Source organism: Phalacrocorax carbo, chromosome 3 (assembly GCF_963921805.1).
Source record: "Phalacrocorax carbo chromosome 3, bPhaCar2.1, whole genome shotgun sequence".
NCBI classification, from domain to species: Eukaryota; Metazoa; Chordata; class Aves; order Suliformes; family Phalacrocoracidae; genus Phalacrocorax; species Phalacrocorax carbo.
Window position 1 is genome coordinate 19,527,869 of NC_087515.1, and position 144,179 is coordinate 19,672,047.

At 42.3% G+C, this 144,179-nt stretch overlaps 1 protein-coding gene and 3 long non-coding RNA genes across 6 annotated transcripts; all 4 read right to left on the bottom strand.

Moving 5' to 3' along the window:
* Positions 1-2,391: 2,391 nt before the first annotated feature.
* LOC135312816 (uncharacterized) lies at positions 2,392-34,871 on the bottom strand. The gene is made up of 7 exons (XR_010372434.1): positions 34,455-34,871; positions 34,123-34,243; positions 21,003-21,122; positions 16,671-16,726; positions 5,445-5,578; positions 5,300-5,358; positions 2,392-2,514 (listed from the first exon to the last, which is right to left on the bottom strand). It is a non-coding gene; the product is annotated as an uncharacterized LOC135312816 (long non-coding RNA).
* Positions 34,872-37,214: 2,343 nt separating this feature from the next.
* Positions 37,215-73,379, bottom strand: LOC135312817 (uncharacterized). Its single transcript, XR_010372435.1, has 7 exons — positions 73,154-73,379; positions 53,899-54,007; positions 53,394-53,494; positions 52,799-52,840; positions 39,089-40,967; positions 38,225-38,284; positions 37,215-37,567 (listed from the first exon to the last, which is right to left on the bottom strand). It is a non-coding gene; the product is annotated as an uncharacterized LOC135312817 (long non-coding RNA).
* Positions 73,380-73,418: 39 nt separating this feature from the next.
* Positions 73,419-82,311, bottom strand: LOC135312818 (uncharacterized). The gene is made up of 3 exons (XR_010372436.1): positions 82,142-82,311; positions 81,934-82,044; positions 73,419-73,443 (listed from the first exon to the last, which is right to left on the bottom strand). It is a non-coding gene; the product is annotated as an uncharacterized LOC135312818 (long non-coding RNA).
* A 16,903-nt stretch (positions 82,312-99,214) lies between these two features.
* SOCS5 (suppressor of cytokine signaling 5) lies at positions 99,215-133,589 on the bottom strand. 3 transcript variants are annotated; one of them, XM_064446057.1, is made up of 3 exons: positions 133,224-133,588; positions 105,880-105,971; positions 99,215-103,552 (listed from the first exon to the last, which is right to left on the bottom strand). In XM_064446057.1, the coding sequence occupies exon 3, from the start codon at positions 103,538-103,540 to the stop codon at positions 101,933-101,935; it is 1,608 nt and encodes a 535-aa protein (XP_064302127.1). In that variant the 5' UTR covers positions 103,541-103,552; positions 105,880-105,971; positions 133,224-133,588; the 3' UTR covers positions 99,215-101,932. The 3 variants fall into 3 exon arrangements, with proteins under 3 accessions (XP_064302127.1, XP_064302128.1, XP_064302130.1); XM_064446058.1 differs by lacking the exon at positions 133,224-133,588 and adding an exon at positions 133,092-133,169; XM_064446060.1 differs by lacking the exon at positions 105,880-105,971 and having other exon boundaries at positions 133,224-133,589.
* Positions 133,590-144,179: the final 10,590 nt, after the last annotated feature.

Consider the following 144,179-nt stretch of genomic DNA (forward strand, 5'->3'; position numbering starts at 1 on the left):
CCCTTGGGAGGCAGTCCTGAAGGGCAAAGGAGTCCAGGAAGGCTGGGTGTTATTAAAGAAGGAAATCTCAAAGGCGCAGGAGCAGGCTGTCCCCGTGTGCCATAAGTCGAGCAGGCGGGGGAGAAGACTGGCTTGCCTGAATAGGGAGCTTTGGCTGGAACTCTAGAAAAAAAGGAGAGCTTACCGCCTTTGGAAGAAGGGGCAGGTGACTCAGGAGGACTACAAGGACGTTGTGAGTTATGCAGGGAAAAGATTAGGAAGGCAAAAGCCCAGCTGGAACTTAAACTGGCTGCCACCGTTAAAGATAACAAAAAATGTTTTTATAAATACATCAGTGACAAAAGGAGGGCCAGGGAGAATCTCCCTCCTTTGTTGGATGTGGAAGGTAACCTTGCCACGAAAGATGAGGAGAAGGCTGAGGTACTTAATGCTTTCTTTGCCTCAGTCTTTAATAGTCAGACTGGTCATCCTCAGGGTTGTCAGGCCCCTGTGCTGGGAGATGGAGATAGTATGCAGAATGAAGTCCCAGTTGTTGAAGAGGTGGCAGTCACCAACCTGCTCCTTCACCTCGATGTTCACAAGTCCATGGGGCCAGATGGGATCCACCCAAGGATACTGAGGGAGCTGGCAGGGGAGCTGGCAGAGGAGCTCGCCAAGCCACTCTCCATCATTTATCAGCAGTCCTGGTCAACTGGGGAGGTCCCAGATGACTGGAAACTAGCGAATGTGACACCCCTCTACAAGAAGGGTCGGAAGGAGGATCTGGGGAACTACAGGCCTGTCAGCCTGACCTCAATGCCGGGAAAGGTCATGGAGCAGATCATCTTGAATGCCATTATGCAGCACATGCAGGACAACCAGGGGATCAGGCTCAGCCAGCATGGGTTTATGAAAGGGAGGTCCTGCCTCACTAACCTGGTCTCCTTCTATGATAAGGTGACCTGCTTGGTGAATGAGGGGAAGGCTGTGGATGTTGTCTACTTGGACTTTAGTAAGGCCTTTGACACTGTCTCCCACAGCGTTCTCCTGGAGAAGCTGGCTGCTCACAGCTTGGACAAGAGCACTCAGCGCTGGGTTAAAAACTGGCTGGATGGCCGAGCCCAGAGAGTAGTGGTGAATGGAGTCAAATCCGGTTGGTGGCCAGTCCCGAGTGGTGTTCCCCAGGGCTCAGTGTTGAGGCCGGTTCATTATCTTCATTGATGATCTGGATGAGGGGATTGAGTGCACCCTCAGTAAGACTGCAGATGACACCAAGCTGGGTGGAAGTGTCAATCTGCTGGAGGGCAGGAAGGCCCTACAGAGGAACCTGGACAGGCTGGATCATTGGGCCGGAGCCAACGATATGACATTCAACAAGGCCAAGTGCCGGGTCCTGCACTTGGGTCACAACAGCCCCATGCAACACTACAGGTCTGGGGAGGAGTGGCTGGAGAGCTGCCTGGAGGAAAAGGATCTGGGGGTGTTGGTTGACAGCTGGCTAAACATGACCCGGCAGTGTGCTCAGGAGGCCAAGAAGGCCAATGGCATCCTGGCTTGTATCAGCAATAGTGTGGCCAGCAGGAGCAGGGAGGTGATCGTGCCCCTGTACTTGGCACTGGTGAGGCTGCACCTCGAGTTCTGTGTGCAGTTTTGGGCCCCTCACTACACAAAGGACATCGAGGTGCTGGAGCGTGTCCAGAGAAGGGCAACGAAGCTGGTGAAGGGTCTAGAGAACAAGTCTTATGAGGAGCGGCTGAGGGAGCTGGGGTTGTTTAGTCTGGAGAAGAGGAGGCTGAGGGGAGACCTTATCGCTCTCTACAACTACCTGAAAGGAGGTTGTAGCGAGGCGGGGGTCGGTCTCTTCTCCCTAGTAACAAGCAGTAGGACGAGAGGAAATGGCCTCAAGCTGCGCCAGGGGAAGTTTAGGTTGGATATTAGGAAAAACTTCTTCACCGAAAGGGTTGTCAAACATTGGAACAGGCTGCCCAGGGAGGTGGTGGAGTCTCCATCCCTGGAGGTATTTAAAAGAAGGGTAGATGTGGTGCTTGAGGATATGGTTTAGTGGTGGACTTGGCAGTGATAGGCTAGTGGTTGGACTCGACGATCTTAAGGGTCTTTTCCAACCTTAACAATTCTATGATTCTATTAATTGTCTGAGTCACATGCTGTTGCAGCTGATCCTGAATTGCTTGTGAAAGGCATTGGCCTGAAATGTGGGGTAACTAAGGTCACTCATGTATCTGCATTACTTTTACAGCACAGGCAGGGAAAGCGTGCCTGTTCTCACTGCCCTTGAACCACTTGCCTGAAGAAGTCCTGAAGGACCAATTTCTGATGACACCTCTGAGTGCTGCCCGCTGTCAGGGTTTTCACATTGCAGATATGCACTCATGAGTACCTCATGCAGGACTTCAGAGGGTGGTTGGGTAACCACAGCTTTTGGTCACTGCTGGCAGAGGTCACGGGTAAGCCAGAAGTGGAGGTACCTGTGCTCTGCTAACGATCCACGCCCCCATTCATTAGACAAAACAGAATCTGAAGAAAGAAGAAAATATAATCCCTTGTTTTTAGAGTTACTGATACTTACAGCTACAGATTTGGACACAGAAATGTTCTGGTTAAATCTGGTTTACGCTACTGGGAACAGTTCTTGACTGGCAAGATGTGGAGATGACCACAGTGGTTTTAAAAGAAACCATCCCTCTTAGCTTTGATTTCTGACATTCTCTGCAATACATCTTTTTGCCCATGCAGTCAACTCACGATCTGTTAACTCCCACTGCTTTGAGAAAGCTCAGTTAAGGAAAATTCAATATCAAGTCACATTTTTTTCTAGTACCCTCATGCTCTGCTTACCACAGTTGTAAAAGAATTGTGTTTATCCAGCTGCACAAATGATCAGTAATGTTCAACTAACATTGAAGTTTCCCTTTAAAAAGTCTTTATGACGGGTGCTTTTTTTATTTTTATGGAAACCTGATTCTGTCAGATGCTTTGTTTTGTTCCCAACAGCCTCTGACTTAACAACAGCTAAACATTCTCATGGGAGGAACATATTGTACCATGCCTCTATATTAATTAATTAAAGTCACCCAGAAAGAAATTAATTGGTCCTAGAATTGCATACAATTTTTGAACAATTAAGTAGTATTTCATCTGAAGTTGTTCATAGTAAGCAAAAACTATGTGCAAACATGCAATCTGAGATCGAAACTCCATGTACTTGCCTAAGGACTGATGGCTTACAGCAGATAGGTTGGATAAATAAATAAATAAATAAAAACAACCAAAAACCAACCATCAAGTGATAAACCACATGGGTAGCAATAGCAGTTCCTGTTGCTGTTGGTGATCTTCACACCCGGCTATGGAAGAGTTTGCAGTAATTGTCCTTCTAACCATGCTGTTACATGTGGTGTGAAAATAGCCTCTTTCAAAACCCCTCCCACCAAAAACTAAGAGCCTCTACCCAATCAGAGAGGATACATAAAATAGAGAGGATGCTTTACAGAAATGGACAGGGATAAAGAATCTATTTCTATGGAATGGATTTCTACACATATCAAAGTAATAACCCAATATTTAGATAATGTGATTTCTTTCCTCATTTTTACACTTTTTTTGAGGATTCTACAATGCTGATTTAAACATTGCTGGTTCTGCAGCCTGGTTTAATGTGTTCTGTATGTAACACGCCCCATTGGTGATGTGAACCACATAGTCCCCCATACCAAAACATGCAGCTTTAGTTCAAAGTGAAGCAGCCTGTACTTTTCCATCTAATACTTTTGCTTTGGTCCCCAGTGTCAGGCAGTATTGTAATGGTGAAATGTAATATTGCAAATATTACAGTAAAAATGTCTCCTGTTCTATAAAACTTGCTAGTCCTGTAAAAGTGAAACCCTGTTGGAATCCTGATAACTCAACAGGAGGCAAAACAATCATACGTTAGCAGTTTCTGTAGAATATTTGTGACCTTTGTTTTAGTCCAGCAGCATAGACAGGATGCAATTGCATTGGCAAGCCCACACACTTGTCAAAAAACATTTCAGGCCCTCCCTCCCTTCCGACCACCACCCCACCCCCAGGTAGTTACATGGAATTCAAAACACCACAAACAACTTCTGACCTCTCTGAGCAGTGATCACCCCTAATCATGGCATTCCGAAAACTGGAAAAATAAAAAAAGAAAGCTATACTGAAGAAAACTGGTTTTATACAAAACAACAGATGAACAAACCAAAAATGTTTCAAAGGACAAGACTGAGCCAAGCAGTTATGCATTAGTATATCTGCCTCAGAGAGGTTTCCGTCCCCGCCAAGAAAACCAAGCATTAATTATCCACTTGAATATCTTTTCTGCAATGTTTTGCTTTAAAAAATGAGAAGAGTTGTTGGAGACAAACAAACAAAAAAAAAGGAAGAGGAAAATTCCATCCTAAAATGTTGAGGGGCATATTGCTCAGTGAGGATGTATTCAGAGAGGTTTTGTGGAAGTTCCTCACATTAATCCTGTTGGCAACTAGCAGGATTTGTGTTGCGGGGCTTCAGGGCTTGGGTCTACAGGATTGCCACAAAACACCACAGCAAGGCTTGTAACAAGAATAGAAAAACAACTCTAGAGTACCTAGGAATGAAACTAAAGAGAATAACAAGCAGGTTTTAAGAGCAATATATTGTGAAGAAGACAGGGGCAGTGAAAGAAATGGAAGTTGGAAACCACTTCAAAACCATAAAGTGCTAAAAGATCCATTCAGAAGTGTCTCCTCCAAAGCAAAATATTCCTATTGCCTCACTTCATTGACAATGCCATTTCCATAGGGTCTGGAATCTGATCTGGCACATCTAACTCACAGAAGCTTATAACATTTATTTACTGTAACAGCACATGAACAATGAGGCACTATGGATTTTACATTAGTATTTTATTTTTCCACAGAAGTCAATAAAGCCGTGCCAGCAGAAAACTTGGCTTTACATTCACATAAAATATTTTATACCAAAGAACAATAGAAACTTTAATCAGACTGCATCACTTTATATTGTTACAAACTGCAATTAATCTGCTCAGACTGAAAAGCCGTACTAGTTTTTGACTGAAAGGCATGTCATTAAGTTTCTCAGTTGTTTACATGTAATGCAACATGACAGGAATTTGTACAGAGATGAGAGAAAATGAGCTACTTGAAATTAACTGTTTGGAATCCTGTCTATGGCTGTTTGCAGTCTGCAGTGGATTGGCAGGGCTGATTTGTGTGGGGTTTGAAAGAGGATTTCTCATATTGAGTTGTTCTTTAAGGAATGCTTGGTAAAAACTCACCACGCATTTGGGTGTTCATGTCTCAGGAGTGACAAAGTCTGCATTAACACCCTCGGTTTCTAGCAAGAGTAAATAATAAATCTCAAAAAATGAAAATATGTGAATTGTATTAAGCAGGACAGGTAAAAAGTAACATGAGTCGTACCTTGTATGTGAAGCATAGCAGTTACCTTCCCCAGTCCTTTTACCATGGGATGCCAACATAGACAATAAAGCCCTGAAGAACAGCTGGACAAAAAGCAGCAGCTGGGCACAACAGGAGCGTGATCACAGGAGAGGCTGTGAAGAAAGACAGGAGAAGATGATTTGCATTAGGTAAGTACAGAAGATCTGCCAACGTGCCTGTATAGCGACTTGATGGTGTTAGCTCGGATGTAGAGAGTCAAGGTGAATATAGGATCTAGGCTCCGTGCTCAGACCCAGGATGGATGTAGGCAGATATATCCTATTTAGGTAAGGTCCTTCAGTTGTGCAGGTTTTTTTTTTTTAATTCCTTGATCTAGCTAGTTAGTCAGAAAGCAAGGCAGGAAGGAAATCTTCTCTCTCCAAAAGCCGGAAGGAATTAGACTGAAAACATGAACCATAAAAGGTCGGAAAACAGGAAGCAATTAAAAAGATCCAAGTGTTTGTTTGTTTGTTTGTTTTAAACATCATACTTGGCAACTTTTAGCCAACCTTCTGATCTGGGGCAGAAGTAGAATGAGATTTGGGAATGAGATTTGTGAATGTCTGAGATATATTTTGGGCCAAAAATGAGTGATGATCTTGTACACCAATTTAGAACACCTCAAATAAATAGCATCAGGGATCAGAGGGCAGGTACCCAGCATTTGCTGTCACTTTACAATGTTTCAAACTTAGTACTTGAAATATTGAGAACACATAAATTGCCAGGCACTTTTAAAATCTTCATTTAAAATCTTTTCTGTGTCAGAGAAGAATCTTCTTCCTCCAGACAAGAACCTCCCCATCATCTGGGAAAGTGTATTTGATGATGGGAAGAGAAGGAGGAAAATTTATTAGACTAATCAAGAAGGCAACTGGAAAAAAACTGAGTTAATTCTCAAAAAAATTAATATGCTTATGGAAAAGGAGCTGAAAGTTAGGGCTTCAGATCAACCCATTTTGGAAGAGGACAAAATTATATTGCCGGTGTTAAAAAGCCAAGTCTTGAGACAGATGTAATATTTAATTCCACTGGCAAAGAGCTGGTGCTAAGCAGTGATGAAAACAGTCACCCTTGGTGGGTCCCACTCCCCTGGCAAGTTTTGTGATTGCAGTTGGGCACAGAAGGATGCTGCAGTGTCTGCCTTCCCCGGCATCCCAGCTATCTTTCACACAGGTGCTGTGCTGACATCCAGGTTGCTGGTGGCCTGTGCCCAGTTGCTTCGCTGTGAGATTGGAACAGCATGCTCAGGGATTTGCTTGACACAAATGTTACCTGCCTTCACACGAGAAACACCGCTGGTGCAGGGGCTGAAGGGTGATATGCTTTGCCTTATTTACTTCCATCAGGTGTTTTTGGAGAACTGGATTAGCTACTGGATTTTCTCGCATATTTGCTTTTATTTACAACTATTGATGCACATGATGACAAGCAGCTATTGCTCATCAGCCTCAGCAAATACACTCCAAAGCACACAGGTGCCTTTCACTGGGGATGGATTTCTCCACACAGGAAAAATACAGAAATCTGAGGGGTAACCACAGAAAGAAACACAAACCACAGAGCAAAAGTCCTGTTCAGCTGTAAACTAGTTGTCCTCAATTAGGTCATTATATCTGTAAGAGACTGAAAATGCCACGACAAAGATAGTGAGATAACTCTCTTCACCATGTCTCAGACACTGAAGGAAGACAGGTTTAGTAAAGGTAGTGGAAAATAATTAATAAAAGAGTTGCTTTATGTGCTACTCTTGTTTCTCTCTCTCTAGCTCATTCTCGTTGTTTGACTAATCTGAGTTACCACAACTGGGTCTGTAAGTATAAATATCGCATTTCTAGCTTTCATGCTTGCTTTGCAGCTTGAGTCCAGTAAGTGAAGACCAGTGAATTTATAAGGCATATTCAAGCTAGTCCATAGAGACAAGTTTATGAGGCTCTGAACCTCTGGCAAGCATCTGCATCTGTTCTATTTACTCAGATAACATGAGAGACCACACTACTAAAACACAGCATAAATGAGTTACTAAATTAGGTCATTCAGCCCCAGCATTAAGACTGGTAGTGATTACATATTGGTTTGTGTTATTAATGTAGGCATTTACCTCTCTAATGGGACTCAGATGAGGATGTTCCTGCTGGTAATGGGAAAAATAATAATCTTTTTCAGTTCTTACTGCCTCCTCCCTTCTCACTATGTATCTGAAATGGCTGAAATCTAATAGCTTCTGAAAATGTGTCCTCTAAAATAGTGCTTTCTTAAAAACAAATAAAAAATAACAATCAAAAAATCCCCACACCAACTAAAAAACCGTGGACCATACACAATACCGTGAAAAGCCTTCTCTCTAAATAGTTCCTCTGACAAATACAATAATGGAAGGAAACTGAATACATTAACATGGGATAGATTTCATTCAATTACATTGCTTTTTTCCCTTAGGAGAGAGTGTTGGGTATATGGCAGAATACAAACTGCTGAAAATTAAAATGTGCTGCAGAACTGGAATCTTGTTAGTCTCTGCTTAATGTTTAGCCTTTCACTCACGAGCTGGGAGGAGATGGCAGTTCGTGCAGGAAACACCATGTCTCTGCCAGGCTATGCATGACAGAAGTGATCAAACAGTCTGCACGCAGTGCACACACATGCACTCATTCATGCCAAGACAAGAAAATGGTTTTGGGGCACAAACATACAAGCAGCTGCTGCAGCAATCTGAGGTAATGTTGCTAGTGCCTCCAACCTCATTTCTATGCTATGGAAATGTAAAGGAAAACACACCTCCATGAAATCATATATTTTGAATATAACTGAAATGGTGATTTTTTCCAAAGTACATCTGCCCCTTTTTTAGTGGCACTTGTCTAGCTAGATAATCAGAAGTCCACTTCTCATTCTTCAGTTATAAAAAGTTGTTATAGGTATATCATAAGATTAACTAAACACATCTACAGCTAAGCTTAATACTTGAAGCTGTCACTCGCAGTTCTGAAATACCATGTGACATACCAGAGTCCCAGTCACACCACAGTATGGATTATGGGCATCAGTGACGATGTTCCTACATAAAGCAGATAAAATACCAGATCTGCTGCTTGAATTTTGCTTTCCAGCAGAGAATATTGATGTAAACAGCAATCCATCAACTCATCCACTGCAACCTAGAACATTACCATTGCATTGAAGAACCAACAGACAGATTTGTCCCCAGAGCATCCCTCAAGAACAGGGTGTAGCCCAGAGCATTCACTTTGATCCATCCAGCTGCCATTTGCTTGAAGCGTTTTCCCTGCAGGCCAAGTTTCAGCTGGGGAACCAGAGGCTTTGAAGGTTGGGGTCAGCGCATGCATGGAAAAGGCATTTTCAAGGGAACTGATTTCCTGCCCTGGTCCAAAGCATCATGAAAAGTTGAAAGAGATCAGCTGCCAGTGCTGGACAGGATAAATACCAGCATTTATTAGTGATATGAGTCAGCAAGTATTTTTTTGCCTTGCAGAGTCAAAAAGTTAGTAGCTGTCAGGCTTCCCATAATATTTGACATACAGTCATGAAATACACCTAGTCATGAGTCAGAGATTTACACTGCACCATCCTCAAGCATGATAGCCAAGGTCCTTCCATTATCAGCTATAGGATCTGACTCAGAGTCACAAAATAATTCAAGCTGGAAGGGACCTCTGTAGGTTATTTGGGACAACCACTTGCCCAGAGTAGGGCCTGCTGAGGTCATGTTTGTTCAGGGCCTCATCCAGTCAAGATTGGGGTATCTGCAAGGTTGGAGATCCCACAGATTCTCTGGGCGTCAATTCCAGTGCTGTGCCACCCTCCCAGTGAGAAAATAATTTCTAATAACAAATGAGAATTTTCCACATTGCAACCTGTGCTTGGTGTCTCTTGTCCTGTCACTGTGTTCATCTCAGAAGAATTTGGATTCAACTTTTTACACAGGCTAGCTTCTCTTGCTGCCTCCATGCCTTCTCACATTCTCCACCCTCAGAAAAACTACACTCTCTCTAAGACACTCAGTGAAAATGACCAGGTTCCTCCTTGCTACCATCCTCATTCATGGTTTGCTGTCTTCCTTCATCTCTCATTGGAACCACACTCACTTTACTACCTTGACCAGTGAATGAGTTCAATGGTGAAACGGAGTCTTTGTCTTTTTTTAAAGAAGCCAGGCATTCATCAGTGCTTTACAACGAGGCAAGCTTTTCTGAAACAAATGCACATGACCAGTCATTTGGGTAGCAGGATCCAAAGTTGCTCAAGCCAGAAGGCTCAGGCCAAACTTGACTAAGCCTTCAGGAGAGGAAGGCGTATTGTTTTCTTGATATTTTTTCCTCCAGGCATTTAAAATTCACTCTTTTCTCTCTTGCTCTCTCTGTGTAAACTTTTCCTCAGCCTGTGTTTCCTAGGCAGCTCCTGCTGGTGGGAATAATTTCTGCCATGCCAAAGTTCCTTTGTTGAGTGTGCCTCAGCTCAAGGCAAAAGACTATGGCCCCATTCGATACTGAAAGGCTATTCTGCACCACGTTAGATCACAAAGTACAAATATTGCCACGTCTCTTGTCTTTCAGCATAATATGAGACTCTTACCCATTCCCTCCCCTTATAAAAAGTTATATAGAAATGTGGGGGAAAAAAAGCATGACCAGCAGTAGGAAAGAGTTAAAAAACATTCTTGCATTCTGCTTATTGACACTCCAGTCATGATCAATTTTTGATGTACACAATAAGGAATTCATATGTATCAAGAAAATTTATCTATGGTGAAGTTAGTATGATGAAGTTTATATGTCCTGAGGTAAAAACCTACTGCAGTAATCTACTCTGAGATTGAAGTGTCATGTCTAACAAGTTCAGGCCTAGTGGAGACATCAATATACTGTGAGATAAGCAATACCTACCCAAAGGACTGCTACTAGTCACTATATCACAGACTTGTCCTGTATCTCTGAGCCATTAAGGTCATGTTCACTTACTCTATTAAATTTTACACAGTGACTTCATATTTTTAAACATTTTTTCAGTATCTGAAAGTAGAATTTTCCACACTCTAGTTTTCAGGACTAGCCTAACCCAAATTTTGGTCCCAGAAAGGCAGGGCTTATGTGTTTTCTATCCTGTCATTAGAAAAACGATTGAAATATTTTTCTTTGTCATTTCTAACAGCCAGAAATTGGTGGCTGTAATCAATCAGCTCATTATTATTGGAAATAACAGGTTTGACTATAAGCCAAAGCCTCCATTACAGTCTTGAGGACGCTTCCATGCAGCAAAAGCTCTGGAAAGCATTTGGGTGGTATAGCGAGGTTTTCACATGGGTCCAGGGAGCAGATATTAAGAAACTGCAACCTTTTGAAAGAACGCTGCATGTTCTCCTTCTTTCTCCTCAGTTCCAATCTGTGAGGTTTCATGATCAAAGCTTCAGCTTACCCCAAATCATAAGGGAATCACCCACCACTCTACACTGACATCAAGATCCTGTTTCCTACAGAATTTTTGGCTGGTGGCTGGATGGAGGCACAGGGTAAAGCAACGCTCATACAGCATTGCAGAAATCTAGACTGAATTTTTTCACGCTTCAGCAAAGCCCAAGGCCATTTATGTGCTTTGCTGAACACTCTGAGTTCAGAGTCTTTATACTGGAAAGTACATGGAAATTAGCAGGACCCAAAACATCAGCTTGCTGTAAAAGTAAGGACTGCAAAGCTCACAAAGGATTGGGGATCACAGGCTCTGTCTATGTTCTACCTGCTAAAGTGCTCCCAATGGTGCTTTGAAGTTGAATATCTCCAGCGTCTGACGGCCATATTTTCTCAGCCTCATCTTGGGCTGACTATAAATCGAGTTGACTCTTGACCACGACATGTCAGAGCCCTTTGGAAAGGCCCAAGATCCTTGCAAGGTAGGATCTGGGTAATCCTTTCTGACAGACATTGTCACCATAAGACTGAGCAGGATGGTGGGGAACTGCACAAAGTGCCAGGACATCACTGTGCTGCAGGGGAGCCTTCATGTCGCAGTATGAGCAAGCTATTGAGTCCAGGTTCTATCAGAGGCACAGTGCCCAGAAATATTTGAGATTATCTGATCCAGCTCCATTTTAAAACTGGGTAGCTGTATTCCATTCCATGTATTCCATTTGTTTGTATGCCTTTGGCTTAATTAGATCTTTTCCTCTCCACAGGTAAAGCCTCTAATGTTCTCTTAGAGAGCATCTGACCTTGACTTGGGCGACTAATCCCAATCTTCTCACTCTGCTAAGGCGGACTAGAAATACCTCTTTTCCTGTGGTTTCCTTGATCCCTGATATTGATTCTGGCTCTGACTGCTACCCTCCCCAGTGGAGGCATCCCTCCAGGAAAAAAGAGAATCGAGGGAGGAAGATACAAGTGTTAGCAAAGGCCAAGGTCTTCCTGTCCCCCAACTCGATTAGGCTGAGATATGATAGAAGTGCTAAGAAGTTGCAGTGCTGACACTTCTCCCCCTCCCTGGGGAGCACTGTTCCTGCTTGGATTCTTCCTTCTTGCCTAAACAGAAGACACATCACCAAGTGTTGTTGCTTATTCAGGGAAAATTGCTATTATTCCTTTTATATGAAACAGATCAATAAACCACAGACTTGGAGCAACTGGATTAGAAATTAATAGAAAAAACTCAAGAAGATTAAAAGGAAAAGTCCCTAAATCACAAATTAAAAAAACCCAACACCCCCAATCTTATATTTAAGCCAACAAATATATTAAAACTTGTTTTTAACTTGTAAGTATTGGCAAGCAAAGCTAATCCTAGAGCAATCACGGAGCAATAAAATAGCAGCCATAAAAACCAGATTGGATCCTGTAAGATAAACTCCTGCACATCAATTTACACAATTAATGACTGCCAGAATAATTGCAATTCATTTAGGAGTTGGAATTGAATCGTAAATCAGTCCCCAGCAATGTGTTAAACAACAAATTCCAATTTTAATACAAGATTGCTGAGTGTGGCATTATTAATTGTAAGGAGTATTGTAAATAAAGATGCTTATCCCTTAGGGTTGCTCACAGTATTACGCACACATTTTGCACTAACATCTTGTACCCAGTGCTGTCTCATATGGTGTTCAACCCCAGGGTAGCGTATTACTACTTGCTGATTTCCATGTTCCTACTTGGCCTATTGGTCTATGGACTTCTGCCATATCATTTGTCCAGCAATCATATACATGGTTAGCAGTCCTTCTTTGAGTCTGATCAGAAAGAGAGGTTTTTCCAGGCTGCAGCAGTGAGTTTCTGTGATGGTAGAACAGTTCCCAAGTACCACTGATGATGATGATGATGATGATTATTATTACAAAGCAAAACACAATTCCTGCTTGTAAAGTATTATTATAAAGCCTTAATATGTGTAGCTGTAAAGTTCAACCTTCATTAAAGGTTTTTACTTACATGGCAGCACTTTGTGCTCACAGCTTGTTCCAGAAAAGAGGGAACGTGTTGCGCCCGTGACAGACATGCAGTTTGCTGACTGTGATGGCTTTCTTCTGAGCAGATGAGGTGAGAATAAGGCAAGGCATCATGCCTGTTTCCCTCTATTCTTTGTCTGCTTGCTCATGGCAGGTATGGCATACTGGCTCCCTATCTTCATCTTTTGCAACTCAGTGTAGAGAGCCTTAATGACTTCTCTGTCCCCTTGGATATGACTCTGGGGAATGATCCAGAAATTAACCTGATCATCATATTCACCTTGAGAGGAAAAGCAACTCCTTCCTCCCTCCTATCTGCCATAACCCTCATGCAGAACAAGACCAAGGTTTAGTGGAATTCTTGTGGCTCTGCATTTGACATAATTGTTCTTTAAAAAAAGAAAGTCCCATAACACATGCAACATTCATGCACTTTTCTTCAGCTTCACTGAGCTTTGGATCAAGCTTTGTATCATTTGGAACTTCCCACAGTCTCAGACCTCATCTTTCTTGGCCTCTCTACAAGCCTGCAAGGGACCCAGAAGCCACCCCCTAAACAGGATTTCAATTAGCTCCATCTCCCTCTTAATTCACCAGTTGATCTAATGACATTTTTGGTGAGGCCTGTTCCACATTTGCTCATCAATACTGCGTTTCACATCTCAGCCCTAGAGATTTCTATATTTATCTTGCCTGGGATTACAGGGAAGACAGAAGGAAACTGTAAATAGTTTGCACCATTCTTGACTTATCAAGGGCTTCTGGTATGGAAAAGAGTGCTGGCTGTTTTGAAACCAATTTGCAAAACAAGCTTACTTATGGACAGCCACACCAAGTGTCAACACAGTATAATATATAATACAGTACATAATACATAATATGGCTGAAAAATTTTTTGCTTACATTTGTTTATATGTTACCTAATTGTACGATTCCTATCCATGGCCAATCAGGAAGTATACTCTGTAGCATTTTCCTGATAAAATTAGGTAGGTACATCTTCAGTACACATCTACTATGAGTAACACTTCATGCACGCCAAACAATAATCTGTATTTCAGGTGGAATCTATAGGGCACAGCTGATGACTTGGAACATTTATTCCACCCCTATTTCCTTTGGGATTGTTCTAGATTATGCTATCTTGTTATTTTGCCTTTATGTGATACAATTTTTAAGTACGCACTTGGACAGTTATCAAGTATCCTTTAAGACTCCCACAGATGGAGAAGCAGATGCACTGCAACCATCTGGGGCCAGAACTATGATTAACTTTCGAGTCAATGTGCCTGTAAGAATGGACTGCATGTTAGAAATATCTCTTCCACTTCAACCAGAAAAAACAAAACAAGTTTTAAAAGTGGCCTGTGGATTTGGGTGCCCAGCAGCAGAAAATTTGTTAGGGGTGTGAAAATCAGTGATACTTCCAAAACATTGAAAGCTGGTGGTCTCCTGTCTCTAAACCAACAGAGACCCTCCCTCCCCTACACTGGTGACTGAGCTGCATTCACAGCTCTTACAGAAATGCACAGGAATTGTGTCAAAAACCACAATAGCTTTTTGTAACACTATTACCTACCTTTCCAACAGGAAAGAGAATGGCTATTTTTGGTATCATTAACCTACAGATTTTGGTTTCGTCATTTTTTATCTGCTGTTTCAGTTTATGAAGGAATGAAACCAAGACAGGCACTCAGCCAGTTGGAGAGACTGGGATGGGTAATTGCTCCTCACCTGCCTAGGAACTTCTCTAGTTGTTTATGCCACACTATGAATTTCTGGAGACCTATAGGAAAATGATCTAAATCTGCAAGATTTACTAATCCCATAACCCGACAGCTCCCAACAAAAGAGGATTTCTTCATTGCTGGACAGGAAGCATCTCCTGCAGTGGCAGCCTGCACGCTTTTACCCCTGAACACCCCACCTGCTCACACCCACACACATCCCTCTGGGCCTACCACTACACCAGTTACTCTCACCATCAGCAATCGTATCCATTTTAGCTTTCAGCAAAGCACCAAAGGAATCTCCTTCACTGTTTCCCGCTGCTTGATTATAGCATTTGGTTACCTTTTAGCTTTCTGGTTCATTCAGAGGAACATAAGCTTCATAAATGGGTGGTGAGAAGGCTATGAATAAAAATAGGTTGGGCAAAGTCCAAGTAATGACTGTGTAGCCACAGGTAGACTGGCGCAAAGACGACTCTTCCTAAGTGACTCTATGTACAACTCATCACGCTTAGGTTGGGAATAGCCTCAGTGCTTTAAGAAATCTGAGAGAGCTTGTTTCTGACATATGCCTTTTTAGCCCTGTGAACTCTTTCCTTTCTCCCTCAAGCCCAATTTCAGTCAGAGATTACTCATGTGCCAACTTGGACTGGATGCAATAGTGGGTCAGAAGGGGGCATATGGAAACAAAGTAAGCCCCACAAATGTTAGTTGTGGGGCTAAGAGGTGAACCAAGGACTGGACAGGACAGGCTGAGGTGTGGGTGTACAGATGCCCCCCAGTCCCCAGCAGCTGAGGCTGCTTACACCTCGGTGGAAATGGTGGGACTGAGGACAGGATGCTGCTGTCTCAGGCTGTGCCAAAGGACAAAGAGGTGCAACAGCATCTTAAACCTTTGTCTCAAAAGCCCGTGAAAACATTTGGAAGGAATTTGGCTCAGCACTTTCAGAGCCCACATGCTATGAAAATGGTAGCAGGTGTCTACAATGCTGAAAATAAGATGCCATTTTGCAACTGCCTACTCTTTTATGCCCAAAATGCCAACAAGAAACAAATCTGCTGTGGTGATGAAAGGCCCCCCTTTAGCCATGCTGGTGTAATGGAAACAATGGGGTCGCGGGGCAGTGGAGTGGCTGTGTAACTGCAGCTCCCTCATTCGCATCGCAGCTGTAATGAGCCTCAGAGCCAGCCATCTACTGATGCCATTTATAGGCATCAAGAGCACAGTGTCCTAAGGCAAACTTCCCAAAACTTTGAAGATGCCTAGACTGAGGGAGAGGGTAAGAGTTTCTTTGGGCTGTCTCTGACATGAATTGGGATGAAGAACCTCAGTTAATACCAAGCACACTAGCTTGTACAATCATAGCTTCTCTTATAGAGACTCCTGCAAAAGTATCAAAGGATGTAAAATATCATTGTTGTTAGACTTAGAGATAGCATTTTCAGCCAGGAATGTCAGAATGCTTTGTAATCTTTAATCAATCTGAATTATTTCTGTGAAGTAGAAAGGCCATGTGGACATGGATCACTTCACCCCAGCCTTGAAAGTTAGTCACTACTGGAATAGAGAGCATCAGCTGCATAGTATCATGCAATGATATCTTCTCCAGTTTAAAAGGAAGTGAAGACTATCACCTCTAGTTAAATTTCATGAGGAGTGTGGGAGGCCAGGAAGCTGTGTGCAAACTCTCAGAGTGGACCTGGCAAGGCTAAGATTTGCTTTGCAAAGCAGCTGTCGCTCTGTCACAATAATATTGCTCAGGACTGATAGTGCTCAGGGCAGCAAAGCAGGTCAGAGCCCACGCGTTGCAAGAGCTTTGGTTTCTCTGTCAACGGCTGGATCAGCCTGGAAATAAATCTTAAGTAAAAATCCTCAGCACCCCTGCTGGCAGCCCACATGGGACCAAGCAGTGCTTGTTTGCACTGTGGTCCCTCCCTGCCAGCACATCTATGCACACCCTCAGGATAAAAGCAATCTCTGGTAAGTCCTTCCCTACTTAGGGCATTATTTAAGCATGTGCTTACCTGAAAGCCATTTCCAATGCTTGTTCCAATACTTCCCCATCTCGGGTCCATCATTTCTGTAACAGCAACAGATGAAGACACACAAAGAGATTCATGAAATCAGCACTCCCTCACATGACCAATAATGATTCCTCTTCAACAGACAGCAGGTGAAGGAACCCAGCAGTAAAATTCTTCTGCACATATGGATCCAGGATATGACAACTCCTGCCTTAACAAGAGAGCATATATACTGAATCCATTTGTTTCAGTGAAGGGTAAGGCAGAAGGGAAAGTGTTAATTAGACTTTGTGGGGTGAATGAAATGCACTGTACAATTAGCACCTTCTGTGCTCCCGCCTAATGACAGGCTTAACTTAAGACAATTCTCCGTACTGTCCTACGTATCACCTTTCCTCTGACATTATCTTCCTTTTCTTGGCTCTCTACAGAGAATTTTAATGAGATCTTAATTGTTTTTTCATCAGCTGCAAGGATTTCAAACCCAAATCATATGTTGGTTGTCATTCTGCAGAAGGTGGTATGGGGAGCTGTGGAGATGTTCTCTTGCTAAAAAGAAGCAGGAGGCAGCCCCCACACCTCCCACTGCATCCCAGCGAAGAGCTGTCTGTAATTCCAGTGCAGGCCTAGAGACTACAGCTTGATATTTCTGCAGTTACACAATGGGGACTGGAAAAAAATCAGTCATGCAAATGACCGTCATCACCTCCCTGCAACTCCACTGCTTAGTTTCTGCACCTGCCTCGCTAGGGTTCACAGGGCTTAATAAACAGTACAGCCCTTCGCTCAACACAGCCGGAGGACTCGCAGGTGCTCAATGAGCTGTACATCAGCCTCCTATTTTTTGTCCTTCGCCATCTACTAGTCACCTGCAGACTCTCTTCTTTTGCTTCATCGTTCAAGTAATTTTCAGTAATGCAACCTATTTAAAGCATAGATTTACTTACTTCTCTTCAGCCTTTTCAAGGGCACTTCTAAAGACATCAGAGAATCCCTGAAGCATTGCAGGGAAAACAGAATGTTGCAAGAGCAACTGGGTAGAGCTCACCATATGTACTGACCACGGGGAGCATGAAGGGTTCCTGAGACACAGGCCCCTGTGGTGCTGTGCTGTTAGAGAGAGATGCTACACGTTAGGATTGCTTTTTATGATCATCAGATTTCATGAAGATTAATTTATTACAGCACTGCTGCCCTAGAGTTCATTACCAAGCTTTTTCAACAGCTGATACTGACTGTGGGAGCCTGGCACTAGGCATGAGTATGCAGGCAGGAGTGCTTGCCTGGGAGCAGTGGGGTAAAGCCAGGGTGGCACCACAGCAGGCAGGTAAGCTGTGAGCACTAGGGTTTGCCTGAGGCTGGCAGGAGAAGTCCCAGACACAGAAGGGGAAGGCCAGTCTCTATACATGGCTCTCACAGAGCTGTAAATTCTGCTGTCACACAGCAAAGGACCAGGAGCCTAAAACCAATGATGATTAATTAACATCTCACACTTCCATAGCTATTCATATAACTTATATGAATAGCTTATAACCAACATCTCACAGTGGTCTGGAGGTTATGTTAGCAAACAAGTGTTTTAGAGATGAGGAAACTGAGGCACATGTTGCTGGTCCAAAGTATATGAAATCAGTGGAAAATATGAATTGCTGAGATTTTAGAGAAAACTAGTTACAGGGCCAGGAGAAAAAACTCAGCTTCCCACACTGAATCCTGTGTTCCTCAACTGGACAATGCTGCACAGGCTAGCCCGCCATCTTTAATTAATGCTTACATATTTTTATTACTCGCCCATGAACCTATTATTTATTAAAATATTTCTAACAGCCTTGCCCCTGCACACTACTCCATTTCAGCGTGTGGAGCATACAATGACAGGTTCCATGTAGCTGTCTCCCATAATCACATCTTCTGCCCTCTCAAAATATCTCTCCCCTTTACGGGAAACAGCATGGAAGCAATAGCATCTTTTATGTCATAGCTGCTGTGTGACAACTGTGTGGTTTCCATCCACACCTTATGTTCATTACAGACATTCACCTTTTGACAGCTAGATTCTTCCCTTTTGGGCTTTGGTGCCAATCCAAACCTTAGTAAAATATAAGAAAACTAATTAGCAGGCACTGGAGAGTCTGAATGTTGCCCAAAGGTATACATTGTGAACTAAATAAGAGAAGCCTATAATGTATATTACGTGTTTTGAGCTTGTCTGGTTTATATTTGCAACAACACACCTCCTGCACCAGGAAATGGCAGCTGGAAGCATGGCTAGAGCTCGACCCTCTGTCTTTCTGCACGCTGGGCATGTCTCCCTGTCCACCTAAAGATGACACCAGGAAACAGCCTCAGCACAGCATCAGAGCATTTGAGGTAAGCACTTTAACATGTTATCAGTTGCTATAAACAAGATAGGCCAGACTCTCCACATTAACATGCAAGGTTGCTAGATAACCACATGAGGAGAAGTCCCCTTAGCAATGGACTGCTACCCACTTTGCCATGCATAGAGCATCACAGCCATTCATACAGGACTGTATTTTTGACCACAAATAGGAAGACAACTCTAATAAAATTATGTGACCTGGGAAACTTGCTTTGCTCCCGCTTTCTCAGGCTATCTTCCATTAACCATGACAAATATTTAAATTAAAGCAAACACTGCAGATATGAGGGAATTTTTAATTCTCTGACAAGACATGCTGCCTTCAGGACCTCTTTCATGTCCCTTATAAATAGAAAGCCATAGCACTGCAAAACTAAAATCAATGCTGACAGTCCAGCTCTTGCCTTCTTTAAAGAAGTTGCCAAAATGTGCAAAATTTTAAACATTCAGAGAGATAACACACTGTTTGCTCAGTGCACCTCATCTGTAATTTACAGATTGTTATTGCTGGCATCACTCGAACACTCCATACTTGCTTAAAAAATGTGTCCCTTGCGTAAAGCTTTAGACAGATCATCTAATTTCCTAATGAGCCAGTAACATTCTGTCAAGTGCTGCTACTGGAGCAGAACAAAATATGTTCCTGTCGTACCATAAATGGTGGACTGCTGAGTCCAGAACTGAAATGTAAAGGTGCAGGCAGGAGCTAGTGCATTTGTCATCCCTTATATTTCTGAGTGAACTCCTATTTCAAAGCATAATTGTACTTCTGAGCACGGGAGATATGCAAAAGCAAGCAAAGAGGTAACTACATCAGCTCTGGCCCACACCACCAAATACTCTCCTCCCTCCTTCTATCAGGAAAAATGTCATACTTCACATAAAAAACAATCAAAAAAATTTCAATTTGGAAATTCCTTTGTCAAGGCTCAAGCCCCCCACGCTCCCATTCTCCTTTGCACACCTTATTCCCTCTCCCAGTTACATTTTCCTGTGATGAGTACATTTTAACCAGAAGGAAGGATGTTCAGCTTTTCCTACACCAAAAAACTCTCAGCAACTTTCTGAAAGCAGACACCTTTCACAAACAACCCCAAATTAAATTGGAAAGTAGTCCCACTTAAAAAGCGAGCAAGAAAAAAAACAAACCATAAAAGTCCCTGAACAAGCCCTATCTTGAGAGAGGATGACCCAGCACTGGGTTGAGGGTATGATTAAGCAGTGATATCCCCAGGGACTGGAAAGCTTCCCAAGGGATTAAGAGATCTTTAAACATAATTCCCTCTAAGACCAAAGCCAAAATTTGAACTTAGTTCTTTGGAAGTGAAACTCTAGTCTATTCACCCTGGCAGCCTTGTGTTAAGGCACCATGTGAAGTGCCTGGCTTTTCAGGCTAAGACTTTCCACGCCTGTTGATAGAGAGCTGCAACATGGACGATGCCTGTGCAGAGGACCTGGGAGGTCTCTGAAGGAGGCAATTAGCAGCAAGCTGCTGCCTGCTGATACCTGCACAGTGTGCAAGGGTGAAAACACAGGTAACATGAATAGAGTGGAAGCCCACGCACATAGGAGGGGCAGTGGGCTAATGAGGCATGGACAGCTATGGAAAGACTCTCCAGCAGGCATAGCTGCCTGTTTGCAGTGCCCTGCGGCAAGGACACCCGCCCTGCGACACTCCCCACAGCTGGCAGGGCCCTTGGATCCCTAGAAGGATCCATGCCCAGCTGCCCACTTTTCTGCCCAGGAAATATATAAATAGCTGATGTGTGTTTGGTCACACAACGGAAATATATCTGGCTGTACACATATGTGTATCGAGTCCCCTGACTGGGGAGGAAGATGGCGTACGTGAATCTCATTGGCAAATAAAGTATATAAATGCACACATGGTTCATATGTGCTTTCCTCCACATGACATACAGGGCTCATGGTCTGTGTGTGTGTCTTACCTGGTCTTACGAATGGCTGCAGAGGTCAGATTGGGAAGGTGCTTGGTATCCTCAACTTCAAAAGATGGAAGGAAGAATATCTCCAACAGATCTGAGATTCTGGGAAGCTGCTAGACCCATCTAAAGTAAAGCACAGAAAGCACACTGCAGAACACTGAACATGATACTTTTCTTCCATTATTTCTGAAATGGGTAGTAACCGTCTTTGCCTGTGCTGCAGAAAACTTAGACAAATCTATCCTTCAGGTCACGGGAAGTGGTAACATAGATGCAAAAAGAAAAAGGTCAGCTTTCCGTTCAGTTCACATCTGTGTTGTTCCCACTGCTAGAGCCAAGATTTTTTTTTCCCCTTTAATTTTAATCAAGCATGCAGAAAATGAAAACTATGTAGCACACTCCCTCCAAGCCAGAGTGACAGACACCCTGTCTCCTCTTCCCTACCAACAGCCTTTTGGGGCCACACCAACCCTGACTGGTCAAGAGCACAGCTTTACTGACAGCGTACACAACAAGTAACAAATATGAGCTGGTGAAAGAATTTTCTTCTCTTTCCTTTTTTTTCCCCCCCTTCTCTTTTAGTTGCACTGAACCTATATAAGCAAATTATATCACTGGCTTTGCCAGTAGATGAGCCTTTCCATCTGGGAATAATATTCCATTGAAACTAAGGGATTCGAAACCCTTTGCAAGAAACAGGCAAAACTAACATGGACCAATCATTCTCAAATATACTATTTTTAAAAAACAGGGGCATGGGGGCTTGGGGAGGGAGGAGAGGGAGAGACTAAGAGACCCACAAGGGCTTTTCCAATTCTAGCTGCTATGGGCATTCTGGGAGAGAAACCCTAGCTTTGTCCTGGGGTAGCTTGAAGTTGAGAGAAACTGGATGAGCAAAATGACTTAAAACAAGTACTGCTTCCTCTCCCCCTTACTTCAAGCAAGATGCTCCCTCAGCTGCCTTGCAGGGCCCCTCTACGGCTTCCCAGCAGCCAGGGCCTGGTGGGGAGAGCACTGAGGGGAACAGAGTTGGGGGCAGTGCTTGACTCCCCCCCAAGTGTCCTTCATGGGCTGCACCAGTTGCTGGGGAGAAGCAAAGCAGCAGATTATCCTCCTCCTTCCCCTCGCAGAAGCACAGTGGACAGGCAAGCAGCCTGCCCTGCATGAGGGAGGCAAGCTTCCTTACTCCAGCATTGCAGGAGTCAGTGCTCCTGCCTGCACTGCAAGAGGATGGGGGGGAGTTGTGCCCTCAGCCTGTTTCTGAAAGCAAATGCTTTTCTTAATCATTTCAGTATAATAACAAAACTTCCCACTCAGGCAGAGAACTTTCAGATGCTCTCAAAACTAAGCATCTTCTTCAGATTTGTTGCTGCAGAATGGCACCATAAACTACAGGCAAACCCATAGGTTTTTTCTATTGGTGCTGGGGGAGCCCTTACCTCTATGCATCCCAACTAGAGCTTTACAAACCCTGTGAAAATTGTTCTCTGTTGGTTTTTACCTAATGACGATGTGAGCCAGGGCATAACGCAATTGGTAATGAACCACATGTACCAAGCTTCAAAAGGTAACAACTTGTATGATTTCTGACAAGTTTCCGTAGATATCTTCTTTTACTAATGCTTAAACCCACTGCAGGGTCCTTACACATCTCTGTAGGTACATTTCTCCCCAGGGGGATTTCATTAGGTACTACAAGGTCCCCAAGATAGGTGTGGGCCACTTTGGGCTGACCACAAAGGGGAATATAGAAGGCGGCTACAGGGTCATTTCCAAGCCAATAGCCTTTTTTTTTTTCTGTTTTCCAGGATACACTGACTAAATAGTCTCATTGTGTTAGAATTACCTTCATACAAACATCTATTACAAAACTTTCTGTTGAGATAAACATCTAGAAAAATTCAGCAAAAACTTTCATGTTAATTCAATCAATGCCCTGGAGGATAAGGGGGAAGAGCTATTAATTTTTTCCTGACAGTAGTTTGTATTAAGTCAGCAAAACAACTGCACTTTACTTTCAGTCAATATACAAGTTCTTTGTATGTTTTGGGGTTTTTTTTGTGTGGGGGTTTTTTTTGGGGGGGGGTGGGGGGGTGGGGGGTGAGGGGGAGATTGAAATTGCCTAATTTCACTGATTCAATCCATCTTCTGCCAGTCAAGAAGAGCTTTCAGCCTAGACAAAGACTAAAATAAAGCATACCAAATAAAAACCATGGACGTATAATTGTCATTTCCCAAAAGCTTCTTTCAGTCCCAGCTTCTCAGAAAACTACCCAAGCATTAAAGCTGCTGCCTCTCAGGGAAACTAATTATAACCCAAAAAAAAAAAAAGGAAAAAACCCAACCCACATGTCTAACTGAATACATAAAGGATAATTATGTCATTAAAACCAACAAAACTTCAGATGGCAAAAGAATCACAAGGCAAGAATGGATGCGTTGGACACCATCAGGCTCCCATCAGATTATTCACAATGAAAACGCAGTCACCGAAAACAGTCTAGTCCTTGTGTGTTTCCACTGATACAGCTCAGATGTGCACGCTGATATTTTTGAGTCCCAGCAGAGCTGAAAGTGTCAGCAATTCATTGTTTACTGTCCAGACCGAATTGACTCTTCGAGCTCCTTATTGATTCACAGACAGCCACTGCTTCATCTACCAAGGCGTGTTGATTGACACCCAAGTATAAGCCTTCACATAGCTGTAAAGAAGGATCATTCTCACGTAGTCCAAGAAACTGCTCACAAAGGCTTTACTTAATCAGTGCAGTGCCATCTTAGTTGTGTTGACACAACAAAACAACCATCCTTTTCAGAAAAACTAAGTCCTGGAATCAAAGAAGCCCAGTGGGTGCTGTGAGGAACGCAGGAGGCAGAGGATAGCTATGCTTTCTGGGCATAATTTCTCATGAAAAAGAGTTGCTACCTCTATCAGTACAATTGCACAGCCCCAAAGAAATAACAAGAGCATATATGCTGACTAACTTCAGTCATTCTCTAATCTAACCTTGCCAACAAAGGGCTTGATAAAACAAGTTATTCTGTGAGCAGCTGAACTAATGAAACTCAGTTCTGTATGGATTTCTGTTACATACCCCCATACTACCACTGAAATTAGCCTACTACATTCCCAATGTCCCCTCCCTGCTACACCTTTGAGCTCTGCATCCCTCAGCCCTCCTCCCTGCCACAATATTCTCAGGTTTTCTGATGTTTGCTCATCCTTCAAAAACAGTCATGTCCCCGAAAAGCTGTCAGTGCATGATACCTTCTAGGTATCCCTCCCTTGTTGCCGTCACCTATTCACCACAGTGGCCTCACTTTTTTCTGTTTCCCATCTGACAATCTGCAGTTCCCCTCCAATCCCTTGCAAGTCACCAGTAACATCTCTGGATCCCACCAAACCTTTACTTTTGCATTGCTTTGGGGTGAGCAAGAAACAGCCTGTGCTGTAGCTGGTTTAAAACCACTCTTACAATGATAGGGCAGATGGGTTTTGTACATCAGGGCAAACAGAAAGGACCATGGCTGAATGATCACAGCTTTACCTTGAGGGGTTATTAATCAAACCTTTGGAAAATTTCCATCAAGTCTTCATGAAATTCATAGAAATGGTAATGCCTTTGAGATGCTTTCCTGTCTTTCCAGATTGGCTGAAATTTGCTGACAGTTTGAAAGTTACAGGGAGGAGCAGGGGGGACCGACAGATGGACAGACAGCCACTGCGACTGTATAAGCCTCATTTCCTTGGAAAACCAGATTAAAAATAGAAGAAAAATGCAGTGACTGACAGATTTAATTAACAAAAACATACAAAAGTTTTTAGTCCATTAACCTTCTTACTGGTCTAACTATTGCATGAGAGGTTTGGTTGCCTTTTCTGACAGAAAGTAACTCGGTGGTGCAACGTTCCAGCGGCAGAGTCCCACAGACTCTGAATTCCTAGGCAAAAGACACCCTTTCCCACTGCTTCTTGGCATTAGCCAAGAGTTGCCTTTAACAGACACACAGAGATCTATTAAACTTGTCTTTTTTCCTTCTCCCTGTTTATTCATATTTAACTTGGAAGAGCTGCAGACTGGATAAGGGTATTAAGACTCACATTTGTAACAATGCGTTATGTATTAAGGGTATAAATCAAAGCCATGATGTCAGTGGAAAGGCTCTCACTAAATTCAATCAGTTTGGAGTGTCAGTTAATAGAGCTTCCAAACTCTTGGTGAGAAAGTGTCAGAGTATCTCATGTGACAGGTCCTTCAGGGAGATCAGCTAGGCCACCCTTTCTGTGCCGGAGACAGGCAGAATGAGATCCACACAGCACAGTGCAGCGACTTGGAGGAATACTAACCTGAGGCCCTCTAGCAATATAGCTGTTCAGGTTGTTTCTAGCATTAGTGCAGACTGTGGTAGCTCCACTTTCAAGGGATACAATCCAGATAGAATGTATTCGCTGATACAACAAAAATTAATAAAATTCTTCCTTTGCTCAATCTCTGCTTTTGTGATTAAAGTTCCTGGGTTTATCCATTTAGCCTAGGTGGTAGCTAGGATGTCTGTCTGAATGTTGCCTTGGATTTTTAACATCTTGACCACAGATCAGATACACTTTTCTTCAGTAATTCAACACAACCTTTAAGACACCCCCTTGTCTATTAAATGACCCACTAGAGGAACTTGTCCAACTGAAGTGGAATTTACCCAATGGAAAAAGTCAGTACAAGTCCCATGTAAAATTCAACTTGAAATGTCCTTGATAAGTGGTGACCAGACCTTTTTTGGGCAGATGTATAAAATTAATTCCATCTAAATATCAGAGGTGCTCATTCTATGCGATACTGACATATCACACACATACACAGATCCAGCAATTTTTGGTTGAACGGTTATTAACCTTTTTGGCTGTGTGATGGCAGTAGGGCAAGTGAGAGACTGCACTGATAATTGCAGCAATATGCAAGGACAGCAGAAACTAAAATCACTGTAATTCATTGGAAAGTGCTTAATCTTCTGCCCAAGGAAATTAATGTCATAAAAAAGATTATCTGAGATAGGATACTGCTGGGAGAGCTCAAATCTTTTTTGATCTGCTGCTCTGCTCCAGGCAGGCTTTTTTTCAACCCATGCAGTGCAATCACACTGTGAAAAGTTCTTGAACTTTTTGTGACCCTAAAATGTGTCCCATTATTTGATTTTGCAGATGTAACCATCTTACAAGGGTCCCAGCCTTCCCCAGGGGTCTGGCAGACCCCACAGCCCTACAAAGACTATGAGATCCACCCTTGCAGCCTCACCGGTTTAGGTTAGCACCCTGCCAAACTGCCCCAGAAGCAGTCACCCCCTGCTCTCATGCACCAGCACCACCATCCATTCCCAGCATGCCAGGGCACCTGCTCCCACCCCTCAAAGCAGTGTTCCTCAAAGCTTCCTGTCTGCTGCTTCTCCTGCAAACCATTGCCTATGGTGAAGGAATGGACAGATGTCAAGGTCAGCCCATGACTCCCTCACTCACTCTTGCTCTATTACAGTCAGTTTAGCCTTTCCACAGCTGTTAGTTTCATTGACTGCTACACCTTGTCATATATTCAGACTGTGAAATTTTGAAGACAGGCCTGCCTTCTTGTTGGCTATTTGCAGTTCTTCAGTGCACACAGACACCACAATGACATGAATACAGGTCGGCAGCCAAGTCAGCAACAGGGGACTGGTTGGGAACAGGAGTCATGAGATATGTGAGAAATTCAAATTCTTCCAGAGATTACTGTGATGATGAATAAATTCAACCTCGGCAAAGCTACCTTCTGTTGTGAGTATTTGAATGGCACAATAGCTTCAGAAAGATCTTTGGTTTTCTCTTATCTTTTTATATTTTTCCCACCAGTCTGATATAAAACCTTGTACTTTATTTCTACAGCCTTCTAGATACAGGCAGGAAGAAAACACAAACAGCTTAACTACTTGTGAGATCTGCCTGGGGGAAGAGATGAAGGAAAATCAAGAGATAAACTTAGCTATGGAAAAGGAACAGGCTACAAAAACTGTTTTCAGGTGCAAAGGAACCTCCTGGGAGCTGCAAGGATTTGGTCTTTCTAAAAGGAGAAGTGCAAGCAATTAGAAAAATAGCCATAATATTATTTAAGTTCAGGGAAATGGATGAATCCTCAATTTTCCAGGTTGCAGAGACCTAGGAAGACAGCAGCTGTATGTTTTCAGAGCTTGTGTTTGGGTAGTTATGCACCAGAGAAAGTTGCTTTTTTCTGACACTCTGAGTATACCATAAACTCTCATTTTCCACAGGCATCAATTACAAGTATCTTCCACCTTCCTCTTTCTCAGCACATTTCCTGGGTTGTAAATAGTGAGGAACTCAGGAAGAGACGCAGATGGCAGACAAGTTTGTGTAGTAGTAGCTGGAAATTTTCTGTTTGTTCAGAAAGAACTAAATCTACCTAGAAGGCACCCAGACACTGGAAACAAAAGCAAGAGGTGTCAATGGGCTAGAGGGAAGCCTGGTGCTCCCAGAGGTGTGCCGTCCCAAAAGCATCCCGTCAAAGACCCTTAACTATTCAGCAGCCAGAAAATGCGAAAGCTGACTGAAAAACTGAGGGAGAAGGCAGCATGAGGAAGGGAGGCATTTGCAACCGTATCCAAGTGGGCACTGAGTTAACATTTCACCAGAAACTTCATGACATTACTCCTTGATGAATGCTCAGACCAGCTCTACAGGAAATGCTGTAAGATGAGGCAGCCTCTAACTTTAAATGACATTTACATCAAAATCCCAGGTAATGCTGGCAGCACTGCAAAGCCCCTTTGAGCGCCCTCACTAAGGCAGAAATTTTCGTCTCTCAGGAGAGCCAAGAGTGGGAGTTCCTGGAAAACCAAGCCAAAAGCAGTTTGCTCATAAATAGCAGTAATATCAGAAGGTATCCTGGACCTCAAAGAGAAACCAGTGGGCCAAGGACCAGGTCACTGGGCTGCACCGGTCCAGGGGATGCTGCTCGGGATATGAATCATGGAAGCAGGGCAGCCACATCCTGTTTTGAGATCGCTGGGGTTTTTTCCTGCTCCTTCAGCCCTGGACCTCTCTGCTGTGCCTGCCACCAAGGCTGCCAGCTGCGGAGGTTGTAAGGTGGATGCCTGTCAACAGAAACTGAATTATAATCACTGGTTTGTTTCACCATGGCTGCTGAAGCAGCCATCAGCTGGCAACTGGGTTCAGAACAGAGCCTGTGGGTCAAAAACTTTTGTTGACACTTTTTTTTTTTTTTTTTTTACTTTCAATGGGAGTACAACACATGGGAAGGAACTATTCTGATTTGGTACCCCCTCCATAGCCACCGGCCTTACCTAGAGGTAAATGGTTGGCCAAACACAGCAGCTGTGGAAAACCAGGCTCCCCACCTGGTATACACCAGCTCTGAGGTAGTTTTGATACACAAAATCAGTTAACAGAGAAGACCAGCTCTGCCTCATATCAGTCTTTATGATAGACTCTGGAGCAGCAAACATTCATTTCACACCCAGGAACTTTGTAGGTGATTTTCTGGTTGAAGGCAACAGGACAGTGACAAGGACAGCATTTAAACTGCATAATGCAAGGGAAGAACTGTAGCCCCCACTTGTGCTGTTCATCTCATGCTCCTCAACCAAAGCCTAAATGAGGAAGCCCTGCCTAATTTAAGCACAGTAGGAACTTTACCATTGCCTTGCATGGGAGCAGAGTTTTGCTGCACAGCTGTACTAACACCTTCCCAGCCACTGTAGTTTTACAGGATGCCAGCAGACCTAACATGGGTGATACCATTTTTCCAATGAGTGCACTTATTAACAATGACAACATAGCTTGTCCAGACAACACAGCTGTGCAAAGGTCACCTTGAAAGGAATTGTGCTGTAGATCCTAGTATCTGTCTCAACTAGAAGATACAATTAAAAATATATTACTTTAAATAACCTCCAGGATTCTGTCCTCATTGCTACAGGATGCTGGGAAGGCAGGTATCTAAGGGACTTCTCTTTCTTTGTCAAGATCTTCTTTAAAAATGCTATTAATGCTTAAAAAGCTATCTTTTGTTTAATTAGCCATTTAGAGCAGACAGGTAGTAGGATTGTACACACAAGCATGATCTGTCAAAAGCACTCCTTTGGTTAATTGGCACACACAGCAGATCGCTGAATAAGGCCAGAGTTTCTGTAAGGAAATAATTGTACAGTATACCCCCTCTAAAACACATTAAGATCCAGTCTTCCTGCCATGGACATAGTTTCCCCTGACCTCAGCAGGACTGAGCCCAGAGGGTGCACACCTTGCAAAGCCCTTCTGCTCCCATTGATCCATGGAGCAGGATCAGCCCCAGGTCCGGGCATTCAGGAACCTCCTGTGACAGCTGTGGGTTCCCTGGGTCCCATGGGAAGGCAGAGAGCAGGCAGAGAGGTGGCATAGCAAAATTTTACATTCTTATCAAGCCAGAATCACCTTGCCCCACCAGACAATTTTACAAGGGTCTTTTGTCTTTTTGTCACTCTTGCTGTCAAAGTATCACTCTGATGTTTTCTACTCAAAGCCTGGCAGTCTTTTACCTGAAAATTAGCACCTGAAGATCTTTTCAATGAGGAGAAGATATGAAGCTGGAGAGCGTGCTACCATCATTTGCCCTAAATTATCGTTTGGGAAGTACAGCTACCTTTGGGCGGTACAAATATACCAGTCCTCTAGGGATACTCTGCCCTTCCTGGGGGGAGACCATAACATAAGCACAACTGGTAAAATGGTGAAATTAAGTGTTGTTTACTCCACACGCTCTAGGGAACGCTCTTGACCACCAGTAGGCACTGACCAGCAGTTTCTAAAATTGAAGGGCCACCTGTATCACGAACAGCACCTTCACCCATGTTGCCTGCTTTCTCTGGCCAGTTAAGGTTTGTAGGTCTGAGCAGAGCAGCAAATGTTTTCTAGCCCTGTCTGTATCGCATTGAAAAGCTCCAGTGACTTTTGCCAGGTCATCTTCAAGTCACAGGAAGCGCTGGTCCAGGATGGCGTGAGGCACTTCCATTCCCTAGGTACTGAGCATTGGTCCAGCTGTTCCCAAATTCAAGGTCATGACTCCATGTGGGCTGCAGGAATTATGACAGTATTTACAAGGCTGACTAAAGTTCAGTTTCATCCAATATCTATGCTAGTGCTACAGACGCAGAGTTATCCACCTCCACAGGAAAACTTCTGTTCCCCATCCACTAGAAGCAGTGTTCCCTCATAGTCTTCTTTCTGATTTTTAAGCAAGGTGAAGAAGCAGGCAGTGTAATATTGCATTTCTAGTATCCATTTCTCAAAATGTGTGGTACTATGAAAAAAAAAAAACCCAGTTACTCCAGATTCTACGTCAGTATTTCAGGTAAAACACTTGCTGAGATACAGAAGAGAGTGAATATGACAAAATTTGGATCCCTTCCTACTGTTAATATAGTTGAAGAATTTGGCAGGTGAAAAAATAGTACCTGTGTAAGTGGCTTTGCAGGTAAAACAACCTCCCTCAGACATATTACAAGGAGCATAGATGTTATTAGAAACAAATAAACACAATTTCCCTGTCACCGAGCTGTACAACTCCTCTATGAAGCAACCGTCTGGGGCCATATGACAGCAATCTACTTACATACCAGCAATATGCTCTGGTAGGGAACAGATAAAACAAACATTAGATAAAGGATCAACATCTCCCTGCAGGAATTTACAGATTCAGCCAGAAATTCTTTATGTACCAGCCCTGTTAGGAAAACACTCTTTTCTGAAAAACGTACCCTGATAACAGCTTAACACTAAATAATCCCAAAGCCTGGAGAGCTGCCTTTCGCTTTTTGGTTTGCCTTGGTAAAGTCATTACTCAATTTGCACAATGTGGATGGATGGTATAGAGAAATGAGGAAATGGAAAAAAAATAGAAAAAACTGGGTTGAGAAGGATATTTATGCCAGCTGGCTCTGTCGTTCCCTAGGAATAAGGAAGCAGTAGCACTCCAGGAACAGCAACAACAAAAGACCCCAAATCCTTCTTGCTTTTGCTGAGCACTTCAGAAAGTTGTCACTGTCTTTAGAAACACAGCTCTAAAATGTTCAAATAAAATCTGCCCCAAAACTATTCACCCATTTTTCTATGTCAGCTGTATAGCTGTATGCTATAACTATGCTGCAGTTAGCTCTTTTCGCATGAGGATCTCCCTGGAAGACCGGCAAGCGTGATTACACTTGTCTCATGGATGCCTGAAACCACCAGGATGCTTCCATGTGACCCTGCTAAAAGGATTTCTCCCATGCTCCTTGGAAGGGAAGCAATAAGGGATCCTTGGTGCAGCACAGGACTTGGTCTTTATGAAGGGATTCGTCCATGAAATTCATACAGACATATGGAGACCGTGTTGATACTGCAGCCAAGAGTCCTCATTCTTCACTTTCTTCTTTAATTTGAAATAATTCACAGCAAATTATACATCCTAGACAGTTTCCACTGTGCTTGTCATTTTAAAACATTTCAAGCATGTAAATAACTGACATAGATTCAGAAAAGGGCTGAATGGTACAGTGAAAGAAAGGCTCATGCTACTCAAACAGGCAAGAACCATCCTTACCAGTACCATCAACTCAAAGTGACACAAATTCAGTGCCTCATCTGCTACAAATGCAGATTCAACAGAATTTTAGGTAGAGTTCATGGGGCTCAACATGTGCTCCAGCACAAGGTCCAGGCACATCTCTAATGTCCTTCTAGGTTTTAAAACTCACTCATAATGTGGCAAGACAAAAGCAGGGTTGTGGCCTCTTCTAGGTGATGTAGGAGAGGCCTTCCTGGAATTACCCTGGAGACAGGCTGCTGGATACCTAGCCAAGGCAGGCAAGAGCTGGATGGTACTAACTGGTCCAAAAAGGAAAATATAGAAGATTTAAATCAAAGATTAGTGACAGATTTGGAAATCAGCTAGTCCATTGTACCCTGCCAGCCCAAAAATCTGTATCTCCTCAAACCCAGAGGAACTGTCAAAGTCATTACTGAATAACTAAGGAGAACAAAATATTGACTTCAAGTCCTTTGTGCTCATAAATTGCAGGTTTCATTTTCCAAGCTGCAAGTTTCCTTGCTAATGTGAATGCAGTACCTCAGGAAGTCCTTCCCGATCAGTTTGTTCATACCAGTGGTCATTCTGGTGGCCACACAAAGTACCCCTGTCATGTAAACTTCCTTTGGCAAAAAACAATTGTTTTTCTTTACTGTTGTGTCCATCCTTTAAAAAAAAGTCAGCTAAAACAATTATCTTCCCATTCATTTTATTTCATTCTGGTCTTCACACACATTTGTGGCACAAACACACAAAACAAACAGATGATAACAAACTGCTTAAAACCCAGGGTTGCATGAACACTGGAGCAAATCTTGGGCCCAAAGGCTGAAGTATCATTCCAGCAAAAACCTCCTAGGATTCTATTGCTAGTTTGAACCACAACCTGCAGCATTAAGATAACAACATTACTTGTGGAGGCTTGGACAAAATTTATGTATGAGGAAGCACAGATGTAATCTTGCTAATGCAAACAGATCTTATATTGATGGTAAATTTGATCCATGATACTGACTTCATTCCCCTTGGAGGTCCAGATAACCATCTAGTGTAAATCAGTCTGATTCCTTTGACTTCAGTAGGATTATAATGCTCAAAGCAAGTTAAAGATCTCACCCAATGACTAAGGAATATTTCTTTATTTTCACTTAAAGCTGGCTTTAAGTTTCCAACCATAGGCAGAGGGGAGCTGAACAAAAAATACTAACTAAACAATGCAAAAAGGAAAACAAGACATTATTTCTGCTCAGCCTGAAACATTTAGTTCACATTAAAATGAAAATCATTAGACTTACAAATGATTTTAACTTTTTTTCAAAAGAACCCCAAAAAACATGTGTGTGGGGTGGGTGAAGTGGGGGAGCAGGGGCAGGGCATGAAAGTCTATGTCTAACAGTACTGTGTCAAAATGGAAAGGTAAAGTTTTGTTTCCAAAATACTGAAATTAATTCTTTAACTTAGTCAACAACAAAGACTTTTTTTAAAAGAACAACAGGGCAAGTTCTACTCTATGTGATGTGATTCTTCAAAAACTCACTTTTTTTAGGCTCAAAATGACCTGGCCAGAGGGGCAGAAACGTGCCCTTTCAAGCAGTAGCTAGTTTGTACTTTTTGTGACAGCAGCAGCAAGGGAACCTCACAATCTCATTCATCTCAGCTGCTCTGCTTTCAGAGTCTGTCCCGTACGTTTGATCACTTTGTAGCATGAAATAGTCTAGTAGCAATCTAACATTAGCAAATCGAGGAACTCAGTAGGAATTTGTTGTCCCACAGCAGAGCTGTGGTTGATAAAGACATGAGAGACCCCCATTCACGTGCAATTCCATAGGAGCATGTGTGCTTAGCTGTTGCATTCATCTCCTATATCACAAGTTGTGTCACCAGGTACTTGCACACACTGCTCTGAATGCAACCACATGATGTAGAAGCCTTGGCACAGCAGTGTACAGCTGGCACTTAGCAGGTAGCTCAGTCTCCAGACTAAGTCACCTGGAGGCATGGGTACAACCAGCACCAAAACACAGACTCCTTATGTTTTAGCAGCACTAAAGGCTATCCAAAACCTTTTATTAGCTGAGAGGGACCTGAATGCCTGGCTCTTTCATCTGTTTCTGACACCTGATGGCCAGAGATAAGGTGCTGCTTCTGATCGAGGTGGTCTTTGAAAAGTTCAGCTGTTGAAATCACAGCCGTTCCTAGTCCAAGCCTACCTGTGGTCTGCCATGCTGTCAGCTTCTGCTGTCCCCTCTCCCCTGTGCCACAGCCGATGTGGTTCACTGCACCCATCTTTCCTCCCTCCCCATGCACCTCCTTGGGCCACAGCCAGATTCTTCTGCAAAAACAGCTCCTGCCTGCTCCTCAGTCCCCCCTCTTCCCTGCTCTTCACCCCCATCAACTAACATACAAAGTATAGGATGTCTCTATACATCACGGTCAATGCATTTCATCAATATAAAAAAAAGCAACAACTGCAGTTGTTTAAAATGAGGCAAAATTTGGATAAAACAGTCTCTTACCTTTTAGAGACTGCCATGGATTCTCTCAAAGCCTTGTGAGCTCTTGCCTCCAGGGAAAACAAATCCAGTGCCCAAATGACTTTTGGCTGTTCCTAGGTATTGCGTGACAAAGGTTTCACTCCTACCAAAATAACATTTATTTTGGTGCATGCTACATAGTCTGATATCAATCAGAAGGAATTAGTATAGTATGAGTATCTCATACCAGAGACTGTGCAGACCCTGAATGTGTGTGGCCCTTAAAACCAGTTGAATTCAGCAGACATAAACCCCCAGTTGCAGCAAAAGCAGCCTGGCGTTGCCTATTTCTTTTTAATAGCGGAGTTTATTACCTTCTCACAGCTGGTGCCTGGGTGGTATCAGCCATCTGGAATTTAAGCTTCTTTCTAGGAACTTCACTTTACCAGTTACATTTTCATTTGCTCTTCAGATTGAGGAAGCAAGTGAAAACCAAGAGTGGTCTGCTCCAGGATCCTCTGAATTGCGCTTCCCATTTGACTGCTACCATCTCCTCGCTAATTTTGTTGCCAAGTGTTTATCTTCATAATGGATGGATTTGATATTGCCTTTCTGGAGCTCTCTTCTGACAAGGAATTTTAATTTGAGGTGACTTGTATGAAGTCCTGGCAGGCCTGATCCCGAGAAGAGCTCAGCAGGGGTGCAGTCAGCTCTCCTGGAAGAACAAGACCATAATTTTTAGTGTGCAAGGTGGGCAAAGACAAAAGCACTGACAATTTGGCCCTAGGAGACTGATTTTCAGTACAAAACAAGTAAAACTCAGCATAAGCTTTGAATCATAAAAGTAACATTTATTCATTTATTAAATACATTTCACATTAAACTAAATGGGAATCATCCGATTCAAGAACAGATTTGTGTTAGCTAGACAGTCAGGAGAGACCCTAAAGGCTCCTTCCTTTTTCAGATTTTTTTTTTTTTTAATTTTTGCTTTACAACAAACTATAGAGATTAGCTCAGCTGTGGCCCAAGCCATTTTATGATTATTTTCCAATATAAAGACATATTCCAAGTCCCAAATGTGGGGACTGGAAAGGAAAGGAAAACTGATTAGAGAGCTTTTGGAGAGCACTAGAACAAAATAAATGAGAGGGTGGTCACCCTCCAAAGCTTTCCGATAGATAAACAAACTTCAAAAGCAATAAAAATTCAGTGTCTGTCCTGGATCCATAAAATATGCCTTGGTTGGGAGCATTAGTTTTACTACCCAGCTTTCAGACATGGGTTGCTATTCCAGCAGAGTGCAAAGGTTGCCCAGCAAACATCTGCCCGCCTGGGGAACAGCATCCCCAAACACGCCTGATAGCTGTGCTTATCAGACACTGAACTGCAGAACTGATCATTTTCCAAATGGCTGAAGCAATGAAATTCACTGTCTAATTGTGGTATCTTCACAAATCTCATGTCTGTAGTATTTCTGGTTGATTTTTTTTACCATAGTCTTACACTTCGCTTCTCCTGTGAAGATTGCCTTGTATATGCTCTTACCACCCTCTTACCCCACATTATGCAAAGAGAAGCAAACGACATTCTCTTGTGGTTTGCATAATCTCATCCATATTTATAGCTATATGAATTTTGATACAAGTCTTTCCCTATCCCTTTCCTTTTCCCAATACAAAGATCCTGTAAGGCAGAGTCCCAAGGAAAATCTGAAAATTTGCTATAGTGACTCACATTTATTATGCTCCATCCAGACTTTTCTTATATAAGGCTGAGTCACTCATTAGCTGAATCTTTGCAAAGAAAGAAGAAAATAATGGGTTTTTTTCAACAAATATTCGAGTCTGTCTTCTCTGTTATAGCAACATGGGTTATGGCTTCACCAGAATTTTGATTTAATACCCTGTGACTTTTCTACTTTTTTAGTATTTCATTTATCCAGCAGCATCCTTTGGGACAGCATTTGCCTTTTCACTTTGACTCATTTAAAATAGAAAGAGTTGCGTACCCAGAAATTTCTGAACATCTTCCTCCATTTCACATACTATGGGCATTTCATATTTATTTTCCAAAGCCCCAGCAACACATTTGTCACTGACATGCATTTGTCTCTCTGTACATATAAGTTCTGTTGTTGGAGAGGTTATTGCTCGTTTAGACCTCTAGGTTGCATTGCCTTACATGAGCCATTACCTGCTGCCAAGCCCACCTGATTTGGGGAAACAGAGCAGATGTACATCTTCCACTTTGCTGGGTACCTGAATGAGCCTCCCAAGGACCACGTTTCCTGCAGAACTCCACCCCAGATCTTTCCTGGTGGGCCCTGTGAATCCAACATCTTTGAAGCAAAATGCTAGGGCACCTCCATTTCTGATCAAACTTTATTATGGTCAATCACTTTTGTGTGGAGTTAAATGAAATTGTCATCCTCACCCTGCCCTTTACCTTTTTTTTTTTTCTTCTTCATCTTTTATGTTCAAAGCACACAGGTTTTCCCAGGAGAAAAGAAAGTCGTGGTCCACATCATAGTTCCCCAGGCTTCACTGGTAAATCTTGACTACAATGTTGGTGGGTACTGTCTAGACGCCAAACACTAAAGCAGATTTACCAGATTTCCACAATAACAGGATTTAGGGACCCATGTGACTTCAGCTACCCATGGAAAGATCATCTAGAAAAATAACCTGCCTTGGCCTTTTATAATTATATAGTAAAAATCAATGCAGTGCTTTTGTCCAGTGGGAAGACAAAGTGATCATTTAAAGATGTGCTAGTTAGGTGACTGGCAGTGAAATTATATGTAGTATGGTGAAGTGTAATTTATATCTTGTAAGGATTTAATGCTTGTGTTCATACATGCACTGCTCAGTAGACAGCAGTATAACTCTGTGCAAATGTCAGCATGTAGCAGTCGCCAATGCACTTCAAATTTATTTGGAGGGAAAGGTCTCTGGGGTTAGGAAGAGAGTTCAAGCCCCACATTTAGTTTGAACCTCACTCTGCAGCTGGCTCCCACATCACTGAGATTTCCATCTATCATATCATATCATATCATATCATATCATATCATATCATATCATATCATATCATATCATATCATATCATATCATATCATATCATATCCGTCTTTCCTAGAGAAGAAGCTGTCCCAAAGTGGCTAATCACTGTCACATCTGCTCTCGGTCAAGAGCCAGTCAGGGATTACACACATCTAACTCATTTAGACAATTGCATCAAGTATCTCCATTGATGGACACACACCAAATATTTGGCTGCAAACAAGGAGATGCTTCAGGAAGAAACACTCACAGTGAGGCCAGGATTTCAGAGAGATTTTAAGCCAGGATGCACCAATGGTCCCCTCCCCAGCCCAGTGGCCACCACACATTCCTGCCTTTCACCCACCCTTTTGCTGGTGTCAACTCAAGTATTCCTGCAGCCTCACAGCCCACAGGGTGAAAGAAGTGATCCAGTGAAAGATAACCTGACAACAACAAAAAATAAAGGTAAGTCTCAGCATGGACAGGTGGTCTAATCCCCAGCACTGCGTGATGCCACCAGCCCGTCCAAGGCCACGGTGGATGAAGGAATCTGTAGGTAGGGGCAGGAAGGTGGTAGGATTTCTCCCTGCAGTGACAGCTAATGCCAGGGGAAATTGTTGGAGAGCTGTGGCCACAGCCATGGAATGACAGGCAAAGCCCCCAGAAAGGGGTGAGTCAGGAGAGCACCAGCCAGGTGTCACATCAAGAAGAATTCCCAGAGGACCAAGCATGTGTACAGTTTTTTCCATTTAAGCCTCACATGAATATCTGTGACTGTTTTCCTACTGTGCATGCTGTAAATAAATACTTCTGCTTGTGTTTTACCTTAGCCTTACTGAAATAACAGTAATTTTACTGTAGCTTGTAGCTATTTCTTGTCCAAAGGGTGTACTGAAGTGCAGTGAATCTGCAAGCTCTGGATCACCTTCAGAAGTGCCCAAGACTGCACGGTGTTTTCCAGAGCATCCAAAGGGTACAGGAATGTGCCCCAAAGAAGTTGCATGAGAGATGGCATTGTGGGGCAGAAGAAGAAATGCATGTAGTGCCTCTGTCTGGACCCTGAGCATCCCAGAGAATTTGCCGTGTCAATAATGTCTTACACAGAGGCAAGCTGCAGCAGGAGGGATTTCAGCCTCTTAACATCAACATGTCGAGTCAAGCTGAAAGCAGAAAGAATACTTCAAATGTTTATTTTGAAAATGAAATTTGATCTGCCCACAGCCAGTTTTGCACTTGCTTTTCTGTTGACACAAGAGGGTCAATATTTGCTATTTTCTGGCTCCAGTGGGCTTGCCACAAATACATATTTGCATGAAGCTCAGCACTACCAAGGTTTCTTGACAGTGAGCCAGAAGAGCAAAACTGTACTCGGAGGTTTTATAAATGAGTGGGAAACCCCTCCCCAAACTACTAATTCTCATGGACAATTGTTTTGAGGTACTTGCCTCACTTAAGTACTCTGTAAATATGGCTTCCAAGAAAAAATGCTGTATTTTAATTGTAGATGAGTCTGAGCTACACCATAGCTTGAGTATCGAAACAAACTTTTGAAAAGATTCCTGTGAATACAATTCTGTCAAGCAGCGTTGATGCTGCAAGCCAGGATCAGCTGAAGAAATGTGGATTACATCTGCCTCATTGAATCCTGTTATTATCATTATTCCTTCACAGCTCATTTTTCCTTCCCAGTGTGAGGTTCTCCAAGCACAGGAATTCACCGAGTTTCTGGTAACTTGCCACGCACACTAACAAAGCTGGAATTTATCACGGCTTGTTGGAGCAACATTGCAGCCGCTGCACTCACAGTCCCTGCTCCTGCATGCAAAGTCCCCAGTCTTACAGGCAGGCATGGCGAAGCCACACATTCCATATTGCCACATTGCTTATTTCCTCCTTCCCCAAAACCCATTACCTGCACCTTGCCTTTTTTCACTTGCCCGCCTGCTTTGGTGAGACGTACTTACATAATATAACACTCTCCACAGCAAAGGCTGGTGGTCTTCTCTCCCCTCCTGCTGCCTATTTTCCATAGGCACAGCTCCATTTCCCTTGTTGGGCTTTTCCACTCGTTCCTGCACCCTGTGGTGGTAAACACTGGCGCTGCAACTGGACCGGCTTCTAACAGTTGGGGCTCGCACCAAAGACAATGTAATACTGTAAAAAGCAATTTTGACAAGCACCAGAAATATCAATTTATTGTGTCCTACAGTGGGCATTCCCCACGGCTACTAGCTTTTCTACAGGTTTATATAAAAAGGAAAATGCGTAGCCCCAATCAGCATTGCCTCCTGTCTTGTCTGGCAAAGCTTGTGCGATGTTAATGTATAATTGAGCAGTTGCGTTTCTTGAAAGTTTCACCAGCAGCCTCTTTAGTTCATTTTTCCATTTATGAAAACATATTTTTTTAAAGGTCATATTATCACAGGCTGTTGGTGTTTGCAGCACATCTAATTCCACAGAGGTGGTATTTGGTTTGGCTGTGGCTGCCCATCACAGAGTTTGCTAATTCTTTTTTTTCTCCTGGTGGTATTAATGAGCTAATGGATTGCCTTCATATTTCTGGTGCCTTTGCTGTAGCATACTGTGGAAGGAACTACACAGCTCCTAAAAAGTGCTAGAGACCTAAACTAGTCATAGAAGAGACTACACACTCAAAATCAACTTATCCTTTCTTTGCCTCCATAAGAGCTTCTTTGACAGCTCCTGAAGACAAGGCAACTCCTTCCACTAGCTTGCAATACGTTGAGTTTCTTTTGCAGACATCCAGAATTGGAGAATGAACACTTCAAAACTACTGTGTCCTGTTGCCCAGCTTCTCTGTTCATCTCTACAGAAGAGTGAAGTGTGGGCAAATAAAATAATTATTAATATAGGCAATTTTAGATAAGGACTAAGATTTAGCACGACTGAAAATTGCTTTTAGACCTTTAGCCTCCATAGACTGCTGTGGTTTCTCTTCATCATGCACTTAACTTTATATTAGTCCCTTGTGTTTCTAAATTATCTGTTGGAAAACCCGGATGAATGTGCTGGCTGAACGTGCCCAGCAATCAATATCTAGTACGCCTGTGATACTTAAAAACCCTGCTAACATTAATAGCCCATATGTTCTTGGGAAGTTTGCCCATACTCTGTAAACTTAAACAAGAAACATGGTGGTAGTGAGGAACTTTAAGAAAGGCTGCATACATTCTGACATATTTATACAATGTTTAACGTAGGAGCTTACAAATAACTTCAGATACATGTTGTACATCTTTGGAAAGACCAGCCATATCTCACACCCATTCTTTCCTTAGCCCATTTTATAGCCCAGGACCAGAAAAGACGAAGTTATACCAAACCTCATGCTGGAAAGGCAAAAGACGAAATTGGACTTAGGGACCGGAATTTAATACAATACTCTTAGCACTGACAGTCCTTTTGTAACACCAAAGCTGGAAAACAGTGTTCTCGGCTCTCTGATGTTCAGCTTTTTTCCTCTCTAAGAAGGGATTAATAGTACTTACCTATCCCAAAGACATGTTGAGACAATTTGTCTACCACGTTTTTGAAGTCCGCATCTGAGAGATGCTTTACAAAAGCAGACTATTATTAAAAGCACAACCCTTTTGGAAAAGCATTTAAAAATAATAAGTTGTATATTCAAGTGCATTCTGTATTCTTTTTTTTCCACTGCTGGTCTTCATTGTGTATTTCTTGTATGTTTTAAGAACATGGCTGCAAAACAAATAACATCTGCCCAAGAAATCTTCTTTCAAACAAGACCAAAAAACCAGGCAGAAGAAACAGAAGGAGGTCTTTGCCATCTCTTGGGTCTTTCCTTTCTCATCAGGTACAAACCTAGAAAATAATAAAATGGAGCACCATAAATCACAGGAATCTGCATGGCATTGTCTCACTTGATGCTTACTGCACAGAACATGCATTTTATGATTTTTAGTCACCATCTCTGAGTGAGTAATGATCCATTTTGTTACTAAGGATCTCTACTGGTGGCAAATTAATGTATGTGGATTCATTAAACATGTTTTCCTTTGAATATGCGATTGTTTCGCTTCCCCCTCCTCAGAATACAAACAAATACTGCTGTGCATCACTGCAGTGTGGATCAGTGGGGTTCTTCCAATCTTACAGGCACAACCAGAAAACCAAAAAATGGCATGGACTTTTTTTAATACAAGTTAAATATATCTCAAAACAAACTACTTTGTCACACAGGGCTGGATTCTGATCTTAGGAAAAATATGAAGGAAGAGCAGTTCCACAGAAGAGAAGGAAATTATTCTGTATGTCCCCTAGCAGGGGTGAGGCTTTTGGTCCTCTGAAGATATTTAATATGTATGAACCTCTTCCTGCTTCCATCTCTTCCCTGCACTGCCCCACCACCAGCCCAGACCACACTGGCTCCCCCACTTGATGCTTTCTGAACCAATAGCTGCCTCTCAGCTACCACCTCTTCTCTGGCATCTCTTCACCTCATTTTCCCTGGCCACACACACTCTCATTTAGGGAGATTTTTACTTAATGTTTTATAACTTATACAACAAGGCCTCTCTCCTCCAAAGGAAGGCTAGAAAATGTAATTGGTATATTTGCCCCTGACCCCAAATTAATATTGAAAACATCTGTCAAATAACTTCATAGTAAAACCTAATGAAACCCCCCTCAAACAATTTTCAGTTTCTGTATGTCTGATGTGACTTCCACTGTTTCGAGTGGAAAGACAAACCACAACAAGGTGTATTTCATTTACTTCAGAGAGAAGAGCAACTCCATCAGAGCCCTTCTGGCCCGTCAACTGCATAAATACCTGTAATTAGATTTGCTTTTTTCTTTTCCTACCCAAGACATTATGAATCCACCAGAAAAGAGCAGTCCCAGCCCTAGTCAATATAATCGTTTGATGTTTATGTAGCATGCCATTAATATTTTGAAATTACTGGATCTCAGATCTTCTTATGAACAAAAGACAAATGACATCTCCCCATCAGCATCAACATGAAACACTGAGCTTTTTAAATACCATTATTCCCCCGTCCTCTGTTTCATTGACTATCTTAACAGTGACTGTACTGATGCATTTAAAATTACTAGGGAAAATAATTTCTTGGCTGTCACTTTACCAAATTTCACTGTGAAATGTGTTTTTATAACTCTGTTATGAAACTCTGGAAGTAGGGAGTGAAGAGCAAAACCAAACCAGGAGGGATACTGAGCTGCTGTCACTGTCCAGCAAAGCAGTTTGCTGTGGTTATAGTTCATCTGATCCTGCTCATTTGGGACCTGCACAAATGTATGAGCTGAAAGACCAAGAAGCAATAAGGAAGCTTTCCTGGGAGAACAGAGCACCCATGTGCCTTCCTGTGCTTTGCAGCTGCCTGCAAGCAGAAGTGAGGATTATTGAAGAGCAGCAATTGCAATTTTGTGATAGTGCTGTATGGCACAGCCGTTTTCTTTCATGTTAAATTCAACCTGAGGTAAGATGCTGAAGAGTCGGCAACTATGACATGGAGCGTTAAGTACTACATGCGGTTTTAAGAATGTCACTGTCACTTTTTTTTTCAGGAAGACATATCCACATTAGCAAAAAGCAAACCCTCTTACTATGAGAAACATCTAAGCCACTGTTTGCCTAAACTCTATTATTTTTAACTTCAAACTCCCAAACCAGTTTGTTGTCTTAGAATCTGATTTACATGTTACAATGAGATGTACAAGCAATTACGAAAAATTTACTGTTTCTTGCTATATACTCTTGCTTCATTATTTCTAGCTGTTGAATTTGGAACGACTTGGTGGAGTGAACAGATTTTCCAACAGGTAATTGACTTCAGGAGAAGGCCTGGAATATTCTAGCTGGCTGTTACACTGGGAATAAATATCCTTCCATTAATTAATCGCTTTGGGGAGAATTTTTCTTTCTGAATAAACTCATTATTTTTAAACATATGACATTTAGCTGTATAAATAAGCTCTAGAACTGTGATTTAAAATGTGTGCTAACTGCAGGCACGGCATGCCATGGATAGCAGAGCCTCCTCTGCATTTTCTGGAATGACTTCATCTTCTGGTTACAAAGAAATGGGGGCAGGGAAATGAACTGGTTTGTGATTTCACCCACTTACTATCAGGATTTATTTACTTGCATGACACACACAAGGAGACATTGACTGTGTACCTGGAGAGGAACAAAGTGTACTCAAAGAAAACACAAGCCTACTCAAAGAGGACAAAACCCTACCAAAGCCAAAACAAGATGCAAGAAAGTAGTCTTGCTAACACAGAGATGCTCCCTCAGGTTCAACTGAACTAGTTCAGCAAAAGCTATTCAAAGCTTATTTCATTTTAAAAGCTGGTTTTTACCATATGAGGCTTGGGCAGATGTTCTCTTCCAAATTTGGTTTTACCCATGTTGCTAACAAGAGGTTACAATCTCCCAGTTAATTTTGTCTCAAGTGAATTGAGATTTCTTATTAGCAGAGCTGGGTGGAAGTCTGCTTCCAATGGAGAAGCTGATTTAACTGAAACCAATTTTTTTAAAAAAATCATCCCACTAGTAAAACAAACACTGAGTGTCTGGTAACACTTTCTGGCTGCAAGTCCAAAAAAAGCCAAAGAAAATAAATTTTCATACAATCGTCTATTAAAATGTGCAACTCATTCCTGTATCTGACTATGGGAATGGGGTTAGTCCTAGTACCTATTGCCACAAAACGTGGTGGCAAGAAGTTTATGTTGAGGTCAGGAGATAAAATACATTGACGAAGGGTGGGTCCATTCTTTGCTGTACCATGATGGTCCAGATGCTGACGTTAAAGCTTCTGACTGCTGAGAGGATGCACATTGATGCACCTTCTTTAAGCATTCGCTAATAGGCACAGTCACCTACAGGGCATTACCCTGACCCCAGCAGGGCCATCTTTATCCTGCCAGAGTCGCTCTGCATTAGTTATTCAGAAGTACCAATAAGTGAATACTGGCTTTGGACAGTCTGGACCACTTGGCTTTTGCCTTTTCTCTCTCTCTACATTTTTCTAGTCTTCTTACAAAGGAAGACTTCATATCCAAACAGTCCTCCACACCTATCCAGGCTGAATTCAACACAAGGCACTCTTCTCCAAAAACAGTCCCTGCCACTCCTACCAAAGAAGAAATGCCATCAGGCACAGTACTATTAGTACTTCATTACGTCACACAAGTACTTTCCATGTGTGGTACACTAGTCCACAATGGACAGTAGTGCACATAGTTGGCTAAGCATCCAAACTTGTTATGGACAAGCAGACAAGCAAAGCACTTGATCCACTGGCTGCAAGTAGGCATGGAGCCATTAAAAAGTCTTAGCCTCCTCAGGTATTAACGTGATGCTCCGGAGCGTACAATCAGAACAAATGTTAACATAATTATAGTTTTTTTAGGGGTCCCATTTTAAAGCAGCATTTTTCTAGTAACACCTCTTCAACATCTATCCTACATTCAGCTACTCATGAGGTATTAAACTGGGCCCAAGCCAGTAACAACAGCAGAGCCGTCCCGCCTGGCAGTCCCAGCAGTCTACTCCATCAGTTCCCACAAGCTTATTGAGCAACACGTTTAGGAAGAGAGCTGCAGCTGTAGCTCTGGCTGCACTTCACTCAGAAGGTATGTGTTCACCATTCCAAAAAACCCAGTGTTTTATTAAAGCACTAGCTAAAAAAGGGGGGAAAAGAGAAAGAACCAAAAATTCATTAAATTAGTTTAAACTTTTTTCAGTCACTGGGGAAGCTCCAGTCTGCATGATGACTACAAAGGCAATGCATCTAACACCCTTGCCAAGCAATTTGAATGTGTCTGTACAAGACGAAAATTCAAACCTTTCCTACTTGAGCTATCAATCAAAGTGAAGCTAAAATTACAGCTTAAGAAGCAGGTATACATGTTTTAGTTAGCAAATGAGGCAAGCAGGGCACATTATTTTTAGTTGCAGTGATGAGGAAAAGAATGAAAAATAGAAGGATGAACGGAGGAAAAATTGCGCATCTCCGTTTGGCTCAGGCTTCTGAAGTTTTAGCAAACATTGGCAGCATTTGGATACAATACATCTAATGGCATTCAATGAGTCTTCTTGGACTGAACTATTGCTGTGCATGTAAGTACAATTGTTTTTTAAATGAGCTAGAAAAGAGTGATTGAACTCCCCGCAAACTTGCAAATTAATTGTGAACCGCTTTTTTAGGCAAGCCCATGGGACCAAGATGTTTGTAAAACATTGCTTTCTTACCAAAATCTAAAGTACATCAGCATGCATTTTCTCATTGACTCCAAATGCCTTTCAGCTGAACCCACAGAGAATTTTCAAATTACTTATGACAAAATCTGGATCAACAATGAGCTGATTTTCTTTCTTTCAAATTATGGAGACATTCTGCCCAAACACAGCCATCATTCGTCTTCCCTAATATCATACAGTAACATGCCAGTTGCAGGACAGCTAATTGGAGTCTTTAGTCTGGGCCCTTGGATCCAAAGCTAGCCAAGTTTCCATTCTCTGTATTGGATCAGCAAAACAGCTTCCCTTAACACTGGATGATGGAAGAAGACATCTAATCTATCTTGCAGGTACACTGAATTCATTGCTGAACATATTAACGAAAGTCACAAATACATTCCTGCCTACCAAGAAGCCTTAATTCCAGCAGGGTTATGATTGCTGTTATATGTTTTTCCTAAAGGCTGCTTGGTAAAAGTGCTCTCCTATACAGTTTTAACTCTGACCTTGATGTATGTACAACACCACAAACACAGTCACAATAGTGTTAGGAATCAACAAATTCCTGCGTTGCATGAAGTGCTGGGAGAAGACCATGACTGTGGATGCCAGAACTCTGTCCTGACCTCATCTTTTGGCACATTTCGCTCCAAAATCCCAATCTTTTGCCCTGGCTAATGCATATTCATCCATGACAGCACTGAATTCAGGTCACAGAAGCTGGACATTTTTGATAGAATTTGATTTAAACTAGATTTGTCCTGGTAAACTGCTTATCATAAATACTGCAAGGCTGCCTTCACAAAAAGATGTAGCAAAAACCTTTTTGCCAGAGACAAAAGGTCACCTATGAAATGTAAGCTGTTTCTCATGGTAAAACAATTTCTCTTTTGCTAATGTTCAGTGGAAAAGAAGAAAAAGACTCAAGGGCACTGCTCAAACCATTTTCAGAATAATCAGCCCAACAGAATTTGAAGCAAAAGCTAGCCCGTCTCATGGTATCAGAATTTTCTGAATGCTATTCTCATTGTTTTGATGAATGGGGAGGAGAGGGATCTCTTTTCCATTCCATATTTCTTTCCCCAAAAGGAATAATTTCCCAAGGGAATTATTTAATCATAAATTGCAGCTAGTAACTCACTGAAGAGGGAAAAGAAACCAGTCAGTAGTGGAGAATCAACTTTCTCACCCCAGCAAGGAACTGAAACAAGAAGCTTTTCTTCTATTACTATTTAGCCCATCCTGGGGTGTGACTCATTAGTGCCTTCATGCCTCATCAGGATGTTTTGGTCAGTCTTCTAATTTTAAGAACAGTCTGATCCATTTTTCTGTTGTTTTCAGGGTGCACACTGCATTTTCTTGCTGTTTCTAGCACTCTCCTAAATGCTGGAGGTGCTTCAGGTTCAGGACTGTGATACAGGGGAAAAAAAGGTCACTGAAGAAAAATTAACAGCTTTGGTGAGTTTTTCTTCCCCAGCAGGAATCAACTCAAAATTTTTGTTAAAGCAAAAGTTGTCATTTCTGAGCAGCTGTGGTCCCATGGGTGTGAGCGAATTCAGCAGGGCAGGAGGGTCCTGCTGGAGAGGGTCTGGAGTATGTGCGGGCTGTGACCCTGAGCACAGAAAAAGGCCCCAGGCTGTGTTTGCAGAACAGAAACGTGGGCAGGTTGGATCGCCGGTCTGACAAAAGATGGTTTCACTGAAGTGCAATGTGTGCAGGAGAGTTTGGGGTTGGGACAAGGCAATTGTGTTTACCAACTTTGAAGGGCTTTTGAATAGGTTTTTCAACTCATGGGCTGAGAGATTTCAGCCACAACTGGCAAGCCTCCCAGAAAAAACAAACTTTTCCAACGACTCTTAGTATAAACAGGTCCTCTCCCCACTCAAAGCAACCCAGCAAGCAAAGAGCATGGGCAACACAGGAAAGTTTGAGAATGAAATCAGAGGCAGGAGTTGCTGGGGACTGGAAAAGTGCCAGCTGAGAGACAAGTAAACTACCTGAAATAAAGTCAAAGATCTCCATTACGCAACTCCTCACCCCCCCACCCCCCCCCACCCCCGTTCTATCCAAGCATTGTATTTAAAATGTTTCATTATCTTCTGGAACCTGGTGAGTTTATAGCCTGGATAACAACTTTGACATCAATTCTCACAGCTTCATGGGTCTTTTGTCCTGTGTTGCCTTTCTCTGTGGAGGAACAAAGTGAGTGTAAGCAGGATCTGGGTATGGAGAAGGAAAAGGAGGGGGAAGTGAGATGCAGATGTTTGATAGCTTGGAGAGAAGAAAGAAATGTGATGGTCAGAGAAAAGAAAGGTCTGATACGGAAGAAAAAAGGAGGCAGAATAAGGGCAAGCTATTGGACATGGCAAGAGTACCCCAAGACATGCCCTCACAAGATTCACAGGTGCTGGCCGCGAGCCTGATGGCTGAAAGCCATGCTGGTGAACATGCGTTTGGAGGTGGGTCAACCCAGGACACATCAGTGCCAGAGAGGAACATTCCCCATAGTGGGCCGTACTGATTTAAAGACCAATGCAGAGGCTGCCTTGGGATTTTCTGGCTGAATTGAGTCCTCATGGTTGTAGGGAAATTCTGTAGCTGAGCTTCTCCAGCCACAAACCTTAATATTAATTGTTATGTGCATCTCCTCGACCATGTTTTTCAGCCTGGAAAATTAAGAGATGAGGAAAACAAGCAATGCCATGCTATGCTCCACTGGGTCTTCCCCCTTAACATGGAGTGTCACCAATGCCAGCTGCGATGAACATGGAAAAGAAAATCATGGCAACTGCTATTTCTACTGCAACCAGATTATTTGTGCCCACTAAAATATTACCTCTGATACCACCAGAGCAGTTTGCTTGAACTCATCACAGCTGAAAACAGATTGGTCCCTCAGGAAACAAAACTACTACTTGCCTCTCTGCCCTAGCTGGATTCTTACTTTTGGATGTCTTCACGCACTCCAGAAATAAGCACTATTGTAACCAATTTCTTTCATATCATGGAGTCTGGTACTCAGTGCTTGCTGCACTCAGGCCCTGCTTTCATTTTAATCTTTTTGCCAGGCTGTAACCACTTGGTTTGAATTGACCCCGATTGCTCTGTCCAGCCTGAAATATTTTTGGAATATTTTCAGCAAAATAGTTGATCTGTTTCCAAAGCAGAAGCTTTTGTTTGCAATTCTACGCCCATAAGACCCGTGTACAAGCAACTCTGAACTGCATGCTCTGGAGCAAGGACCTGTCACTGACACGTAATTCATGTAAAAAAAACAGGGAGTGGAGTGGGGGAAAGAAACTGCAAAATGAAACCTCTTCCTTAATCGTTCATGCAAGCTCCATAGAAGCTTCTAGTACAAATTCATATCCCAAAACTTTACCCATGTTTGGCACATTCCTGTGTTCTCTGATGCTCTTGTGGAAAAACACAGAGGACTCTGGGGAGTCTGTAGCCAACAGACAGCTAGGTAGAAAAGAAGGAAAGAGAGAGGGAGAGAATTTGCTTATGAGAAGATAATACTGTGCTACACACACACACTGCAGAAATGCACTTGTTGTATATTCACTGGCTTTTACAAGCACACGTAAAGCCAGTACTATGATTACAGTATGAAGCAATCAGCAATGTTTAACCCTCCCCAGTTCCACCACATATTTCACAGCACGTATTTCCAGCAACAAGGAGTTACACAGGCAGCCACTGAGCTGAAAACAGGGATCAGTTGCTCAGATATAAGACAACGGGCTACAGAGGGAGATGTATGTACCATGTGATCTGGACTTGGAGAGACTATCAGGAAGAAAAGAAATAATAACGAATTGCAGTACTTCAGGCTTTTCAAACCTGGTACAAACATTAACTGATGTGATTAACTTGAAGGCAAATTCCAGATGATAAGTGTAGGTTAAGAAATGAGCGCAGAGAAACATTTAGCCAGCAAAAGGAGAAAGGAATTTGCTCTGAAGGAGGACTCCGTTGGCCTTGAAGGGTCAACCCGCTCTGGTGCGTGCCTTCAGACAGATACTTCTGGGAATCTGCTGAGAAGCTGAGCAGAGAAGTGGGAGGTTACAGGGGCCATAGGCCAGGCTCTTTTGCCAGCCACCAGAACAAGCAGGTTTCACATTTTGCTTTTAGGGTAAACAAAAGGTCCTGGACAACGAGGTTGAAGAACCTTTGAACTGCCATACTGCTACAGACAAATGACCTATTTGGTCTGCTTTCCTGGGAACATCTGTCCTGAACTCATAACTCTGTGTGTTAAGGGAATCTGACATCATTAATCCTGGATTAACTTCCCACACACACACACACACACCTGCAGAAGGAAAGTTCTGACTTTGGTGTGCTGATGGAGTAGAAAGCATTACCACCCTTGACTCCCCATCACCAGTGGCTCCTGTATAATGCTGGTGTTTCTTCCCACAGTAAATCTCTCTTTCTCCTCCCTTTTTCCTGACCTAACAGTGACCTCTCTATTAGATTAACAGTACTTCAGCAGAGTGTGACTAATCGGTTTGCACACTAGATTGTCAAGAGAGGCATGTGCAAGACAGAAGAAAGGAGGAACACTACTGATGGTCTGATAATCCCAACACAAACAGGAAGGGAGGATAGATTAATCTGTAAAAAATACAATATGTTTGGAGCTGAACTCAGTAAAAATTCCTACTTTGCTTTACTCTTGCTTCTTCTATGGTTTCACAGGTAAAAGTCCACTTTTTTGCAGAGACATCTGCAAAAAATATTTTGATTCCATGCCCATTTTATGATGGCTATGAAAGAAGGTGGAGTGATGGAGAACAGTCTAGTAGGAACTATAAATTTATATGAAACATAATAGATAAAGCTGCATAATAACTGATCTGTCAGCTTGACAACTGTCCTGGAATGATAGAATTCATAGATTTAATTCAGGTTGGCCTAAACTTATTTTCAGTTTTTCCTGCCAAAATGAAAAAAAAAAAAATTAAAAATTCTGAAAAGCATGAGAATTTCAGTCTGGAATGGAAGCCTGAAGCTGACTTCCGAACCATGGCTGCTGAGCAGAGCTGCCACGCTGCCAGTTTTTGGCTTCTTGCCTAATGGTCACCAGAAAGAATTTATATGGAACGCTGTCACTAATAGTAGTCATATTTTAAATATTTGATCAGCAATTAAATTTTGACTTCTCAAGAACTGACAACTAATTCACGCTCTGTCCCAACAAACTTGGTGTTATTGAAAACATGCTAGGCCAACAATACCAATAATGTCACCAGCATGGTTTCTGTCATGCCAAGAGTTATATTAAAAAGAAACCCGTGCATAACTGGGAATGAGAAACATGTGTAGGCAATTTAGACATACACACAATTGTTTGGGGGAGGTTTGGTTTTTTTGTGATGTCTTCAATTATGAATCCACGGGAGATCGGTGGAAGTATCAAAATCATCATAATGAAACATTTAACTTCCTAACTGGTTCAGGCAATACTCATGACAACAAGATGCTGCCACATCCAATCTCGGTGAAAAAACCAAATGGTAAGCAGTCATTGCATTGCTCATCAGGCTGCAACCTTCTCCTCTGAGTCCAAATATTGGTAGAGACAAGTAAGAATTATATACATGATCAAAACAACCAAAAGAACTGAATATTAAAATGAGAAATATTGCTTTACTAACTGAAGTCTCTTGTCAGTCTACTGGACTTTTCACTTGAAGATCAAAACCTTATTAAAAGCATTAGTAAATGAAGTCCCAGAGCCCTCCTATGGGAAAGGCATCATAAAATCCTATTTCTCACTTCTGGTCAGGAAACTCGAAGATGACAGACATGGTCTACAGTTAATTTATTTCCACTGCTGTGGTCCATGGGCTACTTCTAAGGGCTCCAACTAAAGATAAGCATGTTGTGTGATTTTGGATTATTTTGGCCTGATTAATCTCTTCCATGGTCTTTGCAACAACACCACAGTGTGCAGTTTGGAGCTGAAAAATGTAAGTATCTGCCATTTCATTGAATGATCCACTGTTACCTGACTTTTGCTTGCCTCTTCCAAGTCCTGTCAAGGGCTGAGCCCTGGACAAGGGAATGCTCACATCCCACATATTCCATCCCATCTCTATTACTTCACCCACTTGTGTCTGCCTGCCTTGTACTGCAAACAATTGTCCAGGCTGGTCTAGAAAAATTAGACTGTAGGATTGCAAATGGCCACGCAATAAAATGAAAGTTTGCATTTGTATTTCGTACTATAAAATCCAAAATGGAGCAAGCGGAGTCATAAGGAATTAAGCACTTTTAGGAATGTGAATTACTGAATAAAGCCACATTTATACCTAACTATGCTTCTAACCATTTCCTACTAATAAAGACTTTCAATATTAATTTTGAAGTGTGGCCTGCCTTTTAAAGGATTCTCTATAGCACATGAACATGGATGGCATACATGCACAGACATCTGTTTGCACCCTTGTATGTCTTTTAGCACACACATGCTTTCATAGAAATGAATGACGGTGAGACAAGAGCAACCTCACAACAGTGTGCAAACCAGCGTCTCACTGACAGGGTAACAGTTTCTCACCTGCACACAGTCAGCAGTCCAGGGGTACTACCCTGCCTGGCAGTCTGCAAAATGACAGCTTCGGTCTGACAAGGGACTACATAAGAACAATTGTGGTTGTACACATGCGTTTTTTGCTTTGGCATCAAAACCTGGTTTTGGTGCTCCTCATTCTGTCAAGCCTGGGGGGGAACACTGCAGAGGACCTGTAAGCCCAGGCTCAGCTCTCAGAGCCTAAGTCTCTCTCCCAAAGCCCAGACCAAATTACTGACAGCCATTTAAAAGTGCAACAGCTTTTTCCATTCACACACAGGTCATAAAACACATCAAGAGACAAATCAGGGAGGGCCCAGGACAACCTGCTTGAAAGTCTCTCCAAGATTGCCTGGCAAACATCTGCCCTCACTCCCCCCCCCGAGCAGAAAGAACGTTCCTGAAAGCTATGGCAAACACAGCGTCCCTGATCAGACACCGGTATCATCAGTGTTATTTGTGACAGACACAGACCCCCCCGGCCAGATTACCCCTGCCCAGTACCAAAGAGAAGAAGATAGCATCCCTCACCCAGGATGCATACAGCACTGGCTTGGTCCTGCCTAGCGCTGTGCATCATTGGCTGCCAAATTCACAGAGGACTGGAGGCACGCTGTCAGACCATTTTAGTCTTTGGCCCTGTGCTGCTACCACTAAACTTTTCCTTACTGTAGGGCTGGCAGCTTTTGGAATCTCCAGTTCTGTGGGGAAGAACCTAGACACCCTCTACTGCCTTTACCTCCTCCTCTGCACCATGAGCTTTCCCCATCTTCTCAGTAAAGCCCAGCACTACCCCTTCTTTATTCCAATGCAATCAGAGGTTTCTTCATCTCCTCTTACCTTGGTCTTTATGCAGCAGATTCCTCATGAGGAAAAGCAGTTCTGGGGACACAAGGGGAAATGAGACAGAAAAATCACAAAAAGTATTTGTGAATCAGCTAAATGCTGAAGGAAACGACAAATGGCAGAGGCTTTATAAAGAGCAGTGTAACTGGACAGACTTGCCTGCTTTGTTAATATTAGTGGTAGATAACCCTGGAAAAGAAGGCTGTAGGTTTGAAGACTATCATGGGCCAAATTCAGAAAGATGTTAGAGAATATTTGGTAACCTATCCCTCTTCTCTTTCTCCAACCATGGCCTAACACCCAAGATTTAAGCACTCACTTAAAATTAAGATCACAAATTGCTTAACTTTGCAGAAATGTAAAAGCAGTACATAGCAAGCCAGAGACAGGGGCTAAGGGGAGTGACGGGGGTAAGACTGTTGACTGGAGGGAAGAAAAGCCCCAGGAGCTGCTGGGTCAATAGCAAGATAAGGGCGCAGAAAACTGATCAGATAGTGCTGCAGTTCAACACAGGGTGAAACTGTTAAAATGGTTGGAAAAATAACAGCACAGAAAGCTTGCCCCAGCACCCTTCTCCTGTGCTTCCCACCTCCACTGGTGATGGCCGGTTTTATGCTCCTGCTGAGTTGAAGGGCCCAAGCTGCCATCCGAATGGTTTCCAGCAGAATGTGCAGGTGCTGGAGGACATATCTTAATAAACAAATAATTCATTAACTTTGACTAATGCAACCAGATAGGTGGTGCAACAAACCTTTTGTTTGCAATGAATATGACATGGTGCCTGTTTAAACGACTTGCATCAGGATTCAAATCCCCATCTATTGCTAAACCAATTATACTCTAAATGTAATCCTTAGGGCCAAATTTTCCATACTAGATGAAGTTGAGAGTGGGGAAAAAAATTCTGCATTGTTCCTATGAGCAACTGTATGTTTGTATCCCCTCCAAAGGGGAGACCTGTTTGAGGCTGGAGGGGCACAACCTGAAACTCACTTCAGCCAAATTACAAAACAGGGCTTTCAGGAATCAGGCGCACTGAGAACGTTCATGGGCTGCTTTTTACAAAAAAATATTCTGTGAACATTGACATTTACCTTTATTTTGCTCACTTTAGGTCCTTCTTATTCCTGAGCTGATCTGTTCACTCTGAATTCACCTGTTGGCCAGCCAAGCAAAAGCAGGAGAGTAAACCATGCTTCTTCACTGCAAAAAGAGAAAGTACACTCCCAGTTTGCCCAATGCAACAGAGGTAGAGGGATTCAGCGCTAATACCCAGTACCCAATTGGTGCTAAAATTTCTGCAGCTGAACCTTTTTTTATTATCAATTTTAATAAGGAGAAGAGAGCATGAATTTATCATTTCCAGCATCCACTTAAATGTATGGCACACATACTTTGCAATAAACAGTAATTTTATAGTTCTTTCCTAACTCTCACATCTCTGTGTCTGTTCTCCTTTTGCACTTCCCAAGATTAAAAAAGCTCCGTCCCACTCATTGTGCATGTTGTATGACAGGTGTTTGCAGCGAAAGCCAAAATTACCTCATATGTGCCAGTCCTTCCAATGAGCACTTACACTGTGTCAGCCTCAGGTGGTGTTGAGTTATATATTCTGCCAAACCACAGATGGACAGAGCATACCTGCAGTCTTTAATGGGTCTGCTTCTTTAACATCTGAGGACAGCTTTGGTTCACCTGTGCTGGTGCTTATGTCTAGGATAACCTCAGGATCTTAAGCAAATGCATTTCAAACCATCTCTTCAGGTAGCATCTGATGAGTCCCAATGTACAGCAGCTTGTGAGATATTATAACTCAAAAATTTACATATTCACACTGGAGAGGTATTGTGGTTTAATGCAGTAGTCCTTAGTCATGCACAATTTTCCTGCACCACCTACCCCAAAGGCCAAGGTAAAATTTGATAAGCAGAATCCTAATGAGTCGACTTTCCACATTTTTACGTTAATGGCAAGTTTGAAAAGGTCCAGGCAAGGTAAGATTTTAGGAAATAATTGTTTAACAGTGTCTCTGGGTTATTATCTTTCATTTGTTTAAGACGACTAGGCAAGAAGGTATATTTTTACCTGATCTTCACATCAATGTTTTCATCTGATTGCCTTCCAATCAGCTGCTATATGTGTTACATATACACAAACACATACACTTTGTTCCAACAAAAATTATTCCATCATTGTGAGGCCATTTTTAAGTCACTTTTATTGATATTTCAATCTGAAGCCTGTAAATCAATGTCCCAGGAAAAGACCCAATTCACATTCTCTGTGTTGATGCTCCCCCCATTTCTGCTCCTGACAGGTTGTCAATTGCTGTAAATCTTCAAATACTCAGTATTTGCACTAGGATTTGAATGGATACTCTGATATACGGTTCACTGCACCGTACATCACATTGACTTTGTCAGCAGTTATTTCTAAAGCCAGGCAAAACGCTGACTGCGGTATCCAAGCTTCATTTCACAGAAACTTGAAGTCTCTTTTAACTCTTGGGTTTAAATGGATCAATTCTACCTCTAGTGCAGCCTAGTGTGGTTTTGGGCATCCCCAGATTAAGTCTTCCTGTTTTATACTAAAAAAGATGCAGCCTACTTTTTCCCCCAGGACTCATCACCACAGTGTGGGACAGAATTATTTACTTTGATGATTTTCTTATAGGAAATTCCCAGCCAGTGAAAAGTAAAACAACAGAAGCAAGCCAATGAAAATATAACTACATTCATCTTCAGTCAGGTAATCTCTAGACCAAAAATATTAAGGAATTCTCAGTCAATGCTCCCCTGGTACTGCAAAAAGGGAGCCAATAAATGAGGGCCATTAAGAGGATCAATAACAACATATAGGGAAGAAAATGATGTTAGCCATTACTTTGTTGAAATGTTCTTATGGTACCCTCTAGGGTTTCTAAGAGACACCTATTTTGCTGGTACTAAAGAGCATGCAGAAGACATCTGCATTACAAAAGATTTTACAATAAGAAACCTGAAAAAAATCTCATCACTTGTCAAAGGCAGGAAACATCTTAACTCCAGTAAAATCCAGAGGACAGAAGCATTTGTATATTTCATCACATCCATCAGCTGCATATTGCTTGAGGCAGGGAATCCTGCCCCTGCCTCTAGTCTGTCATTGTGTTCAATTTATCCAGCATGGGGTCACTTTATCTCATTTCTTTGGTTTTCATCACATTTCCTTACTTAATGAAACTAGAGAAAAGTGGCAGGTACATAGGTACTAAACAGCACGACTGAGCCGGACTTCCAAAGGACTCAGACCTTCTGATAATGTTCTTTTCATTTAGTCAGCTTGGTTGAAGAAGCAGCCACCTGAGAAGAAGCCCCTGAGTTTCATCATCTATATCATTGGAGATGGCATAGCCTTTGCTTTTATACAGTCCAAAAGGGATATCCATACAAAGTGATGCTAGAGGGAACGACACCTTTCTCACAGTATCCCCAAGACCTCACAAGTTTGGTGACCCCCATTGGCTGTGGCACTGGGCTTGGAAGGGTGAGCTGTTTCTTGGACCTGGGACAATGCTGCCTGGAAAGGACCTGTCTGGGTGACCCAGAGGCCAGGCACAATACTGGGTGGCTAATGGGGAGCCCACATTTCATTCTGAATTATGGAGTTCTTCCACTTCAGTACCTGTAAGGTTCAGGGGTTAGTATTAGAAGTCCCCCTACTCTTTGTCCCTGCCATAGGGAAAGTTTTTAGAACAGTTTTTGGCCAAATTGTGGAAAATTAATCCTGTAATAGCACCAGCCACTTGAGGTAGAAAAGAAACATCCCTGTGGTTACACAGCTTCCTAAATTCCCCTAGACTGTGGCTGGGAGGAACTGCACAGGCATCCTTTTGTCCCCAACACAGTTATCTACTCACCTGCAATTATAAGCCATTTTTAGAAGTTCTTTATAAAATGGAAAATGAAGAACTCAAAAAATAAAATCACCTCACTTACCTGTGCTGTTTAGAGCTTCCCTAAATCTGTTCACCCCTGTAGGCGAGGTAAGCCATGAGTGAGTTTGGCACACCTCTAGAGACTTCATAAGGTGAAAAGGTAGAGAAGAAGCATAAGTGTCATTTCTCAGGTAGATCCAAGCAAGACCAGACACTTGAGGTACAGCCACTGATTTCAGTCAGTAGCACCTGGCCAACAAACATAGGGTAAATGTGTTGCCAGTGGTGTCCGGTCCATGAGACATCTGCCATTATCTCTCAGGCCTGCACTGAGCTAAAAACAGATATAACAATATGTAGGAAGCAATATGGGAGAAGAGGCAGAAAAATATGACATACAATCCTTTGCAGGATATTACAGTCATACTGACTTCAGGGTCACTTAGTGAAGCTTTGGCTGGGTAGGTCTCTGACCCCAGCAATAGTCCTCCTTCAGCATTAAGCACAATGCAGAGCCTACTACACTGCAGACTCTCGCATATGTATATAATTGTCCTAAGTTGAATAGGCCCCCAACAGACATTAAAAAGCACTTGACAATTAAAGTGCATATGATGCTCCACAGCTCACCACCTCCCAGTCATGCCTTACCCATCCTGCCAACCATAATTTAGTCCCAGTCTTTGCTTATGTTTCTCATGCCTCTACATTTTCCAGCATACTGCTCCCATTAATTTTACAAGAGCTCTGCATAGGTCTGAAAGTTGGTCTATGTTGAATCAATTACATTAATAGGGCCAACAGCACATGCAGCTCAATTTTTTTTGTAAGCTCAAAAGCGTAGTTTTGTGTCTGTTTGCCCTCTTACCCTCTTCATTCTTTATCTGCTACAATCAAATTAATAAGCAAGACCTCCTGAGTCCTAGCTCTGCCATTTTCACTGCAGCACTGGGCTACACTGACTTCACGGGCTTGGTCTGTTGTCTGGCCATGAAGGTCTGCTTATCTGCTCAGGGATCCAGTCTGCAACCTTGATACTTCACACCTTACTGCTTTCACTTATATGATCTATAAAATCACAAATGGGAATGCAAAGCAAAAAGAAGCTGTTTTGAGACCTTTGAAGTAGCTGAAATACCTTGCAAGGGGCAAAAAGTTTTTGTGGGAAGAAAAACCAAGGAAATTGAACAGATATTTGGCAGTCTTCTGTCAACTAACCAGGCACTGGAGCAACACGTACAAAGAATACCCATCTGAGCTGAATTTCATTTATTGGTGAGCTTTGATTTTACTCAAGAGGAAAAAGGGAATCTGAGAAAGAGTTAAGAATTTCCTTGTCTGATTGCTGTTGACCTTCCATTAGTCAAAGAAAATGAAACGGCTTATAACGGGATCTTGTGGTTTCTAAGGGTCTAGAAAAGCCATTTTTATGAGGTTGCAGCTAGATGAGACTGATGAGTCATACCTCACGAAGGAAAAAAAAAATGCAAATTTGCAAGCAGCCACTTCCAGGGTTGGGGACTGTGAAGGGTCTCCTGGGGCCTCCCTCGCAGAGGAGTTCTGCCAAGGGCTGGGGAGCAGGTCCACCCTGGACTCAGAGGGGCAGCCCAGAGCTGCTGGGGATGCCGCCAGCTCATGTGCACTCAGCGTCCGGACCACAAGTGGAGCCATGCTCATGAAAAGGGTGAGGAGGAACAGAGAGGGTGCTTCTCAGCATGTGCTTGGATTTATTTGCAAGAAACCATATCAGACAGCACAGCAGCCATCATAAAATGATGTTTTTTCTCTCTCTTACTATGGTTTGCCATGGCATCCATAGGAAATTATCCTAACACCCAGAAGAAAATAAAAAAGGTAAAAAACCAGTAACTCCTCCTGCTGCTACCATCATTACCATCAAAATCATGTCAGAACCCCATGCTACATAAAGTTTTGGATAAGCAGTACAATTTCTGTTGAATATATTGCATGCATCAAATGGTGTGATAACATTTACTTGTGGTTGCTCTAAGTATGGTATCCATACCTAAAAATTATAATTACTTTTCTAAAAGAAATTTCTTTCTCCTCTACTTTTGTTTAATATCTATTAAAAAGCTGGATCGTTTTTTTTAGGGGTGACTTAATACAACAACACTCCATGGATGAATGTGAAAGAGGCCTTGAACTTCTTAACTATTACAAAAAACTTCAAATACTTTTATAGGAGTTGGCCACTTCAATTCAACCAATTTATGCTGGTGACTGGGGATCAAATCAAAGGCCATAGATGCTAGTAGAGTCATGCAAAATCAGGAGTAGCAGAGTTGCTTGAACCATTAATCATAGTTATTACACATTTAGCCTAAGTTTTGTTAATGGATCATTCACAATATGAATTTCTTCTCTAGAAATACTGATTAAAGAGCTTTCACAAAAAAAAAAAAACTCCAAACCCTTCAAACTACTCTGGTTCTGAACTCCCTACTTTACTGTTAAAAATGTAATAACCATGATGTGTGGTGACTCACCTATTGTATGGTATCTTTTTCTGCTCTATGAACAGATGATTATTTAAGAAGGAGAGCAGCAAATCACAGAACGGTTGAAGTTGGAAGGCACCTCTGGACGTCATCTTGTCCAGCACCCCTGCCCAAGCACAGTCAGCTAAAGCAGGTTGCCCAGGGCTGTGTCCAGTTGGGTTTCGAATATCTGTATGGAGATATGTTTCTAGGCAACCAGTGCCAGTGTTTGATCACCTTCACAGTAAATAAGTGTTTCCTCCTGTTCGGATGGTGGTACTTCTTTTTAATTTGTGCCAATTGCCTTTTGTCCTGCCAGTGGGCACTACTGAGAAGAATCTGGTTCCCTCTTGGTTCCCTCCCATCAGGTATTTACACACATTGATAAGGTCCCCTCTGAGCCTTCTCTTCAAGCTGAACACACCCAGCTCTCTCAGCCTTTCCTCATATGAGATGCTCCAGTCCCATAATCATCCTTGTGGCTCTTCACTGTACTCTCTCCAGTAGTTCCATGTCTGTCTTGTACTGGGAATCCCAGAACTGGACCCAGTGCTCCAGCTGTGGCCTCACCAGTGCTGATTAGGGGGAAGGATCACCTCCCCATCCTGCTGGCTAAACTCTTCCTAATGCAGCCCAGGATACTGTTAGCCTTTTTTTGTCGTAAGGGTGCGCTACTAGCTCATAGTCAGCTTGCTGTTCACCAGGATCCCTGAGTCCTTCTTTGCAAAACTGCTTTCCAGCCAGTTGGCCCCCAGCATTGCTGGGAGCATTGTTGCTCCCCAGGTGCAGGACTTTGCATATCCCTTTTGAACTTCATGAAACTCCTCTCTGCTCATTTCTCTAGCCTGTTGAGGTCCCTCTGAATGGCTGCACAACCCTCTGGTGTATCAGCCACTCCTCCCCATTCAGTATCATCTGTGAACTTGCTGAGGGTGCACTCTGTCCCATCATCCAGGTCATAAATAAAGATGTTAAACAGTATCGTTCCATGTGTTGACCGTCAAGGTACACCACTAGTTACTTGCCTCCAGCTGGGCTTTGTGCCACTGATCACAACCATCTGGGCCTGGTCATTTAGCCAGTTTTCAATTCACCTCACTGTCCACTTATCTAACTCCTACCTTGTCAGATTGTCTATGAGGATGTTACAGGGGACAATGTCAAAGGCTTTACTAAAGTTGAGGTAAGCAACATCCACTGTTCTCCTTTCATCCACCACTCTAGTCATGTCGTTGCAGAAGGCTATCAGATTGGTCAAGCAAGATTTCCCTTTCATAAATCCGTGCTGGCTGTTCCCGGTCACATTCTTATCCTTCATGCATTTTGAAATGCTTTCCAGGCCAATTTTTCTCCATCACCTTCCTAGGGACTAACATGAGGTCAACCAGCCTGTAGTTCCTCAGATTTTCCTTCTTGCCATTCTTGAAGATGGAGGGATATTTGCTGTGCTCCAGTCATCAGGAATCTCGCCCAGTCACCATGTTCATCACTGGGTCACGGATCATTGAGAGTGGCCTCTCAGTGACATCAGCCAGCTCCCTCAGCCCTCATAGGTACATTGCATCAGGCCCCGTGGAGTTACATATGCCCAGTTTGCTCAAGTGCTCCCTAACCTGGTCCTCCTCTACTGAGGGCAAGTCTTCCTTGGTCCAGATTTTCCCTCTGGTCTCATGGGTCTCGGATTCCCAGAGGATGATTTTCCTAGTACAGACTAAGGAAAGAAGGCATTGAGTGTCTTGGCCTTTTCCATGTCATTTGTTACCAGTTCTTCTGTGCCATTCAGCAGCAGGCCCACTTGTTCCCTAGTCCTCCTTTTGCTGTTTGTGTACTTGCAGCGTCCTTTCTTGTTGCCCTTCACATAACTTACCAGATTCAAATCCGGGTCAGCCTTGGCTTTCCTAAACCCCACCCCTGCAATACTGGACAGCATCTCTACACTCCTCCTGGGTCACCTGCTCCTGCTTCAATGTCATACACTTCCTTTGTATGTCTGCACTCAGTTCAGCACTCCTTGCTCATCCATGCAGGCCTTCCACCACTTTTGCTTCATTTCCTACGCTTTGGAATGGTCCTTTCTTGAGCACCCATCTCTCCTGGACCCTTCTTATCTCTGAGCAAATAATCCATAGGATTCTTCCAAGGAGACCTCTGAAGAGGTTGCATTTTGCTCTCCTGAAATTCAGGGCTGTAGTCCTGCTTTTTGTCCTGCTCCCTTCTTTTAGGGTCTTCTACTCCACAATCTCATGCTCACTGCAGCCAAGGCTGCCTCCAACTTTTACATCTCCAACCAGCCCTTCCTTGTTCATAGTATCAGGTCCAGCAAAGTACCTTCTCTTGTTCAGTCCTGGATCACTTGTTTGTACAGGATCATACCATTGCTCAATACTGCTCTGTGTCAATGGATATCTCCCTGTGAACATTGTTTTGAGTTTGCAGCACTGACAGTGAAAGCTGTTCTCACTAGGTACAAATGCCAGGAAGCCACATGTTGCATTGCTTTGTTTCCTGACTGTACCAGCATAACTCTTAAAATTAGACTTTTGGCATGAATAGCCACAATTACACTGACAGGATATTCTCTCATCACTGTTTAAAATGAGATGTTTAGTAAAAAATCTGATGTATCTTTATAATTATTCACACACAAAAAAAAATCAAATAAAAAATAGGTATTAAGGCCCTGATTCAAAAAAGCATTGACTATTCCCTTAAAACTCTTTTTTTTTATACCGATCTGAGTTTGGCAAAATATTAAAGTAAGCATGCTCAAGCCTTCCATCTAATGTAAGGTTAATTCTCATAGAAGTTAAGATGAATGTTTGCAAATACAATTTTACAGCCTTCATCTCTACAGTGAGAGACTGAATACTGCTTAAAATATCAGCTCTGCAACACTATCAACAGAAAGCAATGAATTTGGCTGCCCAAACTGAAATAGCTAACAGAGCCTTCGTTTCCAAGGGTGGGTGCTCAAAGCTTTTCGAATATGACACACTTTTTTAAAGGTGTTAAAGGCAAGTTCCAAAAAAACAAAGGCAATGAAAATCACTAAATAGCGTTGAAAAGCAGTCTGTAACTTCAGCATTGCCTGATTTTTAACTGTTGAAAATTGGAACCTTAATGTTATGCTAACACATGTTTTTACATTTTCCCTAGAAACAGATGGAATAATGTTGCTCATGCTATGCCAACACCATGTTGTTACATAGTCTTTATTAAAATTGCTTCAAGGCAAAAAGCTGTATGCACAAAGGCAAGGGGTGGGGAAAATTGGCAACTCCTTTAGACTTTCAGACTTGAGTCCTTTAACTCTCAGCCAGCTCTGTGCATCATTGAGTAATACCCATAGCTTCACAAAGGGTAGAGAAGCTGGGTGCAGTGTTGGGTACTGGGTTAACTGTGTCCACGAGACACTTGCCCTGCCAAAGGAGGCCAAGACACCCAAATAAAAAGGGAGAAAAGAAGGAGGAACATATACAAATTAAAGAAACAGAGAGAAGTATGAGAGGAATGAGATTTAAAGGAAATAATGGAATCAGGGAATTAACATCGGCTTTTCTTTAAATCCAGGAAAAAAAACCCAAAACACAACACCTTTACCTTCCTTATCTTTCTCAGAGATTAATCCCAGTTATGACAAATGGCATGTGGAGAAGACAGGCATCTCTGTGTGTGTGTACTTATATAAATATGTCTTGAATATGTGCGTCTACTAAAGCATGATCCAAAGCCACTGAATTAGATGGAATGATTCCCATTTGGCTTCGGTGGGTTTTGGACCAGGTCCCCAAACTTTGTAGATTTAGCTTTGAAAAAAGAAAGGGACAATAAAATGCCAGATTAATTCTCATTCTGAAAAATCTAAGCTGACTCACAAAGGGGGGGGGGAGGGAACACACTCAAAAAAAACCAAATCCAACCAAACCCAACTTTTAAACTTCCAACCATGTAAATGCCTTCAGTTAACTAACATTGATTTCTCTTTGTCTATATTGAGAATTTTTATGGCCCAAAAGGAAGCAGTAAAAACATTTCCATGATAACCATAAAAATCACTGGAGAGAAAATAAAGTTTTCTGTTTCATTACCTTTTCTGTGTGGTAATCAATTACAAAGGAAGAACAGTGCAGGTTCAATTAAGTAACTACATAAAAAGGAATTAAAAGCCACAGGGGATCTTTATTTTACTTATGTTAAAGTAGGGTCCGACTCCAGGCCTCATTGACTTGTTTGTACCGTATAATGGGGTTTAATTTCTGTGAACCAGTCTGTCAGCATTAGCTGATCATAATTAGGAAAATGGGGTTAGAGAAAACAGAGCTAGTGAGAATAGCTTTTCCCAAGTGTAGCCTTCCCTCCTCTCTGCTTCTCTCCAAATGGGATTATCCTAAGCTCTCAGCACATAGAAAAATAGGAATGAACCATTTGGCAAAACAAAGGTCCTTCCTTTGGAATATAAGATATAAACTCAGGAAAACACTGAATGCTCTGTCCCAATTCAGTAAGCGCCTGAGCACATGCTCGCCTTTAACCACTTGCTCAGATCTTCCACTGACTTCAGGTTTAGCATCTGCTGAAAAAAGCGCTCTGTGTCTTTGCAGAACTGCAAGTTCATACTAAGTGGTGAGAGATTCATTTAAAAAGGAAATAAGATTATTTTTTTTTTAGAACTTGAAAAAAATAGCTGTGGGTTTGGTTTTGGGTTTCTTATTTTAAGGTCTGAGTTCTTATTTTAGTCAAATAACTCATGACTTCATTATAGACAGTTAACTTCAGATGTGCATAAACAAGACTCCTGGAGACATGCACAGTATTAAATTTGTGCAGATAGCTGAATGGAAAATTTCAGAGAAACTGGCACCTGTGGGATGCTTTGCCAATGTAAAGCAGTTTTGTGTGGCTCTTGGATTCACATATACATGTATGCCAGTGCATACACACGTGCAAAAATCATCACAGAAAAATTAGAGATTCCACTGAAGGCAATAGCAGAAGCCTTAGAGACTCCAGCAAAGCCATGGTTTCATCCACAACCTTTACACGCGTTGTCTGGGACTTGTCACCTCTAACCCCTGCAGTCTCATGGTCACTTGTCCCAGGCTATACCAGCCACATGTGTGTGTGACTGGGGGTGGCATCTAAAGGGGGACCCACCCCACCAGTCATGGTGGTGGTGGACTGTCTCTCTGGCAGTGCATGCCATAGCAAAGGGAACAAAACACCTTTTGATGTCCCCAGTCTGGTCTTGAATCCACAAGACACCCCTTCAGCCTCAGCAGGGACCTCTGGCACCTCCATCTCTCCACAGTTCACTGTCCCCCTCTGCAGCGGGGACCTCTAGGGTCCTACAGCCAGCCCTCCTTCCCACCCTCTACAGCCACCAGCTGAGGAAAGCCCAAAGGCAAGAAAGCACCAGCACCCCTGTTATGGCAGCTGACGGTCCACCTAGCTATGTATAGAGAGCCTGTCTCATCACATTTCATGAGCAATAGGTACAACTGTACATCTCACCAAAGAGCTGCCCCTCCAAAGGGCATGTGTTGAGAAATCACTTTCAGAAATCTGCAGAAAGATAACTCTGTATTGCTCATAAATCAGGCCACTCGATTTCACTGCCAACTTATTCAACAAATTTCTTTTTTGGGCTGCTCATTTTTCATTCCTTCAGGCTACATTTAACCAAGTAATCTTCCCATAAATCCCAGCTCCTGTTGCCATTCGCGATGCAGTGGGTCTTGTTTAGAAATTCTTAGAATCAGTGCATTCCTGCTGCATGACAACACTCCAACCTCTTCCCTTTTGAAAGGAGAAAAATGGAAATCCATCCTTCCCCAAGTTTATCAGAAGGGCAGCCAAACGCTGATGTTATACAGGAAGATCTTGAACTGGGAACTAGGCAGCTATTTTAATCAGTGGGCTTATTTCACGTCTGTCAAAGACAGTATATTTAGAACTGGACAAGCTGTTTCTTCACTGCACCCATGATCTAAAAAAAATGACCCAAGCACAGCATTTCTCAGATGGACTCTTATGCACTTTGGCAAATCCCCCTGAAAGAGAGTTTAGATAACATACCAGCTATCAACAGGGCCAGGATTTAAAAAATGCAAATAAGTGTCCGTGCAACGTAGAGCTAGAGTCATCATTGCTGTTTAATCAGTCATAGCTATTTAATCATGCCTTCTAGGCGCCATCAGATTATTTGAGTGAATCACTCAGGTCAAGGCACCAAAATAAAACAAGCTCTTTTATCACTGCTTATCCACCCAGAGTTAAGCATATGTGAGTGTGATGTAAGTGATGAGATCTGAGCAACTGACAGTAAACAGAGGAGGAAAGCTCTCCTGCACCGAGACAGACCGTAAGCCAGAAAGAAGGAAGAGATGCTTTAAGGTACCACTTCCCAGCCACACCATGATGCAGCAGTGCAGCAAGCTGTCAGTGTTTTCAGAAGAGTATAGCCCCCTCTTTGAGCATCAAAACAAGCAGAAGGATTTTGGAAAGAGCTTGACTCTAAACTAGCTGTCCTTACCACAATGCAAAGGTGAGAACAACTGGGTGGGGACCAGCCTCTGCTTAAAATAAGACTTTTGTTTAGTTTTTGAAATAGGAATGGAGCAGATGTGAAAACAGGATCCTTAGTGAGTGTTGGCAGTGTGAAGGGTCTGCAGAGATGACTGGGGTTTGTCCAGTTCTAGCTAGAACAGTAAGAAAAGTCATCCCATGCCTCGCTGCCTGGCTAGAAACACTGAAAAAGTGGATTTAGCCACCAGAAAAAAACTGCTGTTACAACACTTGATTGCAAGCAGTTTTCTTTCTTTTTAATCAGCCATTTGTATAACAAAGGGATTCAAAGATGAAGGCATTACTGTCCAGCATGTTCCAAACAGCTGAGTCAAAAGTCCCAGCAATATCACCCCATCAATCTCACCCAGTATGCCATATGCCTTGCATCATCAGTTGGATGCTGTGGGCTGCAGCAGGAAGAAGATGCCTGTGCTATGATCTCCAAAGATCCCTGCAGCTTCTGTGCTGCCTGCAGGGACTACAGCTTATCCACTGCAGCTCGGGTCACAGAGTTGGCTCCAAATGTCAAGGTAAAATGCAGGTATGCAGCACTACATTCTCTTCTTCATCCCCTCACTAGTAGCCAGGGACCTTGGATTTGGGACCTACTACAGTCAAAATGTAGAGTCTGAGACTTTCAGACTTGCATCCTGTTAGTAGTAAGGCAGTGAGAGGAAGGACCACCCTCTGCACTCATGTCAACGGATTCTTTGTCCCTTAGAGGACTTCTCAGCATGTCTTCACAAGTATATGAGTAGTCAGAAAACACTGAAGCACAATGAAATCTGGACCGGTCTCCACCAGACAGGAGTCTGCAAGGACTTCAGTATACTTCCTACTTCTCCACTCTTCTACTTTTTTAAGTGTTAAAGGGAGCAAAAAGACTAAGTTAGGAGTTTGGGTCTCAGATATGCCAGTGAATCAACTGCTTAGTAAGGCTGAAATGAAATTACCTGTTCATGTGGAAGAACCATCACAGGTAACCACCAGACAGAAAATGCAGGAGAATAAAAACCCAACCAAAAAAACCACCCCCAAAAGAAAACAAAACCTCAATCCCCCACCTCCTGTCCTTATCACAAGCCACCACACAGTCTTTAACAGCTCTTAACAAATCTCAGGGGAAAACACTCCAATGTTCCTTAGAAAGCAGTCTTCTTCCAGGGCGCTGAGAATAACAAAAATCCTGCCTGCCACCCTGAGGTGAGGAAGAAATCCCATCCTGATCCTTGATTTGGATGATTACCAATGTCACTGGGAGCACAACAATCTCACAGGCTGGCAAAATCTCTCCCCTGCCCTTCCCTGCATGGTCCCCAGCCTTCCCCTGGCTGGGAGGAGCAGCATTGCCCCTTGCCATCCCTTTGCCTCACCTGCTGCAGCACAAGTTTCAGCCTTGGACTGTCCCTGGAGAATGTTCAACAGTGCCTGGCACAGCAGGGCCCTGGCTCTTGCCTCTTGGATGGCTGCAATGCAAACCTGTACTATTTCTGGTTTAAAGTCCTTCCATTCCTCTGCTCCCTCTCCTTTTCCTGCACATCAGCTCCAATCCTCCCACCACAGGTTCCTCACTTTGCAGCTCGCTCTTTCTTTTTTCTCCCTTGCCATACCCCATCTTGCTTTTTGCCCTCTTTGCCTACACAGGTCATGATTCTGTAGTCACAGGAGTCACCCTTTGCTGCCGGATCCTCTCCACATGAAAGTGCAACATGGAGTGACACCTACATTTTAGTGACATCTTTTACTGCAGCTGCAAACTGCAGTTTCAGGATTACGAACTGGAGTCCTAACTGCTTCCTCCAACACCCGCCAAACCTGAAGTTATTTTCGAAATAGTATTTCACTGGGAAGAGGTATAATGCAAGCTAGCAAAATACCATTTCCTCCATTAATGCCTATAGAGTTATAAGATTCTTGCCTGCAGATGTACCATAGGTATTGAGAAAGAGCTCAGAGACTCAAAAGCATCAGGAAATGACCACTTTCTGGGGTACAGAGTCAGCTTGTTTTGTACAAACCGTCTGGCTTACTAAGACAGACTTGTCTTAGACTTGCCAGCCTAGCGATATGAGCTACTGATGTACGTCTGGAAAATATTTATGATAAAAATTATGGTTGCAAAAAGAATAGCAAGTAAGTAGCTGATCCAGCTGGCATGCAAATTGGGCGCAATGTTTATCAGCACAAATACGTTCATCAGCACTACCACCTAGTCCTTCTGCAGAGCAGTAGGTACTCAGGGCTCTTCACAGCCATTAGGCGGTTGAGTTTCCTGCAGCCCCAATAACAAAATATTATTCCTGACTTACAGAAAACAGGAGATGATGTTTAACCATCTATAATGCTGCCAGACACAGCAACATCAGGGCTTTTGCCCTGACACACTCTGAGATGGGAAGTGAAGCCTTTGACTTCATCTGGTATTTCACCAGTGCAACACCTTGGGACATCTTGGGTAGAAGAAAGTGCAGCAAAATCAACATTATTGGAAAACAGAGCAACTGGGCATCATTATAAAGGCATGGTACGAGCTCTCTGACATCCCTCCTCTGACTCATCAGGCTCTGCAGGTTAGTGGAGACACGCTGCAGCAGCAAGTTGCATTGCAAAAGGGACCTCCCCAGACCAGTATATGCATGGCAATGCCCATCTGTGCTGAGTGGGCACTACACACATGCAAAAGGCCGGAGGGAATCAGAAGGGATAGAAAGGCCCTGGGACAGGGAGGTTTCACATGGGACAGGGAAGTTTCACATGGACATGGTAGCCTAAGTGCCCTACTGAAACTGCTCTTCTGTGCATGGGGGGAAGAGGAGGGAGGTCTACCTCAGAGGAGTTTGGAGGATAATGCTGGGTTAAAAAGCTGCGGGCTCCGCATGTCCTGTGGCTCCACCTGTGTCACTGGGCCTCCCTGGCACTTCATGGGGCTCTGTGCAGAGCCCCCTTTCTGGGGTGAGTCCTTTGCTGCCCACAAATGCTGCGGAGCTCATGCTGCTCCTGGACCTCTCCCCTTTACACAGCCACCTGTTTTCACAAAAATCAAGGAATTGAATATTTTCATCATTTTAAGTGTGGTCAAAAACCAGCATGACACAGCATAATCAGATAAACTTTTGTTTCCTTTGGAAACCAGGCTAGTAACAGCCTGGTAAGGACCATAGTCTTCCCTGGCTATTGAATAAAATAATTAATCTAGGAATTGCTATATTATAGCACACCTTAATGTTGCTGAAGGAGGAGAAACAAACTCACACCATCTTCCACATTACCTTGGAAAGATTGAAGGCAACATCTGATGAGATCTAAAACAATCAGGATCTGCTTCAGCATCTGCCCTTTCCAGAATTATCCTGAGACCCACTCTGCCAGCAAAGCCCAGCAGAGCATCCATGCTCCCTCACTAGCCCAGTAGACCCCAGTCACACCAGATTTTCACTTTAGGTTTTCTAGCCCTGCAACTATCCTACATTAGACTGTTTTAAAATGCCTAGTTATCTGGCCATCGTATTGCCAAAAAGCACAATTTGGCTCTAAATCCATAAATATTGTGTTCAGTTCCTTGATGGGCAAGGTCTGTTAGTGTGACCCAGTTCCTTGTACTCCCCGCTATTCCCATAATATAACAGAAAGAAAACCTCCCCGGCCATCTGATTTCATACAAACGTTACTTCTTTTTCCCAGTGCAGCTTGGCCAGCTTTGGGATCCAAGACCAGCTTTGTACGCACCCTGCTCAGGCTTTCTAGAAATGACTTTGTTCCAGTGTGGGTCACTCAGACTGTGGGATAACTGGAAACTTCAGTGTTTATTGGTTTTCATTTTCAGTGCTGAGTGCATTTTCAATGTTGACTTACAGAGTGATTTTTAAAGGAATAATTGCTTCCAGATGTCATGCATATTTTGCTCTGAAGGAATACTGCAATCTTTGTTAAGGTTATAGAGCTAGAAAGACTGTTTTGCCCTGTCTGAGTGGCTATCTTGAAAGGGTTTGGGAACCCTACCTGTCCCTTGTGGATCCTACAAATGCAGGTAAGAGTTACATCCAAGGTCTCTGAAAAATACGCTTGGTTGGTATGACACACTTCGTAAAGCTGAAATGAGCGTGCATCCATGATAAAATTTTTGGTTTGCTGTGTAGTAAGAGCATCGTGTTGGGGTGTTGCAGTAAAGCCCAGTCAAAACCAGACATTCCTAGAAGACCTAGATCTCCAGTTTTACAGGAACATCCTCAGACTAGATGCAAACAGACTTCCAAAGATGCCAAGTCCTCTTTGACTTCAGTGTGCAAAGGCTGGAAAAGATAGATGTTCTTGAAAAAGAGGCATGGGAAAAAAACCCAAATCTGGCACTAGGACATGCTCAGTCTTGACTGGTTTTAACTGTACTTCTTTAGTCAGCTAATTTTTGGGTTTTTTCTCTCTCTCTCTCTCTGTGAAAAAAATATGCGCACACATATCAGGGTAAAGAATTTATATAAAAGTGGTTGAAATATAAGATCAGAGCTGAGAAGAAACACAATTTTATCCCTTCTGGGAATCAGTAGTTATATTATCCAAACTCAGAGAGCATGGTCTATTCCTAAATTATTCCTGAGCAGTTTCAAAGTTGCATCTGTTTGGGTGCTGCACTTACAAGAGCTGTGCTCTGTTGTGCTATGTATTACCTAGTGAAGGCTCCTGAATCTGTTATCCTAATTTTCCAGTTCCAGAAGTCATTATTTCCATAAACATAACTGCTTGTTGAAAGGCAGATGTGACCTACACACCTGGCACAACATAAGCATGAGCAAGATTTCATGCGAAGCCTGTTAAAGGCTAGCAAGAGATCACCTGCTCCAGGACACACTGAGAAAGCATGTTCTGGACACAGACAGATCAGCTAAAACACTCCTACCAAGACAAAAATGACTGACGAAGATAGAATAGTTGTAGTTTGTTTGTGAAGTCCTGCAGGTTTGCGTCTTTGCAAGGAAACTTTGTATGTCACCCGACTAGGGTTGTTGCAAGTTGCTGGAAAATGCTGAGCTGCTGAAAGTGAAATGTGGCAGCTTTGGGATAAAAATCAGTGCATTTAAACCTTACTAAAGCTCTCTGTTAGCAATTTATAAACTATTTCAGCCTTTCTGCAATGGAATGATCTATTTCCTATTTTGAAAACTTTTTTTAATTCTATGAAATACAGTAAAATCCATTATGCATCGTGTGATTAGCAAGATAGATGAAGTTTTCTGTGGTTTTTTCCATCCTGTATCAAGAAAAAGATTCAAAATTGCAAACCTCCCATAAAACGAAAAATTTCATTTTCTCATTGCTTTACAACTAAGAGTGGGCGGTGTTGAAAACTACTGTCCTAATAACACAGGACAAGACTGACAGCACTAAAAAAAGGACTAGAAAAAATAACAGCTAGAAATAAACTGTCCTCTGCATCAGAGCACTCCATAATAGGTAGGAAAATATGTTCCTTTTCCTACAGAAATAGATTATACAGAACACCATCATTTTGTGTACAACACCTACTCTAAAATGGCCCAAGAAGCTGTAACACCTAAAATAAGAAAACAACCAAACTTGTGTCCAAAACTCTGAATTTCATTCGAACACTATAGCATGGGAACAGTTACTAAGTACATGCTAAAATATATTGAAGAATGCAAGAAAACACAGGTTTAACTTAAAGGCTTAACTGGGTAAGTCCCAAAGACATCCAGGAGAGTTTAAGTCTGTGTTTAAGAGATTTGTTGAATAGGGCCAATTAATTTTAGTCAAAGGCTTGCAAAGCTGAAGCTCTGCAAAACTTACAATACTGATGGGAGCAGGCTGTAGCCACCAGATCTGCACCTGTAAATGCACTTCGTATTTGGCCCTCTGATCACTAAACAACTAAAATATTAATAGAGTTTGAGAGATGGTATTCTAAGTGTTCAACCTGTTTATAGTATTAAAGAATTATTACAGATGGTGGTAGGGCCACCTGTTATCAAAAGCTGCCTGGTATGTCCCATCATATTCTTCTATTTTCAGTTGTTTTTAACTTTGTCAAGATATAGCCAAATTTTTTTATACCATGTTTGATGCAATTAGATATTTCTTTGCAATCAATGAAGACCTCTCAGCTGCCACCAAGACGAGATTCTGAAATGTACTGTTCTGCCCAGGTTGAAGTTGTCCAGAATTTTTGTTGAAAAGTCCTATTGCTTCCAAAATATTGAAGCCTGGGACTGGGATTTGGCACAGGCTACCATAGTGAGGAATGCCCTTTATGGCATCCCCACAAACACTATCCCAAACCTGATCAGGCCATGAGCCTGGCAAAAAGCAATCACAATTCACACACATCCAGGAGGACCTTGTCTCAAGGTGTGGGGCTAAATCTTCTGACATCCAGCCACACTGGCACATCGCACAGCTCTCCTCTGCATACAGCATAGCCACAGGCTTTGTTGTAGTACACAATACGTGGGATTGAGTTTACACAGGTCATAATTTAGTTTGATTCTTTTTGTTCTCCTAGTGCTTCTCATATCCTAGTGCTTGAATGCTTAACTTCATTATCCTCAAGTTCTTTAAATTACTTTAGGACATGGTATGAAAGACATCAAGCCACCCACAAAGCTTTCACACAGATGTATTTTTTTAAAAAAATTGTAATGCCACCAAAAATGTGAATATTTAGAGAAGCATTTAACTAAAAGCAGTATAAAATATGTGTAAGAAATAGTCCACAAAGAGAAAAATGAGTTTCCTTTTCCTCAACAGCCATAGGAGCTACATGTCAGGACAGCCCATATTCACCACAGCTCACGCTTGCATGACAGGCACTTGCTCCACATTAGAGATGGTTCTACAGGTCCCATAAGCACAAGCAGTGTCTGGAGATACTGTGCTGTGGCTCAGTACTGGAGATATACATTGCTTTTGCACATTTTAAATAATAGTAGTCTTTATTTATAGCTGCACTAACAGGCATTATTGCAGCAGCTGGAAGAGGTACTATGTAAAGATCCAATTCAAATTAGCAGTTAGGCTCATTTTAGAAGCAAGTCTTCACTTTAAAACAGGACTAAGTCTTGACAGTGCCTAAATGTTGCAACATGACTAATTTCAAGCAGCAGAAATCCTATGAGATCTGATATTTTGCAAGGTTTCTGATCTGCATACCTTCCAGCTTGAGAAGCAATTGAGAACCATAGCTACGGGCATGCATCCAGCTTCAAAGATACAACGTGGACTAATGTCTATTTTAATCCCCTCTTCTCTTATGCTGGGTATTACAAAATACAAGGTTTTGGCTTTGAAGCTTCTGACTTTATCATGCTAAGTCTGGCACTGATACCTCTTGGTTGATGAAACAATTAATGACCTTACCTGACGATAAGGTTTCCCTGCTCTTCTGACTTGTATGAAGAACAAGCTATTGCCCGGCCCAGTCCATGCGGATCAGCAGTGCTGGCAGCTGGTGGAGAGCAGAGATCGCTGTCCCTCAAGGGTGACATCCCTCTGGGATTTCCTTCTCTCCAGCTGCAATCTCCTCTTCTTTTCACTGCACCAGAATATCTCAGAAATGCTCTAAAATTGCATTTATGAAGGTGGAAGCAGTGGTTTGAGCACTGCAAGACTGCCAGGTTGAACCATTGGCACCATCAACATTCAGACACCTGTTAAAATGAACAATACTGAGTTCAGTATGCTGGCACTCCATATTCCAGCTCAAGATGGAAGTACATCTTAAAGTATCCTTTCATACAATATAATAGCAGTTTGTTTAGACTGAGTTAGTTTGAGGTGCGGATTACATCTTTTTTTATACAATGCAGGACACAACAGGACTTCCAAAATATGCTGAAGCCTCTAAGCTTTTCTGCAACACAGTAGATTAAGCTGTGGAGGAGCATAACAGTCCCAAGGACATGTCAGTGATTCAGTGCACCATGGTCTGAGCAAACGTGCCCTGGGGATGATGCATATCAGTGGTCTGACAACACCCCACCCATGCAGCACATTTCCACAAGGCTCATTTTTCTGAAGATGTGGCAAATGACATTTCCTGCAAGTGTCTTCAGAGTTCCCTCGGGGCAGGGACCACTTCTTCTAGCAGGTCTCAAACAAGAGATTTGTGAGCCCAAGAAGGAGCCCTGGTTTGGCTTCCCTGACTTATTTGGTAGCCCCCTGGAAACCTGTGGCAGGGCGAGAAGCCTACTTTTCCTGATACCATCCAGCTGCCAAAACCAGTATCCCCTCGCAGTGCTCCTGCAGCCCTGCCTGGCCCTGAGGCCATCTGGCAGGGACCCCACGGGCAGCAGCCTGCCTCTGAGTCATTCCCTAAGCAACACCCATTGCGGCAAAAGGTGGTGGGAGCAACCAGAGCAGGGGTGGGAAGCAAATCTGCAACTCTAGGAAAAGACTGTGCCATCAGGGATAGGATAGGATATTTCAGTGGGAAGGGGCCTACAATGATCATCTAGTCCAACTGCTAAACTACCTGACATACAAAATATTACTATTAATTAATAATTAAAATATTAAGCAGCAGCCTTATTTCTGATATTTCCTCACATTTAAGTCATGGAACTTGCAACTGAACCTACTCAAAGAACAAATTTGCATGCATAATTTATTATTAGCAGTCCTTTTTGCTGCTGGAGGGTGAACATGATGTCCTTATACCCTGACATTTATAAACAATTAAGGACACAGGAGAACTCTTCACCAACTACAGCAGCCTTTTCCAGAATTGATTTCTAAGCCTTTCCAGCACACCTGGAAAAGTTAATACAGGAAAAAAAAAATATGCTGATCCATATCTTGTAACTTGCCAGCTGCCTGCCAGGGTGGCAGCATGCATGGCCCTCACAGGGAGGGCAGAGCCTCTGCGTCAGCCTGCCCGGATGACCGAGGTCTGCTCAGTGCCAGTGCCTGCAGCAGTGGCTCGGGAAGGACCATTTTCCAGCTCAGCCAAAAGTCTGCAGGGATTCACGGGTCTGGCCACTGGGAGGAGGCAGGTGGTGGAACAGGGAGGTTCTGGCACCCCAAGTTTAAAGTGGGTGAGGAACGCACATCATGCATGAACTGGAGGTGCTGATCACCTCCACGCCTCTCATTAGTTAGGGCTCTGCACCTTCCCCTCCCCTGTAGGTGATAGCAAGAGGTAACAATGGCCACCCAAGAGAAACAGCTGGTCATGCTCAAAGGAACAAGCTGGTGGGCTGCAGTTTCAATAAGCGGACTTACCAAAAAAAAAAAAACCAAACCAGAAAGGCCCTGTAGTGAGACCCCAGGGTCAAAAACTCCAGCTCCCCCTCTAACGTTGCAGCCACTCACACACTTTTTCTCTTCTTGCTTTTTCATTTGTCCTGTAGATCAATCTGTTACCTCCCATCTGCTTCAAACCAAACAGTGCCAAGTAAATATGAAGATTAGAAGACAATCCCCACTGTCCCCCCAAGCAAATCAGACAGCTGGAGGTTACATGTCTTTTGAACATTGACAAGCCATTATGAGGCATAATGTAAAGCAGTTGGCTGTACACACAGCCATGCAACGTTTTGCTGAGCTGATACAAGAAAATCAAGGAACTTGTGCTTTGCACCTAGCTGCAAATGCTGGAGAGGCTCCTGAATGCCACCTTTATGGCAACTGTCATGCCAGAAAAGCTGATCCTTCCACACAGTGGAAGTGCACAATAGGTCACATTAAACATTGAGAAAATACTACAGCGGTTCCTAAAAGTGACTGTCACTAGAAAACAGTACATAGTACAGTACATAGTTGGCAAAAGCCATCCCAGCATCAGTGCATGTAGTTTTTGGGTGAAGTCCACGTGTGCAGAAGTGTCAACAATCAATCACCCAAGCAGAGGGAGTCATAACATTTTCCCACAAGGTGGTGAAGCACAGCAGCCAAGTACCATGCACAGGTGGGTTTTCCCCACCCGGGAAGTTGCTGCTACCTCTGCGTTCGCAGAAGTGGAGTGGCTGGGTCCCCTACTCTTTCACTGCTCATTTTGGTGCATCCCCCAGGTCCTTCAGGAGGGTTTCCTTTGGAGTCAGAATAGACAAGCTGAAGCAACAATGCTCACGGCTGAGGCTTCAGACTTGGGTAGGGGGTTTTCTGTATACAGCAGCAAGCATAGTGACTGGACATCCTAATCCTACCACAGTAGAAAAAGCATTTGCAACGTCTTTATTGTTGCACACCCACACTACAAAGCCTGTCATTGGCCAGAGGTGGAATACAGAGAAAAGCACAGCACACTGCTCACAGAAAGCTTTTTGCATCCTGTCAGCATCACCTAATTACCCTCAGCTGATTTCAGTCTTGCAAGTCTGCAATGAAAGATAGTAATTTCAGCTATCAGCTCTGTCACAGGTAACAGACACTGTTGCACGACATTTGGTGCTCGTCACAAAGTAATTGCGCTGAAAGAATTCTATGCCATTGCCACACCAGTGGTAATTATTTAAAACATTAATAAAAGGGCTCTGTGCAGGACCTCAAAAAGAGGGCAACACTCTATGGGAAGAGAACACACCCAAATCTGCAAACTTCAATGCTGCGGAAAGTGTTGGTCTCTGTATTTTACTCCCATGTATCTTGAAGTTACTTGTGGAGTCTGTTGATTACAAAAACATGTTTAATTTTGTCTGTGATCAAACACATGCCCGCGATGCAGCAGCAAGCAGCACACCTCAGGGAAATGTCACACAGTGATCGGGATGGTGAGTGGGCAGCACAGCTCTCTCAGCACATGAACTAACACGACAATTCATTAAAAGTTTCCATTTTTCCACCATGCTTTTTTAGTAGAAATGTGAGCTCACACAATCAGCATTCCTGTTGCAACCTCTCTTCTGTGAGCATCCCCACAGAGCATCCCTATGGTTCACTCCTAAACGTTAAGAGCAGAACTGTTCTTAGGTCAGCAGCTGAAAAGTGCCCTTTAGACCAGGCCAAAAGCCGCATCTCGTCCCAAAAGCAGCCACCAGAAAGCTGCAGCCAGAGGTGCATGCAGGAAGCACTGTCCTGAGGTTTTGCTGCTGCTGCGGTACCCGTGACTTGGGTCTGAAAGCAAAGCCATGCACCAGCACGCACTAGGAAGCAAGATGACTGCTTACAGGAAACAACCAACCTCTGAAATATTTTGAACTGGGAAACTTAATTTAGGCTCCAGCCCAGAGCAAACTATAGTCGGCCAAGTTACAACACCCTCATCAATCGGATTTGATATGGTCTGTCGTGGCACAAGACCACGGCGCTGTGTTTAATCTTCAAGGAGGGTGCGGGTAGATTAACTTCCGCCATAACCTTCCTACTGCCCTCCTGCAACGGCACTGTCATGCAAAGCCACGTCGCTGGCAATAGTGGGGCATCCCCGAGCAGGGAGAGCACCCAGCAGGGAGCCGGGAGAGCACCCAGCAGGGAGCCGGGAGAGCACCTTCCCTCGCCGGGGCCGCGCCGCCGCTCGCAGAGCTGTGTAAGCTCCCTCTCGCGGCTGTTTTTGCATTTTGCTGGAAAGATGCAGAGGACCCTCAGGACCGGCATCTGTACCCTCAAAACCTGGCAAAACCAAGGTGCCTGGCCCTGGGGCCCCCCCTCGCAGGGCAGTGGGGCAGCCCGGGGTGCAGCATCGCCGCTGCGGGAGCACCCGCGGCTGGTTTTGCCTCCTGCGGCAGCAGCCACGCTCTCGTCCATCCCCCTGCCCCCAGCTACAAATTAAGTGATAACTGATGGCTGCTCTTTGACATGTTCAGTGAGGCGAGCATGCTGGAAAAAGAAAATAAAACAGAAAACTCTCCCCCACCTTGTAGGCTGATCTACTGAGAGAAAGCCCTTATGAAAACCCACCTTTCAGAAAATAACTTGGAGCAATTCAAAAGGCTGATCCTAACCTGGGGGGAACTTGGGACAGAGGACCCTGAATATCTGATACCTACCAAAAGCAGACAAAAAGCAGGTTAAGTGTTAAATTCACTTCTCTTTAGTGTAACTTGTTCCTTTCTAACTCACCATGCTGTCTTCACAGCCTCAGCCTGCTCTGGAGTTTGTGCAGTAATTTGTGTGTCCTGTGTTTCTGATCAGATCTCATCTGCCACAAGCGCTGTTATATGTTAGCATAACACAGCAAGTTAAGCCTGGAATGCCTCCAGCCCACAGCCACCCAAGAAAATCTAAGATTTCTTTGCTGTTTGTGCAGTTTTCTCAGACTGTTTGACAAAAGGTATTGGTGGCTGTTTTTTAAGTGAAAGGAGTAGTGAGAAAATAACTTTGTGGCATATTGGGCTAGCAGATTGTTCAGACATTGTACAGTGACAATAAATCCTTTAGGATCCTTTGACTGACGTACATCATGAATGTAGCTGTCAAAGTTTTGTGCAGTGATTTTATTTTGCATTGACAAGCTATTTCACTGGCCAAGGTTTTGCATAAAAGGAATAATTCACATTGTTGTGGTGCTGCTATTTACAGAGCCCGGAGGATGGTGGCATCACTACAATATAAATATTAATCCTCAAATTTCTTTTGAAATACATAATTCTGTATGCAACATATACGACGTGTGCATCCTGATAGAGGGAAAGAGGCATTGTTCTGCAGAGAGAAGGGGGACTGAAGCTGCTGGGGGTTGTTGTTCATTCACTGATTCATTGTGTGGCCTTTGAAAAGGCACTTAGTCATTCTGCAGTTTAATGTTTCTCTCTGTAGAGTGGAGAACAAAGCCCCAACACAAACTGCACTCGCTGTTATCAGTCAGAGTGGCAGAGGTCGCAGAGACGGTACAGGGTCAAGGGACTCCTCTGAGCAGCCCTTGTGTGTGTGTAGCCCAGGGGCACGCTCAGGACGGCTGTGCTCTTCTGAAACAGCTTCTTTCTCCCACCAAAGCAGTGGCAGGGTCAGTTTGGGCTACCTAGCACAGCAACTATCTTACTTCAGTTACGAGCAACAACTTGCCATGGATAGACAGACTGTTACACTGAAATCGCTAGCCTTGGAGAAAACAGGCGAAAAGTGACCCAGCAGGCAAAGCAGAACATAAAGGAAGAAAAAAGGAATATAAACAAGGATGACTCTGACACTGCATTCGCTATGCAGTAAAGCCCACAAACAGTTGTGCATCTAAAGGTAGGAAATCAAAGACGTGCCGTTCCCTGGGGAAAGGTAAGCAACTTCTGGAATTGTCTTTAGAGTCTTTTATTAGCCCTGCACTAACACTGAAATGTGTTAGTAACCTAAGGTTAGTAACCTGTGCCCAAAGCCACAGTGTGCGAACACCGTATACATAAAAAGAGATATTCACAGCTCTGCAGTTAATAAAATTGCTGGGCCCATGCTTTGGTACCAGTGTGGTTTGAGAAAGCTGCTGAGTAGCAAAAGAAGATATGGAAAGGACTTACACAGCACAAGCTTGGAAAGGGCGCGATAATCCAGCTTGTCGTGCTGAGGTCAGTAGGCACATTTTTTTTTTAAGAGTGTAACCGGTTTTGTTTGTCCAGTCATTTATTAATTTTCATTTTCAAAATGAAATACCAAGAAATTTTAGAATTTAATATGAAATATCAAGAAATCTCTAGATTCTGCGACAAAGGCAATTTGGTAAAGGGTGACAGAGCATTTCACAATCCATTATGTACCAAACTGTTATATACACCCAGGAAGGAGATCGGGAGCTGTATGTCACAGGGTCTTGGGCCCTAAAAACAGAGGGAGAAGCCAGGGCACAGAGGAGAGAAGAGGGAAGGAGCCTTGTCCTCATTCACATCACAGCCCTGTAAAGGCTTTAACCAAAAGATACAACTATGTGGTAAAACACCTATGGGCGACATTCTTGTTTGGCATGGAGGGGTTCTGCAGATGTACTTCCCAGGTAGGAAATGAGCGCTGAGGTGGCAATACAGATGACTTCGGGTCAAACTCCAATACCCACCTATAGATTCTACATACAGATCCAGCTTTAAGCCTAGGAGTGACAAAGGAGGAGAGAAGGAGCCAGGATGGTTTAAAGGGCAGATTTAAGCAAATCAAGGTAGCTGGAAGCAGCACGGATGCCTGTGGGTTGCCATGTTCACTATTCAAGGAGAAGGTAACAGCCTCACAGTGCATTGGCGCACAAGCACAGGGATGTTCCTCTCTGGCTTCAGGCTGACAGTTTCTTAAAAGCAACACCTGTTGCTTGGAGTTTATTTTCCAACAGGCAGTGCCACTTCCTCTTCCTCCTTCCCCAGTGCCAACAATGACTTTGCCAAATTTTAGCTCTGAGAATTTGATTCCAAGCAGTTCGGCATCTGCTTTAGCCAAAACAGGTCAGCCATTTCCAGGAATATTAAGGGAAAAAGATATTGCTTGTGTCACATTAAATAAATCCAGACAACCTTTTGTCTGAGGATCTCTAGCTTCCGAAGGTGAATTTTGAAATTTGGCAGAGAGGCAGCCTTTGTGGTAGAAATGTGTGTCTATCCCTATTAAGATCTACCCAAGTTTGGCCAGATTACAGAACAAGGTAAAAAACTGCAGTTGAGGGCTCAGTAAAGGCTTTTCAGACTAGCAGTGCTATTTCTGCTGTGGGCAAGAAGTCCCTTATCTCTTGCAGAGCTGCAGCAACATGGCTCACTTTAAGCTGTGAAGGAGGAGTTCAGACACAGGCCTATTGCAGCAAGAGGTGCAACAGAAAACCAAGGAGCTTGGAGGCAAGGAAGAGACAGGGTCTGGAGCCCTGGCAAGGGGAAGGACTGGCAGAGACCAAAAGAGAGATTTGTTTTAAGATGGACCCGCCTTCGGGAGCTAGCAGGGGCAGATGAAGGGGGAGGGAAGATGGAAAGGGATGGGGAATAGGACTGGTGAGAGATGGAGACCTGGACTTGCAGACGTGTAAGAGGAGGTGAGGCAGGTGCGAAAGGGGTTTGCTTTCTGCCAGCCAGCAGCAGCTTGTGCTCACCCATAACTGGGTTGGTTATGCCTGCACAGCCCCTCCAAGAATAGATAATGAAGGTATGGAACCAAGGGTGGGCTGGAGAGACCAGCATTTCCATCTGATGTCTCCATATTTTTCCAAATTTGATTGAATTTCAATGTGGAACAAGCCCAGACTTCTGAGACAATTTTTTAGCTGATGTGTTGAAGAAACATTGACTCTTGCTCCTCATGAAATGATGGTGTTCACCCACCCCCAGAGAGCCAACAAGAACAGCAGTTTTCACTGGTGGCTGGAGGACACCCAGCACCTCTGCCCCACCGGCCAGGCACTGCTGCTCCTTGACCAGCGGGTCCCCGTGACAGCCCAAGCATGGGTCTGATACACCACAGCCCCATCTGCCACACAGCCCCAGTTCAACCTCAATGCCACAGGCACTGAGCAGGCAAGGGACGCTGCAGAAAACGAACTGCAACCAAATAAAACAGGGCAATTATAACAGGCAGAGGCACAGCTGGAAGAATTCATGTGAAACAGAATCTCACTGCTGACATCTCCTAATAATGAAGGCTGGAATGTGCCGTCTCAGTAAAACTCTCTAAACTGAGTTTGTGTGCAGTATTGTGAGACTTTCTAGGAGAAATATAAATATAGGAGCTCATTCTACAAACAGTTTCACACCCCCAGACCCTTGCATTCAGATGGCATCTCACTGACTTTGCTGCAAAATCAAGGCCACTTGCTTTAAAAGCACAGACAAGAACTGTTCAGACTGATTCAGTGGTAACTAATTATCCAGACAACTCTTCTTATATAATGGAAATACAGTTTGAGGACTGGCAGATAAATACTCTTGCATTCAAAATGGAAAAATCAGTATTTGCATTGTATCTGTGGCATGATTGGAACTGATGGTCTAGGAAAGGTGGACTTGCAGGGCTTCTATTCATCTCTTACAAATAGGGGTTAAGAGGATTTACAAATTTACAATGAAAGCGCCTACCCACTTGATAACGTGGCAGCATTTCAGTAATTCTTCAGTCTTCAATCATGGATAAAGGACAAAGCCAATCAGCCTCCATCTGAATAAGCATGTTAGGTAAAGTTTATCTAGACCATGTTGTTCTTCCATCACTGCCCCCAGGGATTTGCCCAGCACACCAAGGCAATGGCTTCAAGGCGAGCAGAAAGATCTGTGGAGGAAACACACAAGAGAAGCAGCCATTGGACAAAACCACCCCACCTTTCACAGAAGGGTATCTTGTCTGTGATCTTCAGCAGACTATGCAGTCCTTTCCTGTAGGACCTCAGAAGTCATCTTCCATGTACAGAGAGCTGGCATGTCAACATCACCCTAGGGAACAGTTTCAGTTCATTAACTGCTGCTAGGAAAAGAAATATTGTTCCTTTTAACAAAGACTATGAAGGACAAATCAAAGAAGTTAACATACCTCAACTCCTTTCCACAGGACACGCCCACCTTTTCCACACATATACTTCAGTATATAAATGTACTGGAAGTGCAAGGTCTGTTTTAAAGCATGCTGGTGAGCAGAGGGACTCGGCAGTGCTTTTGTCCCCATGGGAGAGGGGAGCCATTCTTCCTGCAGAAGGCCAAAGCTCCATGCAGTCTGCAAAAGGCACTCGACAAACATTTTTGCTTTGCCAGACTCAAGTGCTTGGTTAATGATTCGCCCTAAACAACCAGGCAGGGAATTAAGGCAAGGAATAAGAGAGCTTGTTCTCCCTTCCATGTATTGGCTGCATAAAGGGGAAAGAGCTTGATGTGGAGCCAGTGCAAGAGAAAAACTTTAGGGTGTGAAGTGCTGCAGTGAACTCTTCCCAGGAGCATAAACCAGGTTTACGTATAGAACAGTAGGTATGGCCAGACCTAAGGAGGCAACCCAGCAACATGTGGACCTCATGTTATATTTTTCATTAGCAGAACCCAGATACTTTACACAGTCACTGCCTCCCAAATGGGGAAATCAAGGCTTAGAAAGCACGTTTGTGAGACTTCCCAATGGGCCACCGAAGAGCCACAGGCACAGCTCGGATCGCTCCCAGCCCCATGCTTGGAATGTCTGCAAAACCCTCGTTTCCTCTTGTGCCCCTGAAAGCCATCTGCTTGGTTAAAGCAACATGGCTAGCCATTTTACACAGAATTTCGAGAAAATAACATGCTGCTTGTTTACATGTTTTTGCCCATGAAAACTCTGATATGCCTCGTGAGACACATGCTTGCACACAGATCCAAGGAGGAAAACCACATAACCAAGACTTCAGTAAAACATCTTTCTGTTTGGAGCAGACAACTTTAACAAGACTGTTTTAATGGGAAGAAGATTTGGTAGCTATTTTAAAATGTTGGCAGCAGTTTTTGCTAGACAGAATTTTATGGTATCATTCATCATATAGATTGCTAATCTAAAAAAAACCAAAAACAACAAAACAACCCACATTTGAGACCCAGTAAAGACTGCTCTAACGGTACAGAAGTCCTATGATTTCCATGAGCAGTTTGGGAGACAGTGGCATGAGGTCAGGCCAGTTCCAAGCATAAGGTCTACTTGATTCTTCCAGGTCTCACACACTGTGCCACTTGGCTCTTTGAAGGACAACCTGAGTTATTACAATGCTTCCAAAATGGATTGGTCATGCACAGAATGACCATCCTCTCCTTCCCTTTTAAGAGCTGCATAAGCAGATATGTGATTCCATGTTCAATAACTAAAATTAAAATTCCCTCTGCCCATAGCCTCCTGCAGGAATGTGGCTATTCTGGTTGAAAAACTACATCCTGCTCTGCATCATAATCAAATGGTTCTTTGTCAAAAGTTCAGCAATGTTCCAGGACTGCTGCTGATCTCTTGGAGTCAAGAGCAAATGCTTCTTTGCCGTTCCAACAACTGGGTCAGATCTGATGAGCTATAAAATTTCACATCACCCAGGAAAACATATGGGACTGACTTTTTAACCAAAGCAGATGCAGGCATGCACTTACGGGCCAAATATACTCAGCATACCCTAAGGAAAAAAACAAAAGATATCTCTTCCCCACTCAGAGCTTCTGTCCAGACAGACAATGATTGTCCATGTTTTCCCAGGCCTTCTGTGCATCCAACAGTGGCTGGAACCACCATGCAGTAAATCCACTCAGGCTTACCAGAAAACTGGGAATCTAAGACACACATGTACTATAGTGCATATACTCTGCCTCCACTGAGGATGTAACACTTCTGGAAAGTCTTACTCCCCATATTGTTCAGGGATGCATGGTCGATTCACATAAGTCTGATCCTGGGGGAAATGGATCCTACTGAGTTAGGTACAATTCACACACATACAGTCAAGGACCTCCCAGAGCATTGGATAACCCACATGGCACCTAGGCCCCATTCCCTGCTTAGGCAAGGGAGATTTGACATTTCTTGGATAAAGTCATGTATCTGCAAATTCTAATAGATATTAGTAGAGGTAGTAGCACTGTAGAGCCTGTTTTCAGACCCAGTTACTTGAGATACCTTCAAATATCTCTTTCCTCACCTCCTACATGACTCAGCACATAAGAATATCAGACTGAAGTGCCAAACTTCTGCCTTTGGCCAGCTGGTTTGCACAGACATAGTGCTTTGCGATGTCCCAGAGAGCTAGCGGTTGGCCTCCAGCAATGCTGACGTGGACAGGCAGGCAGGGTGGGCAGCCATGTTGGCACTGCAGTGACTGACCCCCTGGGTCCCACCACACCTCACTCACAGTATGCCTCACAGATGTTTTGACTTGAAGATGATCTTCGCCCCACCTGATGAGGCCAGTAACAGACTGAGGGGCAGTCTCAGGTCCCAGGGCTGTGCAAACCTCTGCCAGCAATCAGGCAAACAGGGTTTTGCTGTAGAAAAGAAGTCTGACTTTGAGGCCTGCTCTAGCTATCAGTAGGAGACAGAGCCTTTGATGCACAGGCTGAGGCACCCCATCACGAGCAAGCCGTCTCAAACATGCCTATTTATGGTGGCAAGGTAAAGGTGCTATGACTCAGGTGCCTGAAGAGGGATCTCTAATAATACCTTCCCAACTACATGTAATACGTAAATACGCTATGTGGGCAGGAAATGTATGAAATAAGGCAGCACTTACTATAATTATTTTAAAAGAACATAAATATTTAAGCATTTAAACTTTATTTACAGCATGGCAATAGCTCCTGGGAAGAGAGCGGGAAGTTGATGACCTCCTTTTTCCCAGCTTTCTTACTGGCATCTTGGCAACATGAGGTGAACTCTACTTTTCAGCCTCAGTTTCTTTACTTTTACAGCCACACCAGGCAATACATAGCTGTTTATTAAATTGATTGAGTTCTGCTGCTGGAAAGGTATTTATAAAGCCTGTTGAGATTTATAACAGTGTAATACAAGGGTATTTAAACTCTGGCTTCTTCTGAGAAAGTGGACAAATTCCTGGATTTCTCGGTGTTTATAGTACATTAACCTACTAGGAAAAATGCTGGAGCAACAGCAGCAAGAAGCAGATCAAAGAGTGCAGAGCTGTGAGCTACCTCTGCCAAAGGGACTGAGCAGCAGAGATCAGAAGGCTCCCCAGGCCTGTGCCTGCCCTCAGAAAAGGGTCCAGGGTGACATTGGTGACCCATGCAATGGCCCGCGTGACATGCGTGTTTGTCTGCTGTGCTGTGGGGTGAGAGGACCACACGTGCCCATCACTGGCCAAGCCACAGCTCCTCAGGGACAGACCGATCCTGTGTCCCTGGCTCTGGCTTGAGAGCATACAACATAGGATACGCCTATACAAACTCCAGGAGATCCCTCTAAAATGACCACAACATAACTGACTGATCAAAAGGGGACTCCTTGATAACAGAGTAGAGGGTATTCAGAATTTTAGAATTGTCTCTTTTAAGAGGGATTTGAACATAAGGGATTTTTTGGACAGTGACTCATGGTGCCCAGTGCACAGCTGGAGCAGGACTACATTTACAATTACAGTTATTAAAGCCAGTCAGCTATAAACAACTGCTGCTTCAAAGTGGGATCTGAGAAACCACAATTATTTCCCGTTCAAACTGTAGAAGAAAAATGTGGTATTTTTTGGTACCAGCACGCAGCAGTGTTTGCAACAGCTGTACATGTTCAACTGAAAGGGAAATTATGTTTTCTGACAAGTATAGTTTCTGTTATTAAGTCTGGTCAGTACAAGAAGATCCATCAGCCATGAAACACATGCATTACAGATGCAATTTTCAGTCCCTTGCTGTCATGACAGGCTTTGGACCAGCGATGTAGTCATACCTATTGTAAAGTACCATTTAGCAAACCCTGGCATGACCTGTCCGCTTCTTTCTAATTTACAGAGTACAAAACTCACTGATAGAATCACAACTTTCTAAAGAACAAAATAAATCCATACAAGTTAGGGACAGCTGTTGAAGGATTTCTCAAGACAGTGGGTACCACTAGGTTTGCTTTATTAATCACAACTCAGAGTTGGGCCACCACCTCACTCTGTGGCAGCTAACAAGACACAGCCTTTAGGTTATATAGGTTTTCCTGATAATTATGTCATTGTCAAAGTCCATCATAAGTTTCCACTGTGTTCTCAATTCTTCATTTTTCTGGTCAGTTAAAAGTTCTTATTTTTCTGCCTTCAGCAAGTTCTTGTCCTCGTCTCGGTTCTGCTTCTGATCACGAGCCTTATTGGTCCATTGTTAGTCCTTTGACCTCCTTCTTAGAACATCTGCCCAATGTCTTGTTTAAGTTCCCTAATTTCTTGGAAGTTAACCTTCCAACCCTTATATTTATCTACTTATTCATCTACACACCTTATCTATATACCTATATTTAGTTAACAGATATTACAATCAGCACTTAATCTTCATGTCTAACTATAGTTCTCTATATTTATTCTTTCTATTGATTGGCTCTGCTGGTGATTAATCCAGCCATAGTTGGGGCTATACAGGGGACAGAATGAGCAGCACTCTGCGTGGACCGAAAATAATATTTATACACCTGTGGTAACACAACTGGTATAGCAATATTGAATACATTCATTTATTTCTTATTCTAAACTGGTATAACTATTGAATACATCATTTATCTGTTTCTTATTCTAAGTATCTGAGTCTGATATCTCTTAACAACAGCAAAGGATTTGAGGAAAATAACTGTTGAAGTAAACTCTCAAATGAAGCAGAGAACATTTGACAGCAACTGTGGCTTCAGACTCCCCAAAACAGAGAAAAGCAAACCGAAGCAAACAGTCTTGTACCCAGCTCATTTCCAGGCACGCATCTGGGGAACTCCTTGCATGGGGCTGCCTGAAATCTTCATGGCAGGATGATCACTCAGAGGCTTTCCGGCAAGTGTACTGCAGAAAAAGTTGCCCTGTACCTACCCCAACAATTTGATGGAACCATCAAGTCCATAGGAGATGTCAAGAGGTGATTAAAAGCGAAGAGCAACCTCACCCAATCCTTGGGCCAGCTAAGCTGCAGGGCTCCTGGTCCAGTTGGTAACTGCCCTTTGGGTTTTAGCAGACACAAACAGTCAAACCGAAGTGGGGCAGGGAGGAGCAGTCTGAAATAACAGTTGTGCATGTATTATGCTCTCCAGCTTCTTCTGATAGCAAAATGATTTCTTTTGGAAGGCTTGCTACTGCTTCTACTAGCTTAAAAACCTAGCTAGGTACAACAGCTACTGACCTGGGCCATTTTCCTCCCATCAAATTTGTCCAGAATGTGATTTTGCCTTGCTGGAATCACACACCTGACAAGGAAAGAAAACTTGAAGCTTTGAGACAGGCTGTTCAAAGGTGCCCACAGGGTGGGGTTTCTTCAGAGTCTCTAATGAACGCCATGGTAGCAGACTGACTTTGCTGGAGCAATGCACTCTGCACCCATCCGGCAGTCCCCAGCTTCTGTTAAGGTTTCTCAAAGAAGCTCAGGGGTGTGGGACTTAAATTATCTCTGAATTTAGGAAAAAAAGCAGTTGTCAGCATTCAGCCACCGTAACAAGGACAACAGGATTCCTACCACAGCACTACATCTTTGCTTGTCTCCACGCTTATCCTTAGCAGAATATTTTCTCCTTTACCTCAAATCATTCAGCACATACCCAAGAGTATCTTCTAGTTTAACCAGCCAGATTCTACTGTAAGGTATCAAGCCTGGAGACAAATATAACTGTGACAAATTCAGCATTTTCAGACTTCCCTGGCTTCAGGAGAGACCTCAAAAACATCTGCAAGTAATGCAGATTGCTTAAAATTTTTTTTTAAACCTGCAAACCTGAAACACTATTGGGCCTTCGTGTACTCAGAAGTAACCAATGTTAGATCAGTCTGACTTCATTATCACAAATAAAATTCAATGTAAAGTTGACACATTTAGACTATTATCTCTAGCTCTAATAACAGAGACATTGTTTGATTAACTGATTTTTTTTCTTTACCTTTTACAATACAAGACACCACAGTACTCACTAGTTTTAATGTCTCTTTACATATTAATCTTTTCAGGTGTTGCCATTAAGGGGCATTACTGTTTCATGCGATAAAAAGGATTTACAAATAGGAGATTTCATCCCAAAATAAGTATCTCCATTATGAATAGCAATGTGGGTATGTCCCAGTTTGCAGTGCAAAGCTCTAATGTCACAGCTACTGACGTATAATCTCAAAAAAACCAAACTTCTGAAGGATTTCTCTTATATACCCATTTAACATTTTTAGGATAAGTAAATTTTATGTAAGTCTTAACTAAATAGCTGTTAAAAAAATCCCAGCAAGCATCATCACCAGAACAGCAAGTCTAGTCTATTCAAATTTCAACAGTCACTATATGAAAGAAAAGGCAATGAATTACGTACACTATTTGTCTCCATACCAGTTTAAAAAAAAACCCACCCAAAAACCTCCCAAAAATCTGAGTTTATTTTTACCTATGTCCACATTTCTAATTGTAATTATACACCCAAAGCACAGAGACATAGGACCTCACTGAAGTGATAACACTGATAGGTGAGTTACCATGCAATATGTTTTCATGACCTGTTTTAATAATCTTTGGGAGGTTGAAGACCCTTTCTGCTACATGAGTGATTGCTGGGAGTACGATCAAAACTCTTTGGGGTAAAATGTACAAAACTAACAATTCCCTACAATGTCTCCCAAAGCCCACTCCATTGGAAGACGGCAGGCTGAACATTTGGCCATCTCAACTCCGTAACAGTATGAGTTGAGCGCCATGCCTTTGCTGTGGTCACTTATGATTGCTTTTGACAAGCATGTTCCAGGATGTGCGTCATCCCAAAAAAGTTTGACTGTAAATACCCACAGAAGACCTGGGAGCAACAGGGAATGCTGGAGCGCAATCCTAGCTGTTTTGCTAAGGACAAAAAGCAAAATGAGTCAGCCCATAGCGTGATAACATGACAGAGAATGAGTAAACACACAGTGTAACAGGCCACCAAATAGCACTGGATCCCAAGCCAGATGTGGTAAGCAAGGAATAATAGGAACTCAAGCTTTTCTGCAGCAAATGCACAACAAGAAATCTCTTATTTGGACGAGTGACCTAGTGCTAACAGGAAACAAAGAACAACTGTGTTCTGAAGGACTGTAGCCTCACAGAGAAGGTCTGGGACAGCATGTCTGTGGTGTGAGACCTTTGGAGCACAGAGGTGAGCATGCACATTCCCCACATCATGGCTTCCTTGCAAACAACATACAAACAATCAGCTCAAAAGCTGCAATAATTTGACAGACTGGCTGACTGGAGAGCCAGGGCTGTGGGGTGCACCCCAGAAGGTAACCCGTGAACACTTCACCGCCCCACACAGACAGGCAGTGCTGAGTAACAGTCCACCGTTTCTGAGCCTGGTTGCTCAAGTTCCCAAAATAAATCAAAATATCCCCCTCAAAACTTTCCCTTAAGTCCCCATTGTAAACTCATAGTAATTTCTCATCTCAAACAACAGCATTTAATCACTGTAGAATAAATCAATTAAATCAAGACAATACACAAATAATTGAAACCTGCAGCTTCAAATTCCATATTGCTAGATCTAAAAGCTACCCTACAGAAAATTGCAGGCAACATGCCAATCCTGGTCTGGTTGGCACTTCCAGAACCTCGTACAACTCAGCAGGAATCCCAGTCCTGTCATTTTTACCCCAGGTTCCAATACTTGTTGACCCATGCTGAGCACATCGTCTGACTTTCGCCTAGCATGTATGCTGACCACCAACACCTGCACAGTAAGTTGTGGGAGTGGGTAAACTGGAGATAAATCTAATGTACTTGTGCATAAATAAAGTAAGCTGCAGAATGAAGACACAGCTTTGGAAAGTTATTCTGTACCTTAAGAGATTGTAAACTCCCTTTGCGTATTTACCGACTGGTTCAAAAAGCTTTAAGTGAAGGCATTTGCTTAAAGTTTTCTAGCCTTTTCCTCATCCATGCAGAGAGATGGGTTTGGCACAGAAAAGAATCCTCTCAAGTATGATTTCAGTAAGTCTGATTTTTTGCAGAAAATTACTAAAAAAATTATAGATCTATCCGTCAAGGCACATTTCAACTGGGATGTAGCAAATACGTATGAGAGTACCGCGACCATTTACACAACTCCCAGCAGCATGCACTTTGCTTACCTTGTGTCTGGAGCAGATGTAGTGTATGTATTGCCCCTCTCATTAAAGTCACTCTGATTAAATGTATTTTCAGAACAGGTCACAGAATTATCATTTTTCCAGGAGCAACATCCATTTCCACAGACTAGTCAGTTGGTAGACAACCCTGCTAACCCCTGAACCTGAGCAAAGGATGTGGTGAAGTATTTTGCTGTCCTTAGAGCGGTGAGCCAGGTACTGTTCTGCTGAAACCACACCACACCTGGAAACCCCCACATCAGCACGTTCCTCGGTAAAGATACAACCACAGTTCCAGGTAGCTGGTTTACTCATCCAGTCCATCCAAACTGTCCAAGCTTTGGTGGGTAGTATGTTCACTATATTTAATATTTCCACCCTCTCAGTTTCATTATAGGTGGGGTCACAACCAGCTCTTTGGTAACACAATCTTTGGATAAAATAGCTGAGCCCTGGACTTCTGTTGTAGAAGGTCCTCCCAACCAGTTTCATGGTGTTCAAATAGAAAACCAAAAGGTTCCTCAATATCCAAGACAAAATAGGATGATTCAGATATGAACACCTGCAGTTTTGGGGAAAAAAAAAGTAATTAGCACAAATGAAACTCACCTCAGATAGAAAAGTAAAGCGAGTGCAAAAAGTAATCTTGTCAAGACAGAGGACACAGTACAGGGAGGGCCAGCTGTAAGGGCATCTCATCCTTTCCATCAATTTGACAGCCATCAGAATAGTTGCCATGGGCTTGGAGATCTGATCTTCACAGATGTCTGTATCAGTTTAAATATCCCCTAAGGAAAGAGATTTTAAAGTAACACAGGGAGAGGAAAATTTAAAAAGAAGGAAATGAAGTGTTTCTAAATCTTTAAGTTTTCTAATTGTTGCAGGATGGAGAAAAATAGTATTTGAGAGGCAAAGATGGCTGTAGACAAACTTTTAACTAAGAAGCTCAGACACCAAACCGTGCCAGAATGAAAGGGGAGGAACACACCCCTGGGGAAAAGAGATGACTAAACTTCAAGCAGAGAATCTAATTACTTGGCTTTGGCATTCATTCTACTGTTAATTAGGGTATCTCCCAACAGAAAAGCAAACCCATGATTTAACACTGAGGACCATGAAACTCATGGACTGAGGACTATGAATGGAGGTTTGAGTGGAAATGCTGATTTAAAAATCCGTGAGCAGGTCTGAAACAATGTTGATCAGTGCCTACTTGATCAACATTACAGATTAGTAAATTGCTTAGTTATTTTTGAAAAAACTTGCTGTAGCAAAACAAAGAAATTACAAACTATTACTGACTCAAGTTACAATGGACATGACAAGACTAGACAGTGTCTTGAGAAAACCAAGAGAAGCCCTTTGAAATGGCCTGAAGGGAACAATAATACTGCAGGAATTGTCCTTATGCAAAGCTGAAGGCAGCTTGCTGCTCAGAGTACACATTGTTCGTGATATGGGTGCAGAGACATAATCTCTGCACTCTAGAAAAGGCAGCCTGAGGAAAGCCCTGTTCTGTTACCCTTAACTAAGGCAGCTGGGCAGAATCTCTTTATCTTGCCTATAACAAGGGGGATGCTAGAACTGGCCCTGTTAGGACAGGGGGGTTGATCCAAAGGCTCACTCAAGCAGGAGCAAAGCCAGATTTTCTCCTGTGAACCTGAGACTTCTGGCTACAGGAGGGTAGCAAAAGCTCTCTAACTACAGGGGATGGAAAGCAGGGTTGGCCACTAGCTCCATTCTCTGTCTGGTCTGAGATGGGGACCACCTCTTGTGCCTGGCCCTCTCTTACAATAGGTCTTCCCAAGAAGCAAAGGAAGGGTGAGCCACATTCAGAGCCTCAGACCATCCTGGGATGTTTCATTAGGTGGCACTGGTCCCGAGAGGAGCACAAGGATTAGAAATGGGATTTTTGTTAAAATGTCTAAACTGCCAGAAACCAGGACCTAGGGCAAGCTCTGGAGGGTACCACTGTCTATGAAGCATGTAGTGCAGTAAGTGATGACCTGCCGGAAAGTGACTTCCAAGGCATCTACCAAGAGCTGCAGCCAAGTAGTGTTTCAGGGCACTACTCAACTTTTCTGGGCAACTCTATCTCTGGAGCTGGTGCCAGTCTTAAATTCCTGCGAGAGATACCAGACACCCGAGAAATTCAGGAGTTCTTAAAGTGATACAGATACCAGTCTTGGAAACGGTTCTTTCAAAGTTTGTGCTGGAATTATTTACAAGTACCTTTTCTCTTTAACTTTCTCATCCAATGTAAAAACTCTAGTTGAAGTGACCCTGCATAAGGATTAAGACTCCTTGAAATATGGAATGAACGTGAAGCTAAAGCCTTCCAGAAAAAGTAAGTGAAGCTGTTGATGCTTCTTACAAACTCTCAGCTTAAACCCCCTGCTCACAGAATGCTTCCCACTGGCTTTTTCCTGAACAGCATAAACACTGGCAGTACTCAGCTGATGGTCGGTGATGGCTCTCACACATCTGGAACAGCTTAAAGCCACAGCCTTTATGCAAAGCCATGCCCACAAAGGCAAGAAAGCAAATTTTCAGTTAAAAAGAAAAGTTTGATAGCTCCAGCTCAACTGGACAGTTTGAAGAACAAGGGTGAAAGTGTCCTCCAACCAGGAGCACACAACACACGTGCCAGACTGGGGAGGTGGGAAGGAGAGCACCCTTACAAACATTGCTAGGGCAGGAAAGTATTTGGCTTAAGTATCAGGCATCTGCACGCCCATAGTATGAATGGCTATACAAGCAATCGCTTGAAGGAAGAGTCTGGCTTTTTTCTTCTTGACACATAATGAAACTGAAGACAACGGTGTATAAATAAAACAGGGTGCTTCTGTAGTACAGAATGATAACAATCTCAGCAATTCATCAGCTCATGCCAGGAAATTCTCCTCACACACTGCTTACAGGTTATCAGTTTTATCAGACTGGACACAAAAAATAAAATGACAGAAGTGAGGAGGCAAATACAGTGTCTCCACAACAGAGCTTGTAAGCAGAAAATAACACTTTACATGGAGAAAACCTAAACTATGCCTTGACAAAGGGCTGCATTAGGAAATAAAGAGCATATGGCACTCAGTACCCTACACACTAGTGTATTGTATGTATCATGTCCTCAGCAGTCAGTTACCACTTGAGCAAAAACACTTAATTACACATACCTATCTCAGGTGGTATGTGAGGTATAAGAGGTGGACACATACCTACCTCAGGTCTACTGCACGTTGAAGGAAGGGTGTCAGCCATTCCCAAATAACACAGACTAGTTCTTCTGTTATGCTGCTCACCACTAGAGTGCAAAGCATTTCACAAACGGATCGAGTAACATCATTCTTCTTTCACTAAAGGGAAACCCGAGCTAGCGAGCAAGAGCATGTCCAACTTACCCCGCATCTAGCAAGTCCGATTCCAAGCAGCTCTTTGCAACCTTCTTACAAGATGTGTCCCATTCCTGAAATGGAGATGAATTTACATATTCCTCCTAACAGAGATGAGAGCTACAACTAACACTATTCTGAAGATTAGAAACCCTAAAAATATTAAATTTTATTCATTTCAGTAAGTTTTGAGACTACAGAAGCTCTGAAAGAGCTACTTTTCTGAAAGAAACTACTTCCCAGATGCCACCGGACACCTGATGGGAAAGCAAAGTGAGGACACTCTTGCAAGCAGGTCCTGCCAGCACTGTTTCACTCATGCCTGAACTACCCCATCAACTGTCGGGAAGCTCAGATGCAGAACCATGCTAATGCCCCTCACACCACCAGCTGCTTCAGAGGTGAAGTGACACCACAAACCCTTCTTACGGATTCATTTGTCCAGGTCCTCTGGGTTGGATGGCAGTAACATAGCTCTTGTGTTGCTTCTCAGCATTTGACCTAGGTGACCAAATAAATGCTTGTGTGGAGAATTAAAAGCCCAAGAAACACTGCTACAGGCACATATCCTCCTCCGCACAACTTGTGCGAGTGCGGCCAGCTATGATCATTCCAGGGCCTCTCCTATATTTATTCAATATACCTATATATTCTATTCTAGATACCCATGTGCTTTTGACATCCTGCAAAGTCACAACATGAACAGCTTTCTGAGAGAGACTCCTAATTCCCTCCTCTAGGCAAAGTGACACATGAACGACCAATTCCAGAGATCTCAGCTTCAGATCGCATGGTGTTTTGAAATCCTCTTGAAACATTATTGTGCCTGTTTTAATAGTTAGCTTCATCTTCCAAATGCACCATTATAACAGGTAAGTTAATGCCAATAACTTTCATTTATCAATCAATTATGGATTTATTTTAGCGGAGTTTAAGACAATTAACCCGCATGTTTCAATGAAGCTAGAACTACAAAGGCACCCTCTACATAAAACAGACAAAACTCCACAATTTTGTTTTCAGGGGTTTGTTTTCTATTAGTTCAATAGTGATGAGAGATAACTCCAAAGGAGCCTAGACTTACTGTATTTTTTTTTTTTTTTTTTTTAGGAGCAATGCTCTAAAAAAAACCACAACTAACAAATTAAGAAGCCTGAAATAGTTTGGCAGAGAAGCCCAGATGGCTCTTATTGCACCCAGCTGTAGCTCCTCACCAGCAGCATTTTGCCCAGTTATCACAGTCCAGACTTTGCACCAACTTGCTTTGGGAGTAGCTCCCATAGGGCAGAAAAGAAACTCTCTCAGCTTACAGGACAGGAGCTACATCTATTCCTTAGTTAGTGCTCGTGGGGGCTGTGCTCTAGAATAACACACATTTATGCCACAAAGATGTGTAACTCAGCCCACAACTGGGGGGAGAAAAACCCTTGAGAATGAAGTGAAAACTCACTAAATTAAGAGCTTACTGGAATTTCAGAGTGCGATAAAACTTCTGAAGACTATAATTACCAGTCTCTGGATCTCTTCACTCAAGTATTTTAGATGCAACATAAATGGACTGGAATAAATATGAGTTGCTGAATATTTTGATCTAACAACTATGTATCCCTTTGACATGTACAGTAACTAAATATTTGTAAAAATATGTATGTACAGTATAGACTGAAACCACAGCTTTTTGCTCCCCAACAAATATAGAAAGAAAACAATATGGTAGTTTATAGCCCATTTATTAAGACAGAGCCATCTATTACTTAATACACTGGTTGGGTAGCCATAAGTCACATTATTTTCGTACTATATTGAGATGCAAGACAGTTTGGCAACCAGTTAACAGGGACAAATTAGGCTGGGTGGAGAAACATTTAAGCTGCAGTGGGTTAAAAACCATCTAAGCTAGGGAGACCTAAGCCAGCGCAGTTATACAAGGTGCTGGCATCAGGCAACGCTCAGCACGGCACACTTGCCAGCCAACTCCTCGAATGCCCGGCAGACCTGCCAGGGCCCCTTCAACTGGAATGTTGGGAAAAGGTCCAGGGACCATCTGGGTGCTGCTTTTTTGGACACCAACCAAAGAGTGCATCACCAGAGCTACAGTTTTTCTGTGCAGGGGCCACATAGTTTTTTATAAGAATGAAGGCTTCTGGTAAGAAAGTTTATAGTGCAATCTGAATTACTTTGTGCCCACAGTGTCATTATTCATTCTCCCAGAACAGTTTAAATATAATTGTGTAGGAATTTGCTATCTCCAGAAAGATATCACAAAGTAGTGCTTATACAATTGGTGACTACATAGATTCAATTTTAATAAATATCTCTTCATGCTTTTGCAAAACAAGTACAAAAGCAAGAAGTGACAAAGCAGCCAAGGAATTTTGTACCTTCCAAAAGCTACTAAAATTCTCGGGGCTCTAAAAAGTTAATATACCTTATCGCACAGGAAGCACACACCATGTTCAATTTAACAGCTGCTCAGAGAGGAACAAAACCCAATTCTGCTTCCTCTTTGCCAACATGCCACCAAGTTACAAGTCCTGCTGAGAAATCAGCGAGGTTGCTTTACTCCAGACAAGCAAGTTCAGATATGTTTCTGCTTGTCAGCGTAGCTGCGTGCTTAACAAGGAAATCTGCAACATTAGCTACAGCACACATACACAGTTACGTACTTTTTCTTCCACTAACGACAAAAAAAGGGTCAAACACCAGGAGCTTCAGCTCAAATACACTGTGTTGACCCTAAGAAATGTAGCTGGTAACAGCTGTAGCTTTAATGCAAACTAACAAAGTGAATATTTATTCAGCTTGAAAAGTCTATACTCAATAGTTACCTTGATAACAATAGACTTAAAGATGGTATCGGGTTAATATACTACTGCTACACTACTTTTGTAAATGAAATATTTTATAAAAATAAGAAATGGCAATGCTTCATTGAAATAACAGATTTAAAATCTGCCTCTTGAAACAACTACTCTTAAATCAGTATGGTAACATGACGTGCAAGCAAATTAAGTAAAAGCACCAGATTTCTGTTCAGTCTTTAAATGATTGTAATGTTAAAGTAATCCAAGAGGTGGTGGTTTTTCTTTTTAAAGATTTATGACATAGTGAGAAGGGGGAAAACTTCTTAAAAAAGCATCTTCAAGAGATCCTTACCTCATCACAAAACATTTACTTTATGTATCTTGCTGTGAAAACATCAAGCCTTTTTCTTTTCAAAGTCATCATTAGTAGCATTTTCAATTAAAAATTTAAAAAACTTAAAATTCAGACATTAAGTCAACTGCATTTGGTAGACACAACCCACGGTCAAGCTAAACGGTTCTTTGTACATCAACACTGCAGAAAGGGAGAACAACCAGTAGTGTTATACCATGCTTTGTAAGAGTTAACACTTTAAAGCCAACTAATTTGACTTTTGTCTGTTGTAAGATTTTTAAAAACAATTATGAACAAAAAAGAAAATCTCCTTTGGTCACGGTCAGGAGAACTGTTTAGGCAAGTGTGGCAATAGCAGGAAAACACACACCAATCAACTGGCTGTAACAAATACAGTTGAAGATACAAATAAAACAGCCCTTTTATCTGCAATGCATGCCATGTACAGACAGAAAGTTTGGGAGAGAATTTTTACAATTCCAAAAGATTAATGCTCGCCATAGTGGCGTACTTCAGGCAGCTTCAAAAAAGGACCATGAATGCACACATGCTTGGAGGCATCTTATTAACATATATATATAGGCTACGTAGATTCTTGAGAAATAAGGTTTGGCACATACATGATCTTTTCACAACAACACTTCAGGAAAATGAGTCTCAAAAAGCGCTTTCATAGTTTTAAATGTGGTTTTAAAACAGACAAATAGTTATTTTACAAATAATCACAAAAGATTCAGTCCATATTTTTCCATTAAATACTGTATTTCAAGATAGCTTAAAAAAAAAAATAGAACCATGCTCCCTGCAGATCCATCTCTCTGGTACTCAGCAACTTCTGACTCGACAGCGTCAGTCTTGCATGCAACTTTGCAGCAGAAACAAGCTTTAAAGCATTCTGCAAATATTTCCACTTGCACATGGAGACTAAAGCAAACTGTTTTGGATCATAGAAATTCAGAATCTTTGCTTGTATCTAATTAGTGCAGAACCTTAAAGTTAAAAAAGGACTTAAGGATATGAGTGTCAGGGTGACGTCTAGCAAAGGCTTGAATTCATCTTATCAAACACTAAGGATACACAGGTCTTTCAAAGACCGTATACTTCTGATTTTAAAGACTATGGACTTGTAAGCAACAAGTCTTCAAATACACACAAAATTTATATTACATCAATGCAAAACAGGGCTTTGACTTATTTTCTTAAGAGAAGTTTCATTCTGCCAAGTAAAATATCTGGACAAGTGGCTGCATGTCCTTAAAGGGTATTTTCAGAAGAGTTATGCCTTTAAAACTGATAAAAACCCCCAACCTGTAGACCCTCATATACAGTCCAAATACAGTATAGTTACTTTTCTCCCATTCCACAGGGACTTCTCAAAAGAATTTCTCAAAAGAATTTCTCAAAAGAATTTCTCAAAAGAAAGACTTCTCAAAAAAATTTTGATTTAATGCCCTAATTTTTTAAATTTTAATTCTGTTCTGCAAACAATGATCCAGTTAAGAGTAAAAACCCCTATGCACTATATGACATTGTTTCATTTACACAATTTTCCAATAGTAAATAACATGTTCTATGGAAATTAGAATTATTTTAATTTCTCGATCTTGGTAAACTGGAGCTGCTGCTGACTTTCCAAAATATAACGATGTGTGTATTTACATACCAGGTTGTGCTAAGTATTCAAAGATCCTAATTCTCACACAGCACCATCACCCTGTTCTTTTCAGATATGGTCAAAGATTTTTAAGATTTTTGGCAAAATAATTCTACCAAATAAGCCCTTTCTATAGCCCTTCCTGCAGAAAGGAGAATCACTTCAAAAGAACACTTTACAAGATTGAGGCTCAAATACTTATCTGCCACATAACCAAATTAGGCTGGAATCATGCTAGCATACCTTATTATGCCGAACACCATTGTTAAAAAAAATTATTGCTTTGTGCACATGTCCTGAACATCTGTATAAGGTTTTCTAAACAAAATCAGAAGGTTAAAGTTCAAGCATACTCCTCAAACAGAAACGAGGAATCAACTACTTGCATTCTCAACATACTAACGATTTAGTGCCTTTAGAACTGAAAATTTATTCATTAAGAAATTCACTGCAACTTAAGTAGTCAACGCTCAAGTCTACTATAATTTAAAAAGTGATTATTTTCAGCATAACCACAGTAGCAAGTTATTCTGTATATTTCAGTGAAGCAAAGCTTTAAAAAATTTGTAGAGAAACAGATCATTCCTCTGTGTGTTTTGAGGGAGCAATAAATCCTCCCCATAAAGATTATTTACACAAATGCAAGAGCAAACTTTCCAAGATAAGCGTTTGGGGTTTTTATTTTTTTTTTTCCAAAGATTCCACCACATGATAAAAAATTAAATGTGTATTCCTGACCACATTGATAACGTCACAGCTAGAATCTTATTAGCTAGTTTATGACAAGCAACTGCAACGGGTGTAAACAAAAAACAGGTCCCTTCATTGGGACAATGCTTGGTTGCAGGTTAACTGTACGATACTAATATCAAAAGCAAGATTTAAAGTAAACTCATCTGGAATTCAGATCCAACTGAGGGAACAGCGAGAACGACACGGTGAAGGTACACTTGGGTGCAATTTCATGCTGGTGACTTTTTCCTCTTTTTATGCTTAGAGCAGATTTTAAACCAGGAGTTGCATATCCAATGACACACATACAATTCAAAACTTAAGTGACCATTAGCACATTTGTACACATACTTACATAAACTTAGTATTTACATATTCTAAACAAAGTTCCACTGTAACAGTTGAAGTCTTAACACACGAAAGAAGATAAGCTACTACAAAGAATGCATAACGGGATCACAAATTTTCCACAAGCATATAAACGCATGTTTTAAAGTGCTTTCTGGGTGCTTCAGATTAACCCCTTGCATTATGAGCTTCTATGTAGTGCTGTTCCAGTCATTACAAAATGATTTAAATCATTCCCCTTCAGGTGCATTGTAAGTTCAAGAAAAATGACAACACCATTGATGTAAAAGTTTTAAGCTCTACCAAGATAAGTGTATACATTACTTAAGTCAGATGAAGTTGTCAACTACTTTGGTTTATCATAGCTTGGGATAAATATTTGATAGAACGGAAATTGCACCTCTCCACTGTTAAGTTTACTAAAAAAAATACCCCAACATAAATTGACAGTATTCTTTGGTAAAAACAGGACATTTGACCGGTTTGTGTGTACATCTATTAAATAGTCTAAAAGTGAACCGATGCCACTGCTGTACTGTCAATTTACAGGAATAACCATTCCTTACTCAGGGGCGACCATCAAAACATTAAGCTTAGCAGTTAGCTATGTAACAAGCTGAAACACCTTCAGCAACCGTTACAGGGGATCAATAACGTTTTAGAATACTTTTTGCTTTACATTTATCCTTTACATTACAAAAAATGTAAAATGCTGGATGCCTGCAGACAAGTCCATTACTTTGCAGTGACTACAGAAACATTATTCAACATGTACATTGTTAGGTTTCTGATAAGCATGTACGAAAACCAGGAATATGGTGTGCTGACCAATATTCAACTGCACGGTATTTGTGCATTACCTATACTAAGAAAAGCCTATTAAAAACTCAGTTAACTGCTACAAGTTACGTGAATATATAAAAACAGAGCAGATATACAAGTATAACACTGAACATACTGTACTTTATTAGCACAAAAAAGCCAGAACAAGGCACAGCAAGCAGAAAAATACATCAATAGAAGGGTTAGTGTAGCATACAAGAATAACATTTATTGTACTTGCAGCCAAAAACGTTCCCTACCTCGCACAGGTCATTGCCATAGAGAAGTAATATCATACTGTAGCAGCTGGTAAAGAAACTAGGGAGCACTCATAATTGATACAAAACATTAAACAGGGGTCAGGGCATTCAAATAAACTTTAGTGCAAAAATGTCCAAGACAGAACTGTTTTAAGTTCCATCCATTAAATAAGCGAACAGAACTTAGACTCTTGTTTCCAAGTAATCTGTTGAAACTATAATCAGTGCATATTACTTTTAAACATTTTTAAAAGCACAAATGGAAAGATATTTACAAATAAAGTGTAACAGTACCTTTGAAACCTGACTTTTATTTCAGATACGTCAGATTTTGTACTCTGGTTATAATAATTCAATCACTTGTAATTTTCTCTGTAAAAATATCAGACAACTTTAAATAATTAAACATTTTTTCCTCTTCACTATTACCTTCCATTGTAAGTTACTAGCAGTCAGGCCACCAAATTCTGTTTTAGAAAGAAACACAACCTTTTGTTTCATGGCAGTAATCTAATCCCATGAATCAGTAATTCACACTGGAAGGTATTTAACTGTCCAGGACAGCATTACTCTTGCTAACAATGCCACTTAAATCTCCAAGTGTTTAAAACAATTACAGTACTGAGCAGGCATATTCAAGTCTTAATGATTAGGAAACCTTATACACTGAGAAAAGTGTGGTTCACCTGTTAGCATCAAAACACAGTTAACGCTTAATGGACTGTTTCTAATGAACTGCTCTTCATTAAAAGAATATAGTCTTATTCACTAGTATTTGGAAACTTGTTTGTGAGTTAAATTAGTACTTTGAGTAGTGGAAAGTTTTCAACATGGTTTTTAAAAAAATACTTCAAATATTAGCAAAAATGCTCCTCTAGTAAAGCCTTTCTTTATTAGCATTATATGAACGCCCCATAGAATATGCCTCATAGTTTCTTCATCCAATTACTACAGCTATAAAAGGGAAACAAAATATTTAGAAATTAGCAAAAATATTTTCATTAGGCCATAATGAAAAATGTGCAGAATTGTGTCTGCTTATTGTTTCCAAGAGGCATCACAACTTAGTTTGATTAACAGCAGGCAGCATCTGACAGGATACTAACACTCAGCTTAAATAGGATATTGCAGAAAAGCTAGACGTTGTTGGTGCGCTCGCTGCAGTTAAACTGTAACACACAAAAAAAGCATATCCTAGAAGCTTATTCTGATTTCCATTTACTTTGTTTTTATAGGTTCCCGCTCCAGCCATCGCACCCTGACTTTTTGTTTATAGTGATACTCCTTTAGAAAGTCTTGCAACATTGAGGGTAGAGGAAGGTCATCAATTCCATCATACGTAGTGCACCTGCAGATTACTGCCCGGCAGATATACTGCAGACTAAAGGGGAAAGTCCTGTTCAGAGATACAGTAAGTAATGGTTCAAAGAACATGCAAGAGCTAGGGTCTTTGTAGTGTTCCAGAAGCCCTGTAACAGTGGAGGAGTGAAACACACAGGGATCATGGGCATCGAAACTAAAGTTGTGATTCCACTGCTCAATGCGTGCATGTAGCGATCGGTTATAACGACGGAAGCTCACAGAGAAGAGGTAGTCCTCTTGCGCAGAATCCCTGAGCAAAAAAGTGCCTTCGGGTTTACCCTCCAGAAGTGCTTCTGCTTCATAGCGGTCCATCACACCCCAGTAACATGGGTTACCTGTTATCTGAAGTAAGTCTGGCACAAGGCAATGGATGTAATCAATTTGAGTATGCACTTTCCAAGCCCCCTGCCTGCTGATATGGCCGTGGCTCTCTCCAGACATCTGACGCTGCTTCTGCCTGCGTGACTGCAGACAAAGCGTTGTTGTGTCCTCTTCAGAGTCACAGGTCCCTGGCGGTGTTATATTTTTGTCCCCAGTCAGCTCAGTCATACCAGGGGCTAACTTTGGTCCCAGTTTATACAATGGATTAACCTGTGCTGTAGCTTCAAAAGTATGTATTTGGGCGTTGGGAGGGGGATCAACCCCTTCTTCAATACTAAGTCTACGTCTTTCTCTGAGCCTGTCTTCTTCATCTTCGGTGGAAACCAAGGAAGGATCAAATGTGTCAAAAAAAGCTGAATGAGGACTCACAGGCGCTGTGTGTTGCTTAATCAGATGCCACTTCTGAGCCAGATCTGAGCCTGCAGGAAAAGGGCATTTCTCAAGCATTAGTTCAGAGAGATGGATCTTTCTTTTGTTAGAGAACAGAGGTTTGGACTGTTTGCTGTAAGTTCTCATGGGAAAACACAGCCCAACAGTATCTTGTAGACGCTGTCGCAGAGAACGGCTGCCTACTGTCCTGTTTGATACTGCATCCATATCATGGACAGAGCTCACCCCGTACCGTCTCTCCCTCCTCTGCAAACCACTTCGTGTTCTACCAAACCTTTTTTCAGTATCCAAGGAGCTCTGGGTTTTGGTAGAGCAAGAATGCTTCTTCTTCCCACCCCAAGGAGCATGCCGAGAATAAGAGTCCCTTCGAGCAAGTCTAGCTCCCGTCGTGACACACGAGTCATTCTCTTTCTCAATGCTTATTTCAACAATCTGAGGAATTTCTGTGACACAGTTTTGGTTTCGCCTTGAATTCTTTGAAGGACTTAAACCTAACTGCAAAGCAATGTTTTCTCTCAAAGGGCTGCTGGGTTGTTGTTGAGCCAAACCAGTTATCTGGATAGCTTTCTCTTTAGAAGATGAGCAACTATTGGAGTTCACAACTACATTTTCATTTTGGCTTCCACCCTCATGACTGAAGAGATTCTGGCACCTGTATTTGAAATTGTTCCACATCTTTCCCACTTTATCCATGGATTACGTTATCTAAATTCAAGAGGAGAAGAAATATTAAAATATAGTTTAAAAATGAGGACATATCTTCAGTTTCCAATTAATTTACAGACAAAAGATGACTGCTAATTGAACACACCACATTTGGAAAAAGTGCCCTAGTGTTTGCATGGTTACATGGAAGTGACATGGAGCACACCATTTTGATATTTAGAAAAATCACCACGAAGAATATGTTTGGGAAATTACAAACATTTACAAGCAGGCCCTCCCATTTTTCTGTAGGCAGAGAGGTAGGCCTGATAGTTCTATTTGATGGACAGAAAATACGCTTCATTTTAGGAGGACTTAAGTCATATGTAAGGTATTACTCCCTGATAAGCTTCCAATAAGCAGCAGTAAAACAAACCCTGAAAAAGAACTATTCAAGTCACTCCAATATATGATAGCAGTTAGTGAAATCCAACAAGTGCACTGCAAATGTCCAGCCAGATACACCATCTAAAAGTAAAAGCTCCAGCCGCAGGTCAGAAGTTCCAAGCTATAACTGACAAGATTGGAAAAAAAAATAGCACAAAAATAGAAGTTTAAGGGGGGAAGCATTCAGCATTCTTAGATGAGGCAATCACCAAAAGACAAGGAAAGGCAGTAAGGTATCAGTAGAATTTTAGAATTATAAAGTGTCCAATATATTAATAAAAGCCATACTTATAAAACAAAAAACCGTGTCTGGCTTTATTACTTAAGTTACAAAAGAATGAAAGAGCCCAAGGAGCTTTTCTGTCTTTAGTAAGAGCACTTAAAAAGAAAGCAGCTCTGCAGCAGAAACATGATGACAGAATCATGAAGATACAGTAAAAAGATAAAAACATTAGCAATGTGTATTCTGCAAATACCTCTTTAGAAACAGTCTTATAATTGGAACAAGACTGCCAAAAACACAGGACTGCCCTAGGACAGAGAGAAACAGGCTAATTCTGTACTAAAAAAAGTCAGGCAGTGCCAAGCTAAATTAGATCTAATTAAGTTCTGAGAGTAGTGCTACACTTAGAGGACTAAAACATGTCTTATCATCTAATTTAACTCTTAAGGGAAATGGCTCTGTTCTTTGGAAACATTTTGAAGCAACATTCCTCTGTTGCTGCAGTTCTTTTCTGTTCACAGCTGGAAAGCAATCTGAAGCAGTGACTGAATGCACTGGGTCTCATGAAATAATGTGGATGATAAACAAGTAAGCAAGACTCTAGTCTAGAAGTCCCTTAAGACAGAAGCTTACAGCCTATAACTTTATAGCAGAGTCCCCTGAGACTAGGGAAAAGTCAGAGGTAGAGTCTACATGAGAATCATGAAAGGATCATGAACGTGAAACACTGAACTTATAGGAACAGAAAGCAAAAGGAGCAAAAGCTTTCTTCCCTTGCCCCTGTTCTGCCCCGCCCCGAGTAGTTCAGGAAACCCAGCAAGCTACATATCTACATCCAATTGCATAAAATAAAACCTTAAAGAGTTTAGTGTGGATGCAGGGAGGTGTGTGGGGGGAAGCGAGGAAATCAGGCCTTAACAGTCTCTGGTGATTACTGTTACAAGTCATTAGCACTGTGTTCTAGGTAACATTCTGAACACCACCCAAGGAGTTACTAAGGAAGCAGACACTTGCAGAGCAATGTTATACATAGAAGATGCTACGGAGTTCTGTGCATACATAGAAGTGTGTAAGCAAATGAGGAAGGAATGTGTTCCTCATTTAAAAAAATTCTTAAATTTGTCAGATCACACACAGATTTGTAGGAACCATACAGCCATGTATCATGCCATCGCAATAATCATAGATGTTTGTGGTGTCTCAGAATATCCACTCTGACCAAAAGGCAGTATGTTTGTTGGCTGCCAGTCTGTCAACACAGTATGTATAAGGTTGACTTCTACCCACTTTTCTCTGAAGTTATACATTTCTTTCTCTTCCTAGTCACAGAGATGTTTAACATTTTTGGGAAGGGAAAAGGCAGAGAGTACATAACCTCTGTTCCCTTGGGAAATCAGGCTAGAAACAGTGCACATCTTAACAACAATGCATTGGAATTACTTTTCTAACCAAAGTCATATGCTGTTCAGTGATGTCTTTTATTCTAAAATTGCTCATTATTGTTCTTCCTTTGCACTATTAGTCTATAATGTCTTTAGACTGTTAGATGGGTGGAAGTTCTCTAAGCTTGCCCAGAAAGTTTTAAGAACAAACAAACCAACCCCTCCACCCACAAAACCCCCACCACACTGGCTTGAAAGACTGTACTTCTCAGAAGTTAAATTTAAGAGTTAACTACTTTTTGTCATACTCAAGAGAATATAGATACCCTTCTTACCCAGAAAAGCATATGAGTCACTGTATCTTGTCTTGAGAATATACCTCAACATGAACTTGCTAGATTCCTTCTCTGAGTTGTGGACATGATTACTACAAAGAAAAAAATGGTATTTTTGTTAGTTGTTAGAATTTTTTCTAGTTTAGATATTTACAATTAGTCACTGGTATCAAAAGGATATTTTACTAATTATATCCTAAATGTGTGCATGGAACTGCCTGCTTATTACATATTTTTAATGCATATTAACATAATCAAATGGCCTCACAGAGCTTTCTTGTTCATCCATTAACAACATTTGTCAAATAGAGTCCAGGGGATGACCCTCAAATGAAGCATTTGAGAACCAAGAGCAAAGCCACAGCACCTGGATCACTGTAGTGTCAGGCACAATGGGCATACTCAGCCCTGTAAAAATGGTTTCCCCACATTTTGGTCTCAAGTCCAAAGCAGTGGATCCCAAGCTGTGGTTGGCAGTGCTGTCAAATCACCTCCTACTGCCTCTCCTCCTTGTTTCCAGCTGCTACATTACATCAAAAGGCAGCTAAAAATACACACTTTTCTAATATTACTTTTCCAGGTAAGCAACTGCTGTACTTGCCACAAGGATGTATTATGATTGTGAAGCAAGAGGAATACGAACCATGATTCTAAAAATGGGAAAGTAACTGGAATAGCAGACAACAACTTTATTAAGAGAGTAGGTCAGCACTTCCCTAAAATAACCATCATTGTTTTTCAGAAATGCAAGAGGAGCTAAGGGATTTAATATGCTCACACCACTGTCAGAAATCTAACGGTAACAGGACAGAGGAGAATAATTTGCTTCTCCACACTAGAACCAAGCCCAGGACAGCAGTAAGAGTTAACAGAAAACATCAGGAACATATGTTAAAGCTTTACATGCAGAACAGGAAGGAAAATATTAAAATATGATGCACACTCACTGGAATAAAAAAAACTATGGGGTTAGAGCAATGACTAGGTGAATATTAAAAGTTAATATTCCTAGGCAGAAACTCCAGAGTAATGTCAGAAAATTACCAAACATTATTAGTTTCCATTCACCTCCAGAAGCACCAAATTGCTGAAATGCTTTTCAAGTTAGGCCATATTACTACTATCGAAAGATTCTGTAAAAGTAATCTTTCGAGACAGCAACAGTTACAAGTACAAAATCTTAGTACAAAATGAAGATTAAAGCAAAAATTAAGTTCTTTTGCAACTTTTAACATTTATACCCATTTCTTTTTTCCCCATTATGTTCCTAGCAGTCTAAAAACACAAGACAGTAAAACCTACTACAATTGGTTCAGAGCAAAGCCTTAACAGAGCAAACAAAAGGTAAAGTTGCTCAAATAAGGGCTATACAATTTTCAGTAAAACCTTACTTAAAACATCAGGTCATTCAGGCCTCCGAAGACATACCTGCAATCCATATAAAACCAGTAATGCTGTTTTACTGGGCACAGTTGGCAAAGGGGCTGCATACTAACCATTTTAACTCATTAAAAATACAAAAAGGACACAGAAGCTTATCTTGAAGTTTCATGCTTAACTTTATACATCACTATTATTCCTCAGTTCTGCTCAGAAACATGAACAGTCAACGCACCACCTATCACATCACCATTGCTAGTCAGCTGACACAGCCTGTTGGACAAGCTGCCCTGTAGCTCCAGGAAGGAGTGGTTGCTTTGGGAACCATCCTTTGCTAATGCAAAATAGTTTCTCAAATTTGGGTGACTGTCTCAGTTAAACCTCTCAACCTTGTGTTAGAATAAAACTTGAGTCACTGGTAAAGTATTTTATATTCAATCTAGTAATTTCAAATTAGTTTAAATCAATGTGCAACAAATGTGTGGTTTCATGGATTTGTGGCAACGCTAAGGTTGACAAAATACAAATTACTTCTGAACTGGCCCTAAAGCCATCCTGGTTTTATGAAGGAGCACTGCCAGTGGTTATTTTATCCTGAACGGAAAATAAATTTAATTCCACCAAAATCCACAAGGTGAATTAATCAATTTGTAGATTTTTCAAGAAAAAGAGAAGTTATACTAATGCTCCTAAAACAATCTCTTTTAAACTAAAAATTATTTCTTTCTCCTTTAAACTGGCATAATTTATCTTAAAAAAATAACAGGTAGTATGCACTCTACAGGGATTACAGAAGAAATTAGAAGAAATAATGTATAACATGATTTAAATAAAGACAACAGTTACAACCTGTTTCTAATCCTGGAATACCACATATTAATAGATTACTGTGAAAACTTGGACCACTCTTTCCAGAAGTATCACAAGATCTAGCCAGAGCTTTCTGCCTCTAACTTCTTAGGAAGAACATTCAAAGCCAAAGTTGTGCTCTGTCCTAAAGATAATACACTTGTTTCACACTGTTACCCAATTTAAAAATTACTTGATATGGTAAATTACATTCAAAATATTAACTCCTAAAAATATACCACCTTCACAAAAGCTGGTACACGGCATAACCTACGACACCTTACAAAACAGGTGGAGTATGCTTATTTCAAAAACAATCTGCAAGATTCTTTCTTTTGGTATTTTCACATGACAATAGCTTCAAAACATTGACAGATAAGGACAAAACATTGAAGGAAAACAAACCAGACCATCCTTTCAAGTCAAAAAAACAATAACCTGAAAGGGGAGGGAAAAGGGGAAGGAGATAAATCAGTCTCTCTGCTCCTTGCACACTGTTTAGTTCAATGTTAGCATGAGCCTACACAGGGAAGCAGGCTGACACATCCAGTGACACTGGTACACATCACCTGGGACCATGGAGGTAGAATTAAAAGGAATGGAGGGAGACTACACTTATTTCAATTGTTCCTTACTTTAAAATGATTCACTTAGCAGTGATGAGAGACTCCATTATTAAAGACATTTGCTTCCATTAAGGTATGCTTGCTGAAGAGGTTAATGTCCTATTTACACATTGCCAAACGCCTGCGGTAGGCTACTGCTCCTAGGGATGCACTAACAAAGCTGCTCACATAAGCACTCCTCAACCTTATTCAGTCAAAATGAATAAAGCTGGCAAACACCTACTGTTTAAAGTAACCCACTTGAGGAAGGAAGAGAGGGCAATACTAAGGATTACAAAGCAGTTTCCTCCCTTCCAATACACATTCCAGAAATAATAGATTACTACTGTAATGCTAGGGACAACATTTCTTAAAAAACAAGGAATATATTGGCTTAAATGGAACCATGCCTTTTTCTACAGACGCACAAAAATGTGCTCACTGCAGACAGCATGAAGAACTGATTTGGAGGGCTGGAAGGGAGAGGTGGCTGGGTTTTTTTTTAACTAGACAAGGTAAAGGGGCCAAGTGTCTCAAGTGCTTATGAAAGCCTTATTAGGGCAAAAGTACTCCTCTTTTCTGCCTAGTAGGCTCTGATAATTTGGAAGTGCAATTGCATAGGAGAAGAATCTGAAGGTCTGAATCCCCAAATCAAAACTCAAACGTGCCAAGAAGAGGTAAAGGATACTGAACTGCAATCCAACAACACACAAAATTGGCTTAAGTCAGCACTGCAACCAAAAGAAATGGTGACAGCCTCTTCCTGGCCACCTGTGCTGGTGCAGGGGGTGGCCGGTACACCGTATGGCTTGCTCAGTCAACCAGCTCAAGGAACTGATCCAGACTAAAATGAATTCTCAGAAAAGGGTCTCAATCATTTACTCCATCTGGTTTATGACTTCTATATAAACATTCATGTTAACACAAGGGAGGAGCAGATGAGGAGGGAAGAAACAGTAGCCAGGGAAAAGCCTGCTTCCTTCCACAGCAGCCGTGATTTGTTCTGCTCACAATATTAAGACCTTAAGTGGCTACTCTGAAGAGAAATCTCAGTTTGAAGCCTATATGTTAGTCAACTGTGGGGCTCTGGCTGTGAAGACAGAGATTAGGTCTCTAAGTTGTTGCTTTGAACATTCATGGTGAAAGTTCAGCCACTGAAAAAGTTTACTTTAAAAAAAATGCTGAGTTGGCTTGATGATTCCTGCTAAAACACAGGGAAAGCTACAAGATTCAAAGAAAATCTAAAAATCCCTGAAACAAAAAGAACAGAATGTGAACAACACTGAACCAAAAATAGAGAGACAATTGTTTCTGAAGTACTCTTTTCCCTGTCCTTACACAAGTCTAGTGGATAATAATATAACCATCAAGAACAAAGCGAGTATTTCTATTTATATAAGGATCACAGACCTACACATAAGCATAAGTTTCCAATATTAATACAGAAATAATGCTATACAGATCTACTGAGAACTCCACAAACTGGTAGATATCTATGGTAGAAGCTCTGCAAATTCAAGAATATTATACATATTAATTCCAAGTAGACACCCTCAATTCATTTAGGCAGTATCCTGATGGTCACTCATCATAACATGTAAATCCACACAAGCAACTTTAAATTACCTCCACACACCCAAAGTGTGAACTGCTAACCTCACCTTATCAACTGAAAAAGTAAAAGCAGCAGCATTAAGTTATCAAAGGAAGGTACCCACTACAGAAGAGAACTCTAGGTGACTCGCTGAAATAATGTTTTCTGTACTGCTATGTTTAACTCTCCTCATACAGAAGCTGCCAATATACTTTTTTTAAATTCATGTGGGCAGAATAAATGGTTCTAGTCAGTGTTCAAGTTAAGTGCAGCAGCCCTCTTGATGACCTCTGCAAAAGCCATAAGTACTCCGAGAAAAAGTTACAGAGCTCTCCCCTAGCAGTACAGAATTTGTTTCTACTTTTAAGAACACTAACAAAGCATATCCTTCTCTATCAAGTTCTGAAATATAAACAGGTCTCCAATTGATATAAAGAGTGATCTAAGGGTTATTCGTATGTAATTCTTGGGAGTTCCAAGTTAAGGAAAAGCATACCTTAATAGCTATGCCTCACTAAAAGCAAAGGAAATTGGAAGCGAAGTTGAAAAGATGGGTCAATCATATCCCACATTCTTGACTAGCTCAGTAGAAACATCTCATTTAAGATACTTTGTAAACAGAGCATTTCATTCAATTGCAAATTGGCTATTTTGCAAACAGATAGTTCTTCTGTTCTGGGATCAATTTATACTGTTTTAACAGCCTTATTTCTCACTACATTCTTCAAAACCTCAGCCGCCTGCCTAATGCCTCTCCCTCACCACAGTACCCTTGCCCCTCACCAGCTTACAACATATCTCCTTTACACACAGGGCTCTTCTCACGCACCCAGCTACTTCCCATGTTTCCTTTCTACATGACCAAGCAAAAGATCACATTCTCTAATACAAACTAGCTAGCTGCCACCTCTTAAAATTGATAAAAATAAAGCTCTACTTATCTTTCTCCAGTGATGTATCTACAATGGTGACTACACAGGAAAAAGCAGTATTACTACTCATGCAACTTGCAAGACATTTTAAAAAGCAACTGAGAAGAGTGACAAGCTACACTGATTTCTTCGGAATGGCAATTTAAAAAGTTAGTGTTAACCTGAAGGCTAAAGATCACTACATGCACTTAAAAAACATCTCCTGCACTCTGAGTTGCTTAGTTCATTAAATTTGCCATTTCTGATGAAAATAAGAATACATTGAGGTTTTATGGATAGCACCTGTATTTTTTGTTCCCTTACAATTTTACTGGAGCAAAACACTTCATAGTAACAAGGTCATATACACATGTAAGACAAGAAAACTCAGGAAAATTCTACATCTAAATATAATTATCTTGTTGCAGCAACATAAATTACTTGAAATGCTTAAGAATATGAAACATTTAATTATAGCACAACTATATTAACGGATGACCTGTAAATTGGTAAAACTCCCCTGAGCCACTGCAATACTGAAGAGAGATTAAACTTCAAGCTAGTGGGGAGAAAAATCACTGGACCAGCCTAGTGTCTTTTCCAGCTACAGCTTTGGTCTACATGAAGCAGAAAGTGGCCTGGGATGGACAGTTCTGATAGCATCCACAAATTTATCAAGTGGCCTTCATAAGGACTCAACTCCCAACTTGCATTCTTTCATGCTAGGAGCTTGGCAAGTAAACTCTATCACTATAGCACCACTGGCAATCTTAGATCAGTTTCTGTATAAAACATGTTTTCATAAAATAGAAGCATATTTGAATAACTGCAGAATGAGACCAGGGGATTTAACCTGCAAAGTATTTGGCAAGCAAGGAGTTAAAATCCTGCCTAAGACTACCCCACAGCTGCTGTCAGCAGTCAGGCTTGTCAAGAGAAGCTCTGGGCTGTCTTGACAAGACTAATTGGCAGCAAGCACCTGGTTCCCTAGGCTGGGCCAGGGTAGGTAAAAGAATATAAACCCTGCAAAGAAGCAGCAGCTGGAAGGCTGCCAGTAGGTCTAGCCTGTTTCATGTTTTCACTTTGATCCACAGGCAACTGTATCCCAGACTATATCCAGTTAGAGCCATCAGAAACATTTTTCTGCAACTTTCCAGCTGAAAGGAACTCATGCTTTATGGTTCTGTACCTGTGAGCTCTGCCACTGAGTGCCCACCTAGCCTTGCTGTGCAGGGTTACGCTGCGGCACAGCCAACTGCAACATCAACACTATTATTAAATTGCAGTGGAATTGAAATTGTGGTTTTCAAATGCCACCAAAAACTAACGAAAGGCATTATTATAACTTTAAAATTATGGACTAATATGCCAGAAAAATAAAAACTAAGACTGTCCTAGGTATTCTGTATATTGGACATACAAAGCATGTGCAATGACAGCTTATGATACAGAGAAAATTACAGTGCATCTTTAAGGAAAAAAGTAAAAAACCATACACCCAAAAACCCCACAGCATTCTGGAAACTAGCTAAAAGTAGACTGCATGAACTACTTCAAGCAGGACTTCCAAAAGTGTGAAGAGACACTTGGAATATATTTTGACCTCTACCAGGAATCATGATTTCAGTGAATTTGCCGCTTTCTGAAACTCTGCCCTTTGTTTTTTCGCAATATTAAAATCCAAGTTAAAAAAATTAAATCATTAGCCATGCAGATTTAGTCCCTGAGATAGGGAGATTTTTCTTAGGACTAAGGGAAAAAATATATTGGTTTGTTAGCTTAGCAGAGTTTTATATGATTGAACCAACAAGTGTCTAATTATATATAGACACATACAAGCTATAAATATTAATACATATAATATATACAATGTACTTCAGATTTTAATTTTTTTGTGCAAGGCAGTTCAAGTATAAATACCGAAGAATCAGAATTAAATTTCTTTAAAGCAAAGCACTCAGAGACTATATATCTATGCCTCTGCCAAGTTTCACGTTTTAGGCTTTTTACTTCTAGCTTGCTAGTCAAGAATTCCAACAATGTACAGTAGCATGAATATTTCCATAACTTAAAAAAACTGGCGATTTAGAAGTGTTAAAAGGAAAAGTCAATACTTGTCTTTCATACAGAGGTTGTATACATTTCGGTCAATAAGTGTTAATGCAGAATTATGGAGTTTGTGAAATCAAGAGGCTGTAATGGAGCTGCCTGATAGTCACACCACTGGTATCGTTAGAACAAACCCACCGTTAGCCATGGAGCACACTGCTCTGTTTTTAATTGAACACATTATATAAACAATTGCACCGTTCCTTTAATTGACAGTGATGTTAAACAGTACTAATGCAAAGATCCATTAGCAATCTTTAAACAGAAAAAGCTCAATGTAATGAGATTATAAATTACTAAGTTCAGAGTTACTGCTCTAACAAAAAGTTTCTCAAAATGACAGCACAACAAAGCAGCCACCTCTCTGCCAAGTCTGCTCACCTTTTGTATTCTGCACCTTTATACAAAGAAGACTAATGAGTAAATTTAGAGGCCCTCTTGGTCTCTACTCATGGGCAAGGAGACTTCTGCGTTTTTAAATTGAATGCCCATGATTCAAAATATAGTATCAGGATGTACCATAAAAGATTCAAGAAAAAATCCAACTCTTCACATTGCCAAAAATGTAATACTATCACTATATGCACAGGATAAGCATCAGAGACTGAACAACCATTGATAAAAAAGTCAGGTCTGTCTTTCCTCTTAAGAGCATCTACTGCCGCAATCCATTACAACCAAGTTGTTAACCAAATTACTACACTATTATCTAATCTTTAGGGAGCTGGCTCCTATTGCATAGTGAGATGCAAAGGAGGTGATACAGTTGTCAATATGTGGCTACATCTTTCTCATTGGCCTTATATGATGCAATCAGTTCCAATATATTGGAATTAAATGCTTATTCTAGCAAAGAAGTGCCTGTATATGTTAAGTCCCTATAGGATGAGAATTTTAAGAAAAAGGTGTGTGTTTGTTTAGCTCCTAAATGCTTCTGAAAATAAAACATATAAATGCTTTGCCTTTTGATGTCACCTATCTAATCCTAGAGCTGACTCCAGTTTTCACTAGGGACTGTCACACCAAGACCTAGTCATAGACCAATAACCCGCTGGTTAGCTAACATGCATTCCTATTGATGAATAGGGAAATGGCAACTCCCTAACCTGTGATACCACTCTAATGCCCAACACACACAACTCATTCAGTATTTTAGAGTCAAAGTTATCTATGGGCTCCTGTCTGATACTGTTAAGTAGAAGTTATAGGCTACAGGAACTAAAGGAAGATGCAGCAAAGGAATGGACTAGAAAAATTAATCTTTACAACAGCACTACCAGCTGCATGAGACTAATAAAACTAATAGTCCTCTCTTGCCCTTAATCAGGTCTATGAAAGAGATTCAGTTGTATGAATGGTGTAAGAGACTGCATTTCATGCAGAAAGTTTGCAACACCACATGAAACTGAGCAAACCTAAATCAGACAACTACTGGATGATGAACTTGTCAGAGAGCAGGTATTTAAGAAAAGCACTACACACAAACCCAAACAAATCCCAAAACACAACACGGACAAAGTAAGCAATTGATGCTATTTCACCGTATCAGCTTAAGACGATAATTTACCATCCCCTGCATGGAAGGAACAGAAGAGCACAGGTCTTTCTCAGTTGTTTCTCATTAGCAGAATTTAGCCATAGCAAGGGCACCCTAAGGGTGCTAGTCCATAACTAACCTACCACTGCTTTGCTGCTCTTAAAAGGGATAACCCTGCTTCCCTCCCATCCCTTTGCATGAGTTCCAACATTCACCTGACCTCTATTTTCACTATAAGCTAATTAATGGAAGCACCAGACAAAGAAACAGCACTTCACCTAGAAAACAGAAGCCAGAAGCAACAAGCAACAGTGTGAGGGTAGGAGCAGCTCAGGGGTCTTCTGCAGAGAGAGAAAGGGAGAAGAACCATCTCTATGAGCAGCAATGAGCTGTTAACACTTGGCTTAGTAATTTCTGTGAAACCCCACTCCTTAACATTAAACCAAATTCTCCTTATACCAGGAAACACGTTTTATTCAAAGAAAGCTGAGAAAACCTGCTTTGTAATATCTCAGTTAGTGATAGCCTTGGCTGCAGTGATCATAATATTGTGGAGTTCGGGATCCTGCTGAGCATGCTGAAGGTCAGTTCTAAGACAAAGGTTCTAGATTTTGGAAGTGCAAACTTCAGCTCACTCAGGGCTCAGTTGGGACAGATACTGTGGGATGCTTCCATGGAAGACAAAGGAGCTACTGAGTGCTAGGAATTCTTCAAGAACTCTCGGAAGCACAAAATCAGTTATCCCATATAAAGGTAAGGGAAGTAAGTAGAGCAAGAGGCCCCCTTGGCTCAACCACAAACCCCTGGGTCTACTCAAATCCAAAAGGTACACATACAAGAGATGTAGCTCTCAACGGATAATCCTCCACTTCTCCAAGGGCATTGTCAGAGCATGCAGAGGTGCAGTTAGAAAAGCAAAAGCCCAGCTTGAATTGAAACTGGTCATAGATGTCAAAAATAACAAGCAAGGTTTCTTCAGGTATGTCAACCACAAGCAGAAACAGAAGGAACACACAGGCCCACTGTTAAACAGAAAAGGAGAGTCAGTCACCAACGATGCTGAAAAGGCAGAGGTCCTCAACACTTTCTTCACCTCTGTCTTTACCAACACTGTTGGGTCCCAGGTTTTGGGAATGAAATTCCTGGTTGATCCAAACACCGACCCACCATCAGTGAAGGAAGAGTTAGTATGTGAATTACTACAGGAGCTTGGCCCCTACAAATCGATGGGTCCTGATGCCATCCACCCAAGGGTGTTGAGAGAGCTGGCTGACATCATGGCGAGGCCACTCGCCATAATCTTCGAGAAGTCATGGAGAACAGGGGATGACCCAGAGGACTAGACGGCAGCAGATGTTACCCCTATCTACAAGAAAGGCTCAAGGGAGGATCCAGGTAACTATAGGCCCATCAGCTTTACTTCATTCCCTGGGCAAGCTATGGAATGAATCCTCCTGGGGGCCATCACAGTCAAATGAAGGACATGATTGGGAAAAGCCAACATGGCTTCACTAAGGGCAGATTGTGCTTGACAAACCCGGTGGCCTTCTACGACAAAGTGACTTGCCTGGCTGACATGGGGCAGGTGGTGGACATTGTCTACCTGGACTTCTCTGAGGCCTTTGATATGGTCCCCCACGGCCTGCTCCTGGAGAAATTAATGCATTATGGCCTAGACAAGTGGTCTGTGCAGTGGGTGGGGAACTGGCTGACAGGCCACACCTAGAGGGTGGTGATAAATAGCTCTTTTTCCAAGTGACAACCTGTCACTAGTGGAGTCCCCCAGGGATCGATATTGGGCCCAATGGTATTCAATATCTTTATAAGTGATCTGGGTAACGGCATCAAGTGTAGCCTGATGAATTTTGCAGATGACACCGAATTGAGTGGGGAAGTAGATATTCCAGAAGGGAGAGCTGCTCTGTAGGAAGATCTGGATAGGCTGGAAGAGTGGGCCAACAAGAACCTTATGAAGTTCAACAAGGAAAAGTATATGGTCTTGCACCTGGGAAAACATAATCCAGGAGTACAGCACAGACTGGGATCCGCCTGGCTGGAGAGCAGCTCTGTGGAAAGGGACCTGGGCGTCCTTGTGGACAGAAAGCTCAACATGAGCAAACAGTGTGCTGCTGCAGCCAAGAAGGCCAACAGGATGCTGGGTTGCATCAAAAAGGGCATCACCAGTGGAGATAAAGAAGTCATTATCCCACTCTGATCAGCGCTTGTCAGGCCACATCTGGAATACTGTGTATAGTTCTGGTCCCGCTCTACAAAAGAGATGTGGACAGGCTGGAAGGGGTCCAGAGAAGGGCCACCAAGACGATCAAAGGACTGAGAAGCCTGCCGTACGAGGATAGGCTGGAAGAACTAGGTTTGTTCAGCCTTGAGAAGAGGAGGCTCAGAGGGGACCTCATCACCGTGTACCAGTTCTTAAGAGGTAGCTACAAAGAAGATGGAGACCCCCTTTTTACAAGGAGTCACATGGAGAAGACAAGGGGGTATGGACACAAGTTGCTCTTGGGGAGATTCCGATTGGACACCAGAGGGAAATTTTTCACACTGAGGACAGTCAACCACTGGAATAATCTCCCCAGGGAAGTGGTTGACTCGGCCACATTGGACACTTTTAAGATTCGGCTGGACAAGGTGCTGGGCCATCTTGTCTAGACTGTGCTCTTCCTAGAAAGGTTGGACTAGACCCCTGAGGTCCCTTCCAACCTGTGATTCTGTGAAAGATTAAATGAAAGTCATAACTGTGCAGCAAAAAGATAAAATAAAGCCTTGAGACTAAGACTCATCTAGAAAAACACTGTACTTTTCTGAAGGCTCAAGAGCCATAACACTGTTAACAGGAAAAACTATTAACAAAAATGCAAGCACTATTCCTCCAATTTTTCAAAAGGACGGTTCAACTGTTACTTAAATACCAGACAATGTACATGAACATTTTCAAGACAACAGGGACAACCTGTTCAATAAATTATTTCAGGAAGCTATGATCATTAAGTATCCTCCATGATGAGGACTTTGATTCTTGATGTAGAAATACAAGTTTCCTCCATTTATCATTAGGAGACGTGGCAGTTTCCACATCTAGCTACTGTCACATAGTGGCCAGGAGTTCCAGATGGAGAAAATGCACAGTGATCACAAGAATGAGAATTCCAAATTCTCATTCGTAGATGAAAAATTAAGACATTTTGTTGAGATATCCATGATGCCATAGCTTGAGCATCCCCTCCCCCCCAACCATTAGATAAAGCTGAGGGGTCTGAATAGCTAAAACCAGTTATGCAACTTCACACAGGTCTCAAACTCTTCTCCTATAGGTTGGCAGGAGGCTACCAGTCAGGTGGGGGAAAGGAGGGGAAAACCAGAACACTGCAAATGTCTGATAGCACTGGTATCAGTGGCACATAGGCATGCAGGGCTAATCTGTAGTAACTTAAAATCCGTCATGATTTGAAGGAAAACAAAGATTTACCTTCAAAAGATCTGATAAGCAGCCAGACTGGAACACCTTTCGGCAAAATCTGCTTAATCCCACACTGAACAAACATGGGAAAGAAACTCCTGCTCAACCAGGTACTAACTTCCTGTGAAGTTCACAGTGCTGCCGTGGGCTCTGCTGCTAGTTCAGAGGAAGGACATCAATAAAACTCAGTGAAAGCTCTCATACAACTTCAAGTGTCTACATAATTGACATGGATTTTGCTACCAGGGAAATGCGTTAAAAAAAAGGGCACTTGAAGCTGTACAGTGCCAACTGCCTCAAGAGCGGCAGAGAAATTGAGCCTAGTTGGTGGGCTTAAAGTCTTCTTCCCAACAAGAGGGACATGCCTTTGGAAAACACTTTTTCCTTTTTCCCCTTTTTTAAAAAAAAAATTTATTACCATAACTTAACGCTTTGCACTATCAGACCACGTTCAGCAGATTTCTGTAGCTTTCTGATTTGGTCTGAATATTATAGGCCAGGCAGCTACCTAAAATAGTTCAAAGTTGAAGTTGTTTCAGGAAAAGCATCCAAGAAAGTTACATTTTGGCTGTATTAAAACCCTCCTCATCTTATAAATTCAGGAAATGTGAACTTTGTGTGGAACGTCTTATAGAAGTACAGCCAAACTTCATCCAGTTTGGAACTCCTGAAGCAAAAAACCTTTAGGTTCATTGTCTCAGTAGTCTTTCCAGAGTTTATCTGTTAAGGTCACTAGAGAATCAGACTGATCTTTTCTGAATGACTGTCACAGCAATCGGTACTGACCAAACACGTATACCCTACTCATACGCAGTGACACAGTGCATTCCCTACAACCCAGTTACACATTAGTATGATGAGTGGCATCCTTGTAATGCTCAGAAGTAACATATCTGTTCACGTGTGGGAGAAGCCAAGCTTTAGCCCAGCATGGATACCTCACCTCTAAAAAAAGGTCTTAACACAGTCAAAGTCACAGTCAAGAGTGGTAGGATTCTGGAGGTATTGGGGAACTGATGGGACAGGAAAGGAGGAGGAATGAGTGCACAGTTCTGGAGCTGACATGTGCCAGGGCTGTCTCACAGATTTCCCACCTGGCTTTGTGCCCTAAGACCCCTCTCAGCTCCCCCCAATTAACTTGGGACAATTCCGGTTCCCAGGCTCTGCACAGCTTACTGCTGTCCAGAGATGTATTTGAAAGAAAAATCCTGCTTGAGTACACAGAGTGCAGACAGTCTCCAGGGAATTCCACCAGGAAACATTGCCATGTCCAGATCACAGACTTTCAAAAAGAGAATTGGCTCAATTTTGGCAGGTACTCATAAAATTAAAACATTACATCTCAGCCAGAGGTCACCCACTGACAAATTTCAAGTACACATTCCAGTTCAGAGGTGCACTACAATATTTTAAAGAAGAGACTGCCATAAAAATATGGCACAGAATTATTCTAGTTTTGTTTCTGAAAACAGATGAAGAATTTTGGCAGGAAGCTTTAAACAAAATTAAACCCAAGGCAAAAAGAAAAGAGATAAAGGGTTTCAGTCCAAAAGCTCAGAGCTCAGCAAAGTTATAAACAAGTGAATACAGCATCCCTTAAAATTTTTCTAACACTTCCTATTATCTGTGGAAGTAGGGGAAGAAGAAAGAAGACCAGTGGGAACAATGACTCATGTGTGAACTCCCATTCTCATTTATGCAACAATGCACTTCACTACAGAAGTTTACAGCTGCACAACAAAATAGGACACTTTGTCAATGATACAGAATCACAACTATCCAAACTGTCCATTAAGAGTTTGCAAATTGATGGGTGAACAACTAGATGCTCCAAGTTATTTGCGTAATGGACAATGTCAGGTTCAGTCAAATGACAAAGCAGGATGATCCGGCAAACAAATAAAACATAAGCCTACCTTCCTCTCTAAAAATTCCAACTAGTTGTTTACTCATTGAGATGAGATAACATTAACACTCTGTACAATCTTTTCTCCAGAAAACACTGTATGAAAGGCAAATCAGAGTGACCTTTGCAAGCCTCAGAGATACTACACGGAATTGGAAGACTTAACAGCCTTGATCCTGTACAGTGGTATACTCCATCCTAAGAATACCAAGTGAAGGCAGCGAACAAGAAAGTAAAGCAACATGGACACATACAGAACACAATATCCTCTTAAGTTATTACAGAGAATGGAGGACTTTCAGTTACACAGTAAGCAGGAGCTGAAGTCCACAAGGACCAGGTAAGACCCCTCAAAGAGTCTGAGAAGACAAGAAATGCCACCTCTACAGTAGGAAAACACAATGACCAGGAGAGGTTTTTCCTCACTCTTCTGAATTCCTTCCAAGCAGACCTGGGCATCCTATTTAACTTCAAATCAGATGTAAATAAAACTAGAAACAGCCATGGCCACTGACTCTTTACTTCCAGTTACCACTGCTCAACTTCCACTATGGGCAATATAAAGCTATTTGAAGTGTCATGAGAAGAGTAATACACACAGCCAGCCTAAAATTGGAATACCTTTGAATACAGCTATACCTGGTTGAAAGTTATACATTTGTCTAAATAATGGCTGTTTACTGGGGGGGTTGGGGGGGGATGGTGGTGTTAGAATAGGCTATTTCAATTGGAAGGGACCTACAACCATCATCTAGCCCAACTGCCTGACCAAAAGTTAAAGCACGTTATTGAGGCCATTGTCCAAATGCCTCTTAAACACTGCCAGTCTTGGGACATCAACTACCTCCCTAGGAAGCCATTTCCAGTGTTTGAACACTGTAACACCGTAAAGTAATGAAATGCTTCTTAATATCCCATCTAAACCTCCCCTGGCACAGCTTTGAACCATTCCCTCTCGTACTATCACTAGATGCCAGGGAGAAGAGATCTCCACCTCCCCTCCTCAGGAAGCTGTAGAAAGCAATGTTGTTGCCCCTCAGCCTCCTTTTCCCCAAATTAGACAAGCCTAGAGTCCTTAGCTACTCATCATAGGACATTGCTTCCAGCCCTTTCATCAGCTTTGTTGCCCTCCTCTGAACGCATTCAAGGACTTTAACGTGTTCCCACAACAGATTTCCATGGTCATACATGCTTCTCCCTGACAAGATGGGAGAAAGATGCAAAAGCAGCAATAATTCTTTTAACAGCACCACCTGTTGGCACCACATTACCGCACAGGGATCAGACACAAGTTTGGTATCACCACCACCAGTCTTTGTGCTATTACTGACACACTGCAAGCTTCAGCTCTGCAAACTCCACACACAGAACTTGATTTCACCTCCTTCTCCCTCACTTCATGATACGCTCCTTTGCTGCTGCTCCTCACCAAGAAGGCTCAAGTCTATCTTCCTTCTGTGCACTCCAATGTGACAACTAAAGTATTTTTCCTCCTACCTACTTAATTCCTGCATGTATAGGATAGGTATGCTTGCAAAGCCTTTTGAGTAGCAATTTTCTACATGCATTTATTTGAGCCGCAGGCTTAGCTCCTGCATAAAGGCATTTAACTACCTATGATGCCTCAAAAGTTGAGGTACAGTCACTTCCCATTAGAGCTAAATACATGGTTCAACTCCAAAATTAGTAAAAGAGATTATAAAATACACATGCAAAGCTAAATGAGTAGGAAACAAGGATCAGAAGCTGTATCGGTAGGCCTACCTAGTAAGATTTTGTAACAGAGAGGTAGCTTTGTACATAGATGCCAAATAGGGAAAAGAATGTCAATCACGGTCCCAAATGAAAGACCAGAATTTTGCCAATGTAACTGTATCTGTAACACCACCATAACTCCTGCTATACGCGAACCATGAGGGTTTCTGACAGCACAGTAATGACAGCTAATATCGAGACTGCTTTTCCATGCTAATAACAAACTCAGCTACATTTGCAAAGTGTTTCCCTCTAGACCATTCCTTACACCAGTACTATAGTGTTTTTATAAAAGAAAAGTGCATACTGAGCATGAGGGAAACTTACAGTGATTAATGAAACCGCAGAACTAAAGTATCCTTGAGAAGAGAGGCATCAGCTGAATACTGTCATGCACTGTTCAACAACTAAAGTACGTCATCCTGCTGCCACAGAGCACCACTGTTGCCTCCTCAGCCCCTCCAGGACACTAAAGGAGCATGCATAAACTAGCAAGGCAGAAGTAAAGAAATTCTGTTAGGTATGTCATCCACTATGTCAGCGTATTCTTAAATCAACAACTGTTAACTCACTGTCATCTGAATTCAGAATAACTTGAAAAAAGACAAGGTACTGTGCTTTAGAGATGATATCCCCACTGTTGGCAGGAAGCTTGGAGGCAGCAGGCTTTAAAAATGCCTCAACATTGACTTGTTTCTAAGAGTGAAAATTAAACTTCCACAAAATTTTACAGGTAAGCTGCACCCCAATAACTTTCTCACTAAATTAGATCAGTTTTATGCTTCCTTGAGCAACAGCTCACAGTAGGATCTACAAATTACCTAGGTACCAGACTTTTGAAAACTTTACTAGCACCTACTCCTATGCTTGCCTTTGGCAGAAAAAAGTTTGAATTATTTTTGTGTTCAATTAATCCACAGTCACATTCTTCATAGAAAGACTGCTGGAAAAACTCAACTTGCTGGAAACAGCAACTATAATTACTGACCCTTTCAAGTCAGCCAAAATTAAATTGCAAAGTAGAGTTTTTGGCATTAGAGCCATAACTTAATGGTAAAAAGAAAAGCAAGTCTGTGAGCAACAGAAGAAACCAAGCCCAACATTTGTGAGAACTCAGAGAATGAGACACAAGTGGTGAGTTTAAAGGAAAAAATTGAGAATGGACCCTGAGCAAGACTAGCCTCTTTCTAGATTTGTACTGCATAACGAAGAGGGCAAAACTATTTCTTTGCACATCTTTGCTGTATCAAGCTGGTCAAACAACGCATTAATGTTAACAAGAGGAATATAATTTTATCAAATTTTGTAGTAATGAACAAATTTTAAGCCACAGCTGTAGGACATTTTATCTCCTTATATAACAATATTCTCTTCTCTACAATTTTTTGTTTGCATTACTCACTGCTCTCTGGGATTATGAGGAAAGGTAAAAACAAAATCTTAGTGCCTCTCTTTCTCAGGAAAAGAGAAAAGGCCATTGCCTGTGTCCCCTTAAGAAACTTGTGTGAAATTATACATGCCTCTGTTGATGAAACTGGCAAATCAAGATTCTTTTCACTTATTACAGGCTTTAAAGCAAGTATAGGGATGACATATTCCTCAACCATGCACAGATACACTATTAGTAAACCATGTTAACTTCACTAGCATTGAGATGATTGGTTTATCGTGGTACAAAATCAGTTCATCTCTCATATTTGACTAAAATTTTAAAAATTTTATAGAATTCATGGGCTATGTAGATCTTTTGAAGTCTTTGTTTCTACTGCTACACAGTCAAAATAAGGGAATTATTTGCATAACTGAAAAAAGTTATTTCATAACATGATAATTTTTGAGCCTATAAGCAAGACATTCCAGGACTAAGACCAAAGTCATTTATATCTTAAGAACCATTGACAAAATAGTCCTAACCGCAAATCTTCAGCTTATCTATTGTCATCTATGATGCTCAGGGAGAATATTTTCTACCCAAATAAATCAACTGTGTTGCTGAAAACAAGGCTGTAAAGTTCCTCCGGAGCTCACTACCAACAAGGATTTCCAAATATCAGCTAAATATAGATAGCCTCAAAAAGACAACTGATGACACATTACTATGCTAATTTTTACCGCTCCTAAAATTCTGATCAAAACTAGTTGCAAAAAAAGCCAAACAGTACTCCCCCCCAAAAATACAACAGTGATCAACAGATGTGGGGAAGGGATGAACCAAACAATGCACAAAAGAAGGGAGGTTTCAAACTTTCATACCACTTAAGAGTTAGCCCCTAAAAGCTGGCTTCCAGACCTGGTCCTGGAAACAAGCATAAGTTTAATCAACAAAAAGTCAGTTTTGCCTGAATTATATATATTTCTATGTTCTACCATAGAAAAAAATTTTTTTTCTAAAACCACATGCCACACTGAATCAAAGTCCAAACCTTAGTCTAAAATACAAGATGACTGCTACTTTTCCAGACACAAATTACTGGTCTGGACCTTAAGACCCTAAACCTCGTTTATTCTGCTCAAACCGTTAGATGAATATCAAAATAGAAAACTTGTTCAATGCAATGGTCATCAGTCATCCACATAAGCAACTCTGAACTATAGATGAGTGTAATTACTTCATAGTTTTGAATTTTAGTCACATTCCTTCCAACAAAAGCACTGAAAATCCTTTAACAGATGCTTCACTCCCAAAGGAGTTTTAGAAAACAAGACCATGTCGTATGCATATAAGGACTAACAGTTCTACAGACAAAAATGCTAAATCCTTTAACAGATGCTTCACTCCCAACGGAATTTGAGAGAACAAAACCATATCATCTGCACAGGACAATTGACACTGGTCAACCCAGACTCTTGAGGCAAAGCAATTTTCACTTCTTATAGCACAATTGTTTAAGCATTATAAAAATTAACACTTTTGACAGATTCCCAGATTTTCTCTTTAGTTCCAGTAAAGGGAAACAGTAGATTGTCAGGTCAATCTGAAAGAGTCCTCGTATTTATTCCAATAGATTTTGCAAGAATACAATTCAATGGACAATAAAAATACCTCTATAATGCAGACTACTGTGTGGATTTACTGAACTTGCAAATTTTTTAATTGAAACATGAAAGCACCGTAGAAGACCATAAGAAGTTATTTTGGAATTGTCATACTGGAAGACTAATTGCTAAGTTATCTTTATTGTAAAGAACAAAAAAAAATTTCATCCTCAAAGTGCTTAAGTGAATTAGAAGAGTCAGTATTTCTACAGTTTTAGCAGTGCACAATACATTAAGCTTCCAGAATAAATGTAGATTTTCTCCAAAAGTCAATTGCAAACATTCTCTTCTAAAGATAAGTAAGTCATCGAAAGAAACCAACAATCACAATGTCATAACCCAAGGTGGGACAGAATTTTGTTAGTTGTCAAACCAGGCTACAAGCTGATAATGTCAGCAAATACTAACAGGCAGACGATGCACTCCTGAAATACAGTAATGGGATGTAACATAATAGCCCAGACTATCAAAGGATACACCTAGTAAAAACCCTATCTGGCCAATACATGCTGCTCAGCAAAGAATACAAGAACAGGTGAACTATTTATCAACACATCCCTGATACCCTCTCCCAGAGTCAATACTTTGCAGTCCAGGGCCTTAAACCCAGAGGTAGTACCTTGGCATTCTCCACGATTACACTGACAGAAATTTTAATCTCAATCTATTACATATAATTTGTCTTACATCTGTAAGAACCAGAGGTCCTGTCATCAAATTTCTTGCTTCCATAAATAAGGCATCCAGATCTTAAGGACAATAATTATGAGAAACTTCTTCAGTAGATAAACCACATACATTTTTGAAGATAAAGCCAGTCTGACACTGAAGCTTTAAATACAATTTATAGCCAGATCTGCCCAGCATTGTGACAATCTACATTAAGGGCTTGACTTTATTAATAAACAAATAAATAAAGCAAAAGCAAAGCAGATCATGTTTGTTGCCAAAGCTTTAAAGAACATCAAATGTCCAAATGACTTAAGCCACTGGTGAGAACTTGCAGAAATACTCAGCGAGATCTTGGCAGCAGAAACTTTGCTTACTGGATTCAAGAGACTTTCCTTACATTAAGAGTGTGGCTAGGTGGGGCGGACTTAAGAGAGAACAAGTCACTGCAGTCTGAAGGGACAACACAACACCATCACCCCTCTGCACCCCCTTGCCCCATCGCACACCCCAGCCCACTCTCTTAGGCCAACACCAGCACTCAGAGTTGGTCTCCCTCAACAAGCTCTTACCAACTAATCCAGAAGAGAAAAGAGAACATCACGGATTAAATGAACTGGCTGAATAAAAATTGAGAAAAGGGTGTCAGGGAATCTGGGGACTCCAAGTGCATAATAACACAGGTGCAATGTAGGACAGGTCAGAGAAAAGCTTTATTAACTATGATCACTGTGGAGGGAACACAGAGCATCTCTTCTAGTTCTCTGCCAAGTGATTGCAGAGATCCAGCCTATATACTATTTTGGAAAAAGGTGAGGAAAAACAATTATTTCAATGTTAAAGCCAGGTACCCATCCCTAGGAGGGACACACTCCTTAAGCCCCTTGCTAACAGCCACAATGCTAAGGAGGGCTCAAGCAGTAAATAATGTGACAGTACTGAGAGATGGCTCTTGGTGGAGCCTACAGGAGTGGCACAGCCAGTATTATCCTAGCTCAGAAGTGGGGAGTTGGAAACAATCACAGACTGCTAGCTTTTAGTTGAAAGGAATGTTCTTTTAGTAAAGATAACCTCTTAGCCAGACCTCTCAATCTTAAGCATTAATAATTTTACAACCGCAACTGTGCGGCAGATTAGAAATACATAGCTCTTTTCCTCTTCCAAGCCACGAGTAAGACCAACGAATGAGAAGTAAGATCTACCAAGTCTAAAATACTGCAAGACACGTGATAGAAATTTTAACTTATTGAGCAATTTGAATAAAAAATGTGTTTTGATAAAATTGCTTGTTTAACTACTCATCCAGCACCTTTGAAGTAATAAGCTACAAACCAATTTGAAAATGTTATTTGTATATTTAATTTAATTCCACTTTCTAACCAAGTGAGGTTTAACATATGTTTAAAAAAGTATAATTCACAATTCCCCAACAGAAATGTGAAAATTAAAGATCTAAGAAAACAAAGCATCAACTAAGCAGTGTAAGTGTTTAACCAAATCTATCACACAAAGATTCCAGTCAACTCAAGATTAAAGATAATTTGCAGTCTAAAATTAATTCACTTTATCCATATGGTACTTCAAAAGAATAAGAGACCTCTTATTGCACTAGAGGAATGATTAAAATACTTCCTTCTCCACAGAGGCCAAATGTAAAAGCTCTTCAGAAACAAAGTTTAGTAATGGGTACTTTTTCCATAAGTGAGTCAGTAAATCAGACTCTGCTGCACAGGCCTTACTGCAAAACCAAAAACCTAAGGTACAGAGCAGAGTATACAGTTAGATATAAAAGCAGATCTACCTAAGCAGACAGGATTCAAGGTATGAGAAGTTAAGAGACAAGTGGCAATGGAAGTCTGGTGCTCAAGTTCTTTTCAAGAAACAGGTTACTTGCAGGTCTGTCCTATTAAACATGTTCTTCTTTAGCTAGCCAAGTTCCATGAAGAAAAATAAGCCAAATTGGCATAAGCAATCACTACAACTTAAGTTTTTGCTATTAAAGACCAAATATTCTAAGATATTATCTTGATCAGTTATATCACGGTCTTAATCAAGCCTAATTAAGTCAACTGCAGCCCTGGAGTCTCTGCTAGCCTAATGGAAATATGTAAAAGGTGCTAAGTACCAGACCTTTTTATCCCAGAATTACAATTCTTAATCCTATGATTGACATTTGGGTCTTGAGCAATGAGGCTCAAATGATTTCATCTGGGTGCTAGGCTAACTTTTGAATTACTATTAGAATTAGTTCTGCTGAGATGCAAAAATGTTATCAGAAGTAGTATTGCAGGAAAACTACTTTCTATTGCTTCTACTGTACTAAAATTTAAACAATCTTAAATTCCAACTCTGTAAATATACTCCAATGAGAAATAGCTGAAGCACTTCCCAACACTGTAAAAGTTTCTGTCTATAAGAAACTGGTGCTCGCCATAAGTACTGCAATATGTACTGCAATACAACAATATTCTAAGAATGCTTCATGCATCTTCAATAATGGTGTGAATATTTACTATAAAAACCTTGAATTTACAAAAAGACTTTATGCACTGCACTAAATTTTTTCTTATTCTGCTGCACCAAGAAAGGCAGATTCCTGCCCTCCTTGATTCCGCAACTACTGTAAGGAGCCAAACTTCCACAAGAAAGGACTACTGGTTTAAATACTTCACCTGATAACACAGTACATAATCAAGTAGTGTCCAGTTAGCCAGGAACACACCATATATGGCTACATAAAGAAAATTCTTCAGAGTCCTCATGAAGTATTACTTATCTGGGCAGCCTCCATCTCCCCCTCCTTCTTATCCCAATATTTCAAAGATAGGCTTTAAATGTTTTGCAGCTGTCCAACATTAAGGCTGAAGAATTCAACAACCACGGTTGTGTAAAAGCACAGGGAGAAAAGCAACTACCATGTTATCTAGGAATTCAGGACCAGTTACAGATCCAGAAGAGGTTCCTGCCTGCAAACTTATTCAACAAAATCTGGATAATGTCCCAAGAGCAGATGAACCTGTAAAATTACTCTTTCTTCCAGATAATTCTTCAAATTAGTTTCTACCATATAAACTAGTGCAGACTATGCATAACTACATTGAGTTTTAGCCAACCTCTCTCACAGCCAAAAATATCAACCACCACCACTGCACACATTTTCTTACTGAGATTTTCAGAAGGTCTGCATAATCTTATAACCACGAAGTTAGTGAGCCATTTCATATTTCCTGAAACTAAACTGCACATTAGATGATTCACCAATTAGTGTATTCATGAAGCTTTAAAAAGCAATCAAAATTTCATTTTTGTTGAAAAATTTAACAGAGATGTCCAGCTGTATGCATGGAAAGAGCATGTGGGCTTTTCTCCTTTATTTAACTTAACCAACAGCTATGTTAGCTGGTGAAAAATATTCAGTGTGTCAGAGTTAATTTATAGAGCTGACAAAGTATAAGGGCTCCAGAAGGTATAGCATACATTTACTAAACTTTAAATACAATATTTTAGCTAGATATAGCTCAAAGATTAAAATAAGCTGTCCAACAAGAAAACCACACAAATACATATCACTTCAGAACACTTCTTATTTAATGGAGCAATTGCATATTTGCTTCAAACTAATGCATAAGTTAACAGTATCAGAGAAGTTGATAATCCTTCTGACCCCAAACCACAGAAATCAAAATGCAATTTTTTTTAGAACTAGGCAGCCATCTTTAGAAGACAGCAGGCATCTCAATACAGTGCAGGCCATGATCAGATGGAGGGGAGGCACTGCATATTGCTCAACACAACCAAGCCTTGTGGCCTTAATGAAGCCTCTAGGCATAAATACCACAACATAAATACTAAGTGCTAATTTCCCCTTAAGGCTGGAGAAACTACCAAGCATAGCTCTTGGGGAAACAAGAGGCAAGGAAATCAGCCTAAACCAGACAGCTACTCAAGAATTACTTAACCAGCCAGCCTATTCCAAAATACTGAAATAGGAATCAATATCTTAGGAGTTTATGGTGAAGCCTTTACACCGAAAGTTCTTTCTTTTATTTTACAAAGTCAGGAATGTACGTTTTTGTGAAGAAAAATGTCTCCTGTTTAGATGTTACATTTGCTTTCACTATTTGTAGCAGTAAATGAAACATCACCACTTTGACAATCTTAATAGATAAATTTACTGTATGAAAGTTACATGGAATCATCTATAATCCATGATCTACCAAAAATCGATCTATTTAGCAACAGGCTATCACAGGACCAGATAATTTACAACTATTAACTGCAATCATTGCTGTCCTTTGATTAGACTTAACTTTAAACATGACGAATGAGACCAGAAAAATGCATGTTATACCACCTTGGGTTATTAGTCCATCAGGGAAACATGTGAATTGCCACATCAAATTTGATAAACAGTCATCTCTAGAACCTTGCCACAGAGTGACAAGATTCACATTTTTCAAAGAAGCTTAAAAAACCCCAATCCCTTTCTAATAGAACACAGTTGATTTCTAATCCCTCCACCTGCTCTTTCTTAAGATGTACCTGCCATCATTAAAAGATCAAGAGAAGAGAAATTCTAGATACTCCTCCAAGGCCTAACCCAGCCATTTTTCCAATGCTCTCATACATATGAGGTCAGGTCAAGCTATTGCATGCTATCCAGCTGTCTGAATTTACTAGCTGGTTGTATTGCTAATGCAATTCTGAAACTAGAGTAGATGCAAGGCATTTAGACCAACTAGAAAATCAGAGCAAGTTTCAGCAGCTCAGTCCATCAGGTCTCAAAATTGGTTTTTTTCCTCTATAGTTTGCTTTGCACTGACAATGAATGAACCCTAAAAGTATAGCTAATTCACTTTGCTGTAGTTATTAATGTACAAAACCCACAAGAAGACAGAATTAAATCTGTTCTGACAGAGACCCTCTTGCTAAGGCTACTGCTTTGATACCAGGTCTACTTGAATACCTTGGTTTACACACTGACAGCTGAATGAATTAGGAAGTTGTTAACTTGGAAACTTGCCTTCTTTCAATATCTCACTGTAGCAACCTCATCAGCTGGGGACATGCAAGGTAACAGGGGTTATGTTCAGGCTGAGGGCTGCATGACCTCTTCAGCAGGAAGCCTTTAACAGCAGAAACCTGCATGACATGAGATCTTGGGGGTGTGAACCACACATCAAGATTTCTATAGATGTAATGATTTAACTAGAAAATTGCCCATATGTCATCTGAGTGCACAGTGGCCCATGAGAGATTTGAACTGAGAAGAAAAGTTGTGGAATCTAAGTGAGTAAGGCAAACGGCATTTGGGGGCTATGAGGTACTCCATGGTCATTACCTAGTGACACAACCCCAACTTCCCTTCTTGAGATGGACTTGTGAAAGGACATTCCATTGTACTCAACAATTCATTGGACTCAAAACTTCTGGCACCCATAAATTACCATCTCTATCTTGCACAAATGCACTTTGTTCAGTGGAATGCGACTAGAAAGTCTTTTTTGTTTTTAAGAGTACTGTTTCTTGGAGTAACATCCCTAAACAGAAGTTAACTAGGTTTACATGAAAGGAAATTAGGAATGACACCCTTATTGTATAATCCCATAATAAAAATAAAAGCACTTCTAGAAGGGCACATTAAGACACTGATTCTGTAAAAAACTTCACACTAAAAGGTCCAGCAACTGAACAATCTCCTTCAAGTATTGGGTCCTGACTCATATGATATTAACAAAGTTATTAAACTACTCTAAAGCTATGTTTTAAATTACAATGCACTTAAAACCTAGTAAAATATTTACTACTAATATGCGGTACTTGCAACTACAGAAGGGTCTTTTGTGCCATTCACCTAGAAGGAGGGAAAAAAAGTGCCCTGAAATGCAACTGCTCATCTAAGAGAATTTTAAGTTTTAAAATATTACAAAAAAAGATGTTAAGCTAAAGTAAAAACAAAAAAAACCCAGAGCACTCAAGTGTATTTGAAGCATTTGAAGTATTTAGATAGCTATGAAAATGTAGTTTAGTCTTCCACACAATGTTTTAAAGCCAAGAAAAAAACTTCTGACTATTTTCACTCTCATCTTGATATCCAATTCACCTGTCTTCTGAAGGAGGCAGAACTACTTAAAATGAGGTCCAGTCAACTTCTGTGCAAATTTATGGAACACAATTATTTTTAAGTAAGGTTACATAAATGCAAGTTTTAATCGTACTATCCATTCATGCCATCTGCCTGCAAATAGTTCACTTGAGCCACATCTATCCCCAAAATGTTTTCCTGTTATAGGACTATATTGCACGAGCAAAAGCTCTCCTGAAGTTGTTGCAATTTATGCGAGAAAAGCTGTACCTTTACCAAACTAGGCAATGTCATGGACCATAATGGAACGAGCTTCAGTGGAAAAGTGCAGCATTTTTCATAATAGGGTTTGCATGGCACGGTCAGGGATCACACTTCACACGACGGGATATGGTACTCATATGACGATTAGCATAAAAATCACAGTTTACGATCATAGAAACACCGTGGAAAAACTTCGATAAGCTTTAGAGGAGGCAGAAAAAACAGAGAGAAGCATTCTGTAAGAATTCATGGAATAGGAGCTTAACTCTTTACATCCTGTGTTCATAAGAATACATGCTCAGAGGAAACACAAACCTGATGAAACAAACATATCCGAAACAGAAGTGTATTCCACGGAAGTAAGCTATTACGATTCAGAGCAAATACTGAATTACAAAGTTAACGACAGCAGAAATGACACGATTTACTGCTTCTACAGTTCCAAGAAACCATTGGTAACTTCGCGTTGGGAGCATCTAAAGACGACTTCCAAACTTCTGCGAGCGCTCGTGAGGGAAGCAGCCCGATGTGTAACGCGCCAGCCCTCCACGGAAAGGGTTAACAGTAGGTTGCGTGCCCTGAAGGCTCTTTAATGGCAATTTCGCAAGGGCGATTTCCATACGGACCAGCGCGCGTGCAAACTACAGCAGACCGCCGACCGATCCCCCCGCTCCTGCACCGGCTCCGCAATTAACCGGGGGCGCCGGAGGAGCCGCAGCCCGGCCCCGCCGCCCCGCCAGCCGCCCGCCCCGGGGTGCCGGCACCGGGCTGGGGCGGGTTTAGCCCCCGGCGCCCCGCGCCGGGCTCGGCTGCGGCCGCCAGCCCCGGCCTCCCCGCCCCTCCCGGGAGGGCGGCCGGCACCGAGGGGAGCTGCGGCGTGCGTCCTCCCCCCCCGGCGCCCCCGCCCCGGGGCGGCCTTCTCCCCCGCGGGCACCCCGCCGCGCCCCGGCCCGGCCGAGCCCCGCAGCCCAGCCCTCCCCCTCGCCCGGCCCCGTCCCCTCCCCCGGCTCCCTCGGGCGCTGGCGGCTGCTCCCCACCTCCCTCACGCCGCCGCGGGCCTCGGCCGGTAGCGCCGGGGCCGCGGCGGGGAGCGGCCGCTTGCCGCCGTCGGGGGGCGAGCGGCGCAGGTCCCGTCCGCCGAGCCCCAGCCCCGAGCGGGAAGCACCTACCGCTTGCGCCGCGGCGGGGACAGCGACGCCTCAGCGCCCTCCCGGCGGCCCCGCCGGCCGCAGCATCCTCCGCCGCCCCACCCGGGCCCGCCGCCAGCCGCTCGGCGCGCACGGAGAGATTCGGTGGAGCCCCCTCCTCGGCCCCCCTCCGCCGAATGGAAAATAGTTCCCCGGGCCCTGGAGCGGAGAGAGCGGGAGCGACACCTCGCTAACCAATGAGAGAGGGCCTGGCCCTCCGCGGCACCAATGAGAGAGGCAGGCTGGCTGAGGCGGGGCTTCTCCCAGCCTACCGGGTGGCAGCGTTCGGACTGACCCGCTAGGCTGTCTTCGGCTAGCCTCCACTGACGACCATCTTGGAGTCGGGCACGATGCCCAATCTCGGGAAGGGGCTCGCCGGCGGCCATTTTGGGTTCGGGCGAAGGGACGCGGGCGGGCGTCTGGGTCACGTGGCGGGAGCCGACGGGAGGAAGCGGCGGGGAGGGGGCGGGGACAGCGCCCGGCGGGGCGGGGCTCGTCCCGGCTCCGCCCCGCCGGGCCCGGGGCCGCCGGCAGCGCGCGGGAGGCTGAGGCGGGCTGAAATGCACCCGTGACAGGCGGCGTCGGAACAGGAACGGCCGGGGCCGGGGCTCTGCTCCCCGCCGCTCCCCCTTAAAAGCTGCTCAGAAGCGCTCAGGGCGGCTCCCCGACACCGTCTGAGTGCGTGCCTTTTAAAGAGACGGGCACCTGGCTGGGGGACCTGCTGCGGCAGCTCCCATTTCGGTAACGCCTCCCGCTGCCCCGGCGTTGTGTTTTGGAGAAGTCAGATGGTTCCTCCTAAGCAGAAGGGGACTACTAAATGCTTACAAATAGGGACTCCTGAAGACACGTGGGTATTGGTGGAAGGGGTTAATACCCCGTTCAAAACAGTTTCCTCTTCCTCCTTATCACAGGGAGCAAATTCATCGCTTGGCTAAAGTACAGATAGAGCACATTTGATCTCATCAGACAAAGGAATTGCTCATTGCTGCACCAGTACAAAACGACAACTTGGTGTTCCAAGTAACGGAGCGCATCTCATCGTTCTGCACCTAGCAGACAAACTGGGATGCTACAGTATGGTGGGTGGACAGTTAGATGGGGAAAAACCAGTTAGATCATCAGGCTCAGAGGGTAGGGGTCAATGAGCTGTACTGCATTGGAAGCCAGTAGCAAGCCAAATACCGCAGGGGCCGATTCTGTTTGACACCTGTCTCAGTGAATTTTGAGGAGAAGATGGGAGTGCATGCTCTTCAAATTTGCAGGTGATGCCAAACTGGGACAGTGGAAAGGCTGGAGGATGGAGCTGCCATTCAAAGGGATCCAGACTGGTTGGAGGAATGGCCTGACAGGAAGTCTATGAAATTCAGTAAGGACAAATGCAAGGAAATTCAAAAGTCCAGCACCTGGGAGGAAAGAGCTGTCTGCAACAGTACAGGGTGGGGACCAGTGGGCTGAGGAGCAGCTTTGTAGGAAAGGACGTGGCGTCATGGTGGACAGCAAGTTGGCCACGAGCCAGCAGTGTGTCCTGGCAGCAAAGCAGGCCAAAGAGCATCCTGGGTTGTACCACCAGAAGCAGAGCCAGTAGGCCAGGGAAAATTATTTGTTTCTACTCAGCCACATGTAGAATGGTGTGTCCAGTTTTGGGTCCCCGAAAGTGAGGAAAACCTCAACAAACTGTAGCAAGTTCAGTAGAGGCCACCAAGCTGTCCAGGAAAAGCTGCAGCCCTTGCCCTGTGAGGAGGGGCTGAGGTAGCAGGCCTCATTCAGCTTGGAGAAGAGGCAGCTTCAGAATACTTCTGCCTATGGAACACAGCCTAGCATATACATTATCAGCAAAAACCCCAAAGATGAAATAATACACTGGATAAGCAATTCTGCACCTTGGAAGAGGATGAAAAATATAATGAAACATACATAATTGATGTTAGTTGCATTCAAAATGATACTGATGAGGCCAATGTGTGAATTTACATTTCTAGAACAGGGTAGCACTCATGAAGGATTCATGTGCACCCAGCACAGATGCAGCTAAATTGCCACTTGGCAGTCCTACATAAACAGTGCAAGAAAGAATGAGCTAACAAGTAGTAACAACAGCCAAAATAAATATAGAGGCAGCATAGCCAGCATCTAGTTAGTCTAACAGCTCAACAAGGGGAAATGCAAAGTCCTGCCTTTCCCTAGGTTGGGGGCTGACTGGCTAGAAAGCAGCTTTGTGGAGAAGGACCTGAGGGTCCTGGTGGACACCAAGTTGAACAGGAGCCAGCAATGTGCCCTTGCTGCAGAGAAGGATAATGGTATCCTTGGCTGCATTAGGAGGAATGTTGCCAGCTTGTCAAAGTAAGTGATCCTTCCCCTCTACCCTGCACCTGGATTACTGTGTCCAGTTCTGGGCTGCCCAGTACAAGAGGGATACAGAGCTACTGGAGAGAGTCCAACAGAGAGATGCTAAAATGATTAGGGGATTGGAGCATCTCTTCTATGAGGAGAGGCTGGAAGAGCTGGGACTGTTTAGCCTGGAGAAGAGAAGGCTCAAGGAATCTCATCAATGTGTATAAATATCTGAAGGGAGGATGTAAAAAGGACAGAGCAAGGCTCTTTACAGTGGCGCCCAGTGACAGGACCAGACGCAATGGGCACAGACTGAAACACAGGAGGTTCTGCCTGACCATCAGGAAACACTTTTTCACAGTGAGGGTGACCAAACACTGGAACAGCTGCCCAGGGAGACTGTGGAGTCTCCATCCTTGGAGATGTTCAAGAGACATCTAGACATGGTCCTGGGCACCCAGCTGTAGCTGATCCTGCATGATCAGGCAAGGATGGATGAGATGACCCAAGGTCCCTTCCAACCTCTACCATTCTGTGATTCTGTAACATTTAATATCACCACATTACCTGAGAGATTTTGCTTCAAAAGCATCAGTTATCTTTGGGCTGGTTTTGGCTGGGGTAGAGTTAATTTTCTTCACAGCAGCTAGTATGGGGTGGTGGTTTGGATTTGTGCTAGAAACAGCATTGATAACACAGGGATGTTTCAGTTATTGCTGAGCAGTGCTTACACAGAGTCAAGGCCTTTTCTGCTTCTCACCCCACCCTACCAGCGAGTAGACTGTGGGCGGTCATGAGGTGTTGGGAGGGGACACAGCTGGGACAGCTGACCCCAACTGACCCAAGGGATATCCCACACCATATTACATCATGCTTAGCATGTAGAGCTGTGGGAAGAAGAAGGAAGCAGGGAGACATTCACAGTGATGGCGTTTGTCTTCCCAAGTAACTGTTAGGCGTGATGGAGCCCTGCTTTCCTGGAGATGGATGAACACCTGCCTGTAGATGGGAAGTAGTGAATGAACTCCTTGGTTTGCTTTGCTTGTGTGCATGGCTTTTACTTTACTTATTAAACTGTCTTCATCTCAACCCACGAGTTTTCTCACTTTTACTCTTCTGATTCTCTCCCCCTTCCCACTGGGAAGGGAGGGAGGGAGCGAGCGAGTGAGTGGCTCTGTTGTGCTTAGTTGCCAGCTGGGGTTAAACCATGACAACCTTTTCTGCAGTTACCCAGTACTGACTCCACTTGTATAAAAGTTGCATAAGTCAGTTTTAACGTCAGCTTGTAGGCTGTTTGCATTTTAATCATTTCTGTAACAAACTAGCATTCATTTTAATTTCTAGTGCGTAGTAAATATTTTTATGCTCGGTACTTACAAACTTCTCAGAAGTATAAAGTTTTAGTAACGTATAAACCCAGATTTACTGTATCTCTTCTTATTCATAGAGCAAATCCTCTTGATGTTACCACTTTTGTCAGGATTAAGGTTCAGCAACAGTCGTCTTCATCTAATGAAAACACCTGCCATTCTGGTCTACTACTCCAGCAAAGAACTGGTAAGTGAATAGAGGGAAATAATCAACTGCTTTGTTCTTACTACCATATGTTTCATTTTTGGGATCCGATGATAGGAGGGAGGAAATGAAAGTAAATAGGCTGCTACTTGCTATAAGCAAGAAGAAAATTTCCTAATACTAGAGCTAGGCTGTAGCCAGAGCCCAGCAGGATGGAGACTGTGTGACTGGTGGTTGTCATCCCCAGGCTTCACCAGCCTGACCTACACAGCTGTGGGATCTACTTAGATTTTGGGAGGAAGCACTGGCGCAAGGGACCAACACTGAGACCTCAAGACATAGAATCATAGAGTCATTAAGGTTGGAAAAGACCTCCAGGATCATCAAGTCCAACCACCAACCCAACGCTACCATGTCTCCTAAACCATGCCCTGAAGTGCCACATCTCCCCATCTTTTAAATACCTCCAGGGATGGTGACTCCACCACCTCTCTGGGCAGCCTGTTCCAACTCCTTCAGTAAAGAAATTTTTCCTAATATCCAATCTAAACCTTCCCTGATGCAGCTTAAAGCCGTTTCCTCTCGTTGTAAACTTCTGTTTTCTAAACTGCTGCCACTTGCTTGGGTATTTCTGTACTAATGTGTTGGTATGGTCACCTTAAAGAGCTGTATCACTAAGACTCAGAAGAATATGAGAAAGCCATGGGCAATTGTGGATGCTCCAGACTATAAGGCTGCAATGAGTTTATTAAAAGAAATCAGATCACCTTCTTTCTCAGGATGTGCACACACCCTTGAATGCAAAGCAGTTCTTTGGGGAAACATCTGGGCAATCCCTTCTTTCATAAGGCAATTAATTTTCCTGACAGAGGGCAATGATCCAGTCATTGTGGGAGGACAAGGGACGCTGTGAAGAAACAGAGCTTGGAAGAAGGTGATCGGAGGCTGGAAACCGAGTAGGCTGCGACCTCCCACATTGGCATGCTTTCATCTTTCAATGTTTATTTACTGGGCGTGTCGCCAGCTCCTCTGTGTACTGCCAACAGTGCAGTGCAGCACTGCTGGGCATGCCATGCACAGTGCCCTCAGCCTGCCACTCCTGGGTGATACTGCCCACATTCTGTGCTACCAACCACCATGGCTGCTTCACCAGTACTGAGCTACCACAGTAACTGCATTTCCCTAGCCCAAATCTGCCAGATTGTTGCTTCTCAGTGTGCCCCTGACTGATCCTGGTTCTGTGTGAAAAATTGCCTGATCCTGGCAAGCTCTGCAGCTCTGGCTCTGAACACCTTCTCCCACTCCCTTTTCCAGGGTTTATCCTCTCTGCAGCCTAGAGCAATTCTGAGAAAGCAAATGCAGGCATAGACCTTAAATAAAACTTTTTAATTCCAAACAGAACTTCATAAAGTTTGATGAAGTTAGTCAAGGCACATGTTCTCCCCTCACTCCTAGCAGCAGCATCAATTACATACCAAACCTCAGTTAGCAGGTCAGGAGTTGTAAAATCAAATTGTGGTTCAGCAAAGCAAAGCAGCATCCTTTCAATTCTGGCTAGCATAGCAAGCAGCCTTCTCTGCAGACCCAGCATCCCTGCCCTGTTCCCAGAAGTCTGTGAGAACTGTGGTGCAGCTACAGTGGTAGAACTTTCCTGTGCTAGGGTGATTCTTCTAGGCCATAGTGACACACAGCCAGAGCACTGCCCATGAAAGTCAGAGCAGTTGTCAGAAGTGTGATCATTTGATGCTGCCTCCTTACTTCCAGCATTTTTCCCTTCAGACTGGAACTAGATGAACACTCCTCTCTCCTTCAGCCAGAGAGAAGAATTAGTTATGGAAAATCTAAGAAGATAGCATGGAAAGAGTGCTGGAGTAAAACAATAACCACTTTCATTATCCTGCTGAGGAAATCTTGGGTCTGTGGATAAATCCTGTCAGCAAAGGACACCTTGAGGCAAAAGGACGATGAGCGTGTACTAGATAAACCACAGGATTTGGGAAGTGGGGCTTGCAATAGGGAGAGAGACCTCTGCAAAGCAAAAGGGGACAATCCTGGGGAAGGTAGAGCAAGCTCACACAAGTGTGGAGCCTTGCATGATGTCTAATCCAACAAAACAATCCCAACATTGGACACATTTAGGATTAAGAACTGAGGAACCCCCATGAACAGGCCAGCCAGTACAATGCACCTGGGCACCTTGAGCTACCAAGTGCTACCCTGCTTTGCCTTCACTGACCTCTGACTGTTTTGTCTGCAGTAAAATCAGCTGCAGCACGGTAATCTGGTTGTTTGTAAGCATACTCACTGTTAATTTTACCGGACCAGAAGTTGCATCTTATCCAAATGAACAGAAGGCAAATTTGCACTTAAAAATGTGAGAACCTCAGGTATCAGAAGAGAAATATATTTTTGAAATGGTGACCTGAACATCCAGCATACCTGCCCTGGCCACGGACCGCCCTTCAAAGAAAAGGCAAGGCTGCTTAGATGACTGGAACCCAGCTGGGGATGCATAAATTCAAAGGTTTTTAATCTGGGCTATCTGAACATATCTAGAAGTAGAGGGGCATGAAATAAGGATACCCTGGTATAATCACTGTGGCAGAGGAAGAAACTGGAAGCAGTTACTTGCTTCCTCTTTCAGTCCTTTGCTTTCTTTTGCCTGTTCACCTGCTCCAGTGCAGCTGAGCTGGTGGAAAGACCTAGAAGCCTTTCTGTTTTTTTCTGAAGCTGAGTCATTTGGGTGGATGAAATAAGAACATCCACGATGCTTCTTTCTTCATTGTTGCGTACCTTGAATGAGCATTGACACCAAGGCTGAAACATCAGCTTTCTGATTAAGTTGCACGTTCCCCACTTTGCACAGGTGTTAAAGTGATTCCTCCTGCCAGACAAAGGACAGCCAGGCTCCAGGACGGCTTCAGACAGGCACAATGCATACAGTAGCATTCAAAAGTACTCTGACATGTCCAAGCACCATCCAAGACTGTAGGATGTGGTCTTAATCTTTCTTTTACTGAGTAATACAAAACAACTGCTAGAACCGGTCCCTAGCCTACCCTCTTTTGTTTACATGCTTGTTCATTAAGTATCTTCCAATCATCCCAAGAGTCTAGAATTCTGTTCTTGCAGGTGCAAGGAAGGTACCATTTTAAATTATTTTCCTTTGAAATGGATTTATTTGTGATCTACTCTGGTGCTCTATTACTAACTTGTGAACTGACATACTTTCCTTTTGTTACCAGTAAACAGCATCTACCATGACCTTAAAATGACAGGGTCTGAAGGTTTTAAGAGGAAGGTAGATGATTTGCAGAAAGTCAGTGCTTAGCATTTTTTGAAAACCAGGTCCCCCTTTAAGGTATTTCAAACCGAACACATAAAAGCAAAGAAAACCCAAATCATTAGTTACTTTGGAAAAGTTTAGCTAGGGAACACTTTTTTAGTGCTGGTTGTGGAGTCATTAATTATCATTGCATAGAATGTAATAACAAACCAGAGCTCCCCAATGGGCAAAAGCAAACCACTTCTCTTCTAGCTTTTCTTCCCACCCCCCACCCCCCCACCCCCAATAATAAAACATATTATTATGTACTTCCAACCATGAATGTTCTCCAAAGCAAGTTGATATTAAAACCTAAATCATCTGACTGGATGCGTTTTTACAGATTGTTACAGCAGGGCAAGCCAGGAGTGTTAGTAGAGTGGCCTGAGGCATGGTGCTATTCCATGGAAACTGAAAAACAGTTAAAAATTTAAAGTTTTCCAAAATTCATTTTCTCAAAGGGATTTGTGGCACTACTGAGATTAGAGCTGTTCCTATTCAAACAGCTATATTCCCAATAAGACCTTCATTCGTGCCTATTTTGTCTGAACGATCTGGTTTATTTCATCGTGGCAGAATACTAATATGAGCTGGCGGTTCTGTTGTCTGGACTTGTTTCATTTTCCCTCCTTTCTTCAGCAGCAATGCATTTGCATAGTTTTTAAGGCTACAGCAACAGCAGGAAAAGGTTGGGTTGAAACCTAGTTAATGCCACTCAAATACGTTCCAGGTCTGTATTTTCAGTGCTCGGTTCCTGTGACTGCACACCATGCTGCCAGATTGGCAGACTCTGCCTTCCACGATTCAACATGGAAGACCAGTTTTCAGCATTGATATAGCACTTTTCATCTGCAGAAGTCACAGTTAGTTAGAAAGAGGCTAAGCAAAATGGTGTGCAAACAGGTAAGGAATCAGTGCAAAAGACATGAGCAACCTACATTTGACTGTCAGCATAATTTGAGTATAAATTGAAGCAGCCGAACAGTCCCCGAGAATATCTATGCAGGCTGTGTTCTTCTGTGGCAATGCCTATCAGGAGGTGGTTTGGGAGACATTCTGGTTGGTGGCTTCACTCCACTTGGAGATTTCCACACTTCCAGCAAAGACGTTTTGAACTTGCTTTGTGTTTTCAAAGCACTGAAGACCAGTGATGTAGGGCTGAGGATTTAGATTTCTTACTCTCATAAAAGTCTGATTATAATCAGTAATGTTCAGTGTTAGTGGCTACTAATGTGATTTCTGAAGGCTGACAGCTAAACTTAAAGAATGGAAGAAAGCGTTGAGGGAGTCCATACAATATCAAAACACCTGAATGATTTAATTTAAATGATCTTGTGTCTAAGCATGTGCATGTGTGTATGCATAAACATAAATATCAATCAGTAATCAATAGCAATATAGTAAAAAAAGAGAGAACACATCTCAAATTTTCTTACCTCTCCATCAAGAAGCATAGAAAATACACAGTGTGGTTATTTATTTCTTTGGGTTTGGGTTTGTTGGGGTTTTTTTTCTTGAGGGGAGAATACAAACTGGGAACTACAACTAAAGGCATAATTGAAGAGAGCTGCACAAATGAAAATCATAGGCAAATGAGAGTGAAAGGGATAGAATAAACATACAATTCATGTGAATCCAGTGTCATTTACATAAGAGTAAACCAGGTTTATGTTAAATTAATGTCTATTTCCTCTGTCAGGGTTGTCTGGATTTACTACAGATTGGACATTAAAAGATGTTGTCCTTATAGTATCAAGTCAATAAAGACTTGAAGCTTTCTTTCCTTGAAGTAAATTCACAGAATCACAAAGTCACAGAATGATTGAGGTTGGAAGGGACCTCTGGAGGTCATCATGTCCAAACCCCTGCTCAAGCAGGGTCAGCTAGTGCAGGTTGCTCAGGACTGTGTCCAGCTGAGTTTTGAATATCTCCATGGATGAAGACTCCACAACCCCTCTGGCCAACCTGTGTCAGTGTTTGATCACCCTCACAGTGAAAAAGTGTTTTCTCATGTTCAGCTGGACTTTCATGTGTTTCAACTTGTGCCTATTGCCTCTTGTCCTGTCTCTGGGCACTGCTGAGAAGAGTTAGCCTTCCTCTTCTTCATTCCTTCCCATCAGGTATTTATACACATGGATAAGATACCCTTGTACCTCCTTTTCTCTAGGCTGAACATTCCCACCTCTCCCAGACTCTTCTCCTACGAAAGAGGCTCCAGTCCCCTAATGATCTTTGTGGTGCTGTGCTGTCTGGGCTTCCTCCAGTAAGTCATCTCTCTTGTACTGGGGAGCCCAGAACTGGTCACAGTACTGCAGGTGGGGCTCACCAGTGCTGAGAAGAGGGAAAGGGTTGCCTGCCTTGACCAATCCTCCTCCTAATGCAGCCCAGGATGCTTTTGGCATGCTGTTTTCTGGGTGCAGTGGTGCATGCCTGCAGTCCCAGCTACCTGGGAGGCTGATTCTGCCAGATGACTTGAGCCTAGCAGTTGCAGGCTGCAGTGCGCTATGTTAAGCAGGTGTCCACACTAAGGCCAGCATCAGTATGGTGATCCCCAGGGAGCTCAGGGTTACCAGGCTGCCTAAGGAGGAGTGAACCAGGCTAGGTTGGAAATGGAGAGGGTTAAAATTCATTGCAATAGACAAATTAAAGAAGTTGAGAAAGTTTTAGATGTGAATTTTAAACCTAGAAGGGAATTAAATTTTCTTAAACGTGCTATATTTTGAAAATATTTCATGATGGTTTGATTTATTTTTTAAATAAGGGAGACTGTTGCTGTACGCTTCTGTGGGAGAACTTATCTTGGGCCGCATATCTCTGGGACACAGGGCTCTACCCACCCTGGGGACAGTGATGCACAGACATCAATATGATGGATGCAAAATGTCCATTTATTTAACTGTGTCACACGCTTATATAGCTCTTGCGCTTCCTGTTCCTGCCACTCCTATGGGGAGGAGTCTATCTTTCTGTCACAGCCCGTGATCTTCCGGTCGCCGATCCCTGTCTATTTCCCTACAGGAGACTTTTATCACATGTTCAGCTAACTAAATAGTAGCTATTCATTTTCTCAATTAGTTTTCTTAGCTTTATCTCCTAGGTTAGAAGAGGATGTATTACCCTACCTACCTTGCCATTGACACAAAGGGAGCATAGGTGACTAGTTTAGACAAGATAGCTGGCGCTCAGTTAATAGAGCTAGGAGGGACAACTCCCTGATCTCCTACCTCACACACCCACATACACATACACACACACATGGTGTTTTGGCAATGTAATTAGCACTGAACCAAGCACATTTGTCAAGCACATACCTCTTCCCAAGCCTGCACAGCAATACACCACTTCTGTGGCTGTACTTGCTCAAGGTAAGGCTAGGCACTGCTTCATCCACTTCTGTGTCACCCTGTACTGTTGGAGTGACAGTGAAAACAGTGAGCACTGGGGCACTGCCATTGTTTCCCACAGACATACCACACTGTTCAGGAAAAATTTTCCAGTTGCTCTTCTGGACTTCACATGAGTTCTTGGCATCGACTTCGGTTAAGTCATGCAGGTTGCAAAATGGGCTGAACAACAAACTGCATGTCTCATCAGCCCTTCGCTTCACCAGTATTTCCATGAGTGCCATGCTTCATTGCCATCTACACAGTCCACTTTTGCATCTAGGATGGAGTCTGCTTTTAGGACATGTCTATCAAAACTGACATCGACTCCAGAAATGTAGACAAAGACATGTCTGAGAAAGCAAGCAGCAAGGTATGGCTGTT

Excerpts from the sequence above, each read along its gene's own strand:
- SOCS5 (XM_064446060.1), bottom strand. The coding sequence starts at position 103,540 with ATGGATAAAGTGGGAAAGATGTGGAACAATTTCAAATACAGGTGCCAG.